We start from the raw sequence: 134,608 nt of genomic DNA, 5'->3' as shown, positions 1-134,608 counted from the left end.
TCGCTAATATGGAGCCGCACAAGCAGCGCCGCTCCCGGCCCCACACTAATACGACGCTGATTGGTTGCGGTGGCCGGCCGCGACCAATCAGCGAGATGGGCGGCAAATTTAAACGCCGCTCTGCTGATTGGTCGCGGTGGCCGGCCGTGACCAATCAGCGAGATGGGCGGCAAATTTAAACGCCGCTGTGCCGATTGGTCGCGGTGGCCACAACCAATCAGCATTATTGGCGCCAAATTTAAACCCAGCTCTGCTGATTAGTCGCGACCGCCGGCCGTGACCAATCTGCGATATAGGCGCCAAATTTTAACACCGCTTTGCTAATTGGTCGCGGTCGCCGGGCGCGACCAATCAGCGATTTTGGCGCCAAATGTAAACTACGCTCTGCTGATTGGTCGCGGTGGCTGGCCGCGACCAATCAGCAATTTTGGTGACAAATTTAAACAACGCTCTGCTGATTGCTCGCGGTCGCCGGCCGCGACCAATCAGCAGTATTGGCGCCAAATTTAAACACCGCTCTGCTGATTAGTCGCGGTCTCCGGCCGCGACCAATCAGCAATATTGGCACCAAATTTAAACACCACTCTGCTGATTAGTCGCGGTCGCCGGCCGCAACCAATCAGCAGTATTGGCGCCAAATTTAAACCTCGCTCTGCTGATTAGTCACAACCACCGGCCGTGACCAATCAGTGATATTGGCGCCAAATTTAAACACCGCTTCGCTGATTGGTCGTGGTGGCTGGCCGCGACCAATCAGCGATAATGGCTCCATATTTAAACACCGCTCTGCTCATTGGTCGCGGTTACCGGTCACGAATAACCAGCATTATTGGCGACAAATTTAAACACCGCTCTGCTTATTAGTCGCGGCCGTGACCAATCACCATTATTGGCGCCAAATTTAAATAACGCTCTGCTGATTGGTCGCGGCCAGCGAACGCGACCAATCAGCATTATTGGTGCCAAATTTAAACCCCTCTCTGCTGATTAGTCGCGACCGCCGGCAGTGACCAATCTGCGATATAGGCGCCAAATTTTAACACCGCTTTGCTAATTGGTCGCGGTTGCCGGCCTCGACGAATCAGCGATTTTGGCGCCAAATTTAAATACCGCTCTGCTGATTGTGCCTGGTCGGCCGCATACCTATTCTAGAATACCCGATGAGTTAGAATGGGGCCACCATCTAGTATATATATATATATATATATATATATATATATATATATATATATATATATATATATATATATATATATATATATATATATATAAATAGTCCTGCTATATGGTACTGATTTATAACCGTTATATACCACACAGAAATAGTATCAACATAGCTTAGCATAAATAGTACTGCTATACTATACACATATAGAGTTATGTGATATTGTAAATACAAATAACACCGCTATGGTATACACATAAATAGTATTGCAATAACATACACATAAATACTACTGCTAAATGGTAATGACATATAACACCGATATAACGTACACTTAAATAGCAGTATAGCTTACAGATAAATAGTATTGCCATACCGTGTATATAAATAGTCTTGCTATATGGTACAGATATACAGTATAACACATGCATAAATAGTATCACTATAGCATGCACATAAATAGCACTACTATACTGTACACATGTGTTATGTGATATTGTACATACAAATAACACCGCTATGCTATACACATAAAAAATATAACCATGATATATACATAAATAATACTGCTATTATGGTACTGATATATAACCATGATATTCCACACAGAAATAGTATCAACATAGCTTACACATAAATAGTACTGCTATACTATACATATATAGAGTTACAGTGGGGGAAAAAAGTATTTAGTCAGCCACCAATTGTGTAAGTTCTCCCACTTAAAACGATGAGAGAGGCCTGTAATTGACATCATAGATAGACCTCAACTATGAGAGACAAAATGAGAAAAATCCTGAAAATCACATTGTCTGATTTGGAAAGAATTTTTTTTCAAATTTTGGTGTAAAATAAATATTTGGTGAATTACAAAAGTTCATCTCAATACTTTGTTATATATCCCTTGTTGGCAATGACAGAGGTCAAACGTTTTCTGTAAGTCTTCACAAGGTTGGCACACACTGTTGCTGGTATGTTGGCCCATTCCTCCATGCAGATCTCCTCTAGAGCAGTGATGTTTTGGGGCTGTCGCTGGACAACACGGACTTTCAACTCCCTCCAAAGGTTTTCTATAGGGTTTAGATATGGAGACTGGCTAGGCCACTCCAGGACCTCAAATGCTTCTTACAAAGCCACTCCTTCATTGCACCCAGCCACGTTTCATCTTCAATGCCCTTGATGATGGAAGGAGGTTTGCACTCAAAATCTCACGATACATGGCCCCATTCATTCTTTCATGTACAAGGATCAGTCGTCCTGGTCCCTTGGCAGAGAAACAGCCCCAAAGGATGAATTTGCCACCCCCATGCTTCACAGTAGGTATGGTGTTCTTTGGATGCAACTCAGCATTCTTTCTCCTCCAAACACGACGAGTTGTGTTTCTACCAAACAGTTCTACTTTGGTTTCATCTGACCATATGACATTCTCCCAATACTCTTCTGGATCATCCAAATGCTCTCTAGCAAACTTCAGACAGGACCGGACATGTAATGGCTTAAGAAGGGGGACACGTCTGGCACTGCAGTATCTGAGTCCCTGGCGGCGTAGTGTGTTACTGATGGTAGCCTGTGTAACGTTGGTACCAGCTCTCTGCAAGTCATTCACTAGGTCCCCCCCCCCCCCCCCCCGTGTGGTTCTGGGATTTTTGCTCACCGTTCTTGAGATCATTTTGACCCCACGGGGTGAGATCTTGTGTGGAGCCCCAGATCGAGGGAGATTATCAGTGGTCTCGTATGTCTTCCATTTTCTAATAATTGCTCCCACCGTTGATTTCTTCACACCTAGCTGCTCGCCTATTGCAGATTCAATCTTCCCAGCCTGGTGCAGGACTACAATTTTGTTTCTGGTGTCCTTCGACAGCTCTTTGGTCTTCACCATAGTGGAGTTTGGAGTGTGACTGTTTGAGGTTGCAGACAGGTGTCTTTTATACTGATAACAAGTTCAAACAGGTGCCAGTACTACAGGTAATGAGTGGAGGACAGAGGAGCCTCTTAAAGAAGAAGTTACAGGTCTGTGAGAGCCAGAAATCTTGCTTGTTTGTAATTGACCAAATACTTATTTTCCACCAAAATTTGAAAAAAATTTCTTTCCAAATAGGACAATGTGATTTTCCGGATTTGTTTTCTCATTTTGTCTCTGATAGTTGAGGTCGACCTATGATGTCAATTACAGGCCGACCTCATCTTTTTAAGTGGGAGAACTTGCACAATCGGTGGCTGACTAAATACTTTTTTGCCGCACTGGATGTGATATTATACATACAAATAACACCACTATGCTATACACATGAATAGTATTGCCATACCATGCATATAAATTGTCTTGCCACATTGTACAGGTATATAGTATAACATTGGTATAACACACACATAAATAGTATCACTATAGCATACACATAAATGTTACTTCTGTACTATATACATAGAGTTCTGTGATATTGTACATATAAATAACACCAATATGCTATACACAAAAATTGTATTGCCATAACATACACATAAATACTACTGCTAAATTGTACTGACATATAACACCGATAACCGCACACATAAATAGTAGTAAGGCTTACGCACAGATACAGTAGTATTGCCATACCATACATATAAATAATCTTGCTATATGGCACAGATATAACACTGCCATACTGTAACACATACATAAATAGTATCATATAGCATCCACATAAATAGCACTCCTATACTGTACACGCAAAGTGTTCTGTAATATCGTACACATAAATAACACCCCACTATGCTACACACACAGTTTCGCCATACTATACACATATCATACACACTCCAAAGACATACTGATGGGGAATCTAGATTGTGAGCCCCCAGTAAGGACAGCAATGATGATGATAATGTATGTAAAGCGCTACGGAATATGTTTGTGCTATATAAAAAATAAAGATTATTCTTATTATTAAGTATCACAATATTAGATGTGTGACTAGAACGCATTTCGCATGGGCATCGGGTGTTTAGGCATTCAAGTAACGCTCTGGTCATGCAGAATGTACGTTACCCCAAACATACAATCATTACCAAACAGGAAAATAGAAAAAGCAAATCCCCCCTTATAATACAGCATTCAAAAAGGTGAAATGCAGTAAACAAGAACACAATAAGAGCTGAAAGGGTTAAATGATAATATTTTAGCTACTGGAAGCCACCACTAGGGGGAGGTCACTGCTTATGGATTTTTACACCTGCTGTGTCTTCAGTAAACTACTGATCTCCCCCTAGTGGTGACTGCAAGAAGCCAGAACATCACGATAACTCTATGACTGAGTGAAGGGGAGCAGATTTGTCGCTCTGTAACAGAAAACCGAGCTCTGACCAGTGTGAAGAAAAGTTATGAAATTAATAGGTGAAGAATTTTAGAACTAAATAAAGACGCCAAACAGAACAAAAGTTACATTTTCAGAACCTTCAGGGATGTGTGATTGACCTTGATTGCACTCACATACAACGTCTTACTTATGTCTTAGGAACAGAAGCTCTTTGTCTGCTCCTTACGTTACTCTTACAGGTGATGTTGCATTCTGCTTAGTTATTGCCGGAGTTCAGATGCCATATGGAAGAGATCATCACGGAAATATCCCCCCCCGAGTCAGAGCTGAGGTTACTCTGTACAGTGGATGTTCTGGCCGCAGGATCAGGGTCATATTCTTTTTTTTTTTCCTTCTCATCTGAATGTAAAATCACCCAATGACTTGTAGGCCGCGACTCAGATCTTATGGAAACACTTACATGAGGACCTCAGCGGTCACGGCTGTGGCATTCATCCCTTATGCCTTAAGGAGCCGTGTAGGAATCGTATACTAACACAGATTTGTGATGCAAAACAAGTTCTCCGGGAGTGTTTTACTGAATAATTGCACTGAAATAGCTGAAGCTATTTATCTTAAAAAACTTCATTGTATTGTTCCTCTGTTATTCCTCTTGGAAATGCCTAAATTTATCACCAACTCTTCCTTTTTCAATACAATGTGTAACTATGTGAGCTGAAAGTCTCAGCACTAATTGGGGCCCCCTGACGAAGGCTCCTCCGAAACGTGCGTTGGGGAGGACGTGCATCCATCCAAGGAATCTCTTGCCCCCTTAGTCTGATTTTCTTTCAGGTACATGATGCACTAATTTGGTTTTTGATGCACCATTGTTTTATGGTAGTTATGATCAGGTGAAACTTTTGTGTGACATCATGATGATTCTATGTCTATACCTGTAGGCCAAATGGGGTGTTGTAATATGGCAAAATTAGATTTATGGTGCATTTTGATGCCCACATTCTGTGTGACACACAGAAGTTTTTTGATTCCATCCTATTTGGGATACACGTCCCTTTTTCCTACGTGTATTTTTTTTATCTGTCACTATCTTCCATTTACCTGTATTTCAAACTGTTGAATAAAGCTTTCTATATTAAATGTTATTTGGGATTCTTTGATAATTTTTTGATTTTCTGTTTTTTTTGCACTGATTGGGGCGCGAATGACTATATAGGGACCTAGCAGATTAACAAAGAGAATAGCAATATGTTCATACATTTCCAGGAGGAATAACAGAGGAATTAAAAAAAAACAACTCTACAATTGTTCCACTGTAGTACACAATATGGATGAACACAGGCAAAGTTTGATCTTGACTGTTTGACCGCTTAGATGCTGATGTCAGTAGTGACCGTGGAACCTAAGGTTGTTCACAAAGATGTAGGTCTCCCATTGTGTGACTAAGAGATGCTGATGGCTCAACCTTGAATAGTACAATGGAAAAACCACAACTTTCTGCCACTTTATTCTTGTGATCAATGGAGTCTTATACTACATTAGGGATCAGTGAGGGTATTCTACCCCCCTTCCTTTAATTCTTATGATAATGGAGGTCTCAGAGGTCAAGCAAACACCGGTCATAATGTTATGCCATGTCCTAGTCTAATTCCATAACATCATAGAGGACCTGTCACTCACCATAAATATGTAATGAGGAATGGTCCTCTCTTTCCTGTATGGAGCAGGTAGCACAGATGTAACAGAGCCAGGTGTACAGAGCGGATACACTGTCACGAGTGTGTCAGAAGTGACAGGCAGGCACCCTGCAGTTGGTTACAGGAGATCTCTTCGTTTTGGCATTACAAACAACTTCTTAGAAGCTTTCTCTCTAGGACCCAGGGGCTACCTTCCTCTGGCTAATTAACACCCTGACCTGGGTGTATAAATACCTGCTGTGTGCCAGAGGGAGTGTAACATACCTGGCGGCGTCCTTGCATAGTGGTCCATCTCCCACTGTGCAAGAGCGCGCACTTGATCTCCTGTCCAGAATGTCTCTCTGGCTTCCCTCCATGCTGTCTGTTTGTGTCTGTTTCTGCTGCTTAAGGGCGGCGCCCGATCACTTCCTGCTTTTTGTACCTGCTGTGGGTCACACCTCTTGTGCGTCCTCAGCCTATTGCTGTCTGTCACCTGGTATATAGCTCAGCTGCGCCCATCTATTCCTGCCTGAGCATAGTGTTTCTTTCAGTGTGTGCTTGCACTCTGAAGGTGCCAGGTCCCGTTCTGTGTTCTCTTGTCTGCCTATCCTGGAGGCTGTATTTCCAGGCCTGTCTGAACACGCTCCTAGCCTGTTCCTCCTGCCTTCTAGGGGCCGATTACCTAGACCTGTTCCTGTATCTTGTCTGACCTGTCTGAACACGCTCCTAGCCTGTTCCTCTCGCCTTCTAGGGGCTGATTACCTAGACCCGCTCCTGTATCTTTTCTGTCCTGTCTGAACACGCTCCTTGCCTGTTCGTCCTGCCTCTCTGGGGGCCGTATTCCCAGACCCGCTCCTGTATTCCGCTGCAGTGTCGGTCTCCTCCGTACACTCAGTTCCAGTCTGAACCCTCTCCTATCCTTTACCTGTTTTGCCTCTATGTCCGTTCCCTTCCTTTTTCTGCAGAGTCTGAACTCGTACCTAACTCCTGCTTGTTGTCTCTGTACTCCCGTTTGTGAGTTTGTGGTCCACTCGCTACTTCACTGCAAGTACCCTGTGGGTGTCTGGCTCTGCCTTTCCCTTCCTGTCTGTTCCGTGTGAACAGAGCCCTGTCCCCCCTACTCAGCCTAGCCTGCTCTGACTCCTTTGCTCACCGCTCCGGCGGTTCTAGCCTGCTCTGACTCCTTTGCTCACCGCTCCGGCGGTTCTAGTCTGCTCTTACTCCTTGCTCACTGCTCCGGCAGTCCTGTCCTGCCCTGCTTCTGCCCGCTGCTCCGGCAGTCCTGTCCTGCCCTGCTTCTGCCCGCTGCTCCGGCAGTCCTGTCCTGCCCTGCTTCTGCCCGCTGCTCCGGCTGTCCTGTCCTGCCCTGCTTCTGCCCGCTGCTCCGGCAGTCCTGTCCTGCCCTGCTTCTGCCCGCTGCTCCGGCAGTCCTGTCCTGCCCTGCTTGTGCTCGCTGCTCCTGCAGCCCCGTCCTGCTCTGTTCTTGCCCACCGCTTCGGGCGTTCCCTCTCTGCTGTGGTTGTCTACCGCATCTGCGGTTCTGTGACCCAGTCTGTACTGGGTCTTAACCTTTCTGTGCTCCAGCCCGTCCTTTCGGCCAGTACCTCCCTGCCTGCATACTCGCCTGTATCCACCCATCTGCATACCTGCCGTGTTTGCTTATATCCACCAGTCTGTGCCAGCCTAACCTGCCTGTTCCTGAGTCCCAGTGTGTACTGGGTCCTATCCCGCCTGTGTTCCTACCTGCTAGTGCCTCCCTGTCTGCACTCTAGCTGTGCTTGCCTGTACCCCTCTACCTGTATTGTTCCTGAGTCCCAGTGTGTACTGGGTCCTATCCCGCCTGTGTTCCTACCTGCTAGTGCCTCCCTGTCTGCACTCTAGCTGCGCTTGCCTTTACCCGCCTGCCTGCATACCAGTCGTGCCTGCCTATACCCTCCAGTCTGTGCGCCAGCCTAACCAGCCTGATCCAGTAATCCCTGTGTGGGTCAACCCCCGTGTCCGGAGTTTGACCTGGAGTAGCACCTGGTCCCTCTGCCCGGTTTCTCCCTGGTGCACTGGCGTCGTATGCCGTCGTGCCATCTTGGTCGGATCGGCCAGATACTTAGTCACGCCCCTCCAGGCACTCTCCGGTTCATGGTCCAGTGGAATCACTACAATCACACGCACACGCCGCTCAGTCCGGGCGTGTGCATAACAGCATGCTCAGGCCATGGTTCCCGTTGAGCCCCACGGCCTTCGCTCTCTGAGAAGTTTTCCAGCGAATACATGCATTAAAATAAATAAATAAATATTTTTTTTTTTTCCTTTAGCTGAGTTCCAGGCGAATTACGCACCCGTCCAGATGGATCTATCTGCTCTCGTTCCCGCGGATCCGCTACGTTATTATGGGGATCCTAGACAAAGTCGTGCATTTGTGGAGCAATGCATGCTACACTTCAAGTTCTACCCTCTATGTTTTCCCACCGATCGGGTTAAGGTGGCATTCATTATGTCTTACCTGGCGGGTGATGCCTTGGAATGGATCAACCCCCTATATGAAACACAGGATCCGATCCTCCTGGACCTAATGGCCTTCCTGGTGGCCTTTCTAATGGTCTTCGATGATCCTAACCCGGAGGCTCCTGCTGAAGCTTCACTTCCCAATATCCCGGAGCAGCCCCAATGGGTAATGTGTGTGGGTAGCGCAATAGTCCTCCAGCCCAATGAGACTACTGCCCACCCAGAATCCTCACAGGGTGACTACGCTTTCCGGAATACTTCTCCCAACCTCAAGAGGCAGTCCAGACGTGCTAGACGTAGAGGCAAGCCGTCACGCCAGGGTCTGTCCTCCCTGAGACCTCCTGACCCCAACCTTGAAGTCCCTACTGAAGCTTCATCTCCCTGTATCCCGGAGAAGCCCCAACGGGTAATGTGCGTGGGTAGTGCACCAGTTCTCCTGCCCGAAGAGACTTCTGCCCATCCAGACTCCACACAGGAGAACTTCCTGCACCCGGCATCAGATGCTTCACCCACTTTAACCGGTGTGCATGTCCAAGGATGCTCCAAAGCTGTGGTTACCTCAGAGTCTGTGCACCTCTACTACCTGGCGGAGGACCCCCTGTTGCCTCCTGAATCCTCCGGGATACCACTCGATGACAAATGGAGAGAGAATTCTCTACACCCGGTACTCGATACTTTGTCCGCTTCGTCCTGTGAGCCTGACAATGGGTACCCCAAAGTGGTAGTTACCCCCGAGTCTCTACACCCCTCCGACCAGGCGGAGGACCTCCAGTTGTCTCCTGAACCCTTCGGGGTGCTACCTGGTAGCGAAAGGACAGAGACTCTCCTATACTCTGTACCTGATACCTCGCTCGCTTCGTCCAGTGAGTCCAACCTAGTGTACTCCGAAGCAGAGGTTACTCCCGAGTCTCTACACCCCTCCGACCAGGCGGAGGACCTCCAGTTGTCTCCTGAACCCTTCGGGGTGCTACCTGGTAGCGAAAGGACAGAGACTCTCCTATACTCTGTACCTGATACCTCGCTCGCTTCGTCCAGTGAGTCCAACCTAGTGTACTCTGAAGCAGTGGTTACTCCCGAGTCTCTACACTCCTCTGACCAGGCGGAGGACCTCCAGTTGTCTCCAGAACCCTTCGGGGTGCCACCTGGTGGTAAATGGACAGAGACTTTCCTATATCCTGGATCTGATACCTCGCTTGCTTCGTCCAGTGAGTCCGACCTAGTGTACTCTGAAGCAGAGGTTACCCGTGAGTCTCTACACCCCTCTGACCAGGCGGAGGACCGCCAGTTGTCTCCAGAACCCTTCGGGGTGCCACCTGGTGGAGAATGGACAGAGACTTTTCTATACTCGGTACCCGATACCTCGCCTGCTTCGTCCAGTGAGTCCGACCTAGTGTACTCTGAAGCAGATGTTTTCTCTGAGCCTCTGCACTCTTCTGACCCGGCGGAGGACCTCCAGTTGTTTCCTGAATCCTCCGGGGTACCACCAGAAAACAAAGAGACAGTGACTTTTCCTCATTATGTACCTGATAACCCGTCTATTTCTTTCTGTGAGCTTGACAAGATGTACCTCGAAGCAGAGATTACCCCCAAGTCTCTGTCCCCCTCCAACCCGGTGGAGGACTTCCAGTTGTCTCCTGTACCCTCTGGGGTGCCACCTGAAAATATGTGGAGAGAGACTTCCTTGTGTGCTGTTCCTGGTACTCCACCCGTTTCGTCTGTTGCTAAGGGTGGCTGGATGGGAGGTAGCATCCTAGCTACCCAGAGGAGACCAGTTTTTCCGGTGGACAGGGGAAGTGATCTCTTCGAAGTGAAGAATTGGCCCTCGAATTCCCTGCGGAAGATTCTGGCAGGCCTGAAGAAGAGGGGGCGTAAGGGGGGGGGTACTGTAACATACCTGGCGGCGTCCTTGCATAGTGGTCCATCTCCCACTGTGCAAGAGCGCGCACTTGATCTCCTGTCCAGAATGTCTCTCTGGCTTCTCTCCATGCTGTCTGTTTGTGTCTGTTTCTGCTGCTTAAGGGCGGCGCCCGATCACTTCCTGCTTTTTGTACCTGCTGTGGGTCACACCTCTTGTGCGTCCTCAGCCTATTGCTGTCTGTCACCTGGTATATAGCTCAGCTGCGCCCATCTATTCCTGCCTGAGCATAGTGTTTCTTTCAGTGTGTGCTTGCACTCTGAAGGTGCCAGGTCCCGTTCTGTGTTCTCTTGTCTGCCTATCCTGGAGGCTGTATTTCCAGGCCTGTCTGAACACGCTCCTAGCCTGTTCCTCCTGCCTTCTAGGGGCCGATTACCTAGACCTGTTCCTGTATCTTGTCTGACCTGTCTGAACACGCTCCTAGCCTGTTCCTCTCGCCTTCTAGGGGCTGATTACCTAGACCCGCTCCTGTATCTTTTCTGTCCTGTCTGAACACGCTCCTTGCCTGTTCGTCCTGCCTCTCTGGGGGCCGTATTCCCAGACCCGCTCCTGTATTCCGCTGCAGTGTCGGTCTCCTCCGTACACTCAGTTCCAGTCTGAACTCTCTCCTATCCTTTACCTGTTTTGCCTCTATGTCCGTTCCCTTCCTTTTTCTGCAGAGTCTGAACTCGTACCTAACTCCTGCTTGTTGTCTCTGTACTCCCGTTTGTGAGTTTGTGGTCCACTCGCTACTTCACTGCAAGTACCCTGTGGGTGTCTGGCTCTGCCTTTCCCTTCCTGTCTGTTCCGTGTGAACAGAGCCCTGTGCCCCCTACTCAGCCTAGCCTGCTCTGACTCCTTTGCTCACCGCTCCGGCGGTTCTAGCCTGCTCTGACTCCTTTGCTCACCGCTCCGGCGGTTCTAGTCTGCTCTTACTCCTTGCTCACTGCTCCGGCAGTCCTGTCCTGCCCTGCTTCTGCCCGCTGCTCCGGCAGTCCTGTCCTGCCCTGCTTCTGCCCGCTGCTCCGGCAGTCCTGTCCTGCCCTGCTTCTGCCCGCTGCTCCGGCTGTCCTGTCCTGCCCTGCTTCTGCCCGCTGCTCCGGCAGTCCTGTCCTGCCCTGCTTCTGCCCGCTGCTCCGGCAGTCCTGTCCTGCCCTGCTTGTGCTCGCTGCTCCTGCAGCCCCGTCCTGCTCTGTTCTTGCCCACCGCTTCGGGCGTTCCCTCTCTGCTGTGGTTGTCTACCGCATCTGCGGTTCTGTGACCCAGTCTGTACTGGGTCTTAACCTTTCTGTGCTCCAGCCCGTCCTTTCGGCCAGTACCTCCCTGCCTGCATACTCGCCTGTATCCACCCATCTGCATACCTGCCGTGTTTGCTTATATCCACCAGTCTGTGCCAGCCTAACCTGCCTGTTCCTGAGTCCCAGTGTGTACTGGGTCCTATCCCGCCTGTGTTCCTACCTGCTAGTGCCTCCCTGTCTGCACTCTAGCTGTGCTTGCCTGTACCCCTCTACCTGTATTGTTCCTGAGTCCCAGTGTGTACTGGGTCCTATCCCGCCTGTGTTCCTACCTGCTAGTGCCTCCCTGTCTGCACTCTAGCTGCGCTTGCCTTTACCCGCCTGCCTGCATACCAGTCGTGCCTGCCTATACCCTCCAGTCTGTGCGCCAGCCTAACCAGCCTGATCCAGTAATCCCTGTGTGGGTCAACCCCCGTGTCCGGAGTTTGACCTGGAGTAGCACCTGGTCCCTCTGCACGGTTTCTCCCTGGTGCACTGGCGTCGTATGCCGTCGTGCCATCTTGGTCGGATCGGCCAGATACTTAGTCACGCCCCTCCAGGCACTCTCCGGTTCATGGTCCAGTGGAATCACTACAATCACACGCACACGCCGCTCAGTCCGGGCGTGTGCATAACAGCATGCTCAGGCCATGGTTCCCGTTGAGCCCCACGGCCTTCGCTCTCTGAGAAGTTTTCCAGCGAATACATGCATTAAAATAAATAAATAAATATTTTTTTTTTTCCTTTAGCTGAGTTCCAGGCGAATTACGCACCCGTCCAGATGGATCTATCTGCTCTCGTTCCCGCGGATCTGCTACGTTATTATGGTGATCCTAGACAAAGTCGTGCATTTGTGGAGCAATGCATGCTACACTTCAAGTTCTACCCTCTATGTTTTCCCACCGATCGGGTTAAGGTGGCATTCATTATGTCTTACCTGGCGGGTGATGCCTTGGAATGGATCAACCCCCTATATGAAACACAGGATCCGATCCTCCTGGACCTAATGGCCTTCCTGGTGGCCTTTCTAATGGTCTTCGATGATCCTAACCCGGAGGCTCCTGCTGAAGCTTCACTTCCCAATATCCCGGAGCAGCCCCAATGGGTAATGTGTGTGGGTAGCGCAATAGTCCTCCAGCCCAATGAGACTACTGCCCACCCAGAATCCTCACAGGGTGACTACGCTTTCCGGAATACTTCTCCCAACCTCAAGAGGCAGTCCAGACGTGCTAGACGTAGAGGCAAGCCGTCACGCCAGGGTCTGTCCTCCCTGAGACCTCCTGACCCCAACCTTGAAGTCCCTACTGAAGCTTCATCTCCCTGTATCCCGGAGAAGCCCCAACGGGTAATGTGCGTGGGTAGTGCACCAGTTCTCCTGCCCGAAGAGACTTCTGCCCATCCAGACTCCACACAGGAGAACTTCCTGCACCCGGCATCAGATGCTTCACCCACTTTAACCGGTGTGCATGTCCAAGGATGCTCCAAAGCTGTGGTTACCTCAGAGTCTGTGCACCTCTACTACCTGGCGGAGGACCCCCTGTTGCCTCCTGAATCCTCCGGGATACCACTCGATGACAAATGGAGAGAGAATTCTCTACACCCGGTACTCGATACTTTGTCCGCTTCGTCCTGTGAGCCTGACAATGGGTACCCCAAAGTGGTAGTTAACCCCGAGTCTCTACACCCCTCCGACCAGGCGGAGGACCTCCAGTTGTCTCCTGAACCCTTCGGGGTGCTACCTGGTAGCGAAAGGACAGAGACTCTCCTATACTCTGTACCTGATACCTCGCTCGCTTCGTCCAGTGAGTCCAACCTAGTGTACTCCGAAGCAGAGGTTACTCCCGAGTCTCTACACCCCTCCGACCAGGCGGAGGACCTCCAGTTGTCTCCTGAACCCTTCGGGGTGCTACCTGGTAGCGAAAGGACAGAGACTCTCCTATACTCTGTACCTGATACCTCGCTCGCTTCGTCCAGTGAGTCCAACCTAGTGTACTCTGAAGCAGTGGTTACTCCCGAGTCTCTACACTCCTCTGACCAGGCGGAGGACCTCCAGTTGTCTCCAGAACCCTTCGGGGTGCCACCTGGTGGTAAATGGACAGAGACTTTCCTATATCCTGGATCTGATACCTCGCTTGCTTCGTCCAGTGAGTCCGACTTAGTGTACTCTGAAGCAGAGGTTACCCGTGAGTCTCTACACCCCTCTGACCAGGCGGAGGACCGCCAGTTGTCTCCAGAACCCTTCGGGGTGCCACCTGGTGGAGAATGGACAGAGACTTTTCTATACTCGGTACCCGATACCTCGCCTGCTTCGTCCAGTGAGTCCGACCTAGTGTACTCTGAAGCAGATGTTTTCTCTGAGCCTCTGCACTCTTCTGACCCGGCGGAGGACCTCCAGTTGTTTCCTGAATCCTCCGGGGTACCACCAGAAAACAAAGAGACAGTGACTTTTCCTCATTATGTACCTGATAACCCGTCTATTTCTTTCTGTGAGCTTGACAAGATGTACCTCGAAGCAGAGATTACCCCCAAGTCTCTGTCCCCCTCCAACCCGGTGGAGGACTTCCAGTTGTCTCCTGTACCCTCTGGGGTGCCACCTGAAAATATGTGGAGAGAGACTTCCTTGTGTGCTGTTCCTGGTACTCCACCCGTTTCGTCTGTTGCTAAGGGTGGCTGGATGGGAGGTAGCATCCTAGCTACCCAGAGGAGACCAGTTTTTCCGGTGGACAGGGGAAGTGATCTCTTCGAAGTGAAGAATTGGCCCTCGAATTCCCTGCGGAAGATTCTGGCAGGCCTGAAGAAGAGGGGGCGTAAGGGGGGGGGTACTGTAACATACCTGGCGGCGTCCTTGCATAGTGGTCCATCTCCCACTGTGCAAGAGCGCGCACTTGATCTCCTGTCCAGAATGTCTCTCTGGCTTCTCTCCATGCTGTCTGTTTGTGTCTGTTTCTGCTGCTTAAGGGCGGCGCCCGATCACTTCCTGCTTTTTGTACCTGCTGTGGGTCACACCTCTTGTGCGTCCTCAGCCTATTGCTGTCTGTCACCTGGTATATAGCTCAGCTGCGCCCATCTATTCCTGCCTGAGCATAGTGTTTCTTTCAGTGTGTGCTTGCACTCTGAAGGTGCCAGGTCCCGTTCTGTGTTCTCTTGTCTGCCTATCCTGGAGGCTGTATTTCCAGGCCTGTCTGAACACGCTCCTAGCCTGTTCCTCCTGCCTTCTAGGGGCCGATTACCTAGACCTGTTCCTGTATCTTGTCTGACCTGTCTGAACACGCTCCTAGCCTGTTCCTCTCGCCTTCTAGGGGCTGATTACCTAGACCCGCTCCTGTATCTTTTCTGTCCTGTCTGAACACGCTCCTTGCCTGTTCGTCCTGCCTCTCTGGGGGCCGTATTCCCAGACCCGCTCCTGTATTCCGCTGCAGTGTCGGTCTCCTCCGTACACTCAGTTCCAGTCTGAACTCTCTCCTATCCTTTACCTGTTTTGCCTCTATGTCCGTTCCCTTCCTTTTTCTGCAGAGTCTGAACTCGTACCTAACTCCTGCTTGTTGTCTCTGTACTCCCGTTTGTGAGTTTGTGGTCCACTCGCTACTTCACTGCAAGTACCCTGTGGGTGTCTGGCTCTGCCTTTCCCTTCCTGTCTGTTCCGTGTGAACAGAGCCCTGTCCCCCCTACTCAGCCTAGCCTGCTCTGACTCCTTTGCTCACCGCTCCGGCGGTTCTAGCCTGCTCTGACTCCTTTGCTCACCGCTCCGGCGGTTCTAGTCTGCTCTTACTCCTTGCTCACTGCTCCGGCAGTCCTGTCCTGCCCTGCTTCTGCCCGCTGCTCCGGCAGTCCTGTCCTGCCCTGCTTCTGCCCGCTGCTCCGGCAGTCCTGTCCTGCCCTGCTTCTGCCCGCTGCTCCGGCTGTCCTGTCCTGCCCTGCTTCTGCCCGCTGCTCCGGCAGTCCTGTCCTGCCCTGCTTCTGCCCGCTGCTCCGGCAGTCCTGTCCTGCCCTGCTTGTGCTCGCTGCTCCTGCAGCCCCGTCCTGCTCTGTTCTTGCCCACCGCTTCGGGCGTTCCCTCTCTGCTGTGGTTGTCTACCGCATCTGCGGTTCTGTGACCCAGTCTGTACTGGGTCTTAACCTTTCTGTGCTCCAGCCCGTCCTTTCGGCCAGTACTTCCCTGCCTGCATACTCGCCTGTATCCACCCATCTGCATACCTGCCGTGTTTGCTTATATCCACCAGTCTGTGCCAGCCTAACCTGCCTGTTCCTGAGTCCCAGTGTGTACTGGGTCCTATCCCGCCTGTGTTCCTACCTGCTAGTGCCTCCCTGTCTGCACTCTAGCTGTGCTTGCCTGTACCCCTCTACCTGTATTGTTCCTGAGTCCCAGTGTGTACTGGGTCCTATCCCGCCTGTGTTCCTACCTGCTAGTGCCTCCCTGTCTGCACTCTAGCTGCGCTTGCCTTTACCCGCCTGCCTGCATACCAGTCGTGCCTGCCTATACCCTCCAGTCTGTGCGCCAGCCTAACCAGCCTGATCCAGTAATCCCTGTGTGGGTCAACCCCCGTGTCCGGAGTTTGACCTGGAGTAGCACCTGGTCCCTCTGCCCGGTTTCTCCCTGGTGCACTGGCGTCGTATGCCGTCGTGCCATTTTGTCGGATCGGCCAGATACTTAGTCACGCCCCTCCAGGCACTCTCCGGTTCATGGTCCAGTGGAATCACTACAATCACACGCACACGCCGCTCAGTCCGGGCGTGTGCATAACAGGGAGGTGCCGATGATATTCACTTTACCCCATGTGAAGGCTTGAGAGAGAGCAGTACTTCTTCCTCTTTGGTCTAGAGGACGCGGGCGCATTTGTCTGGAGTCGACTAAAGCTAAGTGATTTTCCCTTCTTTGTTCCCCCTTGTTGTCTTTAGTGTTCAGTGAGGATCGACTAGTGCTCATTCCCTAGCCATGACCAAATGCAATGTGAAAGACAGGGAGAGGTATGTGTGTGGCGATTGGTGAAGAACCAATATAGAGACGTTAGTGGAGACAGGCTGATAGTAGATCAGCCTAGGAGGTCTCCACTTCCCCCCTTTCCGTAGAGGCTGGGCTCCCTTTCCCTCTTCCCTTTGTGTTGCACTAAGTCTTTCCCACAGCTTGTGTGACATACACATGGTAACAGTGACTGTATAGTAAAATGGTATCTTCTGTCAGGGAAGCAGTTAATTACAGGAATAAAGTCTAGTATCTTCCTGAAGGGCAATGGTTAATCACAGGAGTAACCACAGTCTGGAACCCTTCCAGAGCAGAGTACAATAATGCACATGCGCCAGCTTTACTTCCGGGTCATCGGCGCTCTTTGGCCTCTCCTGGCGCATGCGTATTACAGTACTTGCTCTGCAATCAGCAGGGAAGAGCGAAGTACGCCTGCGCAGGAGCACAATTAAGGGACACTGTGTGGTTAACATGGGATGTGTCATCCATACGGAGCAGGGAAGGAGGATGGTGTTTGCAACCAGAGAGGAGGCGACAGATCAAGACCAGAGACGACCATTGGACCAGACCGCACCGTTTGGGGGAAATTATAGAACATATTTTTGGAGCTATGCAGAGGGGCTTGGAGACTCGAATACATCTTCCAAGAAAACTGTAAAACAGGCGGTAAAGGTGTTGGCCGTACTTTATATTGGGAAAACCTGATGACAGGTTCCATAACAGTTCCCCAATGCATCTAATTAAAAATCAATGGGGTCTGCCAGGTGCACAGGTTATCAGTACCACCCATACTCCCAATGCAGAGCACATGGCTGTGCACTTGATTTTGTGCACCTCTTTGCAATTTGTGCTGCTCCGATTAATCATTTGTGGGGGTTTTTTCCCAAGTCATTTTTCTTTTCTTTTTGCCTTGTGGTATTCTCTGAAATTTATCAACATGGCGCACGCAGTTCAAAAACTGTCATTTTTTTTTTTTTGCCCTTAACCTTTTTAGTGCAAAAAGTCGCCCATTTTGCAAAATGTCGGAAAAATTGTTAACTTGCATTGAATCACTCCAGGGTAGAAGAGCTAAAGAACATTTGCTAGAAATTGTTGGACTTTTTGAAAAGTTGCAAATGATGAATTCGGCCAAAAAGAAACATCTGGAAGCCCAAAACGTCACCAACACACAATGGATAACATAAAAGAAAAAACGAACAAACAGACGAACACATAAAACAGATGTGGCACCCCTGCGGGTTCAGTCGCCACAGAGGAAGAAGGACAGGGGAGCACTTCAGCAGTAGTATAAAAAGATGAGCCATCTTGGGAGTGGTCAGACAGACAGAGGAGGACAGTGAGAGGAGCAGGAGTTCTGCAGGAGCTCTGCTCAGGAGAAGCAGGCCTGAGTTGAGAGGCCCAGGAGGAAAGGCTGAAGAGGAAGGGAGCCGAGGAAGGCTTCAGGAGTGAGGGGATCCCAGGTGCACGGGAAGTGCGGATGCCACCCGTGTGCCCGAAGCTTCCAGGACGTGGAGGGATCAGGCCGCAGAGGGGACCGACCCCTAAACTAGTGGAGAACTACAAGGCTCAGCTAGAAACCAGAGGCTTCTGCACTTTCAGGGTGTAGTTGCTAATTGCCGCAACTAAATAGCCGAAAAGGTAGCCACACAGGATTCAGGGGACTACAGGTTGCCCGCCAAAATCTGAGGTTACCTGCTTGGGACACTGGTTGCGAGGCGCAGGGCAGGAGGGTGAGAGCCAGCACAGGAAGACGACCGAGGAAGGCACACAGACTGGGGTCCCGTTACATACTCTTGAGATACCTGGGAGTTTGCTGAACCCCTCCCTTGGTGAACACAAGACGGCGTGGGAGGTTACCCTGGTGCTGGTAACTTGGAGTCTGAAAACCGTCAGTAAAGCTTGAAGACTGCACCCCACTGTGTCTGTGAATAATTGCTGCGCCATCCCTGCACTACACAGCACCAGCAACATGTACCTCATACAACATCTACACTGCCCTGGAGCTTAGCTCTGCCTGTGGAGAGCTGACCCAACTCTGCTGCGTCACCATCAGCTCCAGAGGATCTGCACCGCAGCGGTGGCCCCCATATAGCTGCATACCACAGGTGGCGTCACGAACATTAAACTATAAAAACTATAACCCCCCTTTTATTGACCGCCCTGGGTCACGGAGCGGGTCACTGCCACTGTGACATCCCCCAGCACCGACCGGCCCGGCTCCTGAGTACCCCACGGCCCAGGGGGCGCGTCACAGACATCAGAGAAGACGCAAATGGAAAGACGAATTTGGTGCAAAAAAAAAAAAAAAGCCACAAAACATCCAAAAACTCGACAAAAAACAGGTGCAAATGCTACAATGACTTAATGAACTGGGTTCCAAGTTGCAAAACTTTTTATTATGCAATTATTTTTTATGCAATTATTATTTAGTATTTTCGGGATCTTTTGCAGCCACAGTTACATCGCCTGGAGCCCTCCTTGTTCTCGTACATGAAACTTGGCACAGATTTGGCACAGTTTTCTCATTGTTTGCCACTTGACCTGCCCATGTGAATGAGATTGGGGGGAGGGTGTGTATGACGCTGCTTTCCGGGAGGAGGGGAGGCAGCGCTCAGGGATTTCAGATTGTGTTAATTAAACCTTGATCTCTCCAGGCTGCAGATGAAGTGTGAGAGAATCGTCGCTCAGCCGCCTGCATTTCCCTGACAGCCCCCCTCCTTGAGCCATCGCTATGACAATTGTACACAACACGGAAGATGGGGGTGACGCGGCCTTCATGGAGACCACCGAGGGGACAACCCCATCCGCTGCGCTGCTGGCGCATCTCTATGGTTTACAGGCGAGAAACAAACTCTGCGTGGTCTGTAGGAGAGATATTAACATGACTGCAGAGTCTGACTACACCTGTTTTGTAGTCTGTAACCATGGAGACGCATATCTGTATAAGAGCAGTGCGCACAAAATGGGATAAGACACATAGATGATTGATGGCTTTACATTACTCAAAAAGCGGGGTGAAGGCAGAAGAGGCAAGACTCACAGGAAGACTCACAGGCTCACATGAAGACTCACAGGAAGACTCACAGGCTCACAGGAAGACTCACAGGCTCATATGAAGACTCACGGGCTCACAGGAAGACTCACAGGCTCACAGGAAGGCTCACAAGAAGACTCACAGGAAGACTCACAGGCTTACAAGAAGACTCACAGGAAGACTCACAGGCTCACAAGAAGACTCACAGGATCACAGGAAGACACAGGCTCACAAGAAGACTTACAGGCTCTCAAGAAGACTTATGGGCTCACAAGAAGACTCACAAGCTCACAATAAGACTCACATTAAGACTCACAGGCTTACAAGAAGACTCACAGGCTCACATGAAGACTTATAGGCTCACAGGTAGACTCACAAGCTCACAAGAAGACTTACAGTCTCACAGAAAGACTCACAAGCTCACAGGAAGACTCACTGGCTCACAACACGACTCACAGGAAGACTCACAAGCTCACATGAAGACTTACAGGCTGACAGGTAGACTCACAAGCTCACAAGAGGACTTACAGTCTCACAGAGACTCACAAGCTCACAGGAAGACTCACAGGCTCACAACAAGACTCACAGGAAGACTCACAAGCTCACACAAAGACTTACATGCTCACAGGTAGACTCACAAGCTCACACAAAGACTTACAGTCTCACAGAAAGACTCACAAGCTCACAGGAAGACTCAAAAGCTCACAGGAAGACTCACAGGCTCACAACAAGACTCACAGGAAGACTCACAAGCTCACATGAAGACATGCAGGCTTGCAGGTAGACTCACAAGCTCACAAGAAGGCTCACAGGAAGACTCACAGGAAGACTCACAGGCTCACAGGAAGACTCACAGGAAGACTCACAGGCTCACAGGAAGACTTACAGTCACACAGGAAGACTTACAGGCTCATAGGACACTCACAAGCTCACAGGAAGACTCAGGCTCATAGGAAGACTCAAAAAGCTCACAGGAAGACTCACAGGATCACAACACGACTCACAGGAAGACTCACAAGCTCACACGAAGACTTACAGGCTCACAGGTAGACTCACAAGCTCACAAAAGGACTTACAGTCTCACAGAAAGACTCACAAGCTCACAGGAAGACTCAAAAGCTCACAGGAAGACTCACAGGCTCACAACAAGACTCACAGGAAGACTCACAAGCTCACACAAAGACTTACATGCTCACAGGTAGACTCACAAGCTCACGCAAAGACTTACAGTCTCACAGAAAGACTCACAAGCTCACAGGAAGACTCAAAAGCTCACAGGAAGACTCACAGGCTCACAACAAGACTCACAGGAAGACTCACAAGCTCACATGAAGACTTACAGGCTTACAGGTAGACTCACAAGCTCACAAGAAGACTTACAGTCTCACAAGAAGACTCACAAGCTCACAGGAAGGCTCACGGGAAGACTCGAAGGAAGACTCACAGGCTCACAGGAAGACTCACAGGCTCACAGGAAGACTTACAGGCTCACAAGAAGACTCACAGGCTACACAGGAAGACTCACAGGCTCACAGGAAGACTTACAGTCTCACAGGAAGACTCACAGGCTCACAGGAAGACTTACAGTCACACAGGAAGACTTACAGGCTCATAGGACACTCACAAGCTCACAGGAAGACTCAGGCTCATAGGAAGACTCAAAAAGCTCACAGGAAGACTCACAGGCTCATAGGAAGACTCACATGCTCACAGGAAGACTTACAGTCTCACAAGAAGACTCACAGGCTCACATGAAGACTCACAGGCTCACAGGAAGACTCAAAAGCTCACAGGAAGACTCAGTCTTTTTCTATGGGAGGGCAAGGGATGAAAGACTCCATGAGTGGCAGAGGAACTCACTACACAGGCTTCCTGTGTCAGTGGGTGGGGAAAGCAGGACACTCAGGTTTTTTCTATAAGTCTATGTTCACATTGCGTCTTTTTCTGGCATTCAAAAACATCAGTTTTTCAAAAGTGACAAGGCTTCAGGAATGGTTTATTTTCTTTTTCTGACTTTTTTGTGTTTTATAAGGCTGATTGTTTTTTTGTTAGCATTTCTTATAGAATTTAAAAGTTTTTCGAATGCAAAAATAAAATTAAAAAAATATATAAAAGTGTTACATTATTTAACCATGTAGTAAATACAGAAAAAAAATAAAAATAAATAAAAATAACAGAATCGCCGTTACTTAAAGCGCTTTGCCCGCATTTATTTGTGACGGCAATTTTGGTTAAAAATTTTTTCAGTGCTTTTTGGGCGTCTTTTTGACTTTTTAAAAAATCCATTCAGAAATAAAGAGAATACTAATATTTTTATCAGACGAAAATACTTTCAAAACTCTCAGAAAGGCACCAAGGCGTCTTCCAGGCGTCTTTTTAGCCTTCCCATTGTCCTGTATTGTAGGTATAAGGCCACGGCCCCACTATCAGTATTTTGTCAGTATTTGGTCAGTATTTTTTCTCAGGAGTGGGAGCCAAAACCAGGTGAGGAACAATCAGAGGAAAGGTATAATAGAAACAAGTCACCAATTCTGCATTTATCACCCACTCCTGAGAAAAAATACTGACTGAATACTGATAGTGGGGCCATGGCCTTAAAGGGGTTCTCCACCACTGGAACGGCATCTGCACTCTAGGTGAGTATAGATACTATTATTTTACAAAGGGGAAACATAGGGATTCAGCAGGGGTTGTCCGATTAGTGGACAACCCCTTTAAGTGTCTTCTTATCGGAAAAGAACAGGAGAGCGGACACGTCAACCCCTTTAATCACTTGGCATCTTTGAACGACTTAAGTGTATAAAAGATGCGCCAAAGCCGGAACATATGAACAGCGAGTCGTTTTTTCCAAAGAAATGAATAAACAAAAACAAATGAACTGAATAAAAGAATTAATAAAAGAAAAAAAAATGAGTAAAAGAAAACAAATATTTTGAGCATTTTATAAGCGCTTTTTCTAGAGTTTTTATGAGTGGAATTGATTAAAAAACTATAGGAAAAGTGTAAATGCAGTGTAAACATACCCTAAGGGTGAGTGCACATGACGTCTTTAAGACACTGGTTTTCCTAGGCAAAGTCGCTTCAGGATAAATCTGGCGGACTTTGACTTTTAAGCAGCTTCCCTGGTGAATTTTCCGACATCTTTTTACTAGCGTAAGCTGCCCTGTGGATGGACGTGCTACACCTTTTCACTGCTTCACAGTCTCCAAACCCTGAATCTGTTAAATAAAATAACAAAAGACTGAACATGCGCACATCGATGTCTTGCCGCACTTTCTTCAAGTGGAATCTGCCTGAAAAAGACGCCGTGTGCAGAGCCAGAATCTGCTCCAAAAACTCCTAAAAAAATTCTCTGTGCACATAGATTAAGTTTGCCAAGTTTTTGGAGAAGCTTATTTTGGACCAGATCTTCTCCAAAAACTCCTCCAAAAACTATGTGCACACAGAGTTTTTGGAGAAGTTGTTTATCTTCTCCAAAATCCACTTCAAAAACTCTTGGAAAACTTTTTTTTTAATTTAATTTTCTATGGAAATCCACATTGTTGTTAATTCATATGAGGAGTTTTTCTAACTTTTTTTTTCTCCCGGTAGAGGTTTTGAAAATCGCTTAGCGAAAGACGTTCATATTATTTCTTAGACATGGATCCTGATGGAATCCACTCCAAACTAGGCTCTGTCCAATCAAAAGGTGCACACAACGTCTTTTGGTCTTTTTCCTAAAGCAGCTTTGCCTATGAAAACCTCTTGAATGCTTTATATGCACATACCCTAAGGCAATGTGCACACTGAGACTTTTTGCTGAGTTTTCAGAGTACAAACTGTGTGGAAACTCCAAGACCCCGATTCATCAAGACTGGCGTTTTTTATGAAAATGGTATAGGAGCACCAAAAGTTGCAAAACCTTTGGCGCAACTTCGTGTTCCACCAAAACTTTTCAAAACTTTTTACGTCAGAATTCTGGGGTAAAAGCTTTGAAGAATGGGGCCCAAAGTTTTTGAGGACTTTTTTGAGATTTTGGAGAGTATTCGTTCTGTCTCTTTTTAGCATTTTTTTTTTATATACAGGCTCCAGGCGGAATTTGCTTGAAAAAGACGTCGTATGCACTTAGCCTTGGAGAGTTTTTTTTTTTCTAAAGTGTTTTTTTTTGTAGCCTTTTGATTGGACAGTTCCTAGTTTGGAGCATTTTCCATCAAGGGTGTACACATCCCAACTCTCCTATCCAAACTCTTGGTTTTCGAAGATTTTCTGCTCCAAAAACTAAAAAATAAAAAAAAAACTTAGCGTGAACAGACACCAATGAGAGAACATGCAGTATAAAGTACAAGGAATCAGGAATGAAAAAAAAAAAAAAAAGAGTAAAAATAATAATAAAAAAAGATTTAAAAAATATTAAAAATATAGACTTTAAAATCTTTCCCAAAATTAAAAAATAATAATAAAAAAATAAATAAAATTATTATATTATTTAACCCGTATAGTAAATACGGAAAAATAAAATGGAAAAAAAAAAACAGAATTGCCGTTTTCCCGTCTCTTCCAATAAATACAATAAAAAGTGAGGAAATTTTGTATCTTCCCCCAAAATAGCATAAAAAACCCCTAAAAGTTCACCCCACAAAAAAATTAAGCTCTATTGGATGGAAAAATAAAAAAAAGTTTCTGAAAGTGGCAAAAAACTATATATATTTTTTTTCCATTAAAAGTTCTGAATTTTTTTAATCACTAAAGAAACAATAAAAAAAAACCTCTACAAGTTTGGTATCGGCGGAATCGTACCGACCTAGAGAATCGCGTTACTGGGTCATTTTTACCGCACAAAGACGTAAAAACAAAACTCCACAAAACAACAGTGGAATTGCCTTTTGTTTGACACCGTTTCACCACACTTGTTAGAAAAAAAATCGCCCAGTCTTTAAGGGGTTAAAGAAATGAAAGCTGCTCTGTGATTGGTTGCTATGGACAACAAAGAGGTTTGTTTTGCTTTAATGAGTTTTTATTAATGAGTGCTATCAGCCCAGCATAAGCGGTCACATGACCAGAGGACAAGCCCCGCCCACCGCTAAGTAATGTCTGATGACGCCTTCCACAGGTTTCCCTCAGAACAGCTGAGGACGGCACAGTGGGCGCGGTTTGACGCCGTCGGGAACGCGCGAGTTCTGCCCCTCTTCCCCAGCAGGGTCTTTCTTGTGTGAGCGCGGTACGTCACGTGGCCGGGGGCGCGCACAGCCTGTTCTCTGTGTCTTCTGTCCGCGCATGCGCCCTGTGGGTCGCTGCACAGACGGGCGGTCGCAGTAGCAGCGGCGGCGGCTGCTGTGGAAAAAGCTGCACCGAGGAGGAGCCGTATTGTGACTATTCTCCTCAGTCCTCATTGCCCTATATGGAATAATTAGTGGAGCCCTCTACCGAGCTCGGATGCCACTGCTTGTCTGCGCTCCGGTAACCGGGGAGAGGAGAATCTCCATTCACTAGCAGCGAGGAAGAGGAGGAGAACGGACACCATGAGGTGAGACAGCCCGGGATTACAAGCTTCTGGCCGGTCTGGAGAGTGCTGGACGCGAGAGGAGCTCTGCCTGTGCTGTCCCTTTAAGTCTCCATTCATTTAACCCTGGGATGATTGACAGCTCGGCTGCACAACTGCTCCACTCCTCTGCATCACACACTCCGTCTCCGCACCCCCAGCGCCGCTCCGTCTCCGCACCCCCAGCGCCGCTCCGTCTCCGCACCCCCAGCGCCGCTCCGTCTCCGCACCCCCAGCGCCGCTCCGTCTCCGCGCCGCTCCGTCTCCGCACCCCCAGCGCCGCTCCGTCTCCGCACCCCCAGCGCCGCTCCGTCTCCGCACCCCCAGCGCCGCTCCGTCTCCGCACCCCCAGCGCCGCTCCGGCGTCCGTAGCGCCCCCCCCCCCCTCTATCCGGCGTCCGTAGCGCCCCCCCCCCCCCTCTATCCGGCGTCCGTAGCGCCCCCCCCCCCCCTCTATCCGGCGTCCGTAGCGCCCCCCCCCCCCCTCTATCCGGCGTCCGTAGCGCCCCCCCCCCCCTCTATCCGGCGTCCGTAGCGCCCCCCCCCCCCCTCTATCCGGCGTCCGTAGCGCCCCCCCCCCCTCTATCCGGCGTCCGTAGCGCCCCCCCCCCCTCTATCCGGCGTCCGTAGCGCCCCCCCCCCCTCTATCCGGCGTCCATAGCGCCCCCCCCCCTCTATCCGGCGTCCATAGCGCCCCCCCTCTATCCGGCGTCCGTAACGCACTTTCCCCCCTCTATCCGGCGTCCGTAGCGCCCCCCCCCCTCTATCCGGCGTCCGTAGCGCCCCCCCCCCCTCTATCCGGCGTCCGTAGCGCCCCCCCCCCCTCTATCCGGCGTCCGTAGCGCCCCCCCCCCCTCTATCCGGCGTCCGTAGCGCCCCCCCCCCTCTATCCGGCGTCCATAGCGCCCCCCCCCCTCTATCCGGCGTCCATAGCGCCCCCCCTCTATCCGGCGTCCGTAACGCACTTTCCCCCGTGACAGTCTGGTGTCTGTAGCGCCCCAGTCAGTATTTGTATTGCCTTCTGACCAGTATCCCCCCCCCCCTACGTAATATCCTTGCCTGTCCGCTGTGCCCCGTCTTTGTCACTGGAAGCTTGTGACTTTACTAGCACCAGGCATTGCCCTGCCATCCATTACCTTAGTGCTCGCTGTATCCCCACTGCATGGCCATGTCCTGATATGACACCAGCCCCTGCTGGGGCTCACAAGGTCATTTGGTACATAATGGCGCCCATGTAGTTGATGCCTTATCACATGCCCCCTTGGCCAGTACAGCGCCCACAACATTCAGTGATGGCATAAAGCCACCCAGCACCCCCTGATGACTCTCTGACAACTCCTAGCTTGTCCTCTCCCTCTTAACTTAGTTCACATGTCTATTGGCGCACATGAACATTGAGGGCCCCCTTAAGTCTCCATGGCCGCTATTGGCTCAGTAGTCGTTTACCCGCGATCATCCTCCTGGTTTTAACATTAGAGGTAGGTGTCGGCCTGGACCACGTGGTGGAGTCGCACTGTGGGTCATTACAGAGTGGTTGCCCTCCAATAGCTGCCGCCATATATAAAAACTCCAAAGTTGTGGACTTGTGGCCTAAGTCTGGGTTCAGGATGGCATTTTTCATTCCTCCTGCACTAACACTAATGCTATACCCCTCCACCTAGTGCATCGCCTGCCACCTCCACCAGGTTCTCTGCTGCCCCCGTGACTATTTGGAGACCCCCTTATGTACATGATGTTTTGCATTCAGGGTGCCTGTTCTTTGTGTACAGTCCTGCCCATGCCAGGGGCTTTATATCATCCCTGCATATGGTATCCTGCCCATAGCACCCTGTGCACACCAGATAACACAGCCCCCCTGCCCCCGCTGTGGAGTTTACTGCTTGCACCTTCATTAGAATTGTGCATTTCTCCAGTTCTCCATTACTATTCATCCCGGGCCACTTCCTTGGTATTTGCTTTACAGGGAGAGTGTTATTGTGTGTAACAATGGCCGTCACATGTCCCCATCAAGGCCCATAGGAAGGACTGAACTCAGGGCTGGCAACAATGTTTCCTATAAAAAAAAGAAAGTAAATAAAGAAAGCTATAATAAATACAAAGTATCCAGATTCTAGCCTGGGCCTATTAACCCTGTGAGCGCTGGAAACAGGGCAGAATTTTTCTTAGCACATTTCTAGCAGCATCGACTACTTTTCTCTTGGGAGTAGTCCTTGCCCTGGTGATATATATATCGCCCCAGCAGCGTCTGGTGGGTGAGCGGGTCTCGGCTGCCCCCAGGAAACATATGTCAGTGTTTTCTATGTGCAGGGTAATAATTGACTCATACAGTGTGTGGAATTTGCTCTCAATGGATGAGACAGCTGTGCTCGGTCCCCAACAGTCTTTCTCCAGCTTTGTGAGACGACCATGTCTAGCAGCAGCCGCAAGGGGAATCTGCCCATAGGTTTATTATGGATGACCCCCCCCCCCCCCCAGCCACCCCTCTGCCCTTGTCACCTGTTGGATGCATTAACCCCTTTTCTGCTGATATCTTAGATCTAGATCATATGCTGCGTAATTGATTTAGTGGGGGGTAGCACTGGGAAACCCCCCTGCCTTTTCATGGCGTATGGATAAGCTGATGATGGATCCCTTGCTGCTTCCCGTTATTAGCCATGTACCGTGCATAGCGCTGCGGGTTCTGCGATCAGGTTGTGATGCTGTCGCAAGCAGGAATCCCCCGTCTGCTCCTCGCTTTGCATTAGTGACTGCACCATTCGCCTGCTGTATGCAGTCCTCGCTGCTGCCGGAGGGTCCATCCATCTGTCGGGGCTCTGTACTCTCACACCCTAATTATAAGGTCTATTATGTACCATGCATAAGGATCGGGCTAGAAATCACCATGTGTAATGGCCACGCAGGTGCCCAGGCCCAAAGTGAAATGCATTTTTTTTGGTAGTCCTTGTTTGTTGCATTGCAGTAGATGTTGCCCTCTTTGAGATCAATACCCTGCCGGATCATGCTAATCCTGGTCCAGGTAATTCCTGGCGTAGTACAAGGAGGGTGGCAGGTACACAATGGCTGATGGCTTCTACTGGAACGCTGTCCTCTCATTTTTCCAGGCCTTTCCTAAAACAAAACTGCCGGGCGGAGGATCCAGCCTCACACTGATCTGTTAGAGGTTAATGACAAACAGTTACCGAAGCCTCTATAAGGGAACGATGGAGGAGGCTGCAGACAGTCCACAATGACAATGAGCGGTAGACTGATACTGGTCCAAAGGGACCTTCACTCCCATGATAGAAAAGCCCTGCCCGTATCTGCCCTTACATTCTATGATTGGGGGTATGACGTTACAGGAGCTCTGCAGGATAAGCAATGTATGTACACAGTGACTGCGCCAGCAGAATAGTGAGCACAGCTCTGGAGTATAATACAGGATGTAACTCAGGATCAGTACAGGATCAGTAATGTATGTACACAGTGACTGCACCAGCAGAATAGTGAGTGCAGCTCTGGAGTATAATACAGGAGGTAACTCAGGATCAGTACAGGATCAGTAATGTAATGTATGTACACAGTGACTCCACCAGCAGAATAGTGAGTGCAGCTCTGGAGTATAATACAGGATGTAACCCAGGATCAGTAATGTATGTACACAGTGACTGCACCAGCAGAATAGTGAGTGCAGCTCTGGAGTATAATACAGGAGGTAACTCAGGATCAGTAATGTAATGTATGTACACAGTGACTGCACCAGCAGAATAGTGAGTGCAGCTCTGGAGTATAATACAGGAGGTAACTCAGGATCAGCACAGGATCAGTAATGTAATGTATGTACACAGTGACTGCGCCAGCAGAATAGTGAGCACAGCTCTGGAGTATAATACAGGATGTAACTCAGGATCAGTACAGGATCAGTAATGTATGTACACAGTGACTGCACCAGCAGAATAGTGAGTGCAGCTCTGGAGTATAATACAGGATGTAACTCAGGATCAGTAATGTATGTACACAGTGACTGCACGAGCAGAATAGTGAATGCAGCTCTGGAGTATAATACAGGAGGTAACTCAGGATCAGTAATGTAATGTATGTACACAGTGACTGCACCAGCAGAATAGTGAGTGCAGCTCTGGAGTATAATACAGGATGTAACCCAGGATCAGTAATGTATGTACACAGTGACTGCACCAGCAGAATAGTGAGTGCAGCTCTGGAGTATAATACAAGATGTAACTCGGGGTCAGTAAATTCTGTGCACAGTGACTGCAGCTCTGGAGTATAATGCAGGATAAGTAATGTATTTGCAGAGTTATTCATCTCCCAATATAGAGGGATTTTCTGTATATACATAAGAGGTCCCCTCTTTCATTAAGGAGCACCAGATCAGATCAGACCTTCCTTTCCCGAAAAGCTAAAAGGTTTTGGTGGGACAGGAATCCTCGGTTACTATGGGGATGCCAGTATTTAGGTCAGTGAGGCGGCTATCGGTCATCTAGTGAACAGAGATACATCTGCATTTGGGGGGATCTGTGAGTCCAGAATGGCGTGCAGTAATGATGATAAATTCAGGCTCCTGTATTGGTGGTTGCAGGCTGCCCCCTCCCCTCTTACAGTATCTCACTTCAGCAGTTACTTTCCCCCCTGCCCCGCCGCTGTTTGCTCGGCCTCGGTTTCTTTTGCTTCCATTGCTCGGATCCAAGTTTCTGTTGACATTTGGCTGGCTGGTTTTTGCATTGATTGACGCTCTGCCCGCTCTCACACCCACAGTCCTTCATCGTGCAGTGATCGGCCCGAGGGATTGATTAGGGGTTGCGTTCTTGGTCGCCCCCTGGTCTCTATACCAGGCTGAGCCTGTTAGGGTTTTATCTCCTTCATTTAGCACCACAGTGCGGTTACAATTGCAGCGTAGTGTGAAGAATTTCCTGATGTTTGTCTCCAGTGACGTCAATCTTCACCTGAAGGCGCCCCTGCTAAAATTTATATATTATGCCTGGTGTACTTTTTTCTTATAAATAAGTGTATGTTCCTTTCCAAAAAAAGGTTATCCTTACTTTTATAGAACACTTTCACTTTCAGCTGCCTTTCCGGTGAATACAGTTTTTTAGGATATATTTGCAATGTTTTCGAGGAGTTTTTCTGCAAATGGAGTGTGAATGCCCCGTAGGGATCTAAATGCCCCTGGTGGCAATGAGTAGACCCTCTGGACTTATAATGGGGTCCCTTGGGCCACTGTGTCCGAATCGAGCCTAATATGGGAAAGTAGAGTTGAGCTAAAAGATTTGCGGGGCCCTGATCCACTGGCCACGTCCCTGTGACCCTCTTACTACCTACAGGAGACCCTCAGATTAGTAGCCCCCCATGATCATAACAGCATGATGTACCCATTACTTCGTTAGGGGATGACGCTTGTAGTAGGAGGTTCACTGTACTGTGAAGCGGTGGCCATGGACTACCAGTGTCTGACGAACCTTTTTGGTCATCACTAAGACACATTTGGTTGTTAGTACTTTAACTATCTCTGCTTGCTGCCGTTGAACGTACACAAATGGCCACTTATGGACAGTCAGATATCCGTTTCCCTTACCAGGCTGTATCTTCCTACCAAAATCAGGTTGCCCTGGTGCTGCAGGAGTAGCCGCCCTGCCATGGGGTAGATGTAGCCGACCCTTTAATTTGGGGGAAGTTTTCTGATGTATTGGATCCACCACATAAAAAGAGTTTTGGAAAATCGGTACAAAACCAAAGCCTGATCTTGGATTGTACGGGCGCTATCGGTACATGGTGGCACAAATGCTCAGTAAAGTGGCAGGTGACAGCATTTTTCTTACGCCAGTGCCGTATCCTTGGAGTCATTGCATTGACTTGCGTCCTCTTGTATATGTAGTATGGCAATCAGGAGCAGTCATCCTGGCTTATATCTGTTGCCAAGTCCTTTTAAGGGAAACCAAAGAAATTAGCTGGAGCATCAGTTGTTATACCTGCAAAGTGTAAGAGCACGTTCACACGGTGGCTATTTCACAGGCAAAACCTAATAAAATAAGATAATGAGCATATACCCTATAGTAAGTAAATAGTAATAATCCATGTAAATAATATAGGATACCTAGTAAACACTATTCTGATCAAAAAAAGCGTAAAAGCCATCCCACCACGACAAGGTGCACCCATCCTATCCTGCCTCTAGTATTAAAACCACACCTTGTGTCAGCCGACCTCAGTGTGAATAAGGGCAGAGCCAGCAGACACCGGCTCGACTGTTCAGACACCGGCTCGACTGTTCAGACACCGGCTCGACTGTTCAGACACCGGCTCGACTGTTCAGACACCGGCTCGACTGTTCAGACACCGGCTCGACTGTTCAGACACCGGCTCGACTGTTCAGACACCGGCTCGACTGTTCAGACACCGGTCCATGGAAAGCCTGGCCCCTGTTTGTACAAAGTACAAGAAACCCAAAGAAATAAGTTGGAGCATAAGTTGGTATACTTGCACTGCCTAAGAGCACGTTCACACCGTGGCCATTTCACAGACAAAACCCAAGAAAAAAAGCAGAATGACCATATATACCCTATAGTAAGTAAATAGTAACAGTACATAGTAAACACTATTCTGATCAAAAAGCGTAAAAGCCGTCCCACCGCGACAAGGTGTACCCAGTCGGGACCATCCGATCCTTAAAGGGGCAGGCATCATGAAAAGCAAAAAGTTGACTTCATGAATATTTGTTGCCCAGCTCATTTTATTGGAATGTTTTTTCTTTTTCTTGTGTTCCTCATGCTGTTCTCACCACTTGCTATATCCCCCCAGGACGAGAAGAACGAAACAGCTGTGCTGTATGAATGAGCATTAAGGATACGATGACATCTTTTTGTCTTTGGTCATCGCGGCTTTTCAGCCCTTAGACTACAGCTGTCGTCATTCTATGCGGCGGGGCTTGGTGTGTGCAGACAGGTGGAGCAGGCTTTATGACTCCTTCTCATCTGCCCCATTCATATGTCCCTTTTGTTTTGCTTTTTTGGACTATATTTCATGACTTTGCGAGGGGGATGGTGTTTTTTTTTTTACATAACTTTTTCGCTTTTAAGATGCCTTCACTTCCAGACTCGTCTTCTGCTGAGTCTGTGCTGCGTTGGCAGAATTTTTTTTTTTTTTTTTTTTAAATCCTCCCCCAAAAAAAGTTGTCAGTGTTCACGAGCAGCGCGTTTCCTTCTAAGGTAATGTGATCCGCCGTGCCGGGGACGGCGTGAGGACACCGTGCAGATAACTGAGTTATCTCCTGTTTTTTTTTTCCCAGTTACTTGGCCGGTGGTGACACCCAGGTGGAAGACGTGTAAATGTTTGCACTCACTTGGATAGACGTGTTAAAGCTGAAATCTTGGAATATCAACGGCCAAGTACTAAAGCTTTTATCTTTGGAACTCCACGTTGAACTACCATTTTTGGTCTTGTGCTGGAAGACCAGCTGATTGGGTGTCTACTCCATGGTACCATTCCCTTTAAAGAGTAAAAACCAGCCAGGAGCAATACAGGATAAAATCTGATTAAACACCTGAACAAGGAATGTATAAGCGGGGCCCAATTGCAAAACTAGACAACCAACAGAAGATTAGACCCCTAAAATATAACTTTTATTTGAATATGCTAAAAAGGACTCAGTAGTCACCATAACAACAAACACAAAAACAAGACAAAATGCCAGGGAACAGGGATAAGTCACACATCAGTCAGGAAGGATTACGGGCTCTATCTGTCCCTATTTTGTCCCTAAATTCTCTCCCTTCCTGACAGCGGAGGTTGGCACCCTAATTTTTGCTCCGTGGCGCCCCCGCTCAACGTCGGTGTCCCTAATATCCCTGGTAAATCTCTATCTTTATATTTAAAAAACCACAATCGTGAATAAAAGATAGAGAAAAGTGAACGTACAGATTAAGAAGCCGACAATTCATCACAGATATGCATTTAAGGAGACCCAAGTCTATATATTGCGACAATAATAATAGCCCTGGGAATTTTTTAGAAGGTAAAATTTGTCTCAAGATAGCTGGTTTATTACATTCATACACAAGCCAGCATATACTAAATAACCAAAGCTAATAAAGCAGGTTCTGTTATATATGAGACTAATCCCCAGAAGTAATGCCCACAGACCGGTATCACATGTGCGTCCTGCTCTATGTCGTTCTAAATTGTCAGAGCCAGAATGTGATAGAGACTGTAACACATACAAGCAAAACAAATGACCAATTCTAAATGCATTATAACAATCTCAATATCATTTAGTAAGGAATAGCATTTATCATTGGTAATGCATTATGTCACATCTCATAGATATCAAAGAAATAACACAAATCATTAGTGATTCCTAATATCCTATGTCAGAAAATACAGGGATTTAGCACTTATCATAGATAGTCCCTTATATCATGTCCCAAATGCAAAGACAGTCTGATATCCTATAAATAGACAGGGAGCAACACTTATCATTGATGATCCCTCATATCTCGTTGGGACATGATATGAGGGACTATCTATGATAAGTGCTAAATCCCTGTATTTTCTGACATAGGATATTAGGAATCACTAATGATTTGTGTTATTTCTTTGATATCTATGAGATGTGACATAATGCATTACCAATGATAAATGCTATTCCTTACTAAATGATATTGAGATTGTTATAATGCATTTAGAATTGGTCATTTGTTTTGCTTGTATGTGTTACAGTCTCTATCACATTCTGGCTCTGACAATTTAGAACGACATAGAGCAGGACGCACATGTGATACCGGTCTGTGGGCATTACTTCTGGGGATTAGTCTCATATATAACAGAACCTGCTTTATTAGCTTTGGTTATTTAGTATATGCTGGCTTGTGTATGAATGTAATAAACCAGCTATCTTGAGACAAATTTTACCTTCTAAAAAATTCCCAGGGCTATTATTATTGTCGCAATATATAGACTTGGGTCTCCTTAAATGCATATCTATGATGAATTGTCGGCTTCTTAATCTGTACGTTCACTTTTCTCTATCTTTTATTCACGATTGTGGTTTTTTAAATATAAAGATAGAGATTTACCAGGGATATTAGGGACACCGACGTTGAGCGGGGGCGCCACGGAGCAAAAATTAGGGTGCCAACCTCCGCTGTCAGGAAGGGAGAGAATTTAGGGACAAAATAGGGACAGATAGAGCCCGTAAACCTTCCCGACTGATGTGTGACTTATCCCTGTTCCCTGGCATTTTGTCTTGTTTTTGTGTTTGTTGTTATGGTGACTACTGAGTCCTTTTTAGCATATTCGAATAAAAGTTATATTTTAGGGGTCTAATCTCCTGTTGGTTGTCTAACAATACAGGATAAAACATGGAGGCATCATGTTCCTAACTAGTCCTTGTAGTCCTCTGAGGTGACCCAACATGGTAGACCTGGCGACACCGTTGCTACCAAAAAGCAGGGATTACAATTAAGGGAAACAAGACGCAGGACCCCATGAGTGCTCCTGTGTATGGGAGAGTCGGGCGGCGTTGCTGCAGGTTCGTGCATCTTTTGGCCGACGTCTATCTTAAGTGCACGGGGGGCTTAATTGTTATAAGGGTCTCTCGACCATAAGCTGACCACAAACTCTCCAAATGTTAAGACTCCTTCTTTGTAACTCAGTTCTGACTAAGGAATAAAAGGGTCTTGAAGTTCTCTAATGGGGGTATGTATAGATGGATATTTTTTATTTGGGCCAGTTTTAGAAATATTTCTAAGCAGCGGACAATCCCCCTTTTTGAAGGGGTTGAAATATCACTTCTTTCTCTTTAGACTATTTATATGGGATCAATCCCTATTCATAGGATTTTATTTATCAAGATCCCTTTATAACAGATTTATGCCCCTCTCGTCGCCATATATCGCCCCTTTTCCCTTCAGGTCATAGAGCGGCCATATGAGATTCACCTGCTTGTGTTGTGCCTGCTGTACTGGGCACATGGTCGGTGCTGCTCTGCGAGGACTTGTGCTCAGCGATCCCTCCGTTCTACGTATGGGACCCCCAATAATCACACAATGTAGATATTGCAGACCAGTTAGGCCACGCATATCAAACTCTCCCCCAGGGTGATTATATTTGGCCCGTGACGCTGGCACAGGCCCCTTCCCCACGGCATTGCACCTTCAACTGTATCTGCATCCTGACCAGAGCAGCGAGGGAACGGGGTACATGTATGTGTTTTTTTTTTTTTAATGTGGGACCCATTATACTGTATGGAGGACTGTGTGGGACCCATTATACTGTATGGAGGACTGTGTGGGACCCATTATACTGTATGGAGGACTGTGTGGGACCCATTATACTGTATGGAGGACTGTGTGGGACCCATTATACTGTATGGAGGACTGTGTGGGACCCATTATACTGTATGGAGGACTGTGTGGGACCCATTATACTGTATGGAGGACTGTGTGGGACCCATTATACTGTATGGAGGACTGTGTGGGACCCATTATACTGTATGGAGGACTGTGTGGGACCCATTATACTGTATGGAGGACTGTGTGGGACCCATTATACTGTATGGAGGACTGTCTGGGACCCATTATACTGTATGGAGGACTGTGTGGGACCCATTATACTGTATGGAGGACTGTGTGGGACCCATTATACTGTATGGAGGACTGTGTGGGACCCATTATACTGTATGGAGGACTGTGTGGGACCCATTAGACTGTGTGGGACCCATTAGACTGTGTGGGACCCATTAGATTGTGTGGGACCCATTAGATTGTGTGGGACCCATTAGATTGTGTGGGACCCATTAGACTGTGTGGGACCCATTAGACTGTGTGGGACCCATTAGACTGTGTGGGACCCATTAGACTGTGTGGGACCCATTAGACTGTGTGGGACCCGTTGTTGGACTGTGTGGGACCCGTTGTTGGACTGTGTGGGACCCGTTGTTGGACTGTGTGGGACCCGTTGTTGGACTGTGTGGGACCCGTTGTTGGACTGTGTGGGACCCGTTGTTGGACTGTGTGGGACCCGTTGTTGGACTGTGTGGGACCCGTTGTTGGACTGTGTGGGACCCGTTGGACTGTGTGGAGGCCTGTGTGGGGCCCACTGTACTGTGTGGAGGCCTGTGTGGGGCCCACTGTACTGTGTGGAGGCCTGTGTGGGGCCCACTGTACTTTATGGATTTCCGGACTATCGGATGCCTGATCGCAGGAACTTTGATATGATGAGAGGGTATCACTATTAGTTCTGTGCTTGCAGTGCTGTGATAACAGTAGCAGTATACGGCCACGGCGGCTTGTTTGCAGTAAAGTGGCAGCTCCGGTGTCGTCGCTGCATTAAGTATTGATAAGGCGATGCTGTTTACAAATGGCCCCTTGTCTTCATATCGGGCCGAGATGCAGGGTCCAATGTCAGTCTTAAATGTCTGACCTCACGTCTACACCGGCATCTCAGCAGCCAATTAGATTGTAAATGTTACTGAAATTTCCAGATTAATATAAAGAGGAATGACTGACCCATCACATCTCATCACAGAATAACCCTTTAATCCGAGCAAACATCTGATTTGTATAGGAGGATGATGTGGCCAGCCGCTTGTTTCATGGAGCTTTAAAGGGGGATCTGTCAGCAGATTTCACAATATAAATTGTATACGTAATTTAAATAGATCTTAGACCCGATGAAGCTGATGTTCTTACTTTGAGAATCCATGTAAGAATGGCTGCATAATCCTGAGTGCAGCTAAAGAGTGAGGGAGCACATGAGTCCTAGTGTATGCTGTTTCCGCTCGGCCAGACGGACTAACAGCTGTAGCTTGTGCTGAGCAATGTGAGAACGCAGCAGCAGGGAGGAGATTGAGGACAATCTTTTATAAATTATTGCATGTGTAATTTTGTAATGAGTACACTGACGCGCCCCTGGGCCTGCTGTGTCGCGCAGCGTCTCGCGCACGGGGGCTTACCCGGAACCGGATCAGATGAGGGTTGTAGTCTCCGAGTGGCGGGGACCCGGTCCGTGCCCAGGGAGTCAAACTCAGTGTGTGGCAGTCTTGATAGGTGTTATTTGAGTGTCGACTACGCCACCCGTTGATTTGCAGCTATGGAGCTGCCGCTGCAGGGCAGACCGCTGAGGCCGGTGTAGAATTGTGCAGCGTGATAGTATAACCCCCAACGGGAGGCGTATGGCCTCAGGGCAGCCGACGTGGAAGGTGGGGGTAGCAGGAACCACTCAGAGACGGTGCGGTGTAATTCAGGGTCTTTACTGGTAACAACGATAGACCCTCCCGGAGTACTTGCTAGCGAACGGGGCCTGGTCAGTCCTTGAGCAGATGGGATCTCCCCTGGCCAGACGGAGTTGTAGGCCTCCCAAACTGACTGTACTCTTCTGGCTACCTTGCTAGAAGCGGATATAAGTAGCCCACGTCCCTGAGTGTGCCGTGTGGTGCTCACCCGTATGGCCGGTGACTCGGGGCCTTCTAATGGCTTCCGCTCCACGATGGCGGTGCTGGTCCCACGCGTGTGACCTTGCCTTCGGGTTTCTGGGCCTGAGGACCTGAAATCCCCTGCCGGTCGGCTTCTGCTGCTGGGTAAGAGTTAGTCCCCACAGCCTCGGACGCCGGGTCCGGTAAGAAAGCTTCTCAGTCAGGGCGAGCTCTGCAGCTGCCAGCCCCTGACTTGTAGTAGTATTGCTCCCACTGAGCTTCTGCCGTTTCTTCCTGTGACTGTTTCTTGTCTCTACTCTCCTTGACTCCTAACCCTGCCTCAGCCCCGGGTTTATATAGGGGAAGTTCTTCCCCTCCCAAGACTGGGCAGGAGGTGTGGCATGCACAGGATCCCTGACCAAAGGACCTCCCACCTGCTCTCAGACATAACATTACATTACTGTGGAAACCAGACCCCTGGGGTGCCACAACACTAATCTCATAAGATCTAACAGATCTACTTAATATTTGAATTCTGTTTGTGTTGTAAAATCTGGAGACAGATCCGCTTTACGTAGGAGAATGTCTCAGATGAACAGTTATCCAAATGATACATGGGTGTCTCAGGTCAGTGAGAGAGAAGCCCTATGTACAGTACCTCCTTTAATTATAAGTCCTGATGGGACAACCCCTTTAAAAGAAGCCTGCCCCTTGGCCTTGATGGGCGGTTGCACCATGTAAACTGTGCATGGGTAAAGATACTGTAATTGTTTCCATAAAGGACAGTGAAGGGGGCATTAGGCACGTATTAGGGGAGACGAGCCAAAGCATGTGCCCGGAGCACAGTTTGTCCTCAAGGCATTTGCATAGCTGTTACATGTTTGACAGTCAATTTTCTCTGCATTTCTTAATCGATCTACGATCACACTGCTATATCTGAACATGTACTAAAGCGAGCCGTGGGCCTGCCCCCTTGGGCCAGTCCTACAGGATGCCGCCGTGGGCCTGCCCCCTTGGGCCAGTCCTACAGGATGCCGCCGTGGGCCTGCCCCCTTGGGCCAGTCCTACAGGATGCCGCCGTGGGCCTGCCCCCTTGGGCCAGTCCTACAGGATGCCGCCGCATTCCACAACTAAACTTGTACTGCTGCAATAACTCGGCCTGTGTCAGATTCATGCTGCTCATGGTTTGGACAGCATGAGTTAGTTGTCAGGTTCACTTTAAGTCTTTGCCCCAGTGCTGTAGATGATCAAATCAGACAGCGGTGCCATTGGCTATTCTTTGGCTTCAACACTATTTTTATGGCAGTTTTTTGCTCACATACTAATGTACGTAAGTAGGGTTTAGCTGTAGGATCAGACCACACAGTGTTTGTGTAGTCTGTAACAATAGAAACACTTTCGGTCCATAGAGCAGCTGCATGCAGCGCATAGTAGGATATTTAAGACTTTTTGTTAATAGTTTTTTCTTATGTTCTTAGCTTTAGATGTGTTGGTTAAAACACCGCATCGACAGATGCCCGACAGGACGTGTGCACGGTCCGCAAGCGTCGTTCCCCTGTCCTTCATTACAGTAGGACATGTGCGCAATAACTGCAATAGCCTGATGGGCACCGATCATCTGCGCCATATTGAAAGGAGCCAGAACCCCCTTAGACCGGCCACAGAGTTTGTGAAAGGTCATTTTAAAAGACTGATTGGGTGAAACTTATCCAAACAAATGAAAGGCAAGATTAGGGCATAGCGGATTTTATTGCCACCTGGTTGCTCTCTTTTTGCGTTCCCTCATGATCTGATTCTTCATATTTGGGAAGAGGTGAAGTATTTCGGCGAGCCTGACCTATATTTAGCTAATCGTCGTCTCTTTAATGCTAATGATTGGAGGCTGTGCCAGGTTTAGTGTCGGCGCACGCCAAGGAATCAGCGCTGCGCCTACATTACTTCTGTAGAACTTGATTCAGAACTGGGCACGAAACTCTCCCGGACATGTGGCCGGAGATGGACGCCGACCCTGCCGCTGCTGAAGACCCAATAGGCGACGAGTCCTGAAGCGTAAGCCTTGTATGGTGACACACGGTCCACACTAGAGAGTTGTAGGAACTGTATGGCACTGGATTATGGATCATCACCTGGACTTCGCACTAGGGGGACATTGATTATCTCCACAAAGTAAGGGATTTTCCGGTGTCACTTCCATATTGGGAGATGATGTTGCATCTACCTTCCAGGATCTTCTCATCGGAGATGATTACCGCTGGACAACCCTTTCCAAATTCTGCTACAACATGAAACTCCACTCTACCTTTTGACACATTGTTACTCCCAAGTTTCTCACCTGTTTAGGGCCTTTGCTACATGGTTTTGATCTGGAGTCTTTCCTGATCTCTAGACATTTGCAACAAACTCTCAGTTGTGATAAATATTAGGCTGTGTTCACTTCCACAATAAAAAAAAAAAAATACATGGAGGCACCGTAGAGGTCTACAGGTCCCTCTGATGCTCCATAAGCCTCCACTTGTGTTATCAGTACATCCTTATCCTTCTCTATATATAGACATGTCTGCACTGTCCTGCTTCCAAAAAATCTCTAACCTCCACTTCCAAGGAATTTAGGAGTCGGCAGTGAAACCTGGGTTTCCAGACCTCGCTGTTTGCTCATGTCGGAGGTGCAGGGAGGACTTCTGACAAGGCGGGCATCACACCTGCTGTGTTCTCAGTGCAGAATGCTTGTACTGTGAGCCAGGACTTCTGACTGACCCCAAAAATGGTCTTTCCCCTGTCCTGAAAGGTGACTTTCCGTGAAATGTAGAGCCCATAAGTCTCGCTCGTGTATTGCCCTTTTAGAGATTGATTTCCAAGTCGCCCTCAGTTTGCAAAATTGCGGCATGACCAAAAAAATGTCACCGGTTGGAAAGGGACAATGAAATGCACTCTTTCTGGCTTTCCTATTTCTATGAAGTGGGGCTGCAACGTCCTAACAAGGTGCTGGGTCCCTGGGATAAAGGTGGGGGCCCCAGAGGTCTGACTCATTTCATGCATACTGTTAGGCTTAGGGCATGGCTTGACGTAGATTTTCTCTTTGGTGCTTTTGGGGTTTCCAGTCCTCGTTCCTCCCTTTTCATCCCTTTGCTCTTTTTTTTCCAGAGTGTTCCTTTTTATATTTTCACAATCAATAGGTGCATCTTCAATTACAGTTGCACACCTATTTCCAAATGTTGCAACAGGCACATTTATTGGCGTTGTCTGAAGTGGTCTACTCTTTTATAGGGAGAGATGGTATTTCTATATGGAAGAGGGACATTACCTGTTGGCACGTGCCGCTTCCTCCTGTAAAGGTGGCCATACTCCTTCACCAACTATCGGGCATAAACTATTTCTCCCGATTGTTGCATACACTTGGCCGAACACGTGGATGTGATCTCAGAGAGGAGAGGAACCAAGGGGCTTCCAGGCACTGCTGGCGGCAGCTTATCTCCCCTTAGAACAAAGGATTGGGGATGGGAGAAAGTCAACACGCCCAATACTTCACTTTTTTTTTTCATCTTGACTTTTGTCTAACGGTTTCCCAGATGTTCCATAATCAATAGTAGTAATCCACTTTACTGCACCCTTCTACTCCCAGCGATGCCCTTCTACCGCTGCCCCCGGTCTTTGCTGACATGGCTGCAGCAGTGATGTCAGGATCGCAGCACTTGACCACTGCAGCTGATCACTGCGGTCAGATATACTTCATATCCAAAAGGAGCCCTAATCTCCTGTCCCGGGTCCCAACAGGTCTTATTTTTGTCCTGCCCTTCCCCGTGAGCATACGACCATGCTGCTGATGTCAGGATACAGCGTGATGTCCGTCTTTAATTTCCGTTTTAAATCAGATTTGTGTCACTTTGGCCATGACGACCCGTAGAACATTTGGGTTTAATGCTAATCCAGAGTGAAATGTTGCCCTATATCCAGACTGTCGTCCCTCTGGGCCAGTCAGTCACGTGTCGAGCCACGTGGATATTTTTGGGAGCCATAGGTATGTTTTCATTCACAGGAATAGACGAGACCTTCCAGTATTAGACGCGAGAGTCGCCGGTTTGGCAGCGCCCGTGTTACCTGGCTCCTGGGAAGAGTCCAATTTCCACGGTCGGTGGAAAATTCCTATTTTTATTTTATTTTCTGATTTCATTCCTAAATATATGTTTGGGGTTGTTTGTTTTTTTTTCTCCCAAAGCTCCAGATCTTATTTTTGACTTTAAGTGGATGTTACCAGCCACTGAGACGAGGACGAGGAGGGTGGACTCCTGTTCTGCTTCATTGCTCGGTCTTGTGACCGGGTGTCACGCTGGTTTGGACTCTGTCGTTGCCTATTACAGGAAAGACTTCCTCTGTGTGATGATATATATTTTTTTTTTTTTCAAACCGGCGGCTGCTGTCGAGTTTCACCAATTTGCACTGCAGGGTCACAACACGTTTGTCCAACCTGCACCGCTGTCCCGACACTGCACTATTATATGCCATCCTAGCAATATGGATGTCGTGTGCCTGGTAATCCATCCATTTAGTCTTATCGAAAAGTGTCTGCTAGGCACGGTCATTACGCTGCAGGACTTAATATTTTGGGGATCCAACTGTTGCACCTCTATAGGGGCGATGAGCACATTGTGTTCTGCAGCCCAGACAGGTGAGAAAATGTATAGACACCAGGTGTTCTCATCCTCTTGTGCCCTAGAATACCAAGGAAGGTGGCAATACCCTTTCCACGCCCCTTAACCCACCAGGTAGTTAAAGACCTATTCCCATTTCTTAGCCTGATGGTCTATTTAGGATATACCCTCCAACCGACCTCTGGACCCCCACCAATCCTGAGAAAGAAGAGCCACATCTTTCATTGCCTGCCCGCTGTACGGTGGGCTCTCTACGGGCAGCTGCGCAGGGAACTCCGGTGTGCAGGAAAAAGTTAGAAAGGGGAGTGCACCGGTACACCTGCGGTCCTCTTCATTCCTAGGTACCAGACCCCCCACTGATGATTGTGATGGTAAGCCGGGCAGTTTGCTTGACTGTAGCAGTGGTCTTGTAGCTGGGAAGTCACTCAGTGATCAGTGGGGGTCGATCCACTGAGCAGGTAATAGATTCTAACAGCTGAAATATCCCTTTAAATGTTTAACCCTCTTCTACCCATGACCAACAAAGGAGAGGGACATTAACATTACGTTAACCATTCCACTACCCTAGACCGCCCGGGATGGGAACATTATTTCACTTCCCCCTAGACCAGCACGGATGGTAACATTGTCTATTTTGATTTCTCTAGACCACCTGGGATTGTAACCTTAACTATTCTACTACACCACACCACCTGGAATCATAACCTTAGCTATTCTTCTACCTCAGACCACCTGGGATCGTAACCTTAGCTATTCTACTACCCCAGACCACCTGGGATCTTAACCTTAACTATTCTTCTACCTCAGACCACCTGGGATCGTAACCTTAGCTATTCTTCTACCTCACACCACCTGGGATCGTAACCTTAGCTATTCTACTACCCCAGACCAAATGGGATCGTAACCTTAACTATTCTACTACCCCAGACCACCTGGGATCGTAACCTTAGCTATTCTACTACCCCAGACCACCTGGGATCGTAACCTTAGCTATTCTACTACCCCAGACCACCTGGGATCTTAACCTTTAACTATTCTTCTACCTCAGACCACCTGGGATCGTAACCTTAGCTATTCTTCTACCTCACACCACCTGGGATCGTAACCTTAGCTATTCTACTACCCCAGACCACCTGGAATCGTAACCTTAGCTATTCTTCTACCCCAGACCACCTGGGATCGTAACCTTAGCTATTCTTCTACCCCAGACCACCTGGGATCGTAACCTTAGCTATTCTTCTACCTCACACCACCTGGGATCGTAACCTTAGCTATTCTTCTACCTCACACCACCTGGGATCGTAACCTTAGCTATTCTTCTACCCCAGACCACCTGGGATCGTAACCTTAGCTATTCTTCTACCCCAGACCACCTGGGATCGTAACCTTAGCTATTCTTCTACCTCACACCACCTGGGATCGTAACCTTAGCTATTCTTCTACCTCACACCACCTGGGATCATAACCTTAGCTATTCTTCTACCTCACACCACCTGGGATCGTAACCTTAGCTATTCTTCTACCCCAGACCACCTGGGATCGTAACCTTAGCTATTCTTCTACCTCACACCACCTGGGATCGTAACCTTAGCTATTCTTCTACCTCACACCACCTGGGATCGTAACCTTAGCTATTCTACTACCCCAGACCACCTGGGATCGTAACCTTAGCTATTCTTCTACCTCAGACCACCTGGGATCGTAACCTTAGCTATTCTTCTACCTCACACCACCTGGGATCGTAACCTTAGCTATTCTTCTACCCCAGACCACCTGGAATCGTAACCTTAGCTATTCTTCTACCTCACACCACCTGGGATCGTAACCTTAGCTATTCTACTACCCCAGACCACCTGGAATCGTAACCTTAACTATTCTACTACCCCAGACCACCTGGGATCGTAACCTTAGCTATTCTTCTACCCCAGACCACCTGGAATAGTAATGTTAACTGTTCACCTAGACAACCTGGGATGGTAAAGTTATTTTTTTTCACTATCTTACACCTCTAGGGATAGTACTGATAACTATTCCACTACTCTAGACCACCTTGGTTGTTAACATTAACTATATTACTCTAGACAACAAGGAATGTCTATCTGTTTAGAATTTTTATTTATTTTTTTCCTTTTAAAGCATCTTCTATCCTGAGAATACTATATATAATAACGGATTATTATAATGTGGTATATTATAGTGACGCCACTTTAGCGCTCCACATACATAATGTGCATCTTCAGATCGAGTTGTTTCACGGCGACGTTTTTCAGGTCTCCCCTCTCCCTATGCCGGTTGTATAAGTGGATGTGTGTTTAAATATCGCAGTGTCGGGAATTCTGGTATTTGTCTATTTTAGTGGTTACTAGATCGTTGTGTAATCCATACGCAGCTTTAAGTAGTCGCTGGGTTCTGGACGTAGAATGCTGACTGACGGCTAAAATTTCAGCCTTTAGTTTATTTTGGGGAATGGACACATTCCTGCTCCCTGGCGCTCGCACTACATGAAATGAGAGCGTCCTGTGCAAACACCGTCCCATTTAGACTTACGAGAACACTGTCTCTTAAAGGGACATACCCTGCACGGTTCCTGCTCTGTGTGACTGGACATGCACGCTTGGTGGGAGAGGAGCGCAGCGCTCCTGAAAGAACAAATGAATAGGCTATGTTCACACAATGCATTTATTTTTCTGCACATTTTCAGCTATGTTTTTCAGTACCAGCAAAGTCTGAGAATTCAGAAATCTCATGCACACACATTGTTTTTTTTTTCCGAACTGTTTTGTCAGAGATGTAGAGTATGTTTTTGCAAATTGCAGCATGTCACTTCTTTGTGTTTTTTCAGCATTTTTCACCCATTGAAAGCAAGTGCAAAAAACGCAGCAAAAAAAACCCCACAGGTATCAGGTTTTGCTGCTGTTTTTTTGTGACAAAACCTGAGGAAATGGAATTAAGTTATATTTTTTTTTGTTTTTTTGTCACTAAACTTTATCAGCATGCATAAGAGACAAACGGACAGCAACAAGAACACTGTTAAAACCGCAACAAAAACGCAGCAAAAAAACAAGGAAAAGCTGCTTTTTTGAGGCAGAAAATGTACTGCCAAGAGAGCAGGTTTTGCTGCAGAAAAAAAACATACCAAAAACGCAACATGTGAACATGTCCTTCGGCAACACCTTTAGGAAAGGAGACTTTCTAAATAGTTAAAAAAAAATTCTAACATTTTGCCGCTGCAGAGTATAGAATCCGTCAGTGTTTCTGATGTCTCTGCTCTCCCTTCCCTTCGGTCAGTGTTAGAGATAGCAGCAGGAAGGAGGTCGTGCACAGATCTGCTGTAGGGCGAGGCAAAAATAACGTTTTATGGTGGGCCGAGAACTATCTATAGATAAGAATGAAAGCACGTGAGGAGGCAATTAAATTTTAGGATAGAAGCTGTCCAGATAAATGAAAGCAAATCAAGACCGCAGCATCCTGGACACGAACTCTCCTCCAATCCAGCCTATATTCCTGGGAGAGGCCTTCCACAAACAAGCTTGTAGCAGGCAGCAGACTCAAATCAGGGGGTCTGAAAATGATAATTGTAGCCTGAAATTCAGTGCAACTTTATTAGCTTAACAAATAACCTAGGTAAAAATAATTTTTGCATATGTCAAATGCTTCCATAGCCTTTAATGGAAAAACTGTCACCTAGGACAACGCTATTGATCTGCGGATATAATCTGCAGGCAAATGGCATTACAATGCTGTCAGGTATCCTTACCGAGAGTAAATAAACTTATTTCTTTGTGTGAGGGAGCTGTCAGCTTTCAGTCAAGGTGGGGTGGGGGCACACGAATTGGCTACAGTCATGGCTCACATTGTACTGTAAGCATAAACCGGCACTCTGGTGTGCTGCGGTGGAATGAAACCTGGGGAACACGGGCACGGGGGCAGAGAACCTGGGGAACACGGGCACGGGGGCAGAGAACCTGGGGGAACACGGGCACGGGGGCAGAGAACCTGGGGGAACACGGGCACGGGGGCAGAGAACCTGGGGGAACACGGGCACGGGGGCAGAGAACCTGGGGGAACACGGGCACGGGGGCAGAGAACCTGGGGGAACACGGGCACGGGGGCAGAGAACCTGGGGGAACACGGGCACGGGGGCAGAGAACCTGGGGGAACACGGGCACGGGGGCAGAGATCCTGGGGGAACATGGGCACGGGGGCAGAGAACCTGGGGGAACACGGGCACGGGGGCAGAGAACCTGGGGGAACAGGGGCACGGGGGCAGAGGTTCTTTGTTTTGTTTTGTTTTTTTGGAGGGGGGGGGGCACCATGAGCTGATTTGCCTTTTTAATAAGCCAGTGAACATGAATCACTGTGAGGACTCTTAAAGGGGCTTACCTCAGTACAATCATTTGTCTCGTACTGTACTTGTCAAATCCCCTTCTGTTCCATAGACTAAGTGTAGCTGCAGGAGGAATGCCTGACAATTGCTCCTTTCGAATGCCTCCACAATTGGTGGAGCTGGGGGGATCCCCGGTGGTCAGAACGCCACCGATCACACGTCCTGTGGATAGGTGATAAATGTTTATTGTAGGATAGCCCCACAGCGTAGTAAATCTAGTGGTGGTCCTTACAGATCTAATACATTCAGCTGTCAGGTTGATACATTTGTATCCCTTCAGGACAATCCTCTGCTACATTGTATCGGCCCGGAGTCCAAACTCTTGCTAGAGCGATGCTGTACCTTAGCGATGCATACTAGTGAGACTGGAATACGCCCGTTCAGTAAGGTAGGATTCCGTTCACTGACACCCAGCACAGATCTTTAAATGATGCGCGACCAATGAATTTTTCCACTTGTACCATGCACCAAGCCCTTCATTAGATTTCCCCTGTGGATGATCCGTGCCTGGCAATGCTCTCTGTATTCGCCGCATGTCTTCAGATCATCTTCCGGCCATGTGTGTCGTCAGTTTGAAGATTTTTTTTTTTTTTTGCATTTTTTTTTCTCTTTTCCTGCTTTCTGGAAGCGTGTGCATGGAGAAGTGTTATTAATAACCTTGTATCAAGCCTGGATCTCAGTCTGCGCTGACATTTATGTGGGCGATTCCCTAATACTCCCCAACATACACATGTCTCTGACTCATAAATCCTACAGGTGGCTTCTCCTCTTCCAAAACAAAAGAATGAAACATGAAGGTTTTTGTGGCCCCCACTAAATATAGTATACGGGCACGCGCGCCTCAGCGTGTGTATATACTGCCAGGTGCTGCCACTTGTGGTTTTCAGGCTGTAGACTGTGTATCCGGTTGTGACTTGGGACATGTAGTGTCACTGTGATTGACTAGCGGCAAACCACATAGACTGATCTGTGTCACTAAAGTCAACAATGACCTACTAACCGCCAAAGCCAAGCGACACTACTGTCCTCCTCATCCTTCATGGACCTGCCGTCCTCCTCCTCCTGGATCTGTCCTCCACCTCCATGGACCTGTCCTCCTCCATGGACCTTCCTCTGCCCCCAACACAGTGGACCATTCCCTCTTACTACTACAGACTCTCTCATCTCTTGGCATTACACACTTAGCCCTATCTTGGATCTCCTCATACCTAACAGACCGGACATTCAGTGTCTCCCACTCACACACCACCTCCTCATCTCACCCCCTATCTGTCGGTGTCCCCCAATGTTCAGTTCTAGGACCCCTGCTCTTCTCCATCTACACTTTCAACCTAGGACAGCTCATAGAGTCTCATGGCTTTCATTATCACATCTATGCTGACGACCCACAGATCTACCTCTCTGGACCTGATATCACCTTCTTACTAACCAGAATCGCGCACTGCCTGTCCGCTATCTCATCTTTCTTCTCTGCTCGATTTCTAAAACTCCAAAACCGAATTCATCATCTTTCCCCCATCTCTCTCAATCCCTCCAGCTGACTTATCCATCAAAGTGAATGGCTGCTCACAAGCTCGCTGCCTCGGGGTAACCCTGGACTCTGATCCCTCCTTCAAACCTCATATCCAAGCGCTTTCCACTTCCTGCCGACTCCAACTCAAAAATATCTACTGGATCCCCATAATCCTCAACCACGAATCTGCAAAAACATTAGTGCACGCCCTCATCATCTCCCACCTCAACTACTGAAACCTCCTGCTCTGTGGTCTCCCCTCTAAAGCCCCCATCACACTAAGCGAGATTGCTGGCGAGATTGCTGCTGAGTCACAAGTTTTGTGGCGCAACAGCGACCTCAGCAGCGATCTCGCTATGTTTGACACGTAGCTGCGACCAGGCCCCTGCTGTGAGATCGCTGGTCGTGTCGAAATGGCCTGGACCATTTTTTGATCGTTGAGGTCCCGCTGGGTGCATGCATCGGTGTGTTTGACACCTTACCAACCACCTCTTTGGCGACTTAGAACTGAGAAGTCGTCCCTCATCGAGGTCTGAATCGTCAGAGTAGCTGCTATGTGACAGGGTCCCAACGACCGCCGACATCGTTATACAGGTCGCTATGGGTCGCCGTATCGTTGCTGCGTCTTTGGGAAGATCTGACTGTTTGACATCTCACCAGCGACCACATAGCGACGCAGCAACGATCCCTGACAGGTCGTATCGTTGTCGGGATCGCTGTAGCGTCGCTTAGTGTGACGGGGCCTTAACACTCTCGCACCCCTCCTATCTATCCTAAACTCTGCTGCCCGACTAATCCACCTGTCCCCCCGCTATTCCACGGTCTCTCACCTCTGTCAATCCCTTCACTGGCTCCCCACTGCCCAGAGACTCCAGTACAAAACCCTAACTATGGCATACAAAGCCATTCACAACCTTTCTCCTCCATACATCTGTGACCTAGTCTCCCGATACTTACCTACACGCAGCCTCCGATCCTTACAAGATCTCCTGCTCTACTCCCCTCTTATCCGCTCTTCACTCAATCGCATACAAGATTTCTCCTGTGCCCCCCCCCCCCCTACTCTGGATCTCTCTACCCCAACACACCAGACTCTCACCTACCGTGGAAACCTTCAAAAAGAAGGTTCCTTCTGGGGTATACTCTTTATTTACTTGTAGATGCTTCTGTGGTTATCCCCCTAGGTTTAGCCTGGGCCAAATACAACATGTTGCCAGCCATATTGGCACCTGATCACCTCAACCAGTTACTGGCCTCATTGGTCACATGCCACACTTCGTGGCTTCACAGCTGAACTCCAACATATGACCAACTGGCTACAAAACCAACCTGTGGCTGCTGGAGGATCTGTGCTCTTTAATGAGCGCTATATAAACGCATGCAAAGCAAGTTCTTCCCTAGTGATGGCGGACATTGCCTGCTATACCGGTAATCTGGGTATCCCCTCTATTTTGAAGGGGGGAGTAGATAACGTCTGTATGTATCTTAGTTTGTACCCCCTTTTGGAGTGGTCACAATACGAGGTTACTAAGGAGCTCACTGACTTATGGTGTAAACTCACAGTTGCCCGTACATATCACTTATTTAGTTTTCTAATTACGCAGCGGTTATGTATCGCACGGCGCTTTACGCAGATCTCGGGATATTGCGATACCGAACATTGGCTGACATATATTACCGCTCGCTAATCACTGTGTTAGATTATTAATTATGTGAAAAATTGGTTCGGAATCAGCTGCTCGAATAGAAATGAGAAAAAAAAAATTTCATTAAACTAAATATAGACCGTTTTATATCCTTGCAGCGAGCAGAGCATCTGCCAAGCACGGGCGGCTGTCATGGTTTATGACGATGCCAACAAGAAATGGGTCCCGGCAGGAGGGTCGACAGGATTTAGCCGAGTGCATATCTACCACCACACAGGAAACAACACCTTCCGGGTGGTGGGCAGGAAAATTCAGGATCACCAGGTAAGAGGGGATTATCATTTTTTATTAATATTTGTATTATGTTTGTTTATATTTTTTTACTATTGTTCCCATTATCAATGTAATAAACACTTTATATTCATCAGAGTCCATGATACAAATATCATGTATGTGGGGAGGCCATGGGGGGTGATAGGAGTCCTCCTTCTGTCTCAACACAAATATGCTACTGTCGGCATTGAACGTGGTATCTAAGAGGGATAACTAGACTCCAGGTATCTTAGCGCTGCAGGTGTAAAGTCCTGCATTCCCACCGAGCATCCCCGGGTGCACACTCTGTATATGGAGGATATAGAGGAACGTAGACGTTACTGTTACAAGTGGGCACCTGACCTCCTGAGGTTGCCACATTTTAGAGTATGATATCAGACCAGCCTGCATGCACAAGACTCCCCACATGTTTCCCGTAGGCCGAGGCATCTTTATCGGCACAGAGGCGTCTGTGAAGCGTGCAGACGTGATTGTGTTGTGTTTTTTCAGCTGTGAGAGTAACGTGGTCAAGGTAGGTTCAAGGTTGTACAGCGCAGGGAGGAACGTACACAGCAGCAATGTGGGGGAGCAGGAGAGACCGGCCAGCTCCACATTCTGCTTGGTCTTAAAAGGACAAAGACAGTCATTAAAAAGTATTGAATATTTATCTGCATTTTATATCTTGTGCAGATATTGAGGTTTTATCATCATGGACAGCCGCAATAATATGAGAAGTCATTGCTTTTTTGCTTCGATAATATTGCCATTTTCCTTGCAGCACCTACTTCGTAAATTACTTATCCCGTACTGATCCAGAGCTGCACTCACTATTCTACTGGTGCAGTCACTGTGTACATACATTACTGATCCTGAGTTACATCCTGTATTATACTCCAGAGCTGCACTCACTATTCTGCTGGTGCAGTCACTGTGTACATACATTACATTACTGATCCTGAGTTACATCCTGTATTATACTCCAGAGCTGCACTCACTATTCTGCTGGTGCAGTCACTGTGTACATACATTACATTACTGATCCTGAGTTACCTCCTGTATTATACTCCAGAGCTGCACTCATGTTATGCCACCTCCATAGTCCTTGCTATACATTGTTCTCTCTGAGACGCTGCAGCTTTCCTTAGTGTATTATGCTCGGAGCCATTAGTGCAGTCAGTTTCTGCTTCTCCTGGTTTTGGGCAGAAGGAATCCATTTTAAAGGGGTCTTCCTGTTCTATCCAAAAAAGTTTTCCATCTATTTAATACTTTCTCAGTTCTTACACATTTTCCCCATGTTGCTTTAAACCAGAAAAAAAAATGAAACCTTCAGCTACAGTTTGATAAATGTATCAGTTATGTCTGTAGTACGCGGTGGTCTCCGTAAGGTGTGCCAGGGGGGGAAGGTGAGGTGTACAGATAGCGCCAACCTCCCTGCAGCATAGACATGCCTCTTTACCAGCCTCGTCTGCATGCCGGGTGGCATCTTACCTCTGAGCTGCTTTTTACTGTGGCTTTTCGTTAACCCCTTATTTTTTTCCCTTTCCTCTGTCCATTGCAGGTGGTCATCAACTGTGCCATTCCCAAGGGGCTGAAATACAACCAGGCAACACAGACCTTCCACCAATGGCGGGATGCCAGACAGGTTTACGGGCTCAATTTTGGGAGCAAAGAAGATGCCAATGTGTTTGCAAGTGCCATGATGCATGCCCTCGAAGTGCTGAATTCACAGGAGTCCGGCGAGCAGAGAGGTCAGTGTCCTTATATTCATTGTGTTCTGGATATGGGGTCTTTGCTGTATGATTCCAGCCATGTATGTTTGACTAGCCTTTGGAACGGTGCTGGTACAGGAGGAAGGTACATGGTGGGTTGTTGTTGTGTGTGTTTTTTTTTTTTTTTTTTTTATATACAAAGTGACTTTCATTTAATAAGTGGTAGTGTCGGTAGTGGACAACCCCCTATTAATTCTTCTTGGAACACTTGCACACAATGTTTTTGAAGGATCTCGGCAGAAGATTGTTCCAAACATCTTGGAGACCTGACCCCAGATGATCTGTGTATGAGGCTTGTGCAGATCCATCATGTGATCCCCGACAGATGGGATGATGATGAGATCAGGACTTTGTGGGGCTGGATCATCACTTCCAGGACTCCTCATTCCTAATGACATTGGCTCTAAATTTATTCTGCAGCTGGTCAACGACCCCCAACATCCAGCTAATCAGTCTGTCTGCCTGTATTTCTCAGCATTGTGGACTCCTGACTAAGTCCCCGGCTCTTTTTGCTGAAATGCAGTCAAACATGTAGGACCCTCCACCCTGCTTCACTTCTGTTCGGAGACTCTCATTGCTCCGCTCTCCAGACCTTCGGGAACTGACTGCTTCTCTTGCAGCCAAATATTTCACATTGTGACTCTTCAGTCAATCATTAGCTCCTGCTGCCATTTTTCTGCACCTCAGTTCCTATATTTTCGCACTTGGCCTTGTTCCATGTGGAAGTTCTGGGGTTTTTGGGTATAGTTCTTCCATGAAGACCACTTCTGTCCAGACTTCTCCAAACTGTAGATGGTGTAGCTGATCCCTCTAGTGGCTTCCAGTTCTGAGCTGATGGCACTGCTGGGCATCTTCCGATTGTCTTTCATCTGCTGCAGTGTTGTCTTGATTGACCACTTTGTCTATGGTCCTCAATGTTGCCCATTTCTTCTTCTTAAGAGCTTGAACCAAACTCCGGTCTGCTTTGAAATAGTTTTTCTGGGAGAGCCCTGGCTGATACACTATAACTACCTTGTGTCTTACCATGGTGTATAACCTGTGACAAGAGACTGTTTTCCATATCCTCACCGTTTGTAGCAGAGTTTGGCTGTTCCTCACCCAGCTTTAAGCCTCCTACACAGCCAACATCTATCGAATGTGTATTGGAAGCAAGGGATAATCTCCAAATCAGGGTCTCATGCAAAAGGGAAAAGCGGAGAACCGCGGAGGAGCCGGTATAGGACGGTGGTTGGAATCTGTGTTGCAGATTTTCCTTCACCTCTGGATGTAATTGTGCATCTCTCATGCATCCCAGAGGCGCGAATGACGGTGAGCAAAACTATTTAATGTCCGTCAGCGTCCATCAAACACGGCAGAGCGGATTCATTTCCATTCCCAGCCGTAAGCTCAGAACGTTCGGCACGTTGTCTGGTAATGCCTGACCGGACCTGTCCTCTGCTCCCAGATCCGGGAAGAATCTTAATTCTTGTACGTCTTGTAGTCTAATCTTCCCCAAGCCATGCTGATGTAATCCCACCGCAGAGATGGAGGGAGCCTCGATTGGCACCGGGCTGTAACCAGTGAAATACAAGAGCAGCGGCGGACGCCGCTTCTCCCCAGATTATACAGAGAGGGGATTTAAGGACAAGATGAGGAGGAATCGGTAGCGATGCAATGTTTTAGTTGTTTATTTTTGCAATTACTGTGTTTTGTGTTTTTTTGGCAGCGAGCTGTGAAAAATTGCAATCTCCATTCATATACTGCCCTCCTGTGGCCAATTATGGAACTGACTGAAGTTTCATTGTCCCAGTTTAGTCTGTTTTTAATGACTCTTTAATACATCTCTAATAAAGACCAATAATAAAACAATTTTAACTTTGTCATGCCCTCGTCTTAAATGCCTTTTTTTTTTCCCCCAAAGACCAAATAAGTGGAACTTTTAGACTTTCCTGAGGTTCTTCAGGCCTGTTATCCATTATTGTAGCCCTTTTCTTGTGTATTTTCCAGCTCTGAGGAATCTCGGAAATGAACCGGTGCCTAGAAAGATAATAGATAAGGAGGCATTAATGTAAATGATGATTCTTCCCTGTCCTGTGATCCCTCACCAGCTTTAATACACAACCTCTCTTCGTTGGCTTTAGTAGCAGCTGATTGGGATTGTGCTGTCATTTATAGTGCACAGATTCTTCTCCAGGACATATGGTGCATGCGGAAAACTTTTCAGGGGGTTTCAGATGTTTAGGATTTTATAAGTCACCTAGACAGGTGCAACCTCTGAGACTCTCGCCTATCAGTCGATTGGTCATTTTTTGATTCCAGCCATCGTCGTCTCCATCCAGCTCATTGGAGTGGTGGCTGCTTTTGCTCTCAGACCTATTTACTGTAGTCCATGGAAGTTTTAGAAAGAGCTGAGGGTGGGAAGGGTGGGACCCCCACCCCCTTCCCCCTTTTTTTTGTCCCACCCCACCCCCTTTTTTTGGGGGGGGGGGGATAGTTGAGGGTCTCAAAGTTGGGGGGTTGTAAGCAAATGACTGTCTTAGGAATTAGACATGGGCCGTTACAGAGATGACAATCTGTAAGGATGGATTCAATTGGGCTGTAGTTTTGCATCCCTGACGGCTGCAAAATCTGCACGCCGTCCATGTTTCCTGAGGGGTATCTGCAAAATCTACCCCTGCCTTTTCAATTGCAAAGTTTAGATCTACAGCAAATCTGCCTCTAAGTCCAAAGCAAAATCCGTATGTAAGGCTACATGCACAAGGCCATATTTACTACAATGTGCTGACCTGACCATGAGGGGGCCTGAATTAAAAAAATATAGGGGTATGATGCTGGTATTTCAGATCTGGAGGCACTCGGTCTGGTCGGACATTTTGGCCACCGCACAGGCCATGTGAATGCACCCTAAGGCAAAGTGATATTGCAGCAAATTTGTCAGGGAGGTAAAATTATTGCCCAAATGCATCTATCCTTAGAGGGCTGCAAGGATAGATGTCGGCACATTCTGTTACTTGTTTCTATTGGCACGGACACTTTCGCACAATTCTGTTTGGGTTGTGAATACCAGATTATCAAAGCGACTTGGCGACAATTGGGTCATCTGTTGGAGGAAATTACCTCCTAATATGAGCCCAGCTCTCACCCAGCCGCTTTCCTTCAAAAACTTCCAAAAACAGCACAACATCTCTCCGTAGGTTCTCTGGCATTACTTTCCCGTATTGCAGTACCAGATGCAATCTGTGGACAGGGGTGGTGATGGAGAAGGATGTTACCATTACCAACAACAAATCAATTTTGGAACAAATCAAGCAAGACATGTCACTGGAAGCAACGATCACCAAGCCATGACTTGTCCTTCTCCAGTGATTGGCAGTGATTGCGCTCTTCACATGAGGTGTCCAAAGTAGACATCATGGTCATATGAAGAAGGCAATCACTGGAGAAGGACATCCTGGTTATACGAAGAGGGCAGTCACTGGAGAAGGACATCCTGGTCATACGAAGAGGGTAATCACTGGAGAAGGACATCATGGTCATACGAAGAGGGCAATCACTGGAGAAGGACATCCTGCTCATACGAAGAGGGTAATCACTGGAGAAGGACATCATGGTCATACGAAGAGGGCAATCACTGGAGAAGGACATCATGGTCATACGAAGAGGGCAGTCACTGGAGAAGGACATCATGGTCATACGAAGAGGGCAATCGCTGGAGAGGGACATCATGGTCATACGAAGAGGGCAATCACTGGAGAAGGACATAATGGTCATACGAAGAGGGCAGTCACTGGAGAAGAACATAATGGTCATACGAAGAGGGCAATCACTGGAGAGGGACATCATGGTCATACGAAGAGGGCAGTCACTGGAGAAGGACATCATGGTTGGAAGAATGAACGGAACAAAGGTGAAGAGGAAGACCAGTAACCTCATGGCTTGATACAATCAAGATAACGGTGGAGAAGACCCTGATGAACCTATCTAGGCTTGTACAAGATCGATCTTCCTACAGAGCGTTCACCCATCAAGTCGCCATGGTTCGAGATCGAGGGGTAGCAATCGTACAGCTGGAGAAGTGGTCCGATACTATTGGGTTTGATGATAATGGGAAAGCTTTTTATTGGCTTTTTTGGTTCTAGCTTCCAGATCATTGTGCCAGACTATCAGACGGTGCATTGTATTTTACTGTACGTGATATTTTATTCCGGATCCATAATGCATAGTCTTATTTTTAGTATCGATCTCCTGCGTCCTCTCTTTTGGACCTCTCACCGGTGTCCCAGGCTTCTTGCTCCTCCATGTATCTGTAATAGTAATGGCTCCGTCTGAAGGACACAAGTGCTTCCAGCTAGAGGTTAATGAATCGATAATGGCCAACTTGCCGTAATGCTTGGTAATGAGCTGCAGCGCTTCCCCTCTTCTCTGACAGCCCCACGCTTACATTATGCTTTTGGAGGAGGAGGAGGTAGAACGCTATTAGGATTATGGATGTAGAAGCATCAATTATTCAGGAGATTCAGGGAAATGCAAACTGCAATCTGACTTCAGGCAGTCTCACCGCGGGGTAAACAAGTAGCAGGTGCCAGGCGAGGCTCCGAGGACCCCCATACCCAGCACTCCCAGGCCAGGACTTGCTGAGGTGTTCACTTGTGCCACAAGGCTGAAACTCGGAAGAATGATAACCTGTTACTTTATTACCTGCTGAGCAGTGGGAGATGGGTGCAAGTCTGAGCTTCTGAAGATACATCCAGCACATAATCTGGTGAGCTTTAGGGATTGGGAGCCTCTGAAGACTGCTCTGTGCCACCTGGACTATAATCAACCAAGCTTAGAAGTGATTTCAAGGCTGATCCTTTGCAGACTGATAGCCTGTGCCATCCGGTCTACGATCTTCTGAGCCTTGCCCAGATTTATGCCTTGTGCCATCTGGACCATGATCTGGTGAGCTTTGGGAAGTGGGTGCAAGTGGGAGCCTCTGAAGACTGCTCTGTGCCACCTAAAATATGGTCCACCAAGCTTGGAGTCGTTGAAAGGCTGAGCCTCTGAAGACTGATGCCCTGTGCCATCCGGACCACGATCTTATGAGCCTTGCTCAGAATTATGCCCTGAAGGTTAATGCCCTGTGCCATTAAAACAATAGCTTTCCAAGTTTAGTGGAGTGAGTGCGATTTGGATTGTCTGGAGACGACTGATCTATGCCACTTGGACTAAAACCCACCAAGCTTAGAAGAGTAGCTGCAAGGAAGAGCTTCAGAAGACTGATGCCCTCTGCCCATCGGACCATGACCTGCTGAGCTTAACTAGGTGGTTGCCAGGCTAAGCTTCTGGTTCGTCTTGAACTTTATCCATGACCTGCTGAAGTTTAGAGAAGTTGGTCTGAAAAAACGTCTCTCGGCCTCCTGGACTATAACCCACCACCAAGCTTAGGAGAGTAATGACAAGTCTCACGATGCCTTGTGCCATCAGGACCGTGATCTGCCAAGCCTGAGCAGACAGAGCTTCTGAAGATTAATGCCCTTTGCTGCTTGAACCATGACCTGCTAAGGAGAGTTTCTACGATGGTCCTGTATCTGCTCGCCGATGGACGCCATGAGGCAGCTCCGGACGCTACCAGCGAGGGGATGTGGAAGTACTTGTGCTGCCATAAACGAGATAATGCACGCATATTCGCCTGTAAGTACAAGCCGCTCCCTCACCCCATCTACCTCCGCACTCCTTCTACCTCCGCACCACGTCCACAGTTTCTTACTGGGGTCCATTGGATAATAAATGCGTGGTCCGGCTCCTTTAGTGATTAAGGATACGGTGTGATGATGTGCGGTAGATTTTATGTGCCTGTACCCCCTGGTATTAGGGGATGCAGAGACAGGTGCAGCCAGCCATGTGCCACCTGCTGCTGTGCGTCACCTATAGATTTCCTGGGTACTATTACAGTTAGGGGGGCTTCCACCAGGACAGCTCCCTCCTATCACTCATAGAGGGTGCGGCCATCTAATGTGTAGGATTAGTGTACACAGGTGCCTGTAATTACACGGGGGATCATATATCTGATGCTGGTGCTCATTTAAAAGGCTAATCCCATTTTAGAAAGTGATCAGTGCTTGTTTGATCTCCGGGACCCCCACGACGGACACACCACTGATTTCGGTCTGTCCAGTACGTTGATTTATTTATTTTTTTTCTTCCCTACACTGCCAAAGATCCCAGTGTTGCACCATGACTTTTAGATGAGAATACCCTTTTAAAACCTTGTTAGCTTCACTTTGGCGCTGAGCAACAGACCTGCAACTCCTACAGGGGTACAGTTTGTTGCAATGTGTCAGGGTGGGATTACACGGAGCTATTTTTTTTTTTTTTCTTTTTTTGCAGTGATTTTCTAAAAACACTGCCAATTTGCTGTAATTTGGGAAACCAGCAGAAAAAAGATCTGGACAATTCTTTTTAAAACCTTTTGGATGTAGTTGCGTTCACTGGCAGCAAGCCGAGGTATTAAGGGGTAACGAATTGCAATGCCGGGCATATTGGCGATCTTGGCTCGATGAGGATCGCTGCAGTCGTGTACTTTTGGTCTGTGGATAAAACAGAAGAAATAGATGAAAGTTGTGTAAAAAAAAAAATATATATATATATATATATATATATATATATATATATATATATATATATATAATTTTGCACATTTACTGCCTTTTACTCTTTTTGGGCCTTTTTTCCTCTTATGGTGGTAGCAGACATGTAGAATCTGTATTTATTCAATTTTTTTTTTAAATTATTGGTCATTTTTCTTTCTCTCTAAGGTCCGACGTTGTCCCGGCAGAATTCCCATATACCCCAACAAGTACAGAATGGTCCGTCGCAGGAGGAGCTGGAGATTCAGCGGAGGTACCAAACGCTTTTTCATACACCCGTTAACAACAGTTTTATTGCTATAACAAAGAAACTTTGAAAATAAACTAAAAAATAATCTTCTGATTCTCGTGTACAGCTCCTATGCTGACCTATTAGTCTCCATAGTTACAGACTACAAACCTAGCTTAGTCTGACTTTTGGTTCTTTTCTACTCTCTGCTTGTGAGGCAGTAGAGTAACACATGACCACAAAATCGGACTACACAAGGTTTGTAGTCTGTAACCATGGAGATGCATAGACCTGTATAGGAGCTGTAGACCTCAAATAGTGGGAGAATTTTTATCAAGAGGTTGCCGCCTTCCCCTCCCCAATCATGCGCAGGGTATGCCCTAGATGTCTTCCAGGGAACTCTCAGCAGACATTACCCACATCTGCTAATTCATTCATGGCAGCTGCAGTTCCACTTTCACGACTTGTCCTTCTTCCTCATGGGACTGGAGGTTGTAGGACCAGTCACTGATCTGAAGGCTCAATTTTGTATATCTCTGCCTTGAATCATACATTTTTTTTTTGAGGGGGGGATATTTGCTGGGTGTAGAAGTGAAAGATTTAATTGGGGGTGATTGGATTATTTCACGGATTGGTAGTTGGGGTTGGGTTAGTGGGTTGTTAATGTATGGAAGGTTGTGTTTGTAAAAGGGTGGATGGATTTAGTGAACAGGAGATGGGTGGGTTAGCGAATAGTTGGATAGACTGATCAGTTAGCAAGTAGTTGATGGATGGAGGGGTCATTTAGCGACCAGTTGACGGATGGATGGGTGGGTCAGTAAGTAAGCAGTTCATGGGTAGCTGGTCGAGTGGGTTTGTGAGCAGTTGATGGATCGAAGGGGCGGTTGGGTTGGCGGTCAGTTGTATGGATGGGGCTGGTTGGTGAGCAGTCAATGGGTGGATACACTGATCAGTTGGCATGTAGATGAATGTTGGGTGGGACAGTTGGCGAGCCGTCGATGGATGGGCGGGGGCGGGTTGGTGAGCAGTGGATGGGTGGGGCACGTTGGCAAGCAGTGGGATAGATGAGAGTAGCCGATAGAAGGATGGACGGTGGTTTGATGAACAGTTAACGGACAGGCGGGCGGGTTTGTGAGCAGTCAATGACAGGCTAGCGATCAGTCAGATGGGCTGTTGTGTTGGCCCCCAGTCGGATGGGCTGTTGTGTTGGCCCCCAGTCGGATGGGCTGTTGTGTTGGCCCCCAGTCGGATGGGCTGTTGTGTTGGCCCCCAGTCGGATGGGCTGTTGTGTTGGCCCCCAGTCGGATAGATGAGCGAGTAGTCGGTGAACTGATGGCTTGGTGAGCACTTAATAGACAGGCGGGTGGTCTTCAAGCAGTCGATGGGTAGCCAGGCTAGCGATCAGTCGGATAGATGAGCGGGTGGGTTGCCGAGCAGTCTGATGGGTTGGTTGGTGGGTTGGCGAACAGTCTGATCTTGGCGAGTTTTCGCAAGAAGTCTGATGGGCGGGCGGGTTGGTGAGCATTCTGATGGATGGGTGGATTGGCGAGCAGTTGGATAGATGAGTAGTCTATGGACGCATGGTTTGGTGAGCTGTTAATGGACAGGCGAGCGGGTCTGCGACCAGTCGATGCGTGGATAGGCAGATGGATCAGCTGGATAGATGGGCGGGTGGCTTGGCGAGCAGTCAGGTGGGCGGATTTTGGCCAGCAGTCAAACGGGCAGGTAGGTTATTGAGCAGGCGGGTGGGTTTGCGGGATGTTGATGGGGTTGATCTTTAATCAGGTAGTTACTGATTACCTTGATGGGTGAACGATTGTGGTTTAATTACTCAGACTCTTGCTGTTGACATGTTGTAGACAGTCCCGGGGACCACGGCTGTCACCATGTAATGATTGACGTCCATTTGCTGTCACACTAGGACAATTATTTTAGGATTCCTTTGTCGCCTCCATCAGTTTCCTTCTCATTATGGCATCCATAAACAACGCGGCGTCAGACCACGTCCGTCATCTGCGGCTCTACGACACGTGTAGTCAGCAGATGGTCTGTAGATGAGGATATTTATGGGGCACGTTCTGTAATGGATTATTTATAGCTCCTGCGGCTTGTTGGGCATCCCTTCTTCCAAAAAAATCTGCCGAGCAGCATAATGCCTTCTGATGTAATATCCAGGATTAGGGCTTCGTTTGTCAGGGCATGCTGGGAGTTAGAGTCCCCCAACAGCCGGAGTCCTGCAGGTTGCTGGTGTGGATCGTACTCCTCCTTCCCCTTTGGCGGCCGTGTAATGAATCCCTAGTGGGAATGGCATCGGGGTGACTCACAGCCTTGCCCTCCTCCTCCGTAAGCTTTGCTTGCACTATTTATAGTCAGGAAGTCACAGTGAAGGCGAAACACGCTTATAAAAAGGCAATGAACGTCCCAACACAAGGGTTACCGGGACGCGCGTCGGCATGAAGCCCTATGGTTGTTATATAGTACTGCAAGGTGGAAATGGACCAAACGTGGATCGCTTTCTCCTGTAAGTACGGCGAGCAGGGGCTGGATACAGAAAACTTGGCTTTAGGGGGGGCACGAGATCCATAGTTAGCAGGAGAGAGCATCCGAGGATCACGTCGGCTCAGTCCTGACAAAACCCCGGAGGGTCATTTGCTTCTGTTTTTTTATACATGGGGCACATTTATAGACACCAGCCGGTCACTTTGGTCGTCGTATATGGGGTTTTTCTTGACGGCAGAACCAATAAGATTCACGTACAGTGTGTTCGGCCCTGAGGTGGTAGATGCTGTTTGCACCTATAGATTTTGACGATTTCCGCCGTGCCTAGTGCTAAAGGGTGCGTAGTCTGTCGTATGGCCATTCAGTCTCCATACATAAACATTAGCCTCAATTTTTGGCCCCAAATACATGCGTGTCTTTGAAGGTGCCCTGTAAGATCAGCCGGAGGGGCGATGGCTGGTCAGACTGTTCTTTTTTTGTAGTGTTAAAGCAGATGTCCAAGTATTAGAAAATCATAGTTGCTTTCCTTCAGAAAAAATCGCCACCACTCCCCGTTGGTAGTCGTAATATCTGACAGAGCCCGAATTGAAAATGGTGCTGAGCTGCAATACCGCGCACAACCTGTGATCAGGGGTGGCGGTGTTTCTGGAAGAGGACAATGTTCCAGTGTAATGGAGGTGATGTTACTACCTGTATCTCTGTGCCAAGCACGGTTTTTCGTTCGCTGCAAGAAAGCTGATTGGTTTTCTTCTTAAATATTAATGTCCTCTGAGCGGAGCGTTTACCCGGTCGTCATGGTTTCTTTTATCCCCCTCCATAACGCCTTCTCTCTTACCGCGTCCAGGCAGCTGCAGGAGCAGCAACGACAGAAGGAGCAGGAAAGGGAACGTCTGGAGCGCGAGCGCATGGAGCGGGAACGCATGGAGCGAGAGCGGCTGGAGAGGGAGAGATTGGAAAGGGAAAGACTGGAGAGGGATCGCTTGGAGCGCGAACGCCTGGAGCGTGAGCGTCTAGAGCAGGAGCAGCTGGAACGAGAGCTCGAGCGGCAGGAGAGAGAACGACAGGAGCAACTAGAGCGTGAGCTCGAAGAACAAGAGAGGCTGGAGCAGGAGCGACAGGAGGCCACGTTACAGGAGCAGCTGGAGAAGGAGCACCAGAAGTGGGAGCGCGAGAGGCGGGCGTCCACCACGGGTAAGGCATCCTCCACTCAGGTACTCGCCAACATTCACTCAGCTGCACCAATATGTCCTGCAGCAACAGAGACGTCACCCCAGTCTAATGCAACCACATCTGTCCAATCCCAGAGGCCGGACCTTGCGTCTGCAGATCTGCTTCTGGGTTGGTTAGTGATTGCGGGGAGTGATGGCCTTCCTGTAATGTGTACTGGGGATAGCAGTCTTATTAGGAGGAGGGCTACCACGTAAGATACGTGCCAAACCAAAGTTAAAGGGGTTGTCCCATCGGGACCATTTTCATCATTTCAACGAGGCAAACGAGTTCCATCACGCTGCCGAGAAGGGAGAGGTGAGAGCACATGTGCAGATCAGTTATCCAGTGGTCACATTGGGGGTAGTAGTCATCCAGTGGTCACATTGGGGGTAGTAGTCATCCAGTGGTCCCATTGGGGGTGGTAGTCATCCAGTGGTCCCATTGGGGGTGGTAGTCATCCAGTGGTCCCATTGAGGGTGGTAGTCATCCAGTGGTCCCATTGAGGGTGGTAGTCATCCAGTGGTCCCATTGGGGGTGGTGGTCATCCAGTGGTCACATTGGGGCTGGTGGTCATGCAGTGGTACACGTTGGGGCTGGTGGTCATGCAGTGGTCACGTTGGGGGTGGCGGTGATCCAGCGGTCACGTTGGGGGTGGCGGTGATCCAGCGGTCACGTTGGGGGTGGCGGTGATCCAGCGGTCACATTGGGGGTGATCTCTCTGTTGTGCAGTAACCTTTATCTAATCTTCTTGTACTAACCGTAGATCTCATTGAAACTCTTCCTCTGAATGCTGGTTTGGTTGCTTCATTAGCTCCTTTTTTTTTCTCTCTCTCCTTTTTTTTTGTCCTGTCTGTTGCTGCTTTTGTATCACATTCGCTCTCCAGACTCCTCATCTTATGACAATTCATTATATAACACTCAGCATCTAGATTACTCTACGTGTCGGCCTCACTCATCATCCCCCATCTCTTACGCTAAAGCCATCTCCGTCCCAGCTTCTATATGTACAGACTCCGCCGCTGACTATGTCATCGTCACCTCCCAGACCATTAACTCCACGCCGCCGACGCCTCCCCTCCGTCACTCGGCGTCACGTTTCGCCACATCTCTGGGGTCCGCCTTCCATCCCGTCCTCCCTCATTATGCAACCGTTCCCCGACCTATCAATAAAGTGGCCAGACCTCCCTCACCGGTGAACCCTGCACCACCACCACCTCCACCTCCTGTGAAGCCCATCTCCTGGTCTGCTTCTAATTTTGCTCCTCTCCCTCCATCCCCACCTGTCATGATCAGTAGTCCTCCTGGCAAGGCTACCGGCCCCAGGGCCGTGCACCTAGTGTCTGCATCTCAACTCGCCCTCCTGTCTAACGCACCCAATGGTCTCGCTGATACGTCTCCCTATGAAATGTCATGCACCCCTGCACCACCTCCCGCTCCACCTCCTGCTCCACCTCTACCATTGTTTCCACCTTTCTCTCTGTCCTCATCTCATGCCACTACTCCTTCTCCAAGCGCTCCTCTTGTCTCAGCACCTTCATCCCAGCCTGGTGTTCTGCCTTCTCCTGCAGCTTCCCCTGCCTCTGTTGAGAACTCTTTAATCTCTGTGCTGGGAGACGCCTGTGCTTCTCAGCCAGACTTGACCACAACCTCTCAGCCGATTGACCCTGCGACCCATCCGGGTAAGGCTTTCCGTCTCTGCAAATAACTGACTAACCTTTGACATGCATAAGTGGAAAGTGACCACCTAGGTCTGTGTTTAGGGTCTCCACATGATGGTGGGTGGGGGGCCGTGCTCTTGGTATCTGCGGAAATTCTGGTTTTGTTCTCCTTTCAGCACATGCACCAGGAGAGCACCCAGCGCACAAAAAAAAAACAAACAACCCTATACCATGCATTAGGGCTGTAGGCATAGGTCTTAACTAGCCTTAACTAGTGGTAGCATTTTTTTTCCCTGCCCCATGCGGGGGTGTGCTCTTTTTTTTCCCTGCCCCATGCGGGGGCGTGCCTTTTTTTTCTTCTGCCGCATGTCAGCCTTAACTAGTGGTACATTTTTTTTTTATGTGCCGTCTTTTCCTCTTTCTCTGCCGCATGTGGACAGCTGTTCTTTTTTTTTTTTCTGCCGCATGCCAGCCTTAAACTAGTGGTAGCATTTTTTTTTATGTGCGGTCTTTTCTTTTTTGTTTCATGCCGCGTGCGGGATGTGCTTTTTTTTTGTTGTTGTTTTTTCCTTGCCGCATGCTATGTGCGCTCCCCTTCCACCCTTCTGCATGGGGTGTGCATTATTTTTTTACCTCCCGCATGCACAGTGTGCTTACTTCCTCCGTGCCGCATTTTTTGCGTTTTTTTTTTTTCTGTCTCCTGACGCATGCTCTTGGTGCTTTTATTTGCCTCTTGATGCATGTTCTGAATGTGGACTGAAGACCAGATGTGAACAGAGTCTTAACATCTTATTCTGCATCTACAATACCAGGGTCTCGGCTATGATGCGATGCTCGGTGTAAACGCTCCACCTCCCTCAGTGCAGTACAGCAGAGTATCTGTGAACCACTGACCCCAAACCAGTGACGTAGTTATAGAGCGACCCACCCCCCCCACCCATCACTATAAGGACGGGTCCTGGATCACCTGCACCAGGTGCTGCTCCATTCTCAGTGTATGGAGCTTAGCGTCTATGTACTAGTGATGGGTCGGAGTCTCGCAGTGATCATACAATTATTACCTATGCTTTGAACTGCTAATTATTTGAGAGTAGATTTTGGTTTTATTCCGGCACTCAGCAATCGCTGCAAAAAAATAAAATGCACTGAACATTGCAATATACCACTGCCTGCAGCAAAATACAAAGTCCGCACCTCCTAACAAACTAAAATAAACCTGCAGCTGCAACAACCACCCGGCGGGCGTGGAGAAATGTGCAAATGTTATATTTTTTTTAATTATTTTAAATGCCATTTCATACAATGTTTGCAAATATCCCGGCACCGTCCACAGCATTGTTTTGCCCGTTGATAGGCCTCTAGCGCCCTCTTTTGGATCCAATAGTGAATTTTAGATCAGCCTTCTGTGCAGTTTGCTGCAGATTTGAGGTGCGGCATCCACACCGCAGACCCGCACAAGCCACACTTCATCCCATGGTGACAGATCTGGTTGCATTTCTCAATGTAACTTGTTGCTAATTTTACTAACAGTTAAATTTTTTTTTTTTTTTTTTTTTTATAGTTGAATCGAATGAACTCCTATCAGTATGAGACATCTTATTGACTAGAGCAGGATGTTGTGTGCGCTGTAATATCTGCTGCTATTATTTGTTACTTATGCCCCTATTTCCTATAGGTGGTGTTCCGGGACCACCGGCACCGCCTCCCCCACCCCCTCTTCCTCCAGGGTCAAATGTGTCTCAGACGTCGGCCTCTGCGCCACTACCACCACCTCCTCCTCCACTCCCTCCATCATGCCCAGCACCACCTCCTCCGCCCGGACCGCCACCTCCGCCGGGACCGCCACCACCTGCACCTATGGCTGCACCGCCTCCACCGGCTCCTCCGCCACCACCTGCACCCCCACTTCCATTCTCTATGGCCTCCATTAGCTCAGAAGAAAACCGTCCATTATCAGGCCTGGCGGCTGCGCTGGCTGGTGCCAAACTGAGGAAAGTTTCCCGGGTAAGAGGATTTTATACTTTGTGCCATTAGCGACCATTTATTGTGTATTATTCTATAATAGGGCTTGCTCGGCGAGCATATAATCAGTCCGAGTGCACGGACCACCCATGTAGAGCGCATACACCCCTTATAGCCAAGGTGCCACATTGACTATTTTCCATGCAGCAACTGTTAACCAGTGATTTTGGCGTTTACATTTTTTTTTTTCTCTTCCGTATTTTCCTTACGGCAAGGTTTATTTTATATCTTGATGTCATCAGACTTACACACTTACGGATGCGGTGATACCAAATTCTTTTATATTTTTATGTTTGTATTGGGGGAAAGGAGGCAGTTCAAACTTTTTTCTTTTTTTATATTTTCAAAGAAACTTTTTTTTTTTTTACTCTTTATTTTTTCTTTTTACTTTTCTATTACTCTTTTGCTTTTTTACATTTTTTTTACGCTTACTCTTTTTTTCCTCTTACTTTTTACACTATTTTACTTTACCACTATTTTACTTTACCACTATTTTACTTTACCACTATTTTACTTTACCACTATTTTACTTTACCACTATTTTACTTTACCACTATTTCACTTTACCACTATTTCACTTTACCACTATTTCACTTTACCACTATTTCACTTTAGCACTTGTTTTTACTCTTTTGCTTTTTTTGCTTTTCACCTTAACATTTTAACACCTTTTTATTTTACACTTTTTTTTTTTTTTTCTTTAATTTTTTTTTTAAACCTGCAATCTTTTAATCGCTTATACCATACACTGCACTACTTTAGTATTGACGAGCACTTCTGCCATATACTGGCAGTTGATGGAGGATCATGTGACGGGACCAGCCCATCAGCCTCCTCCCAATAGATGAGTCTTTCCAATATAAGGGGTTTTGCCATTGGACGAGGCTGATGGGCTTGTCTGGTCACATGATCATCCATCAATTGCCAGTATATGGTCAGAAGTGCTGGCCAGTTTGTCAGAAAAGTTTTACTAACAAGATAAAGTGGTCGATCCCTTTAACAACCTCCTATGAGGCCCAGCCATGAATTCATTCTGCACTATGCACTACCCTGGGGGCCAGGAGAAAGCTGGAAGGGGCCACAGCTATGATTTTTTTCTTCGAATTAGGGTGGGGGTCCCAGATTTCATTCTTCCACAGACCCCCACCACTTTATCAGTGTTAACCCTTTAATTGCCACCAAGCTTGCATTATAAACTATCTAGTTTCTGTTTTTGGTGTTTTTTTTTTACTTCTCCAATTTGCAGGCTGACGATGGGTCCGGTGCAGTTAGTTCGAGCTCCGCCGGGGCCAGTTCGGGCCCTCCCAAGACAGAACCTAGCCGCGGGAACGGTCCTCTTCCGATGGGTGGGGGAGGTTTAATGGAAGAAATGAGCGCTTTACTAGCAAGAAGGTGAGTTATTGCTTGAGGGGTCCGGGGACTGTGCAATCTCTAGGCCAGCGCCAGATTCATTTCTTCCTAAACGTTATGGGATGTGATATTTCTGTCACTTTATGGCAGTGATGTAAAATCAATATTATTCCTAGCTGCCATGTTTTTCTGTGCAATTTATAGGAGACGAATCGCGGAAAAAGGACCGAACATAGAACCAGATGCGAAAGAAGAGAAGATGGTAAGTGTGGAAATGCTGCCCGTATCCGAGTGGCCCCTACACCCCGACCATATACCTTGTTTCCTTTCCGCTTGCAGAGGGTGTACACCGTCCTGACTCGGTTCTGCTTAGTCTGACCCTGCAGTTATTCTCACTTTTGTCTGCCCCTCTTCTTGCTGTCCTAGTGAAGAGAGTAACACATGACTACAGGAAGTTGTGTTTGTTGTCTGTTACCATGGAGACACACAGCGGTGCATACAGTGTCTCCTTGGGAACAGACCACAAAAACAATCCTTTGTAGTCTGATACCGCAATCATGTCTTGCTTTCAAATAGAGATAGAAGGGGGTATAGCTGCAGTCAGACTACACAGGGTTTGTTTGCAGCTTGTCTCCATGGAGACACATTGCTCAGGGCAGAGGCTGCGTACACAGGATTATTTTTTACTTAAATTTTTTTTTTTTTTTTTTTTTTTTATTATTTGCACACTTTCTTCCCTTTTGTATGTTAGGTGCATTGAGCAGCAAAAAAAAAAAATAATAATGGTTGCAAACTTAAATTATTGTTTATAAATGAAAAAAGGGCATCCAGACGTGTGATTGAAGTATTTTCTTTGGCGTTTCTATTTCTCACAGGAGGAGCCAGAGGCTGCGCCTACAAAAACCTCATCCGCTGGCACACCAGGTAGGAGCCGCATTTTATCATATAGTTGTATACAGATGGTGCCTTGCAGCCAAAAACAGCCCCAAATGCTTCCTCTTCTTCCACAGAACCTACAAGAAAGCCTTGGGAAAGAACAAACACGATAAATGGTAGCAAATCCCCCGTTATCTCCAGGTAAGATGGGGGGTGGGGGGGGGGGACACCCGTTCGTTTAACCCCTTGGTGACATCCGCCGTACATGTGTGACCGATGTACGCACTGCTTGTACGGAGCGGGCCCAGAAACGGTGCCTGTCCTGTACAGAGGAGGCGACGACTGTGTTATACAGCCTGCACCCGAGGCTATCTAGCTCCAATCACAACAATTTACAATCTTTTAATGTTGCTGTCAAGCATGACGGCGGCGTTTGAAATGTTTTCAACATGGCGGCCATTCGTTCTGTTGCCATCGGTCTCCCGAGCGTCGTCATCCTGTGGTGCCAAATGACATTGGCATGGCAGCTCACATGTTACGGAAGGGCCCCCCATATCTGCAGTTTTAGAATGGCTATGAAGCCGTGACTGTGGCTGGTTTCCATAGGGGATTGATACTTTTACAATACACAGCGATTACAGATTCTAGTTCTTAGGGGAACTAAATAAAAAAAAAAAAAGTCAATTAAACAAAAAAGCCTAAAAAAAAAACAACAAAAACCTATATATACAGTTATATGAAAAAGTTTGGGCACCCCTATTAATCTTAAGCTTAATGTTTTATAAAAATTGATGTTTTTGCAACAGCTATTTCAGTTTGATCTATGTAATAACTGTTGGACAAAGTAATGTTTCTGCCTTGAAATGAGGTTTATTGTACTAACAGAAAATGTGCAATCTGCATTCAAACAAAATTTGACAGGTGCATAAGTATGGGCACCTCACCAGAAAAGTGACATTAATATTTAGTAGATCCTCCTTTTGCAAAAATAACAGCCTCTAGTCGCTTCCTGTAGCTTTTAATGAGTTCCTGGATCCTGGATGAAGGTATTTTTGACCATTCCTCTTTACAAAACAATTCCAGTTCAGTTCAGTTTGATGGTCGCCGAGCATGGACAGCCCTCTTCAAATGATCCCACAGATGTTCAATGATATTCAGGTCTGGGGACTGGGATGGCCATTCCTGAACATTGTAATTGTTCCTCTGCATGAATGCCTGAGTAGATTTGGAGCGGTGTTTTGGATCATTGTCTTGTTGAAAGATCCATCCCCTGCGTAACTTCAACTTTGTCACTGATTCTTGAACATTATTGTCAAGAATCTGCTGATACTGAGTGGAATCCATGCGTCCCTCAACTTTAACAAGATTCCCGGTGCCGGCATTGGCCACACAGCCCCAAAGCATGATGGAACCTCCACCAAATTTTACTGTGGGTAGCAAGTGTTTTTCTTGGAATGCTGTGTTTTTTTGACGCCATGCATGACGCCTTTTTGTATGACCAAGCAACTCAATCTTGGTTTCATCAGTCCACAGGACCTTCTTCCAAAAAGAAATTGGCTTCTCCAAATGTGCTTTTGCATACCTCAGCCGACTCTGTTTGTGGCGTGCTTGCAGAAACTGCTTCTTTCGCATCACTCTCCCATACAGCTTCTCCTTGTGCAAAGTGTGTTGTATAGTTGACCGATGCACAGTGACACCATCTGCAGCAAGTTGATGCTGCAGCTCTCTGGAGGTGGTCTGAGGATTGTCCTTGACTGATCTCACCATTCTTTTTCTCTGCCTTTCTGATGTTTTTCTTGGCCTGCCACTTCTGGCCTTAACAAGAACTGTCCCTGTGTTCTTCCATTTCCTTACTATGTTCCTCACAGTGGAAACTGACAGGTTAAATCTCTGAGACAGCTTTTTGTATCCTTCCCCTGAACAACTATGTTGAATAATCTTTGTTTTCAGATCATTTGACAGTTGTTTTGAGGAGCCCATGATGCCACTCTTCAGAGGAGATTCAAACAGGAGAACAACTTGCAAGTGGCCACTTTAAGTAGCTTGTCTCATGATTGCATACACCTGGCTATGAAGTTCAAAGCTCAATGAGGTTACAAAACCAAAAAAAGTGCTTTAGTAAGTCAGTAAAAAGTAGGTAGGAGTATTTAAAACAAGAAAATAAGGGTGCCCATACTTATGCACCTGTCAAATTTTGTTTGAATGCAGATTGCACATTTTCTGTTAGTACAATAAACCTCATTTCAAGGCAGAAACATTACTGTGTCCAACAGTTATTACATAGATCAAACTGAAATAGCTGTTGCAAAAACACCAATTTTAAGAAAACATTAAGCTTAAGATTAATAGGGGTGCCCAAACTTTTTCATATAACTGTATGTGTGTGTACATATAAATAGTCTTATCCCGTCTCTTTCTGTCTGTCCTTCTGTCCAGGAAATCCCGCGTCGCTGATTGGTCCGGCCGGGGCCAAGATGGTGGGATATATATATATATATATATAGGTTTGTTGACCAGAACACATTTTTTGGGGGGGTGGGGTGAGGCAAAGTGACCAAAAAGATGACAATTTCAATTTTTTTTTTGTATGGGACAAATATTTTGATATTTTATTAGTTTGGGCAATTATGCACACAGTGATACCACATGATTATTATTTTTTTTATACATTTCATCATTTTATGTCTGGGGAAAAATGGATGACTTTAAACACATATATTTTTTTTAGACTTTACATGTTAGACTTTAAACCTTTGTAGAATTTATATATATTTTTTAGACTTTATATATTAGAAATTTAATATATAATTAAAATTCTAATATATAAAGTCTAAAATAATATATAAAGTATACAAAGGTTTAAAGTCTAATATGTAAAATATACGTGTTTAAAGTCACCCCTTTTTCCCCAGACATAAAATGATGAAATGTATAAAAAATGAATAATAATAAGCATGTGGTATCACTGCGTGCATAATTCCCCAAACTAATAAAATATCAAAATATTTGTCTCATACAAAAAAATAAAATTGAAATTGTCAAATTGCCGTCTTTTTAGTCACTTTGCCTCACCCCTCACCACACCCCAAAAAAATGTGTTATGGTCAACAAACCGTTTACCACAAAAAAATGCCTGATACAATTCTGTCGACCGAAAAATGTAAAAAAAAACTATGGCTTTTAGGTTTGGGGCTAGGTCTGTGTATCTTTGTGTTTTTCATGACTGTAATCAGGTTCATTGTGAAATTTTTGTTTGCACAGACCAAAGTCTACACCATCGGGGCAGCCAAGTGCCAACGGGGTACAGTCAGAAGCCTTGGACTACGACAGACTGAAACAGGTAAATAGAAAGCTACGCCTGCCCCTGGAGAAAGCAGAGAGTGGATAAGTGTCCTTGATAATTGTCCCTTAAAGGGGATGTTCGGCATCGATTGCTTTCCTAACTGGAGGCGAGCAGCGCTGATATCTGCCAGGATGAGAGGGGTCCTGGCAAGTGCCATCTATATGTCCATAAAAGTCTGAGCTATCAAAATATAAAATTAAACCAATTGCTAAACCCCATGAATGGAAAAAAATAAATCTGCAAAAATTGCAGTTTTTTGGGGGTTATTTTATTGCCGCAACACTGCAAAAATGCATTTATACCAAAATGCTATAACTAAAAAGTCGGCTCGCCCTGCAAAAAATAAGCCTCACACAGCTCCATTAACCGGAAAATGAGAAGGTTACCAATCCTGGGGAAAAAATGTTTTGTTTTTTTTCCTTTTTTTTTTTTTTTTTTTTTCATATTTCCAATTTTTTTTTCCATCACTAAAATAATAATAAAAATTGTACAAGTTTGGCATCACCATAATTGTACTGACTTCGACAATCATGATGTCAGGTCATTTTTACCACACAATGTATGGTGTAAAAACGATTTACAACAATGTCAGAATTGCATTTTTGTTTTTGTAGCCGACATAGCAGAGCTTATTGGGTCCAAGCAGATTCAGCTCCGCCAGTGACTGTGTCACTCGACTGGGCTGTTTCCCCTGTAACTGGGGCTCCTATGGATGCTCCAGTCACAGTGGGGAAAAAAATGAACTTTTATTTTTTTGTATTTCACTAGAGATATATATATTTTTCTCTTCTTTTATGATCTCTTGGGGGACAAATTATGCGAAATAAAAATGTATATAATTAAATACGACAGACTCCAAAACATCACTAAAAAAAATATAATTTCTCCCTTATAAAACAAAACCTCATACCGCCAGTTATGTCTGCTGAAAAGCAGGGAGGCAAAAATGTAGAAGAAAAAAGTATGGCCGGTGGAGATCAACCATTGCAGCCATTTATATCCAGTATGTATGGCCGCCGGTGAGGGGTAAGGTATGAGGTGATGCAGCGTCGTATAGGGGTGTTCCTGGGCACACCATGCCCTTATCCTCCCTTGGGGAGGTCTCACGGTTGTGTCACTACCCTGTTTTTGATGTCGCTTCTTACGTATTTTTTCCGCTTCTCTCCGACCTTCAGGACATTTTAGAAGAAATGAGAAAAGAACTAGCAAAGCTGAAAGAAGAGCTCATCGACGGTAAGTGCAGAAAACGGCACCATCGCTCCCATTGACGCCTGACTAGAACAGCAGGACTTAGCTTTTATCAGGCATCTGGTAATCCAGAAGGTCTGATACTCAGGCATTATCTAATGACCACAAGCAGAGGTCTTAAAAACATTAAACTGTAGATATTGGGAATTTTACAAGATTTTTTACATGACCGGCCAAAATCAAGCAGAAAATCTTATATCTGTGAGCGCAGATCCCCCTTTGTACTATGCGAGGACTACCTGCTTGATGGTAGAGGGACCCTTGCACAGCTCAAGAAATGGGGTCTCAAGTCGCTGGGACTGCAGTGTATGGGACTGACTGAGATGGGAAAGTGCTAAATTCATAGGGGGACTGCCAGGTTAATGAGCTGCAGTACCATTCAAGGCCACAACGAATTTAAAGGCGCCGCTTTCAATCAGCCGATCGGCAGAGGTGCCGTGCTGATTTGATATGGAAAACCCTGTTATAAAGCTACATAATCAATATTAAAGTCCCAGAAAACCTCTCTGAACCTAAAACGCTAGCCTTCCAATTAGCAGCGCTGATGATTAAGTGTTTAACCATTTATATGCTGCTGTCAATCTCTGAGAGAAGACTTTTAAGTTGAGCGATCATTTCTTGTAACTGTTTTGGCCGGCAGCTTTTAGCTTCCATTAAGGAGATTGTTATTCGTTCTATAGAGGGGGATAAAAAAAAAGGTAATAATAAAGGAAAAAAACAAAACACAAGTTTTATCAGTTCAAAATGAAAAAAAAAAACTTATTTGGCATACATAGCAGCCTTGCTTTATGAACATGTAAAATTGAATAACCCGTATGATAATGGGATAGAATTGATGTTTTTACGGTTGAGGCACCTCCCCACCCCCAAAAAATATTTAAAAAACTGAAAATGGTGTACATGCCCCAAAATAGTATCAATAAAAAAAATAAAATCCGCTTGCTATACTGGGAAAAAAAAAGAATGTCTCCATCAATGGGGGCAGGTGAGGGGAAAGAATGCGGGATCGCACAAAATAGTGGCAGAAAAAAGGAAAATTATTTCTACAAAGTTCAAAATTACTTTTAGCTACAAATATAAATAAATAGATCATATATATATATATATATATATATATATATATATATATATATATATATATATTAGTACAGACCAAAAGTTTGGACACACCTTCTCATTTGAAGGTTTTTCTGTATTTTCATGACTCTGAAAATTGTACATTCACACTGAAGGCATCAAAACTATGAATTAACACATGTGGAATTATATACTTAACAAAAAAGTGTGAAACAACTGAAAATATGTCTTATATTCTAGGTTCTTCAAAGTAGCCACCTTTTGCTTTGATGACTGCTTTGCACACTCTTGGCATTCTCTTGATGAGCTTCAAGAGGTAGTCACCGAAAATGGTCTTCCAACAATCTTGAAGTAGTTCCCAGAGATGCTTAGCACTTGTTGGCCCTTTTGCCTTCACTCTGCGGTCCAGCTCACCTCAAACCATCTCGATTGGGTTCAGGTCTGGTGACTGTGAAGGCCAGGTCATCTGGCATAGCACCCCATCACTCTCCTCCTTGGTCAAATAGCCCTTACACAGCCTGGAGGTGTGTTTGGGGTCATTGTCCTGTTGAAAAATAAATGATGGTCCAACTAAACGCAAACCGCATGGAATAGCATGCCGCTGCAAGATGTTGTGGTAGCCATGCTGGTTCAATATGCCTTCAATTTTGAATAAATCCCCAACACTGTCACCAGCAAAGCACCCCCACACCATCACACCTCCTCCTCCATGCTTCACGGTGGGAACCAAGCATGTAGAGTCCATCCGTTCACCTTTTCTGCGTCGCACAAAGACACGGTGGTTGGAACCAAAGATCTCAAATTTGGACTCATCTGACCAAAGCACAGATTTCCACTGGTCTAATGTCCATTCCTTGTGTTCTTTAGCCCAAACAAGGCTCTTCTGCTTGTTGCCTGTCCTTAGCAGTGGTTCCCTTACCATGAAGGCTTGCTGCACAAAGTCTCCTTTTAACAGTTGTTGAAGAGATGTGTCTGCTGCTTGAACTATGTGTGGCATTGACCTGGTCTCTAATCTGAGCTGCTGTTAACCTGCGATTTCTGAGGCTGGTGACTCGGATAAACTTATCCTCAGAAGCAGAGGTGACTCTTGGTCTTCCTTTCCTGGGGCGGTCCTCATGTGAGCCAGTTTCTTTGTAGCGCTTGATGGTTTTTGCAACTGCACTTGGGGACACTTTCAAATTTGCCCAATTTTTCGGACTGACCTTCATTTCTTAAAGTAATGATGGCCACTCGTTTTTCTTTACTTAGCTGCTTTTTTCTTGCCATAATACAAATTCTAACAGTCAATTCAGTAGGACTATCAGCTGTGTATCCACCAGACTTTTGCACAACACAACTGATGGTCCCAACCCCATTTATAAGGCAAGAAATCCCACTTATTAAACCTGACAGGGCACACCTGTGAAGTGAAGACCATTTCCGGTGACTACCTCTTAAAGCTCATCAAGAGAATGCCAAGAGTGTGCAAAGCCGTCATCAAAGCAAAAGGTGGCTACTTTGAAGAACCTAGAATATAAGACATATTTTCAGTTGTTTCACAATTTTTTGTTAAGTATATAATTTCACATGTGTTAATTCATAGTTTTGATACCTTCAGTGTGAATGTACAATTTTCATAGTCATGAACATACAGAAAAATCTTTAAATGAGAAGGTGTGTCCAAACTTTTGGTCTGTACTGTGTGTGTGTGTGTATATATATATATATATATATATATATATATATATATATATATATATATATATATATATATATATATATATATATATATATATATATATATATATATATATATATATATATATATATATATATATATATATATATACACATATAATATAAAAAGAAAGCGCAGCAGCACTCCATTATGGCCAAGATACATAAAGACAATAAAACCATTTAATTTAAACTGTGTTATTACTCAATAAGCTTTACTTGCAAAAAATGGAGGTTCTTAGCGCATAAATTGGCCAATTCATGTGTGCCCATCAACCGCTGCAAGGTGACCTCCCATCTGATGGGTACTACTCTGCCTACATGCCTCTTTTGGGCTACAAGCCTACAACTCTGGACAGAACATGTCACTTCTGGGCTGAAACACCTACAATTTTTTTTTTTTACATATTACTATAGGAGGTGGGAACTGCCTCCTGATTGACCTTGCACTCCCCCCATTTAACCAGCAGGTGATGTATATTCTATTCTACCAGCCCATTTAAATTGTAGGTGTTTCAGCCCAGAAGTGACATGTTCTGTCCAGAGTTGTAGGCTTGTAGCCCAAGAGAGGCATGTAGGCAGAGTAGTACCCATCAGATGGGAGGTCACCTTGCAGCAGTTGATGGGCACACATGAATTGGCCAATTTATGCGCTAAGAACCTCCATTTTTTGTAAGTAAAGCTTATTGAGTAATAACACAGTTTAAATTAAATGGTTTTATTGTCTTTATGTATCTTGGCCATAATGGAGTGCTGCTGCGCTTTCTTTTTATATATCTTATGCAGTTTCTGCAGCTTGCACCTGTTCACATTTAGGATGTGCTGGTCAGTTTTTTTTTTTTTTTGACATATACAATGCTGGCCAAAAGTATTGGCACCCCTGCAATTCTGTCAGATAATACTGTTTCTTCCTGAAAATGATTGCAATCACAAATTCTTTGGTATTATTCTCTTCATTTAATTTGTCTTCAATGAAAAAAACACAAAAAGAATTATCCTAAAGCCAAATTGGATATAATTCCACACCAAACCTAAAAAAGGGGCTGGACAAAAGTATTGGCACCCTTTGAAAAATCATGTGATGCTTCTCTAATTCGTGTAATTAACAGCACCTGTAACTTACCTGTGGCACCTAACAGGTGTTGGCAATAACTAAATCACACTTGCAGCCAGTTAACATGGATTAAAGTTGACTCAACCTCTGTCCTGAGTCCTTGTGTGTACCACATTGAGCATGGAGAAAAGAAAGAAGACCAAAGAACTGTCTAAGGACTTGAGAAACCAAATTGTGAGGAAGCATGAGCAATCTCAAGGCTACAAGTCCATCTCCAAAGACCTGAATGTTCCTGTGTCTTCCGTGCGCAGTGTCATCAAGAAGTGTAAAGCCCATGGCACTGTGGCTAACCTCCCTAGATGTGGACGGAAAAGAAAAATTGACGAGAGATTTCAACGCAAGATTGTGCGGATGGTGGATAAAGAACCTCGACTAACATCCAAACAAGTTCAAGCTGCCCTGCAGTCCGAGGGTACAACAGTGTCAACCCGTACTATCCGTCGGCGTCTGAATGAAAAGGGACTGGATGGTAGGATACCCAGGAAGACCGCACTTCTTACCCCGAGACATAAAAAAGCCAGGCTGGAGTTTGCCAAAACTTACCTGAGAAAGCCTAAAATGTTTTGGAAGAATGTTCTCTGGTCAGATGAGACAAAAGTAGAGCTTTTTGGGAAAAAGCATCAACATAGAGTGTACAGGAAAAAAAAAAAGAGGCATTCAAAGAAAAGAACACGGTCCCTACAGTCAAACATGGCGGAGGTTCCCTGATGTTTTGGGGTTGCTTTGCTGCCTCTGGCACTGGACTTCTTGACCGTGTGCATGGCATTATGAAGTCTGAAGACTACCAACAAATTTTGCAGCATAATGTAGGGCCCAGTGTGAGAAAGCTGGGTCTCACTCAGAGGTCATGGGTCTTCTAGCAGGACAAAGACCCAAAACACACTTCCAAAAGCACTATAAAATGGTTTGAGAGAAAGCACTGGAGACTTCTAAGGTGGCCAGCAATGAGTCCAGACCGGAATCCCATAGAACACCTGTGGAGAGATCTCAAAATGGCAGTTTGGAGAAGGCACCCTTCAAATATCAGGGACCTGGAGCAGTTTGCCAAAGAAGAATGGTCTACAATTCCAGCAGAGCATTGTAAGAAACTCATTGATGGTTACTGGAAGCGGTTGTTCGCAGTTATTTTGGCTAAAGGTTGTGCAACCAAGTATTAGGCTGAGGGTGCCAATACTTTTGTCTGGCCCATTTTTGGAGTTTTGTGTGAAATGATCAATGATTTGATTTTTGCTTCATTCTCTTTTGTGTTTTTTCCTTGCAAGCAAATTAAATGAAGAGAAAAATACCAAAGAATTTGTGATTGCAATCATTTTCAGGAATAAACTGAGTATTATCTGACAGAATTGCAGGGGTGCCAATACTTTTGGCCACCACTGTGTATGTATATATATATGTATGTATATATATATATATATATATATATATATATATATATATATATATATATATATATATATATATATATATATATATATATATGTATGTATATATATATATATATATATATATATATATATATATTAATATGAAAAAATATTAGACTGCTCAAAAAAAATAAAGGGAACACTCAAATAACACATCCTAGATCTGAATGAATGAAATATTCTCATTGAATACTGTGTTCTGTACAAAGTTGAATGTGCTGACAACAAAATCACACAAAAATCATCAATGGAAATCAAATTTATTAACCAATGGAGGCCTGGATTTGGAGTCTCCCCAAAAATTAAAGTGGAAAAACACACTACAGGCTGATCCAACTTTGATTTAATGTCCTTAAAACAAGTCAAAATGAGGATCAGTATTGTGTGTGGCCTCCACGTGCCTGTATGGCCTCCCTACAACGCCTGGGCATGCTCCTGATGAGGTTGCGGATGGTCTCCTGTGGGATCTCCTCCCAGACCTGGACTAAAGCATCCGCCAACTCCTGGACAGTCTGTGGTGCAACGTGACATAGGTGGATGGAGCGAGACATGATGTCCCAGATGTGCTCAATCAGATTCAGGTCTGGGGAACGGGCGGGCCAGTCCATAGCTTCAATGCCTTCATCTTGCAAGAACTGCTGACACACTCCAGCCACATGAGGTCTGGCATTGTCCTGCATTAGGAGGAACCCAGGGCCAACCGCACCAGCATATGGTCTCACAAGGGGTCTGAGGATCTCATCTCGGTACCTAATGGCAGTCAGGCTACCTCTGGCGAGCACATGGAAGGCTGTGCGACCTTCCAAAGAAATGCCACCCCACACCATTACTGACCCACTGCCAAACTGCTCATGCTGAAGGATGTTGCAGGCAGCAGATCGCTCTCCACGGCGTCTCCAGACTCTGTCATGTCTGTCACGTCTGTCACATCTGTCACATGTGCTCAGTGTGAACCTGCTTTCATCTGTGAAGAGCACAGGGCGGCAGTGGCGACTTTGCCAATCCTGGTGTTCTGTGGCAAACGCAAAGCGTCCTGCACAGTGTTGGGCTGTGAGCACAACCCCCATCTGTGGACGTCGGGCCCTCATACCACCCTCATGGAGTCGGTTTCTAACAGTTTGTGCAGACACATGCACATTTGTGGCCTGCTGGAGGTCATTTTGCAGGGCTCTGGCAGTGCTCCTCCTGTTCCTCCTTGCACAAAGGCGGAGGTAGCTGTCCTGCTGCTGGGTTGTTGCCCTCCTACGGCCCCCTCCACGTCTCCTGGTGTTCTGGCCTGTCTCCTGGTAGCGCCTCCAGCCTCTGGACACTACGCTGACAGACACCGCAAACCTTGCCACAGCTCGCATTGATGTGCCATCCTGGATGAGCTGCACTACCTGAGCAACTTCTGTGGGTTGTAGAGTCCGTCTCCTGCTACCATGAGTGTGAAAGCCCAACCAACATTCAAAAGTGACCAAAACATCAGCCAGAAAGCATTGGCATTGAGATGTGGTCTGTGGTCCCCACCTGCAGAACCACTCCTTTATTGAGGGTGTCTTGATAATCGCCAATAATTTCCATCTATTGTCTATTCCATTTGCACAACAGCATGTGAAATTGATTGTCAATCAGTGTTGCTTCCTAAGTGCACAGTTTGATTTCACAGAAGTTTGATTTACTTGAAGATATATTCTGTTGTTTAAGTGTTCCCTTTATTTTTTTGAGCAGTGTATATACATATACATTTTATTTAATTTTTTGTATTTGTTTGTGGCTAAAAAGAATTTTGAGCTTTGTAGAATGTTTTTATATATATATACCTTGTATGTTTGTGACAATGGAAAAATTATGTTATGGCTCATAGAAGAAGGGGAGGAGGAAAGTGCAAAAATGAAAAATGTCTTGTTTGGGAAGGGGTTGAGTACTCTACTACTTTTATTGTCCGCCGTTGTCGTCACTTTTTTGCACTATAGATATATTATGCAGTATTTTATGGTTTCCTCGCTGACTTTTCCTTTTTGTTTTTCCTCGTTCTATTTTAGCCATCCGGCAAGAGCTCGGAAAATCAAACAGTACATAGAAAAAACACCCGGCGGGGGGCGGCTCCGCGTCCTCGTTAGAAAGGACTTCTCCTTTTTTCTAAGCTGTTTTCAAGGAAGTCTTGAGAAATCCTGCAACCTGGGAAAGCGCAAATAAAGATTTTTTGGAAACTTGAGTTTGGATGTTCTACCGAATCTCTCCTGGATTTTTCTGCCTTTACATTTTCCCTCCCTTCTTGCACCTCAAGAGCAATGGATGGTCTTAGGAAGAAAAAGAAACACTGAACAATAATTATGCAGAAATTCCGATCTCCTGATTATTTTTAATATATATATATATTTTCCTGTCCAATGAGCTTGCAGCGCGTACACGAAAATCAAAAACTCATCGCCTATAGTATCATGATCCAGAGGAGAGAAAAGTGTCGGGTCTAGCAAGTTATCAAGCGTAACTCAGGTTCGTCTTCCTACAATGTTTAGTCATTTTTTATTTTATGACGCTCGTCGTACCACAGTCATTTTTTTTTTTCGGAGGAGTCTGATCATTTGGAAGAAATTGGTGGAAAGGGACGAGAGTTTTGCACATGGAGAAGGTTTTAATTTTTTTTTTTAAATATTTTTTTGAGTTTTGTCAAGGAGAAGACTAGCAAGTATCGAGAATAAAAATTAAAAAAAAAAAGCTACTACCAAATCTGTAAAAAAAAAAGTAACGGTATAGTTAAAAATTTACTTTACTTGCATGGAAAGAGAAAAAAAAAAAATAGTTCCCGTGCATGTCACAATAACGGGCTGTCCCGGGTACAACGCCGCGTTCTCCGTAAGAAAAGCGTCTCTTTGGGTTCTCTTAGCCATTTCTCATAACCGCCTTCTCCGCCGTGATGACCCGTACCTTCATGGATGATATCGACCCGGATTTAGTGTTTTTTATTTTTTTTATTTTTTGCTCTTTCAATCATGACCTTGATGACCGAGTGGATTGTACTGAGGGTTTTGAAAAGGAAGATTCGTCTGAAGTTTCAGAATATTTTGCACAGGATGTTTAACGGATGTAAAAAAAAATTTTGAAGGACATCGGTAAAGTTTTGGATGGAATTGTGCCATATCGACGTGGAGATCTTTTACTGCAGCTCGAAAGAAAAGGAAAACCTTCGAAACCCACCCTAGTAATCGCTGGACGCCAAAGCTGGACACCTCTACGAACATTGAACATTGGACCTTTTCGACTCTCTTCTGATACTTGCTAAAACTCATTGACTTTCCAAAATCACAAAAAAAATCAACCAGTATGTGCAAGCAGCCATTTTCATCCACCTTCTGACCCCAAAAATATAAACTGTTCTGCATGGTACGAAGTCATGAAGTTGTGGACTAGTTGGGATGAGGCTTGTCCGGGACCGGCTCACGTGAGGGATTTGTCATCTTCTATGTTTAATTTTTTTTTTTTTTTGTCGGCCAATGTATGTGATCCCGCGCGTTCTTTCTGTTACCAGACTAAGCCAACTACGAGCAGTCCAAAGTATATGACCGCCCATGAAAAACGGGGGAAGACTGGGTCCTCCCACATTTTTTTTTTTTTTTTTTGTTTGTTTTTTTTTAAATGAAACTGGTTTTATGCACTATGCGTTTTCGTGCCTTGGTCTAAAGATGAAATCTGAATTTTCAGTTCTAGAGTAATCAATTGTCTCCATCTTGCATTTACATCCCATGTGGCATATCAGAAACTTGTTTGTTGCCCCCCATAAAAAAAAAAAAAAAAAACACTCCGACCCCACCCCAATGTTCCAACATGAATAAATACCCACCGGTTATTGATTCGTTGGATCATTAGAGATTTCAGTGATTTCAAGTTTTTGTTTTCTTTATATTTCCAAAATTTAACTTTTTAAACAGGACCTGTTACCAGGTCAAAAGTGTCCAGTTTTTTTTGCTCCTGACTTATTCCCGCTGCTCTTCTGAGTTTTCCGTTGTTTTTTTTTAAATTCTACATACGGTTCCAGAGACATGGGCATGTTTGTTTTGTGCAGTCAGTATGCCAAGTGGGCATTACTTAGTCTAATGATACGCCCCTTTGGTAAAGACTATAAAAATGAGCAGTGAATAGAAAGGGTCATATCTTTGGATCCGTACAGCGGATTTTAAAAAGAAAGACGGCGTAATATTCAGTGGAGCAAAGCAAATAAAATAGAAGCAAAAACTGACCACTTTTAGACAGGTCCTCGAAGTCCAATTCATAAAAAGTGCTGGAAAAGAGAATTATTTCGAGGGGGTTATGTCCTGTTTTGCTGGGTATCTTAAAAGTTTAAGGTATCCCGCGAGCTTTCTTTAGCAACACTGTGACCTAAGCTGTGATATAATGATACCCAAGGGGAATGGGGTAAAAGTGATCAATTGCAATGAAACTGAATGTATAAAATCTGTGTGCTGGTGCTGAAATCTCTACCTTACAATCACCCCGGTCATGTTACATGTGTCTCATCCGAAGCAGGAGTCAGAATCCTTTTTACGAATGTCACCTGCCCGTGCTTCTTGTGTTTTTTTTTTTTTTACCACATTTAGATTTATTTTTGTTTCCTTTCATGTCCCTCTCTATTTTTTACCATTTTTGTTTTGTTTTTAAATTTACTACATGCTAACTTTTTTTTGTTTTGTTTTGTTTGAGCAAATTAAATAAAATTGCAATATTAAGTGTTGCTACCTTTTTGGTCTGATGAAGGCTTCTAATCTGTGGACTGCTGGGAGAAGTTTTCTGACAGGTTATCTTGAATGTGACTTAAAGAAAAAAAAAAAAAATAGAAAAAAAAATATATACTGAATGCCCTATAAATTAGTTTATGGTATCTCTTCTGGGAGGTTTACATACGCTATCATTATTTTTCTAATTTTGAAGATACATTTTACCAGTATTGAATACGCTCCAATAATGTAAGACTATGTAATATGTATAAATGAAGACTGTATATAATCACAGTTGTGCGTGTTTATCTTAAAACGCTCGAATTTAGCGAAAAAAACTTTGGTTTCGTGGCACAGGAGAGTTTTGGTTAAGACCTGCATCTCAACACCCAATTTACCTTGAGAAAAACAAGATTTTTATACCTTTTGGGGGCATTTTTTTTTTTTACTTAAATGTATTTAATTTTTTTGTAATTGGGTTTTATTAACAATTTCGCACAATTTATTGGTTGCAAAATGAGTTGACTGAGAATCCATCAGTGAGCTCGTCCTGACGGTTGAGCTTCCAACTTTTTTTTTCTGAGCTTTTATTAGCTGGTTTGTGACCACAGAGTTCAGCTCAACTTTCTTATGGTCTTAAAAGCACAGAAGAAAGAGTTTTAAACTCTGGGTGGGAAGGCGCGCTGAACTGTACGGCCACGGCAAGGGTGCCCCAAGCGACTATACTTTAGTTTGATCAGTCGTTTTGTGATGACGGACTCCTTTCCCTAAATAACAATTTTTCCATTCACTGGCAGAGATTTTCAAAAAAAAAAAGTATATTAGAAAGTTTCATTTTTTTTTTTATGATTAATGGGGTTGACTCATTAGGACAACTCAAGTCCAAGACATCAAGGGTTACTTTAGTCATCAATCTTCAGGAGCGCACCGCTCTCCTGCCTCCTCGCTTGGCTCCTGAGTGATTGACAGTTCGGACTAGTGGCTACTGGGGAGCGCAGAGGCACGGTGGCTGGCTGGATCCGGCGATATGGCCGGCTGCAGTGCAGCAGTTACAAGCTCGATTAGAGAGAGATTGTAAGCGCTGCACTCCTTGATTAGGAGACCATCCATCACTGACAGTCTGCAGAGGTGGCCGGTAACCTAGACAACTGTAGAATTAAAAAGCCCTCCTTTCTTAAACGGAGAGGATTTTTAATAACAAGTAAATTGCAAAGTTGTTTGTTTTTTACAAGCACTTTGTAATTTTTTATCCAATTTTGATGTTGAGAAATCAGCGAGTAGGGGGTCAAGACTACTTTTGGCCACGGGTCACCATAAATGCATCAAAAAGAAATTTGCAAGAGAGCCGGACAAAACGATGGCTAGAAAATAGTTGAAATTGTTCAGCAATTTTCCACATTACAATTTTTAATGTATTGTCGCCCCTCTGAAGTGCTAGTGATTGATGGTGGACCGGGTCCTGAGATTTGCAATGATCAATCAAAATGCCGGGGCAAATGTTCTGAGAAGTGTATGGATTCGATAGAAGGCCCATATACTGTGCGCATCTGCCCTGTGGTCTTAGGACCTCGGATCCCCGCCGATACACAGTGCTTTAGAGGGGCAACAATATATCAAAAGAAGGTTCCCTTATAGTTTTTGCTTAAATCACTAAAACGTGACTATATGAAACATAAAAGGGAGTCTGTCAGCACAAAATAACTTTTCATGCCAGACCCAGGCGCTCGGTGCACCCTTGGTGTGGCCAAGCAACTCCGTGCAACTTCCCACCTACTTGTTTTCCATCCATCTCTGGCTCCTGAAAAACCAAAGCTGTCAATCAAGAAGAGAGAAGAATGCAAAACGAGTAAATCAGAAGGCGCACTGAGCAGCTCGGCCACACCAAGGGTGCACTAATCGTCTGTGCTTGATTTTTTCATTATTTTGCTCACACCCATTAAGATATTTCATTTAGGGGTAAGTGATATTTTTCTCGTTTGAAGAATCTTTGTAAATTTTCATACATTTTCCGATCACAAAAAAACCCCCATCCATATAGATAAACTAAATGCACTGGAGGGGGATGCGGATGCAGTTTCTTTCTCCTGCTGTGGGAGGGGGATGAAGGCGAGCCAAAGTCCGAAGTCGCCTTCAGTTGCTCCGAGCGCCAAGTTCACACCAGGAGGAGCCGGTCCGCCCTGCTGGGATGGAAAGCGAGAATATGCTATGACCGCCGGGACAGGTATGGCTTAAAATGGAGACAGTGTGCCATAGAGTGCTCGAATTTAAGTGCCGCAAATTAAGTGAACAAAGTTGCAGCGGAAAGTTAAACATTAGTTTTTAAAGATGTACAAAATGTATCATCCAGCGCGAGTCGCCGAGATAAATGTAGCAAATTTAGATACTGTGTATCCTACACATGCCAGGATTAGGGAATCTTCCACTGGGTATCGGTTTTGTTTCTTTCCTCCTCCTCCAGCACCGTTCACTTCTGCATTGGGAGGTTCACAGCAGTGAGGACGCTGGCACAATCCGCTGATGATCTTATAGGCACCGGTGACCTCTCAAGGAGACGCAATACCCTGTAAGGTCCAATTGTAATCAGTAAAACGGTGTCTGCCTCGTTCAATGCTCCAGATGTTGTGACACTACAACTACCAGCATTCCCTGTCACTAAGTCCAAGCTAATATCAATAAATAATCTGGCACTCAATTGACTCGTGTATTCTTTTTGAATTTTTAATAAAGTAGTACAAAAAGCTGACGTTTCGGTCGTATAAGACCTTCCCTATCACCCCGGTGTTCTACACACTACCAAAGATTCATAAGAATCTAGAAAATCCCCCAGGACGTCCGATTGTCGCCTCCACTGAATCTATCCTGTCACCTTTATCCATCTTTTTGGAAAAAATTCTGACTCCCTTAGTTAAGGAAACCATATCCTTTATCCTAGACACAGGAGCCTTCCTCACTATCATCAGGGATATTACACAGATCAACCCAGACTCTCTACTAGTTACCCTTGACGTTAACTTATATACCTCCATTCCACATGAGAAGGGTATTAATTGCGTAAAGAATTTACTAGAAAAATCACAGACGACATCTGAAGTTAGCCATCTTTGCCTTGACCTTTTAACCTTGGTCCTTACAAAGAACTTCTTCCTCTTTCAAGACACCTTCTACCTACAAAAACAGGGTACCGCCATGGGGTCCAATGTGGCCCCCCCCCCATATGTAAATTGTTACATGTCCGTATTTGAAGAAGTGGTATACACACACCCTCTCTTCAAGACCTATTTCACTATGTGGAAGCGCTATATAGACGACATTTTTTCCCTATGGAGGGGGCCCCCCGAAACCCTAATGGAATTCTTTGAGATTTTAAACTCATCCTGGGACGGCCTCCGATTTACCATCACGTCCAGCATGGAATCCATAAATTTTCTTGACACGACCATCAAAAAAGATGAGTTAGGTTACCTCTCATCTGATCTATACGTGAAACCCACGGATAGAAATAGCCTCCTGCATTACACAAGCCTACATCCTAAGTCCATCTTCACCTCGTTCCCCAAATCCCAATTTCATCGCGTCCAACGCATAATCAGTAACCCTTCTACACCAAACTTGAGATTAAACGAGATGAAGAAAAAATTTTTGGATAGAGGTTACCCACCAGATACGTTGACCCGAGCATTGGAACCTACCACCAGGACACGTCTCACTTCCAACAACCGCATCCCATTCATCCACACTTACCATCCCATCGCCTGTATACTCCATAGAAAAATCAGACAACATTGGAACATACTCCAAACAGCCTATCCAGCAGTCCCAGAATTCAAAGCCCCCTTTTTACCATGTTACAAAAGGGCTGCCAATATTCGTGACCGACTTGTACATGCCGACATTGGTACCAATAATATCAGACCTCGTCAAAGATTTCTATCCACAACGAAAACGGGGACATTCCCGTGCCTACAATGTTACCAATGTAACAACATAATCAGAGGAGATACTCTCTATCATCCACAATCTGGGAAACAATGCAAAATTAAGGATTATTTCACTTGCAATTCCTCCTATGTGATTTGTCATTAAATGTCCCTGTGGCCTCATTTACGTCGGTGAAATGCGTTAAAGACAAAATTTCAAAACCTAAGTCGACCATTCGCTGCAAAAACCTCCTCTTACCCGTTCCATTTCATTTTGTGTCAGCTGGGCATTCCGTTTCACAACTCAAATTTCAAATCATTGAACAGGTCTCCCCCACCCCCACCCCGAGACGAGGGGGAGACCGCATCCGCTTACTTAGAGAGAGGCATTTTGGATCCATGAGTTACAATCGTTGTCCCCTAAAGGTTTGAACAAAGGATACGATCTTAGCTCATTTGTTTGAGTACCCTGGATTGGTCCATATATATATATATATATATATATATATATATATATATATATATATATATATATATATATATATATATATATATATATATATATATTATATTATATTATATTATATATATATATATATATATATATATATATATTATATTATATTATATTATATTATATTTTATATTATAATTTATTTTCATATTTTTTTTATATGTTTACATGTTCATTCCCACATTGGCTTAGCTACGTAAACCCAACACAGATTGTACATGCTCTCTATATAAGATGTTCTCTGTAAATGGTGATCACTCATAAGTAGATCCTATGATGTTTATTGTGGACTGTTTATGTATGTGGTAAACTTATACTTTTTTATCATTTTTTTACCACCCTAAATGGCGCTCCCATTCCTGTTCCCCATCCCTCCTGAACCCTCATCTGGTCCATCCCCCCCTTCTCTGCATCTCGATTCTCACTACAGCGCTCCCAGCACCCGGTGGAACGCTCAGATACTATGGTGGAACGCAATACACGCGTCACTTCCGGTCACATGACCGGCGATCTCCTTTCAGGACTTGGTGAGCGTAATATAACGCTACTTCCGATTCGCTGGTCCTACGCCTCGTGGATTACTGCACTCATTCACTCCACTGCCACCAATGATTGGCCTGAGGCTAACCCTGCACCCTCCCACTCTCTATTTAAGACCACTATGGTCCTTTACATTCAGAATACCCTGGAACAAACGGTGGATACCGTGTCCTATCTTCTCTCATGACTGGGCTTCATCTATATACCCAACAGGTAACATCTCCCATACTCTACATTCCACCCTGTGCCTTTGACAACTCCTAATGAGCTCACACTTCCACCTTTCTTCCCCACAGCTGACAGCACTTTCTGGGCTTCTGACCTATACATGCCAATATCTATATACTGGTAGGTCTCATCTTTTATACTTTACATCCCTATTACCTTGTCCTCCTTCCCATCCATTTCCCATGCTGAATTTCATATGTTTATTGTCCATGACAACTTGGTTTATTTTGAAGTCGTCTTATAAATACTGTATCTCATGTATGCAACGATTTATGTGATACTTGGTTATTTTTTTTCATCTTTGTAGTACACCGATGAAGGTCTTATATGACCGAAACGTCTGCTTTTTGTACTACTTTATTATTAAAAATTCAAAAAGTCACAAGTCAATTGAGTGCCAGATTATTTATTGATATTACTACGGGCCTGCAACCCTACCTGAGCACCGTTACCACTCCAGGAGTGCGGTAGTTTCGAAGTCCAAGCTGTCCGGGCATGTTGGGAGGAGCAGCAAGTAAACCATGGAGCATTGTGCAATAGATTTTGGTTTCTTTGGCATAAAAACTTGTCCTAAAACAAAATGCAAACCTTGGACCCGTTCCTGAACTCTTAGGGAGGGATCATTTCCTTGTATTCTCCTTGCAGGATGCTGGACAAATGCCAATGTTGTTTTCAAGATTTCACATGCTGCTCCATCCAGCCTGGGGCAATATATTCACTGCTGAGCTGCCAGGAGGAATAACCAGAGACGCCAAATGGAAGTCATTCGCGAGCATCTCAAAATATTCTGCAATTAATAACTTTATTTTTATTTTATTTTTTTTTTGGTGGGAAGTGTTATGATAAAATTCTGCCTTCCTGTTGTCACCACTAGGGGGAGCTTTCCAAATGTATTTGAAATCCAAAATAAATCTAATAGGCACAATGCCAAAATCCCTGCACTGGAGATACCGGTGCCAGCCCGGCCGCCCCGTCACTGGAGCCAGGCGTTATGTACATATTGTGCCCAACTCATTACCACAGATTGGATGGATGCACCTGCTCAGGATCGGGGTCCTTGGGGTCAGATGAACAATTTTATATTTGGTAGAGGGAACGCAAACGATAAATTGCCTGTGGTGTGAGGGACTAAACCGCTGCCTGGCATACTGCACACAGTGTGTAACCTATAGTGCACGTAGTATATACTGTATGTGACGCCAGTGCTGGAGTTATGCAGATTGACTGCAGGCAAAATAACTGGAATACCTTCCGTGTGTGGAAGGAGAAATAGTTATCTCTTAAATTCCCACAGATGGAGCGTTCTCGGGAGACATACAGGTTCTATCAAAAACAATGAGTCGGGGCGCCCGAAAATACACGGACGGGACCCTGGGGACATTTACAGGGACCCTGTGTAACTTGTATTTTGTTTTATTTTTATTTTTTTGTTTTATTTATTTTCATTGCTCATGGATTCTGAATGTGGACCGAGCTGTTTAGTGCATGAACTCTGAAAGGTGCAGATGTGCGAGCTAAAGGGGTCCGTAACCATGGATTGCCAGACAGAGCTGCATGGCTCCTATATGTTTCTGCTTCACAATTTTCTGAAAAAAAAAAACTACGAACACATCCTCAGGCTGTGTTCACACTGAGTCGTCCCCCCCCCCCCCCCCCAGAAGGCTTTGGAGGAAATAAATTGGGGTAGTAAAAAAAAAAACCAACATTTCTGCAATTTTTTTTTTTGGGGGGGGGGGATTTCTTTTTCCAGCATTCATTGTGCTTTACAAAAATGACCTTCCATCCTGACTCTCGGGGGACAGCACTATCGTGTTAGAGATGCCGACCTTGTATATAACGTTTTATTTTTTTTTAAAGTGTTAAAATGTGGTTTGTTGCGTTTTACCCAAACTGTACAATATCCTGTAACTTTATTTTTCTATTAAGACTTTTTTTTTTTTTTTTTTCTGGACGAGTGATAGTTTTTACTAGCACCATTTTGGAGCACATACAATGTTTTGATTGCTTTTTATGGCTTTTTTTATTTTGTAAAAGAAGAGCAGACCCAAAATATAAGTGCAGGAATTGCTTCTATTTACCGTAAGTGTTCAGTAATTTAAAATTTTCTTTGTTCAGACTTTTGTGGGTGAGGCAAGGTGAAATAAGTTTATTTTTAAAGAGAAAAAGTGGCGCGATATTTTTTGTTTCATTTTTTCCGTGAACCTGTAATTCTTTGCTTGTTCTATGTACTGCAATTCTTCAGGAACAACAAAATGGCGATGAATGGGGAAGGCCACCTGTCTTCCTTGTCGTCCCATCAGCATCCCACTGTTGGCAGGTGCTGGCTGTACAACACAGCCAGCACCCACTGTATCCTGAGCCTGTTCCAAATACCCGCACCCAACATGGGAAATATGCACTCAGCACCCCCTATTGGTGATGGCATGCAGTGATGATTTTCCTTTTTTTTTTATAAATATAATGGAACCTGCAAAATGTGAAGCAAGGGGTCCCCATGGCACAGTGATATTGTGACCCCAGCTGTTTAGGGGCCGAGCGCTCCTCTCATGCTGCAGGGTGTAGTTTACATCAGACAGGAAATCTGAAACTACAGGAAGCAGCCGCTCTGCCATCTCTGCCGTCTGAGTCACTGTCCTGGGCGCACAGAGGGGATGACTATCAGCGGCTGAACAGCAGGGGGTCCCGATGGTTCTGTTACTGTAAAAAACAAACAAAAAAAAAAAAAACTTCCATCACCCTATTCTGAAAACTTTATTTTTTTTTCTTTTTCCGGTTGATGAAGGTTTGTTTTTTTATTACCGTAGTATGAGCTGTAGTTTTTCTTGAAACTATTTTGGAGTTTGTGCGACTTTCTGATCTTTTTATTTTAGTTTTTTCAAGGGATGCAAATTAATCAAAACAGTGATTCTGCAATTACATTTTTTATTTTCCCCCCATTTTGGGTTTCATTGTATGGGATAAGTATTTTTTTTTATATTTTCTTAGTTATTTTATTATACAAACAACGATACAAAAATATATTTTAATTTTGAAGGATAAGGGGGTAAAGTCAACTTTAGTTGATAGTGAAGGCAAAAGGGCCAACAAGTGCTAAGCATCTCTGGGAACTCCTTCAAGATTGTTGGAAGACCATTTCCGGTGACTACCTCTTGAAGCTCATCAAGAGAATGCCAAGAGTGTGCAAAGCAGTCATCAAAGCAAAAGGTGGCTACTTTGAAGAACCTAGAATATAAGACATATTTTCAGTTGTTTCACACTTTTTTGTTAAGTATATAATTCCACATGTGCTAATTCATAGTTTTGATGCCTTCAGTGTGAATGTACAATTTTCAAAGTCAAGAAAATACAGAAATTTCTTTAACCGGTTCCCGACCGCCCACTGTACATAAACGTCGGCGCTGCCTGGGCTCTGTGCAGCGCCGACGTTTAAAAACGGTGGGTGGTTCCGCAGCGCGATAGCTCTGACATGTGGCATTATGGGGACCTGATTGGATCAGGTCCCCATGATGTTAACCTGTTCCTATCTTCTAGATGCCGCGATCCATAGCGATCGCGGCATTTAAAAGATAGTGACAGCCAGTGGTCAGCGATCGGGACCCCCCCACATACCTTAGTAGCGGCGGGGATCCCGGTGCTGTGACCTCTGACATCGAGACCTGATTGGCTCAGGTATCGATGATGTCAGCGTCACACCAGCCAATCAGAGATCACCAGGGAAGTTTGTTTTAGCAACAAACTTTCCCGGGCGATCTGCCTGATAAATACATTGTTTCTCCTCCGATCTCAGTGAGAGAGCAGAGGAGAAACACTGTGACAAGAGCTGTCAGCCTTGCCACTGTGAAAGTGAAAAATAAAAATCAAAAAAAGAAAGTAAGGTTAGGGTTAGTCAGTCCTGTCAGATCAAAATAGAGAAACTACCGCACTCCTGGAGTAGTGAGGTGCTCAGGTAGGGTTGCAAGCCCGACGTAATATTAAACCAAAAACCTGGCACTCAAATAGACTTGAAGATTTCTTAGAAGATTTTTATAAAAAATAATTGTTTAATGATAATGTAGTACAATAAGCAGACGTTTCGGTCCCACGGACCTTCATCGGTGTACAGAAGAAGTCTAGAAGAGATGAGCTGGAGGGAGAACGCGGTGTCCACCGCTTGTTCTAGGCTATCATAGCCTAGAACAAGCGGTGGACACCGCGTTCTCCCTCCATTACAGCCACCCTTGATCACCATACCCCACAGCTCATCTCTTCTAGACTTCTTCTGTACACCGATGAAGGTCCGTGGGACCGAAACGTCTGCTTATTGTACTACATTATCATTAAACAATTCTTTTTTATAAAAATCTTCTAAGAAATCTTCAAGTCTATTTGAGTGCCAGGTTTTTGGTTTAATAGTCCTGTCAGATCAGTCAGTCAGTCCGGTCCGGTCCAGTCAGTTTGGTCCGGTCCGTTCAGTCCAGTCAAAAAATATAAAAATAAAATGGCCCGTCAGACTTATACCGCAGAAGAGGTGTATGCCCTGCTATGTTCTGACACTGATGACAGCGCAATCTCAGATGGAGATGTGGATTTTGAGGGCTTTAGTAGCGGTGACACTGAGAGCTCAGAAATGAGCAGGGATTCTGGTCCATCCTCAAGCCCAAGGACCAGTACAGCAATAGGGGCAAATAGCGCTACTGGAGAAACGTCTCCAAATCAGGGAACACTGCCCAGTACAAGCGCTGTCCCTGCTACTAGTGAATTGGCGCACGCCAGTGTACAAGGGGCTTTGCCACATGATCTAGCATTTCCCAGATGGGAGGCTTCGGATTCGGCTGCTCCATTCAGCCCTGATTTCAATGCCATTCCTGGTATAAATGTGGAGGTGGAAGATTTTGGACCAATTCATTTTTTTAATTTGTTTTTTTACAGACAGCTTGCTAGAGCATATTGTCGTGCAAACAAATTTATACGCATCCCAATTCATAAGCAAGAATTCCCGATCTTACTATGCTAGGGCAAATTTATGGACACCAACTAATGTCCCGGAAATAAAAAAATTTTTAGGACTTACATTTGCCATGGGGCTTGTTAAAAAACCGAGCATTCAATCCTACTGGTCCAACCACCCTGTTCAAGCCACCCCTATGTTTTCAGTCGTTCTGCCTAGGACCCGTTATGAAATGCTCATGCGGTTTTGGCATTTTAACGACAATAGTCAATGCCTGCCCAGAAATGCCCCAGAACATGACAGGTTATATAAAATTAGACCCATCATTGAAAATTTGTCAGAAAAATTCTTAAGGCTCTACACCCCAACACAAAATATTTCTATAGATGAGTCCCTTGTAAAATTCAAAGGAAGACTGCACCTCAAGCAATTTATCCCATCTAAAAGGGCAAGGTTTGGAATAAAGATCTATAAAATGTGCGAAAGTTCAACCGGATACACATCCGCTTTTCTCATATATGAGGGGAAAGATAGCAAACTAAACCCACCAGGATGCCCTACTTATCTGGGGACATCTGGAAAAATTGTTTGGGAGCTGATAAGTCCATTTTTTCAAAAAGGCTACAATTTATATGTGGACAATTATTACACCAGCATACCCCTATTTAAAAGTCTGGTTGAACACAACATCGGGGCTTGTGGGACCATCCGTAAAAACCGTCAGGGGTTTCCACAACCATTGGTCAACCAAAAGTTTCAAAAGGGGCAGTCAGGGGCTGTACGCAACGGAGAGCAGCTTGCCCTGAAATATAGGGATAAGAGGGATATTTTTGTCCTCCGCTCTATCCACACAGATGCCACAAGGGCCATTGTAGAACTAGGATCCACCACTCCGAAGCAAAAACCTGTGTCAGTCATTGACTACAACAAACACATGGGGGGTGTGGACCTTGCAGACCAGGTTCTACAGCCATACCAGGTATCAAGAAAGTCCTATACCTGGTATCAAAAGTTGGTTATTTATTTGTTTCAGGTGGCCACATACAATTCTTTTGTGTTGCACAAAAAAGCAGGAAATTCAGATCATTTTCTTGATTATCAAGAAAAGGTAATTGAAAATCTTGTCTTTCAAAGTGTTAGCCCCGCTCATCCATTAGAATCTGAGGATGTGAAAAGACTCACTGAGCGACATTTTATTGCACTTATTCCAGCAACGGAAACAAGAAGGAACCCCCAGAAAAGATGTCGTGTATGTACTAAGAGAGGAATGAGGCGTGATACCCGCTACTATTGCCCACAATGCCCATCATTGCCAGCCTTATGCGTCACTGACTGCTTTAAAATCTTCCACACAGAACCACGTTTTTAAACTGTAAAAATGTATCCCAATTTGTCATTCAAACATTTGGTTCATTTAGTGAATGACACATTCGAGTAGAGCTCACTTAATTTCCAGGGGGGGTTCTCCAGAATCTAAACCTTCCATTGCGTGCTTGTTTCTGGAAATCATCCATTGAGTTAAAATGGTCACTAAACCCATAGATGAATTCCCAGAGGGGTGTCATTTCCAAAATGGGGTCACTTCAGGGGGGATTCTTTAGTTCTGGTACTTAGCGCCTCTGAAAAGTGCCAGAAAAGCAGAATCCCCCCTGAAGTGACCCCATTTTGGAAATGACACCTCTGTGGGAATTCATCTATGGGTTTAGTGACCATTTACCTATCTACTTATTTTCCCACCACTAGATTAATTTATACAGAGGAGTAGATTGTAAAATTCAGTCACTTGTTGGGGGTTTCCTCTGTTTAGGCACCTCAGGGGCTCTCCAAATGCAACATGGCGTCCGCTATCGATTCCAGCCAAATTTCCATTCCAAAAGTCAAATGGCGCTCCTTACCTTCCGAGCCCTGCCGTGCGCCCAAACAGTGGCTTTGCACCACATATGGGGTATCAGCGTGCTCAGGAGAAATTGCACAACACATTTTGGGGTCTATTTTTTCTGGCTGCCCTTGTGAAAATTAAAATTTGAGGCTAAAGTAGCAGTTTTGTGTTAAAAATGTGTTGTTTTATATTCACACTTCAACATTATAAAATTCTGTGAAGCCCCTGGGGGTTCAAGGTGCTTACCACACATCTAGATAAGTTCCTTGAGGGGTCTAGTTTCCAAAATGGGGTCACTTGTTGGGGGTTTCCACTGTTTAGGCACCTCAGGGGCTCTCCAAATGCAACATGGCGTCCGCTATCCATTCCAGTCAAATTTCCATTCTAAAAGTCAAATGGCACTCCTTACCTTCCGAGCTATGCCGTGCGCCCAAACAGTGGTTTTGCACCACATATGGGGTATCGGCGTGCTCAGGAGAAATTGCACAACACATTTTGGGGTCCATTTTTTCTGGCTGCCCTTGTGAAAATAAAAAATTTGAGAGTAAAGTAACATTTTTGTGAAAAAAAGTTAAATGTTCATTGTTTTCTTCCACATTCCAAAAATTCCTGTGAAGCACCTGAAGGGTTAATAAACTTCTTGAATGTGGTTTTGAGCACCTTGAGGGGTGCAGTTTTTAGAATGGTGTCACTTTTGGGTATTTTCTGTCATAAAGGCTCCTCAAAGTGACTTCAAATGTGATGTGGTCCCTAAAAAAATGGTTTTGTAAATTTTGTTGTAAAAATGAGAAATCGCTGGTCAACTTTTAACCCTTATAGCTCCGTAACAAAAAAAAATTTTGGTTCCAAAATTGTGCTGATGTAAAGTAGACATGTGGGAAATGTTATTTATTAACTCTTTTGTGTGACATATCTCTCTGATTTAAGGGCATGAAAATTCAAAGTTTGAAAATTGCTAAATTTTCAACATTTTCGCCAAATTTCCGATTTTTTTCACAAATAAACGCAAGTGATATCGAAGAAATTTTACCACAATCATGAAGTACAATATGTCACGAAAAAACAATCTCAGAATCAGGGGGATCCGTTGAAGCGTTCCAGAGGTATTACCTCATAAAGTGACAGTGGTCAGAATAGTAAAAATTGGCCTGGTCACGAAGGCAAAAACAGGCTCCTGCGCAAAGTGGTTAAATGAGGTGTGTCCAAACTTTTGGTCTGTACTGTGTATATGTATATATGTTCTGGTTGTTTATACTGTATATTGGACATTGTAAAAACAAAACCCAAAAAAACAATTTTTATATATTTTTTAACTTGAAAATATGCCCCAATTTTACAGTAAATATATATTATACAGTGTGCTGCCCCCTGCCGGCTCTGGGGTGTTGCACATTACACTGCCCCCTGCCGGCTCCGGGGTGTTACTCAGTGCACTGCCCCCTGCCGGCTCCGGGCAGTATCGCCCTCCTCTCCTCCGCTCTCTTCCCTCACACGTCCATTTTATCTCCCTCATAAAGGAGGACAAGTGGGGGCGTGGCTTATAGTCCCGCCCACTACGCTGCCTGTAGCCAATCCTAGCATAGGGGTAGATATGAAATGGCTGTCTGCAGCCAATCAGATGCCTTCGCGCCCAGAATTACTTTTCCGAAGTCGCAGAGCACCGGAGACGCAACCGTTAAGCGGGCGGGACGTCCGGACTGAGCGCTGAGGAGCCGGGGAGGCTGCAGGTACTCGCTGTACTGCACAGGACAAGATAAACGACGGGAGAAGGTAAGGACTGAGGGGAGAAAGTTTAGTTGTGAGCGGGAGATGTAATGGCGGCGTCTTCCGGTAGTGTCGGTTGTTGATATTGAGGTGTTTTACGGTGGAGTTCAGCACTGAGGAGGCGACATCTGAGGGGAAAGTAACACCGGAGTCTTAAAAAAATGGAGAAGTCGCTTGTTTAGGGTCGCAAACTTTCTGTAGTTCCCTGCAGTCTCGCTTTACGGCTTCTTTACTATATACGCGCCGCAGGTTCTCCCTGCAGTGTGAGCGTTGCCAATAGCAACATGTCACCTGACCACAGCAGGTGTGCTGCCCACATGTGATTGGCCGCTGGGGGGCAGGAGAGGCTCAAAAAAGTCTGGAATTGTCAGAAGTCACTTTATAAGGATTTTATTTGTAAAAGTTTTTTTTTTTTTTTGTCATTTTTGAAGGTAAAGCTTTATCCACTATACATTGATGGATTTTAACTATTTTTTTTGGGGGGCGGGGGGGATTTTAAAAATGTATTATTGATATTGTAAATTATCTTTCGGTTATGTTTATAGCAGGGACATCTAAATATTTTTAACAATTTTGCAATAATATATTTCATGTAAAGTTAAATGAAAAATGATCACGGTATATATTTTGTATCTAATATTTGAGTAGAAGAAAATCATTATAGGGGCACTTGCAAAATGGGTATATATGTATATAAATATATGTATTATCATCTTTCCAAGACACAACTTTTTTATTTTCTTTGTCTATACCTGCTTAAGGCCACAGCCCCACGTTCAGTATTTGGTCAGTATTCGGTCAGTATTTTTTCTCAGGAGTGGGAGCCAAAACCAGGAGTGGGTGATAAATGCAGAATTGGTGACTTGTGTCTATTATACCTTTTCTCTGATTGTTCCTCACCTGGTTTTGGCTGCCACTCCTGAGAAAAAATACTGTCTGAATACTGACCAAATACTGATAGTGGGGCCGGGGCCTAAAGGGGTTGTCCAGCTACTAAGAAAATAAAAATAAAAAAAAGTCTAAAAACTATTAAAAAATAATAACAAATTTAATTCTCACTTTTCCAACCCCTCCCCCCTCATGGGCCTCTTGTTTCTGCAGATATGTGCACACGTTCTGTATTTCTGCACCATTTCTTGTTCTCTTGGCAGGAAAACAGCCTCAAAAAAACGTTGCGTTTTTTTACCTGCTGTTTTTCAGTGCATTCAATGGATGAAAAACACAGAGAATTCACATGCTGCAGATTATTTTCTGCACCAAATCTGCACGTGTAGGGGGGAAAAAAAAGCAACGTGTGCATGACACTTCAGGTTTCTCATTCACTTTGCTGGCATCAGGATCGCTTCAGCAAACCTGCATGGCAAAAACGTGCCAAATTTGCAATGTGTGCACACAGCTTTAGTCTATATTCACACATTGCCTTTTAGGCTATGTGCCCACGATGCAGAAATGAAGCAGAAAATTTCTGCATCTCCCTGGCAGAAAAAAACGCATGCAGATTGTGCATGCGTTTTTCCTGCAGAATACATGCGGATCCACATGTGGGTTCACATGCGTTTCCGCATGCAGATTGACAAGCACTTTCCAGGCGATAGCATCACTTGGAAAGTGCTTGACAACTAGGTCACACTGTATAAATCCATGCAACCGGCATGGATTTATACAGTGTGAACCGTAAAAATTAAAACAAATAAAGCTATACTCACCCCCGATGCCCGGCGTGGCTGCAGCGCTCGTTACTGTCTGGTTCCCGGCTGCCGGCATATCGCGAGACAGAGCGGTGAAGGGCCTGCGGTCACATGACTGTGACATCACCGAATGTCCTTCAGCGATGCCGGCATTCAGAGAGAAGATGCCGGACAGGTGAGTATAAACTTTATTTGTTATTTTATTCTTTTTTTACAGATACAATGGTACCCAGGTCTGGATGAGAGTCTCCTCTCCTCCAGAACTGGGTACCATCCGCACATAGAGACTCATAGAAGCCGCTTGTAAAAATGTACAGTCGCGGTTTCTGTGCGTCTCAATGCAAGTCAATGGCGGGAGTTCCGCAGCACTTCCGCAAAATTAATTGACATGCTGCGGATTTTTGTACGCAGCATAAACGCTGCGGAAAAATCTGCAGCATGTGCATAGAACATGCGGAATCCCCTTGGGGACCATGGGGTGCGGATTACCTAGCGTTTCACAAGCGTTTATGCTGCGGAATTTCCGCAGCGGAAAACGCTACGTGGGCACACAGCCTTAATGAAAATTTTCATCTGCATTTTACAGTACTAGCAAAGTCTATGAGACTTCAGAAATCTCATGCACACAGTGTTTTTTTTTTCCTGACTGATTTGGCAAACTGCGGTGTTTTTGCAAAATACAGCATGTCGCTTCTTTCAGCGTTTTTCACCCAGAGAAAGCAGCGGGTGGTGCGGAGACGCAGGTATCAGGTTTTGCTGCTTTTTTGGTGGAAAAACCTGAGGAAGTTAAATAACCTTTTTTTAATGCACTAAGCTTTATCAGCATCCACAAGAGACAAATGTACCTGTGAAAAATGCAGCAAAAAAAAAAAAACCTCTGCAAAACCTGTTCTTTTTTTTTTTTTACGCTGCTCCTTTACTGCCAAGAGAGCAGGCTTTGCCTGCAGAGAAAAACGCAGCAAAAACAGTGTGAACATAGCCGTATTGTCCCTCCACAGGTCTCTGTACTTCTTGCTTGGCCCAGACAAACATGATTGGACCACTGCTGCCTGTGATTGGCTAACGTCAGTCACATGTCCTCCCAGACAGAAAACAAAGCACCATCTGTCTGGGTGTCACTTTCACTTGCATAATATCTATGACAGTCAGGAAACCCTGAGATTGTATTTTTGGCAAGAGACACAGGGGTATACATTTTTAAAGGAGTTGTCCAGGGCTGAGATATTAACCCCTTTCTGACATATGTGGTAATAGTACATCATGGTGACTTGGGCCAGGGACTTACTATTACTTCATATGGTGATCACACACAAGCGGTGCGGGGCGATCGCCGCTGGGTGTCAGCTGACTGTCACAGCTGACACCTGATGCTTTGTGCAGGGAGCGGTCCCACACCGCTCCCTGCACATTAACCTCCGAAATGCTTTGATGGAAGTCGATCACAGCATTCCGGTGGCAAGAGGAGGTAAGCGCCAATACTTACCTCCTCTCCGGCATCCAGCGATGTCTGAGCAGAGTCCCGGTGGTTGTCATGCCGACATCCGGGTCACCAGACAGCAAGAAGTTACTTTGATCATGTGCAGTTCGCGATCAAAGTAACTCCGACAGGCTGCATAGCTCTGGGATGGTGCTGCATCTCTATGCTATACAGGCGATCAGACTGCAAAAAGTGAAAGTCCCATAGTGGGACAAAGCGTAAAAGTTCCAAAAGTGTCAACAAGTGGAAAAAAATAAATACAATTGTAAAAATATGAAAAAAAATATATACTGTACCCATAAATAAATGACAGGAAAAACAAATAATAAAAGTACACATATGTGGTATTGCCGCGTCTGGAACGACCTGACCTATAAAACTGTCCCAACTAGTTAACCCTTTAGTGAACACGGTAAAAAGAAAACCAAATAACTGTGCTTTATCATACCGCCAAACTAAAAATGCAAAAAAATACGATCAAAAAGACAAATGTAAATAAAAATGGTACCACTGAAAACGTCATCTTGTCCCGCAAAAAACAAGCGCCATACAGCTCGAACGGCCACAAAATAAGTTATAGCTCTCAGAATAAAGCGATTGTGTAAAAGCGGCAAAACATAAAAAAATATATAAATGTGGTACCACTATAAACGTACTGACCCGAAGAATAAAGCTGCGTTATCAATTTTACCACATGCAGAACAGCATAAAAAGAAAAAACAATTCCGGAATTGTTGGTTTTTGTTTATTCTGCCTCCCAGAAATCGGAGTAGAAAGCGATCAAAAAATGTCGTGTGCCCGAAAATGGCACCAATATACGTCAACTTGTCCCGCAAAAAAGAAGCCATCACATGACTGTCGGCCGAAATATGGAAAAATTGTAGCTCTCAAATATGGTGGTGAAAAAAAAGCGTCTTTTAGTGTGTGTCTGTCAATCATAAAGAACCAATATGAATCTTGTATCGCTGTAATCTCACCGACCCGAAGAATAGTCATCTAATCAATTATACTGTAAGACTGTGTGCCCACGATGCGTTTTTTAAGCGTTTCCGCAGCGGCAAAAACGCTGCAGAAACGCTTAAAAAACGCATGGTAGAAGGCCTGCCAGGTCCCCAATGATAATCCGTATGTGCTGTGCACATGCTGCGGAAATTTCCACTGCGGATTATCATTGCGGAGAAAAACGCAGCACTACCAATTATTTTGCGGAAGTGCTGCGTTTTCGCCGCCATTGACTTGCATTAGACCGCATGGATTACGCATCACTGTATATGTAGATGCACAATCCATGCGTCCTAATGTGCAGATGGTACCCGGGTGTGGAGGACAGGAGACTCTCCTCCGGACCCGGGTATATATATATATACATACATACATACATACATACATACATACATACATACATACATACATACATACATACATACATACATACATACATACATACATACATACATACATACATACCTACCTTCTGGCGGCCCGCGGTGCGCTGCTCCTTGCTTGGCAGCAGTTCGCGATGGAATGAAGGATCTGCTCTGACGTCAGTCTTGTGACTGGTCACGCGACGCTGATGTCGGCAGGTCCTTCACTCTACCGCTGCCGGCACTTTCCAAGTGATGCTAAAATCGCTTGGAAAGCGCTTGTCAACCCGCATGCGGAAATGCAAGTGAAGAACGCTTCACATCCACATGTACAATCCGCATGCTTTTTTTCTGCCAGGGAGATGCAGAAACGCTCAGGAAAAAATCCTGATCATTTCTGCATCGTGGGCACATAGCCTTAGAGGAATGGCTTAGAAAATAAACGTTGGGGTTGGGTTGGGCTAGGGTCAAGTGACATGCTCGAGTCTCCGCGCCACATGTTTTGCAGCTGTTATACAGGCAAAAAAAACTCGCTGGGATTTCCTGCAATGCACGAGCGATCCCCATGGTTTTTTTTGGGGTGTCTAATAACCGTGAAACATGCAGGCGGGGACTCGAGCATGTCACTTGAGCACCCGCAATACTTGATGCATACCCGAGCACCCGATGCAAATTCAAGTAGCGAGCACTTGCGCTCAAGGTTAATGACAACTTATTCAATATGATGACCTAATGTTATCAAATTCTGTGTCGTACCTCTGGGTTCAAAATGTTCACTATACCCCTTGCTAAAATCCTTGAGGGGTTTAGTTTCCAAAATGGTGTTGCTTGTGGGGGCCTTCCACTGTTTAGGTGCATCAGGGGCTCTCCAAACGCGACATGGCGTCCGCTAATTATTCAAGCAAATTTTACATACAAATAGTCAAATGGCGCTCCTTCCCTTCTGAACCCTGCCGTGCGCCCAAACGGTGGTTTCCCCCCACATATGGGGTATCTGCGTGCTCAGGAGGAATTGCACAACAAATTTTGGGGTCCATTTTTTCCTGATAGCCTTGCAAAAATAAAACAATTGGGGTGTAAAGTAACATTTTTGTGAGAAAAGTTAATGTTCATTTTTTTTCTCTTCCACATGCCAAAAATTCCTGTGAAGCACCTGAAGGGTTAATAAACTTCTTGAATGTGGTTTTGAGCACCTTGAGGGGTGCAGTTTTTAGAATGGTGTCACTTTTGGGTATTTTCTGTCATATAGGCCCCTCAAAGTCACTTCAAATGTGATGTGGTCCCTAAAAAAAAAAATAAAAAAAAGTTTTTGTAAATTTTGTTGGGAAAATTAGAAATCACCAGTCAACTTTTAACCCTTATAACTTCCCAACAAAAAGGAATTTTGGTTACAAAATTGTGCTGATGTAAAGTAAACATGTGAGAAATGTTATTTATTACCTATTTTGTGTAACATATCTGATTTAACCCCTTCGCAACCCTGGGATTTTGCGTTTTTGCATTTTCGTTTTTTGCTATCCTTGTTCCCAGAGCCATAGCGTTCTTATTTTTCGGTCAATATGGCCATGTGAGGGGTTATTTTTTGCGGGATTAGTTGTACTTTTCAACGCCATTACTAGTTTTACCATATCGTGTATGGGAAAACGGGAAAAAAATTCCAAGTGCGGTGAAATTGCAAAAAAAGTGCAATACCAGTTATTTATTTTTTTACCACGTTCACTGAATGCTAAAACTGACCTGCCATTATTATTCTCCAGGTCATTCCGAGTTTGTAGACACCAAACATGTATAGGTTCTTTTATATTTAAGTGGTGAAAAAAAATTCCAAAGTTTGGTTAAAAAAAAAAAAAAAAATAGTGCCATTTTCTAAGACCTGTAGCATCTCCATTTTTCGGGATCTGGGGCCGAGTGAGGGCTTATTTTTTGCGCACCGAGCTGAAGTTTTTTGATTACATTTGGGTGTAGATGCAATGTTTTGATCGCCCGTTATTGAATTTTATTGCAAAAAAACGTAGCTTTTAGAATTTTTTTCTCGTTATATTGATAGATCGGGCGATTCTGAACGTGGCAATACCAAACATGTGCATGTAGTTTTTTTTTTAAATTATTTTATTTTGAATGGGGCGAAAGGGGGGTGATTTAAACTTTTTTTTATATTTTTAAACTTTTTTTTTTCACTTTTTGCTTGCTTCTATAGTCTCCATAGGAGACTAGAAGCAGCACTTGTCTAATCGCTTCTGCTACATACAGATGATCAGCAGATCACCTGTATGTAGCAGAAATGGTTCTGTGCTATGAGCGCCGACCACTAGGTGGCGCTCATGGCAACCAGCTCATGACAACCACAAGCGTCTGCTGCAGACCCTGGGTTCTCATGCCCACCCATCGGTGACGCGCTTCCGGCACGGCGCTGTTAAATGCCGCTGTAAGATTGACAGCGGCATTTAACATGTTAACAGCCGCGGGCGGATCGCCATTCCGCCCGCGGCTGTTGCGGGCACATGTCAGCTGTAATAATCAGCTGACGTTCTCGGTTCAGTGCGGGCTCATTGCCGGAGCCCTCACTGAACCGGGGGATTACAGCCTGTGTGTACTAATACGGCACAGGCTGTAAAGGGGTTAAGGGCATGAAAAATCAAATTTTGAAAATTGCAAAATTTTCTAAATTTTCACTAAATTTCTGTTTTTTTTGTTTTTTTTCACAAATAAACACAAGTCATATCGAAGAAATTTTACCACTATCATGAAGTACAATATGTCTCAAAAAATAATCTCAGAATCATTGTGATCCATTGAAGTGTTCCAGAGTAATTACCTCATAAAGTGACAGTGGTCAGAATTGTAAAAATTGGCCCGGTCATTAACGTGCAAACAACGCTCGGGGGTAAAGGGGTTAATAGCTCCTCCAGAGGATGGGATCTGTACGGTCCAACACTCTCACTGTAGTCGAATGTTCACACCGCTCGCTCACGCTGCCGGCTATAGTGACTTGGTCAGAAGTTAGCAACATTTAGGTGGTAAAAATAAAATTTTTCTTTCCTGTCATGCTACTTTGTATTAATTACTAACAAGCCCCTGAAGGGTTAATAAACGACCTGACAGCAATTTTGACTGTTGAGGGTGGGGCTGCTTTTAAAATGTTATCACTTTTGGGGGTCTTATGATATATAGGTCCCCAAAGTCACTTCAAAACTGAATAGGTCCCTAAAATAGTAATAAAAAAATTGTAAATTTCCTTGAAAAAATGAAAAATTACTGCTACAAGTTTAAAACTTCTAAGGGTGCTTTCACATTGTGTTCTGTGTACCCGTTGGGGCATACGTCCTAAAATTCCCCCGCAAAACGGGGTCTGGACGTATGTGCTGACGGGCCATAGACCGCAATGGTGACAGCAGAGCGAACGTGCGCTCTGCCGTGCACTTCATCCGGGTGTGTACGCCCACAGGAGGAGGACACTCAGACGTAGGCTGTTGCGTCTGAGTGTCCTCCTCCTGTGGGCGTGCGCAGCAGAGCGCACGTTCGCTTTGCCGTTACCATTGCGGTCTATTGCCCCCGTCACAGCATATGTCCAGACCCCTTTTTGTGGAGAATTTTAGGACGTATGCCCCGACTGGGACACAGAACGCAATGTGAAAGCACCCTAACAAAAAGAGAATATTTTACAGATGGTGCTGATGTAAAGCAGGCACGAGGGAAATGGTATTCATTAACGATTTTGTGTGGTGTGACTATCTGGATTAAAGGGATAATCATTTTAAGTTTTAAAATTGCATATTGATAAAAATTTACCATTGACATAAAATATAAAGTGTCACGAAAAAACATTCTCAAAATCACCTGAATATGGTGAAAACATTGCACAGTTATTGCCACATAAAGCAACACATGTCAGATTTGGAAAAAAATTGGCCTGGTGAGTAATGGGTTAAAATTGCTGCACAATGTGATCTGTTACTTAACTATTTTTAAGACCCAATTTGCGTTCAGTGAGCGAAAGCATTTAGCATAAGATCACCTGAAATTTTTGTCCATCTGAGGAGTAGATGCCATTTTTCGTTTCTCTGTATTCAGCAGGTTTTGTTGTACAGTCGTGGTCCACTATCCTCTTGCTTCTCTGTATCCTGTAAATAAAAAAAATAACTTGTCAGATGTACTGAAGCCGTATAGACACGGTATACAGACTGACAATGTGCAAGTATACACGGTGTACTGAGGCTGGCCTGTACACATACCTAGTGCAGCAGATAAACGCTCCTCATATACTGAGGAATCCACCTGTCTTCCGTGAGCGCGGACGGTCACCAGCTCCTCTATAGGGAAAATGTGACGGCTGGAGACTACATTTAGTTAATATGAAGCCAAGAAAACCCTGTGATAGAGGCCCTTGCCCGGCAGTGATGAGGGAAGGCCCATTACTATTATTTATTATTATGGCGCCATTTATTTCATGGTACTTTACATGTGAAAAAGGGGTATACATACAAGAACAATTACAATAATCTTGAACACAGTGTGACAGCGACTGGTATAGGAGGAGCGAGGACCCTGACCGTGAGGGCTCACAATCTACAAGGGATGGGTGAGGATACAGTAGGTGAGGGTAGAGCTGGTCGTGCAGCGGTGGTTACTGCAGGTTGTAGGCTTGTCGGAAGAGGTGGGTCTTCAGGCTCCTTTTGAAGGTTTCCACGGTAGGCGAGAGTCTGACATGTTGGGTTAGAGAGTTCCAGAGTAGGGAGAATGCACGGGAGAAATCTTGTATGCGATTGTGGGAGGAGGAGATAAGAGGGGAGTAGAGAAGGAGATCTTGTGAGGATCGGAGGTTGCGTGTGGGTATGTAACGGGAGACTAGGTCAGAGATATATGGAGGAGACAGGTTCTGAATGGCTTTGTATGCCATGATTAGGGTTTTGAACTGGAGTCTCTGTGCAATGGGGAGCCAGTGAAGAGATTGACAGAAGGGAGAGGCCGGGGAATAGCGGGGGGACAGGGGGATTAGTCGGGCAGCAGAGTTTAGGATGGATTGGAGGGGTGTGAGAGAGTTGGAAGGGAGGCCACAGAGCTGGAGGTTGCAGTAGTAAAGGCGGGAGATAAGGGCGTGCACTAGTGTTTTTGCAGATTAATGGTTGAGGAATGTGCTGATCCAGGAGATATTTTGGAGTTTGAGTCGGCAGGAAGTGGAAAGGGCTTGGATATGTGGCTTGAAGGAGAGTTCCGAGTCCAGGGTTACCCCAAGGCAGCGAGCCTGAGGGACTGGGGAGAGTGGGCAGCCATTGACGTTGATAGATTGGTCAGTTGGGGGGGGTGAATGAGATGGCGGAAAGATGATGAATTCTGTTTTGTTCATGTTAAGTTTTAGATTTCTATCAGAGAAGAAGGATGAAATAGCAGACAGACATTGTGGGATTTTGGTTAGTAAGGAGGTGATATCGGGTCCAGAGAGGTAGATCTGTGTGTCATCAGCATAGAGGTGATAATGAAAGCCATGAGACTCTATGAGCTGTCCCAGGCCTAAGGTATAGATGGAGACGGGCAGGGGTCCTAGAACTGAACCTTGGGGGACACCGACAGATAGGGGGCGAGATGAGGAGGTGGTGTGTGAGTGGGAGACAGTGAATGTCCTGTCTGTTTGGTATGAGGAGATCCAGGATAGGACCAAGTCTGTGATGCCGAGAGGTGAGAGTTTGTAGTAAGAGGGAATGGTCCACTGTCTCGAAGGAATATAACAGGTCTAGGAGGAGGAAGACAGTAGTGTCGCTTAGAATTGTTGGTGACTTTAGTCAGTGCAGTTTAAGTAGAAGGGTGCGGTCGGAAACCAGATTGTAGGCGGTCGAAGAGGGAGCAGGAGGAGAGGTGGGAGGACAGCTCAGAATGGACGTGTTGTTCCAGTAGTTTTGAGGCATAGGGGAGAAGTGATATGGGGCGATAGCTAGTCGGAGAGGATGGGTCAAGGGAGGGCTTTTTGAGGATCGGTGTGATTGAGGCATGTTTGAAGCATGAGGGGAAGACACCAGTTGTTAGTGACAGGTTGAAGAGGTGGGCTAGGGGTGGGATGAAGATGGTGGTAAGGTTTGGGATGAGGTGGGACGGGATTGGGTCAAGTTTACAGGTGGTGAGGTGTGATTTGGAGAGTAAAGAGGAAGGTTGATCTTCCGCAATGGTGGAGAAGGTGGTTTTGGAGGAGGAGGGTTGAGTAGGTGTGGGGAGGGGCTGTGGGGGCTTTAGACAAAAGCTTTGTCTGATGGTGTCAATCTTCTGCTTGAAGAATGAGGCAAAGTCTTCCACTGAAATAAGAGGAGAGGGAGGAGGCATCGGGGAACGGAGGAGAGACTTGAAAGTGTTGAATAGTTGTTTGGGTTTGTGAGACAGGGAGGATATGAGAGATGCGAAGTATGTTTGTTTTGCTGCAGTGAGTGTGGACTTGAAGGTAGTGAGGGACTGTTTGAATGCGATGAAGTGCTCATTGGAGTGGGACCTTTTCCATCTATGCTCAATATGTGGCTTATCTTCGTAAAAGAAAACGTGCTGCTTAACCCCTTAAGCCTCGAGGGTGGTTTGCACGTTAATGACCAGGCCAATTTTTACAATTCTGACCACTGTCACTTTATGAGGTAATTACTCTGGAACGCTTCAACGGATCCCCCTGATTCTGAGATTGTTTTTTCGTGACATATTGTACTTTATGATTGTGGTAACATTTCTTCGATATCACTTGCGTTTATTTGTGAAAAAACGGAAATTTGGCGAAAATTTTGAAAATTTTGCAATTTTCAAAATTTGAATTTTTATGCCCTTAAATCCGAGAGATATGTCACACAAAAGAGTTAATAAATAACATTTCCCACATGTCTACTTTACATTTTTGTTAGGGAGCTATAAGGGTTAAAAGTTGACCAGCGACTTCTCATTTTTCCAACAAAATTTACAAAACCATTTTTTTAGGGACCACATCACATTTGAAGTCACTTTGAGAGGTCTTTATGACAGAAAATACCCAAAAGTGACACCATTCTAAAAACTGCACCCCTCAAGGTGCTTAAAACCACATTCAAGAACTTTATTAACCCTTCAGGTGCTTCACAGGAATTTTTTGAATGTGGAAGAAAAAAATGAACATTTAACTTTTTTCACAAAAATGTTACTTTAGACCCAATTTTTTTTATTTTCACAGAGGTAACAAGAAAAAATGGACCCCAAAATTTGTTGTGCAATTTCCCCTGGGCACGCAGATACCCAATATGTGGGGAAAAAACACTGTTTGGGCGCACGGCAGGGCTCGGAAGGGAAGGAGCGCCATTTGACTTTTTGATTGTAAAATTTGCTTGAATAATTAGCGGACGCCATGTTGTGTTTGGAGAGCCCCTGTGTGCCCAAACATTGGAGCTCCTGCACAAGTGACCCCATTTTGGAAACTAGACTCCCCAAGGCACCTATCTAGATGCATAGTGAGCACTTGGAACCCCCAGGTGTTTCACAAATTGATTCATAAATATGAAAGTGTTTTTTTTTCACTTTTTCATTTTTACGAATCAATTTGTGAAGCACCTGGGGGTTCCAAGTGCTCACTATGCATCTAGATAGGTGCCTTGGGGGGTCTAGTTTCCGAAATGGGGTCACTTGTGGGGGAGCTCCAATGTTTGTGCACGCAGTAGCTCTCCAAACGCAACATGGCGTCCGCTAACAATTTGAGCCGATTTTCCATTCAATTTGTTAGCGGACACCATGTCGCGTTTGGAGAGCCCGTGATGTGCCTAAACAGTGGAGCTCCCCCACAAGTGACCCCATTTTGGAAACTATACCCCTCAAGGATTTTATTAAGGTGTATAGTGAACATTTTGAACCCAGAGGTACGACACAGAATTTGTTTACATTAGGTCATCATATTGAATAAGCTGTCATTAGTCTTGAGCGCAAGTGCTCGCTATTTGAGTTTGCATCGGGTACTCAGGTATGCACCATGTACAGCGTGTGCTCGAGTGACATGCTCGAGTCCCTGCTCCGCATGTTTCACGGTTATTAGACACCCAAAAAAAAACATGCGGGGATCGCTCGTGCATTGCAGGCAATCCCCGTAAAGTTTTTTTTAGCCGCGAAGCATATGGGGCAGAGACTCGAGCATGTCACTCAAATACCCACGATACTCAATGCATACCAGAGCACCCGATGCAAACTCAAGTAGCGAGCACTTGCGCTCAACACTAGTCACCATATCGTCATCTTTTTTCTTACTTTTGAAAAAAATCACAACCCCAACCCCAGCCCTAACCGTAGCACAGCCCTAACCCCAAGAGTTTATTTTTGACGCCGTTCCTCGTGCGGTATAAGTGATTAGACGACTTTATTCTTCGGGTCGGTGTGATTACAGCAATACCAGAATCATATGGGGTTTTTATGACTGACAGCTGTCACACACTAAAAGACACATTTTTTGTAAAATCTAGTTTTTGCATCGCCATATTTTGAGAGCTATAATTTTTCCAGATTTTGGCAGACAGTCATGTGACGGCTCGTTTTTTGCGGGATGAGTTTACGTTATTGGTGCCATTTTCAGGCACGTGACATTTTTTGATCGCTTCCTATTCCGATTTTTGGGAGGCAGAATAAACAAAAACCAACAATTCAGGAATTTGTTTTTTTTTTTTTTTTTTTAATTCTGTTCCGCGTGTGGTAAAATTGATAAGGCAGCTTTATTCTTCGGGTCAGTACGTTTACAGCGGTACCACATTTATATCGTTTTTCTATGTTTTGCACTTTTACATAATAAAAGCAATTTTATAGAAAAAAATATTTTTTAGCATAGCTTTATTCTGAGAGCTATAACTTTTTTATTTTTCGGCTGATGGAGCTGTATGTCAGCTTGTTTTTTGCGGGACGAGATGACGTTTTCAGCGGTATCATTTTTATTTATATTCGTCTTTTTGATCGCGTGTTATTCCATTTTTTATTTGGCGGTATGGTGATAAAGCATTGTTTTTTGCTTCGTTTTTTTTTTTTTTTTTTTTTTTTTTTTTAACAGTGTTCACTGAAGGGGTTAACTAGTGGGACAGTTTTATAGGTCAGGTTGTTCCGGACGTGGCGATACCAAATATGTGTACTTTTATTTTTTTTATTTTTTTATTTTTTATAATAATATTCATTGATGGGTACATTATATTTTTATTTTTGGTGGATTATTTTATTTATTTATTTTTTTGATTTTTGCAATTTTTTTTTTTTTTTCACTTACTGACAGTTTTTATACTTTATTACTTTGTCCCACTATGGGACTTTCACTTTTTTTTCTCTGATCGCCTGCATGGCACAGGAATGCAGCACCATCCCTGTGTCATACAGGCTATCAGCGCTGCACAGTGAGAAGATTGTTTGGAGATGCACTGCGCATGTCCAAACAATCTTCCTGCTGTCTGGTGACCCGGATGTTGTTATGACGACATCGGGTCGTCATGGAAACACCCGGGAAGCCTTTGCAGACAGCGCCGGAAGAGGAGGTGAGTATCTGCGATCACCTCCCCTTGCCCCCGCAATGCTGCGATCGACTTCGATCGCACCATCGCATGGGTTAATGTGCTGGGAGCGGTGCAGGACCGCTCCCTGCACATTGTCACAGCTGACACCCGGTACTATCAGCTGACACCCGGCGGCGATCGCTCCCGCACAGCCTGTGTGCGATCGCGATGACTTACTAATACGGGTCTGGCTCTTAAGTCCCAGGGCACAGACGCGTATTAGTACGTCAGATGTTATTAAGGGGTTAAAATGTATACTTTGTGATACTATGGGGTGAATCTGCGATCATGCATGATATTTACAATTAATATTTTCCATTCAAGCTGTACTTTCTGCTGCATACAGTAGAGAAAATAAGTATTTGATACACTGCCAATTTTCCAAGTTTTCCCACCTACAAAGAATGGAGATGTCTGTAATTTTAACCGGTTTCCGACCGCCCACTGTATATAAACGCTGTGCAGCGCCGACGTTTATAAACGGTCAGTGGTACCGCAGCGCTCAGGACCGCCAGGGTCCTGCAGGTATTGCAGTTCAGATCAGTAGCAGTGATGGGGAACATCATCGGGGCCTGATTGGATCAGGTCCCGATGATGTTAACCCTTTGCTATCTTCTAGATGCCGCGATCGCGGCATTTAGACGATAGTGAGAGGAGAGGGGGTTGTCAACTTACCTCTCCGACGGCCCCCCTGATGTCTGAGAGGACCTGGTTTTGTCATGGCAGCCGGAGGTCACATGACCGCCTCCGGGTTTGCCATGTACGGTGTCCTGCTAGGCTCAGCCTGCAGCTGAGTCTAGCAGGAGATAATGACTTTTTTACACTGTCAGCAGAGCTCTCATGCAATGCAATAATGTCTATTGTATTGCATGAGAACAGTGATTAGAAAAATAAAAATTAATGTCCTATACAGGGACTAAGTAAAAATGTAAAAAAAAGTCTAAACAATGGTTTCAAACTGTTAAAAAAAAACAAAACTAAATAAATAGAATATTAAACCAATAAATCCGTATATTTATGCAAAAACAAAAAAGTACACACATTTGGTATCGCCGCATCCGAAACAACCCGATCTATAAAACTGTCACACTACTTAACTCCTGTGCACAACGTAAAAAAAAAAAAAAAAAAAAAAACGGAGCAAAAAACTAAGCTTTTTCATCATATCGCCAAACAAAAAGTGGAATAAAATGCGATCAAAAAGCCAAATGGAAATAAAAATGGTACCGCTGAAAACGTCATCTTGTTCCGCTAAAAAAAGCCGCCATACAGTTCCATCAGCCGAAAAATAAAAAAGTTATAGCTCTCAGAATAAAGCGATGGAAAAATTTTTTTTTCTATAGAATAGTTTTATTGTGTAAAAGCACCAAAATATAAAAAAAATAAGTGTAGTATCGCTGTAAACGTACTGAACCGAAGAATAACGCTGCCTTATCACTTTTACCACACGCAGAACGGCATAAAAAAAACCCTCATAAAACAATTCCTGAATTGTTTGTTTTTGTTCATTTTACTTCCCAAAAAACGCAATAGAAAATAATCAAAAAATGTCACGTACCAAAAAATGGTACCAATAAAAAATGTCAACTCGTCCCTGCTACTGATTTGTTTATTATGTCTCCCAAAGATCGCAGTAAGGCTCTGCTCACATTTATCCTGCACTCTGCGCTGAGCACTTACACCAGAGTTTCCGTGTAAATCTCTGAAATACGTGATTCAGGCAGAACCCATGACGGAAGATTCCCTGTAATGAGGCAGATATAGGCACTGTGGATGCCGTCTGGCCTGTGATCCCACGGTGTCAGTTTTTTTTTAGGCGTGCATAAAAGTGCGGTTGGCCACAATTTTGTGCACTTCTGGAAAAAAAAAAAAAAGACACCGCTAAACAGAGGCTGGACGGAGTCCAGAGTAACTCTACTGCCTCATTATAGTGATTGAATCCCGCAGGGGTTTCATCTGAATTACATCACTTGGAAATTTAGATGGAAACCCCGATGTAAGTGCTCAGCCTAGAGCGCCGGATAAATGTTATGTAAAATGTTCCCAATAAAAGCGTCAACTCAGTCCTCAAAAAAAGCTAGTCCCCACTCAGGTCCGTTATCTGTTAAAAACATAAGGGACTTCCAAGTTACTGGTAGCAGAAAGGCTCTGGAAAAGCGAAATGCCCTCCCCAAAAAAGAGATTCAGAAAATTTTGTGCTCCCAAATCCAAATGCCTCCCTCCCTTCTGAGCCCCACAATGTGCCTAAACTACATTTAGGGTCCACATGTTCGGCATTCCTGTAGCGATGAGAGCTTGCCTAATTTACAGGTGCATGTCTCCAGAAGCACGTACTGATCACTACAGCGTACTGGCCACTACAGCAGCAGTTTGAAATTTTCACTCGGCAACATCCACTGCTGCTTGTTTCTGGAAAAGACCCATGGAGTCAAAATCGTCACTACACCTGTAGGTAAATTCCCAAAGGGGTATAATTTCCAAAATGGGGTCACTTGAGGGGGGATTCTGTTCTTCTAGCACTTAGGGGCTGTGTATATGGAGTCCGCAAACTATTCTACAATAATTTGTTCTCCAAGAGTCAAATAGTGCTCCGTCCCTCCCGGATCTTGCCGTATGGATAAGCGGTACCGTACAGCCACATATGGGATATTGCCACATTTAATTGTGTTAGACAATTCGGCACCATTTTTACCCGTTGCACTGTGTGAAAATGTAAAATCTGAGGGTAAAACATTTTTTTGTGGTAAAAATATAATTATGTTTTCTTCACTGCCCAATGGTATAAATGTAAAAATTAAAAAATACTCACTACTTCCCTAGATGAATTCCTTGAGAGGTGTAGTTTACAAAATGGGGTCACTTGTGGGGGTTTCTGCTGTTTCGGCATGTCAGCGACTCTTCAAATGTGACATGGTGTCTGCAACCTATCCCAGCCAACATAGCGCTCCTTTCTCTTCCGAACCCTGCCGTACACCAAAGCAGTGTTCCCCCCCCCCCACATATGGGGTATCGGCGTACTCAAGAGAAATTGCACAACAAATTTCATGGTGCAATTTCTCCTATTACCCTTATGATAATGCAAAATTAGGGGATGAAAAACATTTTTGGTAGAAAAATGTGAAAATTTTATTTTTACGGCTCAATATTATAAACTTCTGTGAAGCACCTGGGGGTGCAAGGTGCTCACCACACATCTAGATAAGTTCCCTAAGGGGTCTAATTTCCAAAATGGTGTCACTTGTGGGGGGTTTCCACTGTTTAGGCACATCAGGAGCTCTCCAAACACAACATGCTGTCCGCTAATTATTCAAACAAATTTTACGTTCTAAAATGGCGCTCCTTCCCTTCCTAACCCTCCATTGCACCCAAACAGTGGTTTTCCCTCACAATATGGGGTATCAGCATTCTCAGGAGAAATTGCACTACAAATTGTGTAGTCCATTTTTTCCTGTTACCCCTGTGAAAATAAAAAAATTGGGTCTAAAGTAACATTTTTGTGAAAAAAAGTTAAGTGTTCATTGTTTCTTCCACATTCCAAAAATTCCCGTGAAGCGCCTGAAGGGTTAATAAACTTCTTGAATGTGGTTTTGAGCACCAGCACCTTGAGCGGTGCAGTTTTTAGAATGGTGTCACTTTTGGGTATTTTCTGTCATAAAGGCTCCTCAAAGTCACTTCAAATAAGATGTGGTCCCTAAAAAAAAAAAAAAAAAAAAAAAAATGTTTTTGTAAATTTTGTTGGAAAAATGAGAAATCGCTGGTCAACTTTTAACCCTTAGAACTTACTAACAAAAAAAAATGTTGGTTCCAAAATTGTGCTGATGTAAAGTAGATATGTGGGAAATGTTATTTATTAACTATTTTGTGTGACATATCTCTGATTTTAAGGGCATGAAAATTCAAAGTTTGAAAATTGCAAAATTTTCAAAATGTTCTCCAAATTTCTGTTTTTTTTCCCCACAAATAAGCGCAAGTGATATCGAAGAAATTTTACCACAATCATGAAGTACAATATGTCACAAAAAAACAATCTTAGAATCAGGGATCCGTGGTCAGAATTGAAAAAATTGGCCTGGTCACTAAGGCGAAAACAAGCTCTGGCGCGAAAGGGTTAACCGTAGGTCACGTCACCTGTGAGAGACAGAGACTCTAAAAATAAAATCTAGAAAATCACATTGTATGATCTTTACAAAATTAATTAGCATTTTATTGCATGAAATAAGTATTTGATACAATAGAAAAACAAAGAAGATGCCCACTACTTTACTCCTCCATTGATGCCTTATCCGTAGGATATTCCTGGCCTTTCTCAGAATCATCCTTACCCCACGAGGCAAGATTTTGCATGGAGCCCCAGACCGAGGAAGATTCAGTCATTTGTTGTTTTTTTTTTTTTTTTCCATTTTCTAATTGTGCCAAAAGTTGTTGACTTCTCACCAAGCTGCTTTCCTATTGTCCTACCTTGTATAGCCCATTCCAGCCTCATGCAGGTCTACAATTTTATCCCTGGTGTCCTTAGACAGCTCTTTGGTCTTAGCCATGGTGGAGAGGTTATTGTTATTATTTATTATTATAGCGCCATTTATTCCATGGCGCTTTACATGTAAAAGGGATATACATTGCACAAACAATTACAGTAAATTTTGAACAATACAAGAAGGCGACTGGTACAGGAGGAGCGAGGACCCTGCCCGCGAGGGCTCAGTTTACAGGGGATGGGTGAGGATACAGTAGGTGAGGGTAGAGCTGGTCGTTCAGCGGTATGGTGGAGCGAGGGTTACTGCAGGTTGTAGGCTTGTCGGAAGAGGTGGGTCTTCAGGTTCCTTTTGAAGGTTTCCACGGTAGGCGAGAGTCTGATGTGTTGGGGTAGAGAGTTCCAGAGTAGGGGGGATGCACGGGAGTAATCTTGTATGTGATTGTGGGAGGAGGAGATAAGAGGGGAGTAGAGAAGGAGATCTTGTGAGGATCGGAGGTTGCGTGTAGGTAAGTATCGGGAGACTAGGTCACAGATGTATGAAGGAGACAGGTTTTGGATGGCTTTGTACACCATGGTTAGGGTTTTGTACTGGTGTCTCTGGGCAGTGGGGAGCCAGTGAAGGGATTGACAGAGGTGAGAGACCGGGGAATAGTGGGGGGACAGGTGGATTAGTCGGGCAGCAGAGTTTAGGATAGATTGGAGGGGTGCGAGAGTGTTAGAAGGTAGGCCACTGAGCAGGAGGTTGCAGTAGTCGAGGCAGGAGATGAGAGCATGCACAAGTGTTTTTGCTGATACGTGGTTGAGGAATGTGCACATCCGGTTGGAGTGTGATTGTGTGTGGACAGGTGTGTTTTATCCAGGTAACAAGTTCAAATAGGTGCATTTAAAATAGGTAATGAGTGCAGAGTAGGAGGCTTCTTAAAGAAAAACTAACAGGTCTGTGAGAGCCAGATTTTTTGCTGGTTGGTAGATGATCAAATACTTATTTCATGCAATAAAATGCAATTTAATTATGTAAAAATCATACAATGTGATTTTCTGGTTTGTATTTTTAGATTCTGTCTCTCATAGGTGAAGTGTACCTACGATAAAAATTACAGACCTGGGGGTGGGAAAACTTGCAAAATTGTCAGTGTATTAAATACTTTTTTTCCCCACTGTAGTTTCTGTATATTGCACATTTTGGATGATGAATTCCCATGTAGACTTCAGTGCTGTCTGAAATATATGACAAAATCAGCACTAGTTTTTCTACAGTAGGAAAAAAAAGTGTAATTTAATTTAAAGGGATGGTGCTAGTTCCTCCCAAAAATTTAGAAACCTAAACGATAATTGAAGTATGCTGTAACCCCCATTATTCCAGCACAGGCAACCTTAAAAGCTGTGTGTCCACGATGCGTTTTTTTAAGCGTTTCTGCGGCGGCAATTCCGCAGCAGAAACGCTTGGTGGAAGGTCTGCAATGTTCCCCAATGATAATCCGCATGTGCTTTGCACATGCTGCGGAAATTTCAGCTGTGGATTATCATTGCTGAAAAATCCGCAGCACTACCATTAATTTTGCGCAATCGCGGCATTTGAGCCGCCATTGACTTGCATTGTACCGCGTAATATCTGCATGACTACATGTGCACATGCGTTTCAATGCGCGGATGGTACTTGGGTCTGGAGAAGAAGAGACTCTCCTCCAGACCCGGGTACCATAGTACCTGTAGTTAAAAAAGAATTAAAATAAACATATACTCACCTTCTGATGACCCCGGTCTCCTTCTCCGGTGTTTTCGGCTGCTCGCAGTGGTAAAAGGACCTTCCATGACGTCATTTAGTCATGTGACAAGCCGCGCGACCGCTGACATGACTAAATGACGTCATGGAAGGTCCTTTTACACCACCGCGAGCCGCCGAAGACACCGGACGCATCGGAGAAGATGATCGGGGGCCATCGGAAGGTGAGTATATTTGTTTATTTTTTATTTTTATTCTTTTTTTTTTTTTTTTTACTATTGATGCTGCATTTGCGGCATCGTAACTTGGTCACACTATATAAATCCATGCTGGTTGCATGGATTTATATAGTGTGACCAAGTTGTCAAGCACTTTTCCAAGTAATGCGAAAAGCGCTTGACAACCCGCATGTAGAAACTCTTTACAAACGCTTCTACCTGGCAGAAAAAACTCATGTAAAATCCGCATGCGTTTTTCTGCCAGGGAGATGCAGAAATGCTCCGCAGCATTTCTGCAACGTGGGCACTTAGCCTAAATCCACACTGTCTTTGTTTTGTCTTGTATACAGACACTGTTTCTTCATCTACATGTAAAAACCTCATCTACCTGTATTGTACTTTGAGTATTTTGGTGCAGATTGTACAGATGATTTTAAGAGCATATGTGCTCTTTTAAAGCATTTTTTAAGTCTCCTCTCCAAATCACACCACCACATGTGCACTCAACCCCATCCTCACCCCCACACTCATCCCATCCCTAATCCATCTTTTCAACCTATCACTGTCTTCTGGTACTTTCCCTGCTGCCTTCAAACATGCCACAATCGTGCCCATCCTCAAAAAGCCATCCCTCGACCCAACTGCCTTGTCCAGCTACCGCCCCATATCGCTGCTCCCATTTGCCTCCAAACTCCTTGAGCAACACGTTCACGCTGAACTTTCCTCCCACTTCTCATCTAACACTCTCTTCGACAACCGACAATCTGTTTCCGCCCCCACCATTCCACCGAAACTGTCCTTACCAAAATCACCAATGACTTACAGCCAAAGCTAACAGACAATTCTCTGTACTCCTTCTTGACCTGTCCTCTGCTTTCGACACAGTTGACCACTGCCTCCTACTACAGATCCTCTCTTCTTTTGGCGTCAAAGACCTTGCCCTATCCTGGATCTCCTCATACCTTTCTAACCACACATTTAGCGTCTCTCACTCCCACACTACCTCCTCACCCCGCCCCCTCTCTCTGTTGGAGTCCCTCAAGGCTCCTTCCTAGGACCCCTACTCTTCTCAATCTATACCCTTGGCCTGGGACAGCTCATAAAATCGAATGGCTTCCAGTACCATCTGTACGCTGATGACACCCAGATCTATCTCTCTGGCCCAGACGTCACCTCTCTGCTGTCCAGAATCCCAGCATTTTAGCAGCCATATCCTCCTTCTTCTCCTCCCGCTACCTCAAGCTCAATGTGGACAAAACCGAGCTCATCATCTTTCCCCCATCTCGCATATCTTCCCCACCTGATCTTTCTATCACAATAAATGACATCACACTTTCTGCTGTACCGACAATCCGCTGCCTCGGAGTAACCCTCGACTTTGCCCCTGTCCTTCAAACCCCACATCCAAGCTCTCGCCACCTCCTGTCGCCTCCAGCTCAAAAATATTTCCAGAATCCGTCCTTTCCTCAACCCTCAATCTACTAAACTGCTTGTGCATGCCCTCATCTCCCGCCTCGACTATTGCAACATCCTCCTCTGTGGCCTCCCTGCTAACACTCTCGCACCCCTCCAGTCCATCCTCAACTCTGCTGCACGACTTGTTCATCTCTTTCTTCGCTACTCCTCTGCTACTCCCCTTTGCAAATCCCTTCACTGACTCCCAATTCCCCAGCGTATCCAGTTCAAACAACTAACACTGACCTACAAAGCCATCCATAACCTCTCTCCTCCGTACATCTCTGACCTAATCTCCTGATATATTCCCTCACGTAACCTCCGGTCCTCCCAAGACCTCCTTCTCTCCTCCACACTTATCCGTTCCTCACGCAATCGCCTCCAAGATTTCTCCCGAATATCCCCAGTCCTATGGAATTCTGTGCCTCAACACGTCCGATTATCCACCACATCCGGATCCTTCAGACTGAACCTGAAAACCCATCTCTTCAAACAATCTTACAGCCTGCCATGACCTTGCTGCCGGAGCTACTGCAACCCCTCAACCTAAGCCCACAAGGGCAGGGTCCTCTTCCCCCTGTACCAGTCTATCATTGTTAGTGTGTTTACTGTAAGTCTATCTGTATTTTGTATGTAACCCCTTCTCATGTACAGCACCATGGAATCAATGGCGCTATATTAATAAGAATAAGAGCAGTGTGGATGGTTTAGATAGGGGAGGACTTCTGTGGCTGGTGGTTTTTATTTCTGATGTTACATGGTATAATAAAAAATAATCTTTTCCTAACTTTTATTACAGCGAAGCTTTGAGAATGCCAAGCCGAAAGTACAACAATGGAGAAACCGCCATGGGGAAATGGCCGGGGAGCAACCTCTACTATGAAATGCAAATTGTGTCATTCGATTCTTCCAAACAGCTTTATTCTGTGGTGTTTAAGGACGGGACGGATATGGAGCTGAAAGAAAGTGACATCCGGGTGAGAATCTGTTTTACCTTTTTACCTTTTTGTCAGTTCTGCCCAATTACCTGCAAATCTGAACATGAATACATAACAAAGCTGAAAGGTAACTGAAAGCAATTTTTAGTCTGTGAATAAGAAAAAAATTCGGACGAGACTCGTGAAGTCCCATACACACGTTGCTTATCTTTTCCTTGCAGATTTAGATCTTCAAGATGGCAATTCTTTCAGTGTTTTTGCTGCAGATTTCACTCATATTAATGAGCAAGGAAAAATCTGCAGCAAAAACACATGTAAAAATGTGGCAAAAATGCACATTTTAAGCATTGTTTTTCCAGCCTTGCTATGTAGAAATTTCTGCTGCAAATACTGAATGTGTGCACGGACTCTGACTGATATATAGATGTATGTTTTTTTTTTTTTTTTCAATTTTATCTTTCCTGTAAATGGGGCTGGAGTACTAACCCCAGTTACAGTGAAAATTACGACCTCCTTGCTCAATAAGACCTAAATAGGTCTACAGGGACCCAGCAGCTCTTACTCCCTCCTTAGACCTGGGGATCACTTCCTATTACTGTATACACAGCGCTTCTTTGGCACTCTGTATATAGCGGCAGAGACTAATAAACAGTCTGTGCTGTGCCTTTGCTATGGGTAGCTTGGATGTGTCTAACGGCCAGCACCCTGCTGCTACGATTGCCTGCAGCTGCTAATGTTGCCCTTTTGTTTTCTCTTATTTTATTTAATTATTGAGTACTTTGTGTTCTTACCACAGTCCTTGAATGTTTTCCGAGGTTCGGCGTCTCCTTCAAGAAGAAGAAGTAGAAGCAGAAGCAGGACAAGGTCTCACTCACCTGGTCGCTCTCCAGGACGTCCACCAAAGTCTGCTAAGAAATCCTCACCGGCTGTCAGAGATAGCCGGAAGGGGGACTATCTAAAGGTTCACCTTACTCCACTGGTAAAAAAAAAAAATTCTCTTTTTTTTTATTTTATTTTTTTTTATTATAACATATTCCTTCTGTTTTGTTATTAGTGTGTAATTATGACATGAAATATCCAGTTCTCAGGCCAGGACTGATTGACATATGGACTTTTTCTGGATCATTCATGTGTTTTCGCAGCAAAAATCTGTAGGAAAGGAGCCTGGTTAGAAAGTTATTAAACTTATACGTTGTTTAATTAGCTACATAGGTTGAAAAAAAGACCTAGGTCCACAATTTCCCTACTTTATATAGTTGATGACTAGTTGGTAAAGAGTCCTGGAAAATTCTGTTTGTGTCAATTTATGCCCAGTTCCAATAGTTCATCGTTTCAGGTTGAAGGAAGACACAAGTCCATAGTATTCAACTTATAATCAAACATGTTGCTCTAGAGGAAGGCAAAAACCCTGGGAGACCGATAGCAATTACCCCACATTAGGGAAAAAGAAAAACTCCTTCCCAACTCCACATGTGGCAATCAGACAAGTTACCTGGATCAACGTCCATCGCAGAATCTAGCGCCCATAACTTGTAATATTATATTTCTCAGGAAAGACATCCAGACCCTCTTTGAATTTTTGTTTATTCAGTCAACTATTACAATATAAAGTGGCAGAAAGCCCCACAGTCTCACTGCTCTTACAGTAAAGAGTCTCTACCTGTGATGATAGAGATGCCCCCCAATGTATAACAAGTCTGTCTCCTGGTGTACTATCTGCACTTGGGCAACTTTTAAACACCTCTTACACATTTCTTCTTTAGAAGCTGGAAGACTTTAATATTGTAACAAGAAACGGTGAAAATATCGAAGCAAGAAACCTCAAGATGCACGAAGAGCTGTCAGTCCTTCAGGCTGAGGAAGAGGTGAGATTTCATCGACTAGTGAGCGGGTGTCTTATTCACAGCGCTGCACGTATGTTGATAGTTTAGTGCTCGTTCACACATACTTCAGCCGGGTCCTGCAAAGTTGATATAATGTTAGTTCATAGGCTTCTAACAACCCTCCATTCACTAGTCGTGCTGCAGATATTCCCATCTTATCATGCCCTCTCTAAGAAATGCTGCAGGTTTTAATCCATTGCAATGAATGAAACGCATTCATCTTTAATTGCAGAATTGACTTTTAATTTTTTTTTTTGTGAATTTTTTTTATTTAGCCTTTTTAAAAAGGATTATCCAGGTCTGAGGGCAAAGTTTAGAGACTTCTGAATATGGTGACTGTGTGCGATGCGCACACAGTCCTGATTCCTTGCCACTGTCGCTGCAAGCAGATACATGAGTATGCATGCCGACTAGACGTGTTCAGCTTTTCTCAAGTCACTTCTATTGAAAGAAGTCTGAAGAGGCTAGTCGGGATGTGACTTCATGTATGTAAATATCATACGTGCGTTCATGCATCTGCTCATCGGGGAATCATGATAGTGTGTGCACTGCGCGCAGTCTCGATTGATAAGTCAGTGACCCTTTTTAAAGGTCCAGGCTGTTATCTATCCACTGATCCAATTCAGTGGTCACTTAATTCGCTTTTCAGTTCTGTTTGTTTTTTATCAAATGTGTTTATAAATTGTCGACATCAGCTAGCGTCATTGATTATTTGCTGACCTCTTCCTTAACGATGATTGTTTTTCTGTTTTATTTAATTTGAGGTTCTTGTAGTTATTAAGCACCCACACTATTCTAACTTGTATTCGTTTTTTATTTGCAGGTAGAAATGGAAGAAATGCAAGTAAAAAATGAAAAAGTTTTGCACTACGTCCAAAGAAAGGAATATTTTGCAGACTTCGAAAAAAAAGCCAATCATAAAGAGTTTATACCGACAGCGGGCATCACTGAGAAGATTGTGCCCGTTGAGAAGCCAGTGGTAGAATTTGGAGGAGCTGTAGGTGAGACGCTGGTTTTCTTTCACGTATTTCCTTCCGGTTAGATTTTCTGTTCACTTTAATCAAGTAAAAATATTAAAGTATGTAAAGCAGTGAAATAGAAAAACTACAATTTGTCCTTTCAGGGAAAAGAGAAAAAAAGGTTTCTGTACTTAAAGGGGTTGAACATTACTTTAGGAGTCACTTTCATGTGAACTTACTGCCATAGATGAACTTTACTAAATACCCTTCTTTTCCAAATCCATCTGAGTTTAGATTTGCTGTCATTGCACATCTGTGTTGGCTGAAAGCACTCGGGTCCTGGTAATCTAGCTGACGTTCTGTTGTTTAGGTGCGGCTCTCATGATGCTCTCCATGCCCCCTGTCCTGTATTATCTTGTGTACATGAGCGGCCAGGAGGAGGACGCCGCTCTCAGGAGCTTCTACCCTCCCTGGACATTCAGCGACTTGTGGGACTCCACCGTGTTCGGATATTTTTCACTTTGGATGCTTCTTCTTGCGCTCCTCTACCTTTTTCCCATCGGAACGGTAATTTTCTAATGTTGTGTTTTTTATATTTTATATAAATGATACCGTAATTATAATGACAGAAAATGGCAGCCCGGCTCTTCCATCACTATCTTTGTGACATTTTTGCAGTCTCTAAAACCTTTAAAGCTACGTTCTTTAGAATCCATTAGCAATTGGTTCACAATTTTATTATATTTACTTGCAACTTAATCCGTCATCAATAACAAATATTGGATATCATTTTAACTTGGATGGAAACTCTCTTTAACATTGCATCCATGCAAAGTAGGGACGTGAATCTTCAGCCATTTCTCTCTCACATCAGTCTGATTATTCTGCAGAATCCTAAATAAAAATATATATTTGCCCCTGACATGGGGGCTCAATGTGTAAACTAACATGGGGATTGGGGTCTTCATGTTTTATGTCTGCTGCACAATGTGCTGCTATAGCTCCGTATACAGGCCTGGAAATCGTAGCAGAATGAAAAAAATGTATGAATATATATACTTTTTTTTTTATTTAGATTTCTCATGGTGTTCTTCTTGCAAATGGGAAGAGGCTGAGTTACAGGACCAATGGTACGTTTTAATGTCTGATCTGAAAGTAAAAATAGTTTTAATTTTTCAGAAGTAGTTTATTAAATTAAATCCAAGTTCTAATGAGCTGGTGTGGTTTTTTTTCCTTATTATTTTTCATAAATGAGACGGAGTTGCATTTTTTTTGTCTGTTTTATCCAAATGCAATCTATCCTGTTTTTTTCACTTCCAGGCCTTTTTTCACTGTTCCTGATTGGACTTCTAGCAGCGGGGCTGAGATACCAGAGGATAAACCTTCTTTACGTATATGATCACCTTCTTCAGTTTGTCTCCTCGGCCGCTCTCCTCTCTGTCATCCTAAGTGTGTTTGTGTTTGTACGCTCGAGAAGAGCCGCACCGGAAGAACTCTCTGAGGCAGGGAAGTCCGGTAGGTGTTCATTTATTCACTACTTGAATTACTTCATTTTCTAATGAAAGTCCAATAATCTGCCCCGTCATACACAGTCATTTCTCCATAAGAAGCAATTTAGGATAGCAAAATCATCGAAATGTGATTGTTTTCATTTTGTATATTGAATTTTGTTTTTACCATTACTTAGTGTTACATTAGCATTTTAAATCTATTTTGCAGGGAATTTCATCTACACGTTTTTTATGGGTAGAGAGTTGAACCCTCACATTGGCAAGTTTGACCTGAAATATTTCAGCGCCATTCATGCAGCATTGATCGGCTGGGTAAGGTTTTGCTTCCATTTTGATCCTTTATAATGATGTGTGTAAAATCATCGCAAAGTGCACATTTGTGCCTACAGACGGACCTATACATTGATGAGGTCTATGTCATACACGTCAGACAGTGGTCATGGTCTTTGACACGCGCGATGGCATCTGTCTGCCCCACTTTCCTATACAGTTAATGCAATGTTCACTTGGATGTCGTGCTTTTTTTTTAAGTTGTAAGAAAATGCAGAATAAAACTCACTTTCTTATGTATTTGTACTATCCGTTGTTTTCAATGCCCTTCTTTTCCTTGTAGGAATCAGTCTTCCAGCTTACTGATAAAGGGTTTTCCTGGGGTCACTGACTTCTGTATTGGGTCCTGCCAGGGTGTGTGAATGGCAGGCAGATTTTTTTTGCACCTGCTCTATTCTTTAGAATAAAATGAACGCACCATACCGACACATCGCTTGTTCTCTATTGTAAAGGTTCGCTGCTCCGCAGACCCCTTTTTAAGCTTATCCCTGTATAAACATGGAGGTACTGGTAATACAAGTGGCAAATCCCGCTTGTAGGTCTCTGACACGGGATGCCATGGCGCTGTGTACACTCACATTTTCTGATTTTCGCCACCTCCAGGTTTTCATCAATTTCATACTGCTCTTGGCCGAGATGAAGACTCAGGAGCTTGAGATCCCATCACCATCAATGATCTTGGTTAACACGTTCCAGCTTCTCTATGTTCTTCACGCTCTTTGGAATCAGGTAATTGGTCTTATCTCATTTATCGCAGTCGCTCTGTACAAAGTAGTAAATCAGTAACTATCTGCGAAGATATACTTGCCGTTATGAGTTTTGGCCACTTTTACACTTCAGGTTTTCTTCATTCGTCTGCTGTTAATTTTAAAGACGTACAACTCACGTTTCCATAGACGTTAATTGGGCCGATCACAACGTTTCTTTAAAGGGGTATTCCCATCTCCAAAATCCTATCAGAATGTGTAATAATAAACACGTGTCAACAGCATTTTTGGTGCCAAAGATATTTCAAGGAATTTAGGGTAACTTTGGGGTGCTGATTCTGAATGTCATCAGTTTTGCCAGATTGGCTCTAGTTCTTGATATTTTCTGTAAAATGTGTAAAAAAAAAAAAAAAAAAAAAACGTAATTTGCTACACGCACATTAACTTTATTGATATTGTCATGAATACTATAAATTAAACAAAGTAAATGTTGATTATAGTTTATTTTAACTAGTTTTAGAAAGTAATCTTCAAAAATGAACAAGACATGAAAGATAGGAGACATTTAATCTCTGGAAAAGCGCTTTTTATATGATTTTCTTCTATGTGAGCTTTTTGGGCAGTCACGCTGTAGATTCCAGCAGTAATCAGCCATCATATGTCTGTCCCATCTGCCTTGGTACCTTTCCTCCATCACCATAATATCCTGATGAAATCTCTCCCCTTGTTCTTCGCTAAAATCTCCAAGATTTTCTGGAAATCTGTCCAAGTGACTGTGAAGATAATGCAATTTAATGCTCATGTGTACACCCAGATTTCTAAATCTCAATAGCATGTTTTGTACCAGTTCTTCATAATGGTCTGCCTTTTTATTTCCCAAGAAGTTCTTCACTACCAACACAAAACTACACCATGCAGCAGCTTCCATGTCATTCATTTCCTTAGGAAAATTTGAATCTTTAATGAGTTTCCGAATTTGAGGACCATCAAAGATTCCTGCCTTCAGTTTTTCGCTACTAAGACCAGGGAAAGATCTGCAGATGTACATGAAGCAATTACCATCTTTGTCTAATGCCTTGACGAACTGCTTCATTAATCCTAACTTTATGTGAAGTGGTGGTAGAATGATTTTTTTCCCTGTCCACCAAAGGTTAGTTCACTATGTTTGATGCTCCTACTGTCAAGGTGTCCCTTGGAGGCCAATTCACTTTCTCCCAGTGCTGATGTTTTGCTCTACTATCCCACATGCAGATGAAGCAAGGATACTTTGTGTATCCACTTTGCGGTCCAAGTAAAAAGTTGACCATTTTTAAATCAACACATATCAGCCACGAATGTTCATGGTAGCACAGTTTCTCCAAGACCATTTTGACATGTTTGCATTGTTCTACATAGTTGAGTGAGCTACTGGAAGAGATGCACACTGATTGCCATTGTTCAACAAAACACATTTCAAACTCCTTTTAGAACTATCTATGAAAAGCCTCCAGTCTTCAGGACGATATACTTGTAAACCCATTTGCAGCATCAGGCCAGGAATATCCTTACAATATACAAGTAGGTCATCTTCACAGAAAAATTGAAGAAGTGCTTCTTCTCTGGTCCTGTAAGATGTAATTTTAGTTCCAGGCGTCAGACAATTTTTCTCACTTAGCCTGGAAGCTAAAAGTTCGGATGCACTTTTTGAGAGGTTGAGGTCTCTTATTAGATCGTTGAGCTCTCCTTGGGTAAATTGCGTAGGTGTTCTGAAACTTCCTTCATATTCTGGTTCACTTCCAGAACTAATGCTTAGCTCCATACCCTGCATTTCATCATCATCATCAGGTGGGGGAAGGTCAGGTAACATGGTAAACACAGGTACAGGCACATCTTCACAATGAGGGACAGGCCTTCTTACAGATTCCATGTTAGGATACTCCCATTTTTGTTTCTTATGCTTATTGAATCCTTGCACTTGAACTGCACAGAAATAACAGTCATCATGATGATTTTTTTGCTCTCTCCACACCATTGGAACACCAAATTTGAAGCTTTTTCTTTGTCCTTTGCTCCATTTTCGTAATAATTTGATACATGCTTTGCACACTATGTGTGGTGCCCAAAACTTGTCTTGGTCCCCAAGCATAACCCCAAAATAGGCCAAATACACTTTTTTTACGAAGTCTGTTATGTTTCTTCTATGTTTTGGCAGTGTATATTCACCACAAATGTAACAGAATGAGTCTGGATCGTTAAGGCAACTTCTTCTTGATGAGTTCATGCTTTTCACTGGAAATCAGACAACAACATAAAGTTAGTATAAAAATCAAGCTATGAACAAACTTCTAGAACACTAATTAACACAAAACTATATTGAGAACTGCTCCGTTCAAGTACTAATCTAAAGAAATTAATGAGATGACGCGTCGCATTTACCAACACGTGCTATAAATAAGATACCAAAAATCTTAAAAACTAGAGCCAATCTGGCAAAACTGATTGCATATCCAGAATCAGCACCCCAAAAATACCCCAAATTCATTAAAATATCTTTGGCACCAGAAAAAAAATATTTTTTTGTTGACCTGTGTAATATTAGTAAATACCTCCAATTAGAAATGTAGTATAGTTCTGATTAGCCATGTTGCTTACCCCATGTGCAGGGCAATGCAATAGTGATTGTAACCGTGGATACCTAACAGCAGTTAACGGTCACTGTATAAGTGGTCATAACTGGATACCAAAGCTACTGCAATGCCCTTCTCAGTAGTAGCAGTAGCTTACGTATCCTTGGTTATAACTACTCATATAGTGACAGTTAGTGGTTGTAACCATGGATACCCAAGCTACTGCAATGCCCTTCACCTGGGGTAAGTGACATAGTGAATCAGAAGAACTATACTACATTTCTAATTGGAGGTATTTGGTAATATTATTATTACACCTACTACATATTGGGATAGGAACTTTGAGATGGAAATACCTCTTTAATGAATCTGCCTGATCTGAGAAACTGCACGGGGGGGGGGCGGGGGGAGTGGTTTTTTAATTTATCCTTTTTTTGTTTGTTTTTTGTGGACCGACATGGTTGTGTGAATAAGGCCTTGAAAAGATATTCTGATCTGTATAAAGCTGTGGTGCATTACTGGGCTGTGCGTGCACTCAGATTACGGATATCTCATACACCGGGCTTCCGATTGATGCGGCGCTCCTTGTGCAGTGAATTGTTGCTTGCATAGAGCCGTGCTGTAACCCTCTGCACTGCGGGGCCGGGCGGCACTTTATTTTTAATTTCCTTTGTTGTAAAGCAGAATTGTAGGGTTTCCCTCACTGTGCGCGGCTCATCAGATGTTGCCGGATCCCATTATTGCTCCGATCTGTTCTCTCTTTAGGAGGGCATGCTGACCTCTCTGGACATTGCCCATGACGGCTTCGGCTTTATGCTGGCGTTCGGTAATCTGGTCTGGGTCCCATTTGCTTACACCTTACAAGCAGCGTACCTGGTTGGGCATCCCGTGGAGATTTCCCGGACCGTTCTTGGAGCTATTGTAGCGTTGAACAGTAAGTTTGAAACTTCTCCGGACTTTTCTTCTGTATACACTGAACTCTTTATTTTATGGGTCTTATGTAGTGTTGAGCGAGTATGTTCTATTAACCCTTTCGGCGAGTATGCTCGGGCCGAGCTCCGAGTAGTTACAGCTGCTCGGTGATATGGTTGAATCGCTCCCGTGTGCATGATTTGCAACTGTTTGACAGCTTTATTACATGGGAGGAATGTGTAAGAAATAGATATTCCTCCCATGTAATAAAGCTGTCAAACAGTTGCAAATCATGCACACGGGAGCGATTCAACCATATCACCGAGCAGCTGTAACTACTCGGAGCTCGGCCCGAGCATACTCTGACAGAACATACTCACTCGCTCAACCCTAGTCTTATGATCAAATCAAACTGCCTATTATAAATGTCAGTTCTAAAAAGTATGTGGGCTATGTACAAGTAATGGACCGTCCTGCATCATAGAGAAACGGCCCTCATTATATATACAGGTTCCCTATATTTACCTGTATACTGACTAGTGTTCGTCCACTGCGTAGCATTGCACCAGTGTTGTGGGTCAGACTGCACAGAATCTCATCCACATGTTGCAGAGGAAATCTATCGGAAATGGACCTTTACCGTATGTGAAATCCACAGCATAGAAATGTATGCGGCCTAGGTCACCCTTGGCAGTGCAAACTGAAATTCGCTGTAAATCTGCAGCAAATGGTTTGGTGTGGATTTTGCTGATCAGCATCTCTGACCCGTGTGGATGTTCCCTAAAGGACTAATGGTTCAAATAAGACTTTATCCATACACAGCTGGTATGACTGTGTCATTACTACTATAGGGAGAAAATGATTCATAAAAATTTACTACACATATACTTATATAGTAGAGGAAGTCTGACAGATATGGGATAGATATATATATATATATATATATATATATATATATATATATATATATATATATATATATATATATATATATATATATATATATATATATATATATATATATATATATATATATATATATATATATATATATATATATATATATATATATATATATATATTGTGTATATATGTATGTATGTGTCAACTTATTACATATATTAAATTCCATCATGGGGATTGCCCACCTGGGACCAAAAATATGGAGGAATCATCATGCAAAAACATGAAACAGAGGGAGTGAGCGGAAGCTCCAAAATTGATGATCCATAATAATTATATATAAAAGTATAAATTTTATTAGAACATTACAATTAGGGTGAGTAAACATATTAAATCACACTGTATTAAAATGTTGCACACAGTGGAGAAGAAAAATTCACAAGCAATAAAGTAGTCATGGCATATATAATACAATATTCATGTTGGGGTAATCTTGACATGGTAGGTATTCATAGCATAGTAAGTATAAGCATTAATATAGCGAGCTCACTTAAGCCTTATAAGTATATATACACCATTATAACAGTCGACCTATGCACAGGTAGATACCCCCATATGAATCAGAATTACCTCTAGTAACTACCACGTGCGCACCTCCCCAACATATGCTTATATAGATAGATAGATATCTCTATCACATTGCATTTGCATAGCCTGATCTACAATGATATATTCCTCTTATTTTTTTTCTTCTCTTGAATAAATACTTTTTGTCCATTTCGTAGGTTTATGTTCATGTCTCGTAGTTGATGTGTTTTCTTTTTTAAAGCTCTTGGCTACATCATCTTCCAAAATGCAAACAAGCAGAAGAATACCTATAGAAAAAATCCACAAGACCCCAGAGTTTCTTGTAAGTAAACCCCCCTGTCACAAAGTACGGAAATCCCTGTTTAGTTTTTTTTTTTTTTTTTTGCAGTTCTACTCATTGAATTTTTTGTGTCTACAGATCTGAAGAGCATCCCGACGTCGTGTGGCCCTCAGCTCCTCGTCTCTGGCTGGTGGGGATTTGTCCGACATCCAAACTATTTAGGTGATATTATCATGGCCTGGGCCTGGTGTCTGCCTTGTGGTAAGTATTGGGGGGGGTCTCGGATAATCCTTACAAAGAACCTAAATGTGACAGTCACCATCTAGTCTCCAGTGTCATTTTAGCAAGGAGACATTTTCTGCATTTCTGAATTTATTTGTAATAAGACAGTTATTTCGCTGTTTAATGTCGTCCCCCCCCCCCCCTTTTTTTCTAGGTTTCAATTCTGTTTTGCCCTATTTCTATGGCTTCTTCCTGACTTCTCTTCTCCTTCACCGAGTGAGCAGAGTCGAGCACCTGTGCAGACTGAAGTACGGTCGCGATTGGGACAAGTACTGCCATCTAGTGCCGTATCGTCTGCTCCCATATGTTTACTAGAAAGTCCAATGTTTATGCTAAATTTATATGTATATTGAGGTTTTTATTGCTGAAGCCATTTTGTAAATGTTTGATCATGTGTATATGATGTCTTTTACTGTTTTTTTTTAGTTTTTTTTATTGGTTTTTATGCACATTGAAGTTGATGTTGAAGCTTTACAGTTGTGTCCTATTTTGCTGCTTGTACATTTGCTTACGTGTCATAATTTGTGCTCTATAAGAGATGAGCCTGGTAGGGAAGACCCTCAAAAACTTTGTTGCAAACAAAAGATTTAGATCGTGTGACCGTGGCCTAACAGGGGTCAATAAACATGAGTATTTGGTCAGTATTTTACATCCGTATTTGTAAGCCAAAATCAGGAGTGGAACAATCAGAGGGAGATTCTAATAGAAACACGTCACCACTTCTGTATTTCTCACCCACTCCTGGTTTTGGCTAATAAATAATGATGTAAAATACTGACCAAATATTGAATGTGCGAACATGGCCTTAGTTGTGTGTCTGGTATAGGTAAATACGTAGCTTGAATTTGAAGGGGTTGTCCCTTTTCAGTTATATTTGGTCACTGAGCGCCGTAGGATTAACAAAAAAAAAAGCTGAGCTCATTGGCTGCAGTGTTGTCTATGTGACCTCAGCCCATCGGTGACATCAGCAGCTCTGCCAGTGCAGATGAAAGTCCCGCTCAGAGCTGATGTTTCTTTAGTCTTTTTTTTTTTTTTTTTCCTTCTTTAAAATATGTATATATCCTAAGACACAAGCTCCTGATCTCTTCTGGGAAAAAAATGCTTTCTCGCTCGCACACAATGTAATTTTATTCAGAAGAATAATTTAGTATGGGCGTCCTGTTAAGGAATAGTGTGTAATATATGTACATAGTGACTCGTGCACAATCATTATCTCTATCCCTCCTGTGTCAGTAAGCTGCTCCGTATCGGGATGTGTAACATTGCCGGCTTATAAAATGAGCGATTTCCATTCACCGTGTGACCATTTGTCCTGCGTGCAGCATGAGTCTGTCATTGGAAACCACTAACTGCAACTATCAGGGCACAATACGACGTACGCGAGTCAGGTGTCACCGCACTGTCTACACACAGGATGCAGATTTAATGCAAAAGGTGCAACCTGTGGATAAATATCTGCGGTGTGTGCATACGACAGGAACGGACACGTGCCCTCCGCAGCTTCTGTTCAGCAGGTTTACACTATAGGCTTTGATTTTATTGTGTCGCTAGGTTTTTATTTTATTTTATTTTTTTTAATTTATTTTTTTTATATAGCCCAGATCCAGTTGCGTCCGACCCCTGCCCGAATGTCGGCATTTCAGAGGATTATTTTCCTCTAATATTCCTTCCTGCGTATATAGGCTATTCACACTTCTATCCGCACAAAACTCTCATCATTCCATGCCAAAAAGAATATCCTGTTCTCGGCAGCACATCACTTTTCTTGTATCTGCTGGCCGGCATAGAGAGATAGGACAGGAGTGTTTCTCCAATTACCAGCCCGTGTAAATGGCCCTTACTCATTTTTTGAGATGTAGCACTGTCCTCTTTTTATTTTTTTAATAAAGCACAGCTAAGATTTAAATACTGTAATTGCCAGAAGCTGTGAGTTTATAGAATTATTTTTTAATGCAATTTTTCTTTTGTAAAATGTGTGTTTTTAAGCTTTAAATCCTGTGGAATTGGCCCTGAACGCTCCGGACTATATCACTGCCGACCAGTTATAGTATTGGCCTCCTTGTCCGATGTGACAGATGAACCCTGTGGATAATTATTCTGTTGTGGCCGTACGTGGCGGACAATCCTGACGTCTTTATGAGCCTCTGTCAAGTTGTTCAGGCTAAAAAAAATTACCACGTTTGTGAGGAGCTGAAGCGTATTGTATATTCACCCAAAGGCCTCGTACAGAAGGAACAATTGGACTCTTGTGATCAGTGACCTTCCATAATTTGTCCATCTCTGGACTTTATTCTGCACCGTCGGCTTAGTCTGTGCAGTTTGGAGTAAGTCCAGGGTCTTCCCATTTCTGGCCTATCGATAGGATATGTCATGAATATCCTGGACAGATCCCACCACCCATCTTTCTCCTGTCGGTGTTGGGACGCCACCATATACCGCTATCTGTTGTCTTATCTCTCCAGGAGGGCGTACATCTAATGCTGTGTGACTGGCATTACGTGTACTTATTTTAGATAGATTAAAAAAATACTAATAATAATTCTCAGGTTGTTGGGTTTTTATTTTTTGCTTTTCCACTTTTGCTCATTTTCGAAATTGTCTAACTTGAAGACGGGACCTTTTCCCATATAAACCAAATATATGTTTATATACAAAAAAGGGAAAGAAAGTCAGCTCACCCACTATCAGATGCCAAAGACGCAGCAAGAGATCCGGAGAAGAAAAATCCAGCGGAATTGACTTCTAAAATTGTTATTTTTATTGGAGAAAATATAGATATAAAGAAAAGGAAAAAATTCCAAGAGACAATTTAAGTGTTTACTACAAGAAAAATGCTCAGAAACAGACTCTTTTCAGAAAAACCATCCTTAATCCTTGTCAGTGCATACCACAAGTATATATTTAGTGTCTTTTTTTATGTTATATATATTTTATGTTTATATTGCTTGTTATCCTGATTCTTTGGTTAGTGACTATCACGTGTACACAAGGATATGACGTGAAACGCTGAGATCTCGTGGTATGCACTGACGAGGATTAAGGAAGGTTTTTCCGAAACGTGTCTGTTACTGAGTATTTTTCTGGTAGTTCACACTTAATTGTCTCTTGGAAATATATATTATATTCTCAATAAAAATAATTTTAGAAGACCATTAAGCTGGATTTTTCTTCTCCAAATATATGTTTATATGGTTCAGGTCCTATACTGCCCCCGATTGGGCGCCATCAGGCTAGTTTTTCTCTTGGACATTTTGCCTAAATGAGTCCAAAAATATGTAAAAAAAAAAATAAATTCAGATGCTACTTTTTTTTTTTTTTTAGCAGACTGAAATGAATAAATATGGAGTAGACTGCTTCTGGTCTGTACAAGGTTGTACCTGATGAAGGCTGTGTATATGTATTACCCTGGTTCTGTATAGGTACCTGTGCCGGCGATGGTGTATAGCACGGTCTTTGCTTCAACGGCTTCATGTGTCATATAAATGACTGTACGACCAGCGATGGCCAGGACCTCGGGTCTTAATTTGCACTGCTTATATACACATGTAAGATGTATATAGTTTTGTTTTTATAAGTTTCATGTAAATGTGTAATAAAAAGTTCTGCAACTTTCTGATCTATTCTCGTGTGTTTTGGTGTTCACACCACTAGATGTCCTATAGACAGATATACATTATGTCCTCTTTTGGGGATAGAAAAAAAATCAGCATATATCCCCTAAGGCTGCGTGCCCACTATGCGTTTTTCAAGCATTTTTTGCCATGGAATTTCCACAGCGAAAATGCTTGGTAATACGTGCCCCATGTTTCCCAATGATAATCTGCATGTGCTGTGCAAATTTCCACTGCGGATTATCATTGAGAAATACACAGCATGTCCATTAATTTTGCGGACACGCAGCGTAATTGCCGCCATTGACTTGCATTGAATCACTTAATATCCGGATGACTACATGTGCTCATGCGGATATTAAGCAGGAGAC

At 44.6% G+C, this 134,608-nt stretch overlaps 2 protein-coding genes and 1 long non-coding RNA gene across 6 annotated transcripts; 2 read left to right on the top strand and 1 right to left on the bottom strand.

Moving 5' to 3' along the window:
- The first annotated feature begins 25,012 nt into the window (after positions 1-25,012).
- Positions 25,013-83,348, top strand: ENAH (ENAH actin regulator). 3 transcript variants are annotated; one of them, XM_073671871.1, is made up of 14 exons: positions 25,013-25,298; positions 50,067-50,232; positions 51,779-51,968; positions 58,766-58,850; positions 62,170-62,516; positions 63,419-64,213; positions 65,868-66,196; positions 67,461-67,606; positions 67,769-67,826; positions 68,440-68,488; positions 68,575-68,641; positions 71,702-71,780; positions 72,959-73,016; positions 80,387-83,348. In XM_073671871.1, the coding sequence occupies exons 1-14, from the start codon at positions 25,294-25,296 to the stop codon at positions 80,422-80,424; spliced, it is 2,412 nt and encodes an 803-aa protein (XP_073527972.1). In that variant the 5' UTR covers positions 25,013-25,293; the 3' UTR covers positions 80,425-83,348. The 3 variants fall into 3 exon arrangements, with proteins under 3 accessions (XP_073527972.1, XP_073527973.1, XP_073527975.1); XM_073671872.1 differs by having other exon boundaries at positions 25,020-25,298; positions 64,103-64,213; XM_073671874.1 differs by lacking the exon at positions 63,419-64,213 and having other exon boundaries at positions 25,022-25,298.
- Positions 53,747-61,163, bottom strand: LOC141257382 (uncharacterized). The gene is made up of 3 exons (XR_012318056.1): positions 60,627-61,163; positions 58,417-58,537; positions 53,747-54,005 (listed from the first exon to the last, which is right to left on the bottom strand). It is a non-coding gene; the product is annotated as an uncharacterized lncRNA (long non-coding RNA).
- A 4,639-nt stretch (positions 83,349-87,987) lies between the features above and the next one.
- Positions 87,988-133,949, top strand: LBR (lamin B receptor). 2 transcript variants are annotated; one of them, XM_073671869.1, is made up of 15 exons: positions 87,988-88,240; positions 88,324-88,375; positions 119,527-119,704; positions 120,462-120,644; positions 121,429-121,530; positions 122,372-122,549; positions 122,878-123,074; positions 123,583-123,637; positions 123,828-124,022; positions 124,227-124,330; positions 124,952-125,077; positions 128,427-128,595; positions 130,306-130,386; positions 130,483-130,605; positions 130,781-133,949. In XM_073671869.1, exons 1-15 carry the CDS (start codon positions 88,096-88,098, stop codon positions 130,939-130,941), a joined length of 2,049 nt encoding a protein of 682 aa, XP_073527970.1. In that variant the 5' UTR covers positions 87,988-88,095; the 3' UTR covers positions 130,942-133,949. The 2 variants fall into 2 exon arrangements, with proteins under 2 accessions (XP_073527970.1, XP_073527971.1); XM_073671870.1 differs by lacking the exons at positions 87,988-88,240; positions 88,324-88,375 and adding an exon at positions 96,651-96,831.
- The last annotated feature ends 659 nt before the right edge of the window (positions 133,950-134,608 follow it).

Source organism: Phyllobates terribilis, unplaced genomic scaffold (assembly GCF_046119375.1).
Source record: "Phyllobates terribilis strain yellow unplaced genomic scaffold, ASM4611937v1 Scaffold_3__8_contigs__length_932513732, whole genome shotgun sequence".
NCBI classification, from domain to species: domain Eukaryota; kingdom Metazoa; phylum Chordata; class Amphibia; order Anura; family Dendrobatidae; genus Phyllobates; species Phyllobates terribilis.
This window is presented reverse-complemented; position numbering and strand designations above follow the sequence as displayed.

What these genes read in the sequence shown, in the direction of transcription:
- ENAH (XM_073671871.1), top strand. An exon ending in TGACCCTGCGACCCATCCGG is followed by an intron (nt 64,214 to 65,867) that starts GTAAGGCTTTCC and finishes TATTTCCTATAG; the next exon opens with GTGGTGTTCCGGGACCACCG. An exon ending in AGCGCTTTACTAGCAAGAAG is followed by an intron (nt 67,607 to 67,768) that starts GTGAGTTATTGC and finishes TGCAATTTATAG; the next exon opens with GAGACGAATCGCGGAAAAAG.
- LBR (XM_073671869.1), top strand. Translation starts at nt 88,096, where the DNA reads ATGATTGGCCTGAGGCTAACCCTGCACCCTCCCACTCTCTATTTAAGA. An exon ending in AGCTATTGTAGCGTTGAACA is followed by an intron (nt 128,596 to 130,305) that starts GTAAGTTTGAAA and finishes TCTTTTTTAAAG; the next exon opens with CTCTTGGCTACATCATCTTC. An exon ending in ACAAGACCCCAGAGTTTCTT is followed by an intron (nt 130,387 to 130,482) that starts GTAAGTAAACCC and finishes TTGTGTCTACAG; the next exon opens with ATCTGAAGAGCATCCCGACG.